Source organism: Eschscholzia californica, unplaced genomic scaffold (assembly GCF_041429995.1).
Source record: "Eschscholzia californica isolate CP2 unplaced genomic scaffold, dmEscCali1.0.p SCAF_4, whole genome shotgun sequence".
NCBI lineage: Eukaryota > Viridiplantae > Streptophyta > Magnoliopsida > Ranunculales > Papaveraceae > Eschscholzia > Eschscholzia californica.
This window is the reverse complement of record NW_028238461.1, coordinates 9,629,896-9,769,580: the sequence shown is the minus strand read 5'-3', so window position 1 is coordinate 9,769,580 and position 139,685 is coordinate 9,629,896. Positions and strand designations below refer to the sequence as shown.

Genomic DNA, 139,685 nt, shown 5'->3' with positions numbered 1-139,685 from the left:
AGGATGTTACTCATATGATCAGAAAACAAACACTAAAGGACTTAACATTCATGAAAAAGACTAAGAACATGCATAAGATTCACCAAAACTGAAACACATGCATCAACATACTTAAGCATACCACTAAAGTCATCAAATCTACCCAAAAATTTTCAAATTTGGTCGAATTATTGAACCCTCTTGTCTTTTGAAACCCCATGGTCATGGCTGAAAGTCATACCCCATCCCCAAACTTAAAACTAACATTGTCCTCAATGTTTTAACCATATACTCACCAAAAGATAAGATATATTAATTTAAAGAGAAGAATGGAAAGATATTACCATAGCCGGAGGAGATAAAAGATACTACTACCAAGACTCGTGTATGAACAGGTTCCAAGTTGATGTCGAGCTCGTCGCCATCCCCAAACTTGGAACAAACCATGCCTCAGAAGCAAAACAAATAAGAAACGCTCCTATGATCAACAAGAGATATGAGAATGAAGCACATAAGATCATGACCATAAAAATGACCACTAACGCGGGTACACACGATTGCATTGAGCTATGCAATTAGCCGTTGATTCTCTTGCTTTCGCAAGAGCACGAGTTCTATCTCGTGGAGGGTTTCCAGAGATGATACCCACAAACATCAAGATCCATCTCAATCAGTCAAAGATCATACAATAAGAGACGAAAATTTTGGGGGTCAACCCAAAGAAAGCTATATGCAGGTGCTAATCGTCTCACAAGAAGATAAAGAATATGAAGTGCACAAGAAACGATAGAAGATAACAAGCCATCCCCAAACTTAGTGGGTGCACAGTCCACTAAGTAGGCATAAATACAAGGAACGACAACAAAGAAATCATCAAAAGGATCGACATACTTGTGAAGAGTCAAATTATCAGTCGAAGGTAAAAAATAAGCTGGAAGCTTAGTGGACAGAATATCCACTATGTCCATAGACGTCTTTGGAAAGACGTCTGAAATGTCCCAAAAGGGATCAACAACCGAGTTTGAGATCATGTGGAAAGTCGAACTAGACTCTAAGGGTAAGGCAGTAGGCTCGGGGACCAAGTCAAGGTCCATGGTTTCCTTAGGTAAATAGTCTGACAAACTATCCAACATGTCTCTAACTACTATGTCATCAACATCCTCAAAGGCATCTGGAGCCTCGCAGTCAGTTATAATATCTGGCCTTCCTAGCATTGCATCTAAGACTGACTCCTTACATGTGTCAAAAATCGGATAGTTCATAATCGTGTCATCCTCAAACTTGCTCATAGAGCCATCATCCTGAACATCAAAGTCTGGTATAGTCCTATCATAATGAGACGATAAAAGTTGAGGTAAAGACGAAACAAGGTCATCAATATTTTCGGGCTCTTGGGTCCTCTCAGTAGATTTATCGACATTTAACTTAGTACTAGGGTTAGACGTATTACCCTCGTCATCGTACCTAGTACCCTCTTGAGTTTGGGATGGTGAAACCCCTTCCTCGTCGACAAATGACTGTGACTCGAGCGTCTCTATCTTTTGAGTTAAGGACTCAATCCTCTGCTTCGTTTGAGTAGCAAATTGTGACATCATCTCAATAAGACGACTCTCGGACTCTGATCGAGATCTATCTTCAAGAGTCTCCTCATAACAAGGCTCACCAGTGTAATAAAATGAAGACTCTTGATAATAACTCCCTCCGTATATACTAGGATCATACCTGCCTCTAAAGTCATTGGTCTCAGAATAGTGTGGACTATAAGATCTCTCATACATATTTGGTGTCGGACGATATCCATCACTAATCTGACCATCTCTATACATCTGTCGGTATTCTGCTAGTGTCATACGAGATCGATCAGGTTCAGATGGTCTATTCCTCTCACTAATCGGATCATCTCTACACATTCGTTGATAATCTCCGAAGGTCATACCAGGTCGATTAGGCTCAATTGACCTATTCCCCTCATTAACCCGTCGGTGTTCTCCTAGGGTCATACCACGTTGGTTAAGCTCAGCTCTACGCAACTGTTGGTATTCTCTTAAGGTCATATCAGGTCGGGTAATGATGGAACTCTTCAGATCAAGGTCATCATCATCATCATGGAATGACCAACCGTTAGAATAACGTGTCATGATCTCACAATGTTCAAGGAACAACACACAAGCTATAAATGTAAACTACCAACCAATTACACACAAGTAGAAAGAAAGAGATAGAATACGATACTAGCGAATGCTCCTCTCGTTTCGTTCTTCCTTCCGATTCCTTTCTTTTCCTTCGCTCCTATGTTCTTTTTTTTTTCGGCTTTTTCCTTAGAGTAGTTCCTGAAAATAAGAAAGAGTCAGAAACTACGAAAATAAACAAAAACGTCTAAGTTAACAAATAACACTAAACTGATGAACAAAACGAACAAACAATATCCAAACTACTAAACCTATCCCCGGCAGCGGCGCCAAAAACTTGATGGGCCTAAAAGGTTACCCTAAAAGGTCTCCACCCGCAAGTATACGGGCGTCAAGTAATAACCCGGTAAGACCGGGATCGATCCTCAAGGATAGAGAGGTAATTCGGATATCGAGAGAGTCTCGCCACCGGTCTAGGTGTCACTCACTATCTCAGACTAAAATAAAAGGTGATAATTTGATTTTTGGATTGATTTATAAGAAACAACGAAAAGTAAACTAAACTATATAAGGAGAGATGAGAAAGATTCGGGAAAAATGGTCGAACAAGAATGGAATGAGAGGGATACTTCGATCCACAAAATCGATAGTGACTATTACTAATATTCAATAAGCATGAAAAGTTAGTTAACTTCACCCATTTACTTGGATTGGTCAACGAACTCTTTGTATAACTCAGATTCTAGTCCATGAACGGTCTAAAAACCCGGAAGATTTCATCATTAAAACTCATTTGTCACATCAAAACATGTATCACGAGTATCCGAATACAAAAGTTAGCTAGACATGGCGCTACAAATAATAAATGGGAAGAAAATAAAGAAAGACATGAGTTAAGGTGAGAATCTCCCTATTCCGATGAGGCGCGAGACTAAGATCGACGGGAAATATAAGTGTTCAAGTGCTGTCGATCTCCCTGCAACAGAATGCAGGGGTCCTCTTAACAGTATACAATGGGTGTCCTCTCAGCAGAACATGACCTCCCCTTATCAGCCAGTATCATCTTCTTCCTTAAACAAAATCCACCATTAAATCTAGCTTCAAGCTTTCTCTCACTAGAATATGGCAACCAAATCACAATCAAACACTAAGAAAATCAAGGCAATAATATGTCAATGAAAAGCCCTAAGATTTCCAACCCAATTGATGGCCGGAAAACCTAGAAAATCCGGTCAAATAGAAGTGAGATTCCGGCCAAGGCCTTGATGAATCCGGCCAAGCTAAGAAGATTTAAGATCCGGGCAAGCTCTGTCCTTCTCGAGCTGCTGCTGTTCTTCCTTGAAGGCTTGGACCCGAGCTAGTTGTTGGCTACCCCGAGCTGGTCACCTTGCTGTTCCGAGTTGCAATGATGTTTCCCGCCGGTTTCCTGCACCCGAGCTGCTCAATGGAGGTCTTCAAGCTGTCCCGAGTTGTTCTTGTTGAAGACCGAGCTGCTGTCTCTTGGCTGCTGCTGTTCCCGTGCCTTAGATGTGCCGCACCGGCCAAAGCTATGGCCGGCTAGTGTGGTGGTCGGCCAAGCTTTGGCCGGAACTCCTCTTCTCCAACTCTCTCTCTAAACTTTTCTACAAACCCTAAAACTCTAATCCTCTGGAGAAGATGACCCTTAATCAGCTTTTGTTTTTTTTTTTTCCCTCATGGATCCCCAAATACAAATCCTTGACTTGGTTTAGGCCCATTGACTTGGTCTTGGGGTGCTCATAAAGCCTTCTTGACCTTCTTCTTTAGCTTTGGGCTTGGATTTGGGCCTAGATAAATAAACCAAAGGGGGCGCCCTCATCATTCTCTACACCCTCTAACTTTTGGTAAAGACCGAAATACCCTCCAACTTATTTCTTCCGTAATTTCTTCGTCCGAACTCCGATTCGACTTCCGTCTTCGCCGTTGGACTCGCCATCGACTCCACTTGCCACTTAACCTCTGATCTCTGCAAAAATTACCAAAATACCCCTGGTCTCTCTTTCCTTCCGGTCTCTTCCACATGAGATAAAATGTGATAAATGTTCCGTTTTATTCCGAATGAAGCGTCAAACTCCAAATAAGGTACCTACCAAGAAAAACTTATAAATAATTAGAAATAAAACACGAAAAGAACTAACTCATCGAAGTTAAGCGATCCAAATGTGGCATTTTAACGCCACATCAGTAGAAGTGGTTGAAGGATTTCTCCGTTCGGTCTGAAGGAGATGTCCTTCGACCAAGGTGGCAATGCGATCAATTTGTCAGTTAGGATAACGATGACCACACGTAAAGATCATCCAGTCCGGTCCAATTAGGGGTCGTAATGCTCTGCTAGAAGCCAACTACGATCGTCGGATCAAGGAGTTGATTCGCAGCTAACATAGACCGGATCCTACAACGGGTTACACATAAGAGTGGTAGCTTGATCGGAGAGAATTGACTAGACGGGAATTGGCTAAAGTTGGATGGGATTCAACTGGAAAGGCGAAAGGGTCCGAATGGAGATTCGGGACAAGATAAAAGGAAGGCTCTTTGGGCCGGCCATGAGATGGCCGACCAGAGTAAGTGGGCCGGCCACATAAGGCCCATGGTGGGCTGCCCTGGCCGGCCACACTTAAGGGGATTATCAAAATACCCCAAAAAGGGTATTTTGGTAATTATCTTTTCTGTGACCCAGAAAATAGAAAACCTAATCTGAATGAGATTCTAATTAGGGTTTGTCTATATATTGGGTCAGTTGAGACCAGAAAAGGTGTGGATTTTTCTCTAAGAAAAATTATACAGCTCTCTCTCTCTCTGAATATACAGCTATTGGAGAGAGAGGAATATAGAGAAAAAGTTCTCATTCTATCAATCTAGTCAAGAAGAAGAGTTCTTCTCAACCTTCTAGTAAGTCCTAGCAGTCTGAAAGGAAGGGAGATCAAGTCTATTCACTCGGTGTCTCAAGTAGAGGAGCTACAGTTGGAGCTCTCGATCTTTGCATGCGATTGGAATGGTTCGAGGGAAAAACGCGTTAAGGTATTTATCCCTCTCTAGTTCATTGATTAGTTTATGCATGTCGATCCTGGGCAATCTAGTGTTAAACATGAGATGTTTGAGATTCCGCTTACAACACTAGTTAGTGTATAGGATACACAAAACCCTACAGCGGTAACCTCTTGTCTCTTTTGGATAACCCACAAAGAGATATTTGTCTGACTTGGGTGCGAGTTTATCTCCTAAACGTTTTACATAAACGTCACATCCCAGACTTTGAGAAAAGACAGCTTTGGAACCTTTCCATAACATAACTCATATGACGTCTTTTCTACAGCTTTTGACAGAGCTCGGTTAAGTGTGAAAGCAGTCGTTTCCAGAGCATATCCCTAGAACGTATTTGGAAGGTTCACTAAACTCATCATAGATCGGACCATGTCTAACAAGGTGCGATTTCTCCTTTCGGAAACTCCATTCATCTAGGGTGTTCTTGACGGAGTGAGTTGGGATACTATTCCGCAACTCATAAGATGATCTTCAAATTGACTCAAATATTCACCACCCCGATCGGATCGGATGGCTTTTATTTCGTACCAAGTTGATTCTTTACTTCGTTCTGAAATTATTTGAACATTTCAAACGATTCGGATTTATGCCTCATCAGGTATATGTAACCATATCGAGTGAAGTCATTCGTGAATGTGATGAAGTAGTTAAAGTTGCCTCTTGTGGACGTACTCATTGGTCCACATACACCCGTATGTATGATTTCCAACGGTTCTTTGGCACGTTCTCTTTTTCCTTTAAAGGAGGTCCTTGTCATTTTACCCATTAAACATGATTCGCATGTGTTGTACGACTCTAAGTCATATGATCCTAGAGGTCCATTTGCATGAAGCTTCTCAATGCGTTTCAGATTAATGTGACCCAAACGACAATGCCAGAGATAATTTGGGTTTAAATCATCTGATCGTAGCCTATTGATTTCTATGTTAAAGACTTCGTTCTCTATTCCCGTCATATAGATTCCGTTGTATAACTTGGCACTGGTATAAAACAATTCACTTTTATATAAAGAACAACGCCAGTTTTTAATAATAAGGTGATATCCCTCTTTGTCTAAACACTGAGACAAAGATAATGTTCTAGAAATAGTAGGTACATAATAACAATTGTGAAGTACTAAAACTAGACCAACTTCTAAAGGCAGACTGTAGGTTCCTACAGCTTTCGCAACAATTGTGAAGTACTAGAAATAGTAGGACCAACTCCCTCTTAGTCAAATATCTGATTCCCTTAAGCTCCTGCACATCAGAGATGATATGAGCACCACATCCGGTATCTAATACCCATGAGGGGGAATCAACTATTTTTGCTAAGTTAAATTCGATAACATAGATACCTTGGATGGCATTGTAAATTCCTTCCTCCTTCCATCTGTTCCTCTAAAGCAATGAAAGATCTTTCTTTGATTCAGACATTCCAATGCCATTCCGGATTGTCTTGGAAGTTTCGTACTTCCTCAACCACGATCTGTTTCGGGACATGTCCCCCAATCGTCGGATGATTGAGTGCGCATCCATTTTCCCTAATCTCTTTTGAAGATTAGGTTCCATGGTGGCCAACATAACGCAAGTTACTGAAACTGATTTCATCCGGATACTTTTGGACTGCTTTTGTTCCTCAACCGTTGAGATCCAAGTTATCTTTGGAATTGGGGTATCTAGTACGCTTTCTTTGTTTGTGGATCTGAGAACACTTCTCAATCTCTTCTCCGAATCGTGGAAGTTTTTCATGTTCAATTTGTCCTCACCGAGGATTGAACACAGGTTGAAAAGACAATCTTTTGCCATTGTAAAACTACATGAAACAGAAAAAGGATTTTCCTAAGTATTACATTTGATATGTTGTAAAAAGACTATGTTTTCGCCATATTATTCCAGAAAAACCCTCCCTAGTTGAATAATAGGATTCCGAGATCTCATTTCTCAAGGATTAAACAGACGAGGACTCTGCCTTTAACCCCATTGATTTAGGTCAGTGAACTACTTCACTAATCATACACTGTGACTCTCGGTTGATGGATTACATGTTTGATGTAAAATCCATCATTCTGCCTCGAGTATCCAGAACTCTTTTACTGATCTCGTTGAGTGAAACCATTAGACGTGTAGGCCTCTTCTATAGGCCTACCCGCATTTTCCTAGAGTAGAGTTGACACCCTGCTAAGGTAGACCCACCATCAGGAACAAGGGGTCAATGAGTGTCCAGCATGCCTTATAATGACCTTTAGTTGTTCTTGTTTCTCCTTTTGGTTCGTTTAGATCGTCATCTTTGAACTTCTATTGATTTCTCCCACTCGAATTAGGACTCCTTACGTGAGCATCTTCAATGGACTCATAACCCCAAACTCTAATTACAAGACTCAAATGATTCGCAGATTGTTTAACTATTCCTCCCCACCTCACCCCACATGATGTGGTGGCCAACGGGCCGTGTCGTGGCAGCACAACCCGTTTGACAGTTGTGGCGTGTTAGACATGTCACTACCACGGTAGAAACAACTTTGAGCCGTGTCGTGTCCAGACATAAAGGTCTGGGCACAGAAACACCCCATGGTAACGACCCGTCGTTGTCAGGTCGTTTTCGTTGCGGTTTTGACCGTTATCGTGACGGTTACGATCGTTGTCGTGGTGTTTACGACCGTTATCATGGCGGACCGTGGGTCAGTTGTTGCTGGTCAATTAACGAAAATTATTTATTTATTTGTAAACTTAGTCAAGAGATAGTTAATATAAGAAAAAAGAGTTAATCCCACACCTAAAAGGCATAGAGAAGTGATCTATTAGAACAAATATAACAACAAACTTTATAAGTACATTTACTCATAATTTAAAGTGTGTAGCTAAACATATTATGTTTTTAACTTTAAGTAAACTACTTTCTTTTATTTATTAAGTAAAAAATTTAATAAATAAATTTAAGTAAAAAAAATCTTTAAGTAAATTACTTTCTTTTATTTATTCATAATTTTATTAATTAATAGTTTTATTGAATATTAATTTTATTAACTAATAGTTTTATTGAATATTAATTTTATTAATTAATAGTTTTATTAAATATTAATTTTATTAACTAAGAAATATAAGAAAAAAACTTTATAGACGCAGTTACTCATAATTTAAAATTGTATTTTACTTAATATTTTTATCTTCAAGTTTTAAAGTTGATCTTAGATCTTAACAATAGCTAAGCTGCTTAGTTAACACTTAGTTATACTTATTATTGTAGGTATGGCTCTACAATTAGAATTGATTGATAAACTTATACAAACAAATGATCCTAATAAGTCACGTAGAGGGTTTCTTGAACATGAAAATGGCTAAGAACAAGTTACTGCAGTAAAAAATAATGAAAGATGGAGATAGATTAAGGATAGTAGATATATAACAAGTGTATCAACGATATCTATGTAACTTAGATGAATTTATAAAAGGGTGTAAAGATAAAATTTACCCATATACACATTTTGAAGGGGAAAGTTCTCGCCCATATACACTTTTTGAAGGGGAAAGCTCTCATCCATATACACATTTTGAAGCAGAAAATTATGACCCATATACACATTTTGAAGGAGAAAGTTCTCACCCTATAGAACAAATATAAGAACAAACTTTATAGGTGCATTTCTTCATAATTTAAAGTATATAGATTAAACATATTAAGTTAAAATTAGTTTTATTTAATAATAATTTTATTTATTAATAAAAATAATATTTTATTTAATAATAGAAATTAGTTAACGATTATTAAATAAAATAGTTAATAATAGAAATTAGTTTTATTTAATAATAGAAAGTAGAACAAACTTTATAGGTGCATTTATTAATAAAAGAAATTAGTTTTAACTTTAAGTAAATTACTTTCTTTTATTTAATAATATTTTTATTTATTAATAATTTTATTAACTATTAATTTTTATTAATTACTAATTTTATCAATTATTAATTTTATTAACTAACAAATATAATAAAAACTAACTTTAGGAACGTATTTACTCATAATTTAAAGTATGTAGATAAAATATATTATAAGAAAATTAGTTTTAACTTCAAGTAAACTCTGTCACTATTTTTCCCAACACTATTTTGTATAAGTTGAATAAAAATGATTACCTCTAGTTAGACTCTATGATGTTATCCTAATCTTACCTATTTACTATTATCTAACCTTATACTAATTACCAAATTACTATGGAAAAATGCAAACTTCGCTGTAAACATGGTAAAGTCCTACTTGATATCTACAAAAAAAATAATTACTTGATTAAGTTGGATTAATGGTTTAAACCATCATAATAATCCAATAATTGTTGTTTAAAAAGCTTATACTTTAAAAAAAATACTAAGTTTAATTATTTTTTTTTTTTTTTTGAAACTGTTAACTTCATTGATGTGGCAAAGCCAAAAGGAATTACATTAAAAAGTTAAAGTAAAACAGAAACATTCTCACAAGTGAGTGCCTACAAGGAGGGAAGTGAAATATTTCCTACCATCTTCAGGGCCAAGTTATGGGCTTCTGCGTTTTCCTCTGTCGGACAGAACTGGATTGCTCCTAAAATACCACTCGTTACTAGTTTTTTCCTCCTGAACAAAGGTTCAATGAGCCAGTTGTAGTCCTCATAGTCGTTGGATATGGTATCAATGAATCAATGACAATCTTGCATAAAATGAAGAGATACTCCACGTCAATATCAGTTGCCTCCATTTCTATTGGTGGGATTGCCATGTTCTCCTTTGACCAGTCAACTACATTATATTCTGTTTTTGCTCTTTCTTGTGTGTGGGCCTAGGACTTAATTGATTCTCCACTAGCTGATGGGGCTTGTGAAACTGCATGTACCAGATTAGTGAAAGTAGTGGGTGATACACGACCTACATAGGTTGTAACCGCTCATGTCACGTGGTCAGTTTGAGTGAGTGATCGATTTACTCTGTCCGACCGCGCCGCCTCCTCCTCCGATGGATTTCCGTCATCCATCAACATATCCGATTGATGGGATTTCGATTTTTCCCTGTTATCTATCACCCAAAATAGTACAACTTTGAACTCAATTAGGTATTTAGGAAGAAATTTGATCATGACTGTCTCCCTTTGTGTTTCTGTAAGCTTTTGCTCTAGGAGTTCCATCATTTTCAGCCTAGAAGGACAGAACTCTAGGAGTTTCACCATTTTCAGCCTTAGTTGTACATGATGAGTTTGAACTTGAACTTGAACAAAGAATTTGTAACTTAGGATTTTGATCACACAACAATGTCTATAGTTTACGAATTGAGCTTCTTGGAATAAGCTTTGGGCTATGACTGGTTCCGGTTCATCGGTTGAGAGAGTTGTGAGTTGTTGAAGAAACTCCCAATAGTTGTCCATGACCAAACACTCGAACCTGAAGAAACACTAAAACAACAAAAAAGGATCCTATAGATCAACAAAAACAGGCCCTAAAAGACCAAAAAAGAAAATAACCTATAAATAAAACGAAAAAAGGAACCCGACGAAGGGAGGACCCCTCGCCGGAGAAGCAACGAAGATCTCTAGAAGGTTTACTCAAAAAGCGGTTATTGTAATACATATATTAAACGCATATGAAAGTGATTACACAATACTAGTTAGAGATATTAATAGTACTAGTAAATAGTGAGTACTACTTCATGTGCATATATTGATACATATATGTATGTATATATAAAATAGGTCAGTCGGTTATACAGGAGATAAGTCTGACCATTCATTTTTATTGAGAGTTTGATAGAGATTACATCCAACGGCCGATATAAATTTTTTTTTTTTTTGTAATTCGACTCAAAATAAAAGGGTAGTAGTGTCAACAATTAAACCAATTAAAATCTCCCTAAAATATCACGATTTCTCTCTTTCTTTCCTATCCTCTCTCCCTTCCGTAACTTTTGCATAACTTCCCTCTCTCCTTTATCTTTATCTTCTTTCTTCTTCTTTCTAGAAGAAATTTTTAACCATCATTATCTGTCTTCTTTCTTCTTCGGATAAAATATAATTTACCGGCGTAGCCAAGAGGGATATATCGCGTCCGTAGGACGCGGCGGAAACCTAGTGGTATATAATCCGCCTCAAGACACATGAGTAATTCAAATCGATCGTTCAAGTTTGAATCGTTCTTGAACATAAGATATAAAGGTTGAAGCCTTAAAATCGACATTTTTATCGCAGGACCAACAAAAGTGTCACTTCATTTTTCAAATAGGATATCTTCTTACGAGAAGGAACTACAGACTCTTTCTCCATAATATAAGTACTAGTACCAGAAGTAGCAACATAAGCTATAGTAGGTTTAACTTGGTGGCCAATACGTGGACAATTGTTTTTCTTATATATATGGACAACCAGAAAAATTAAATTTTTTTTTTACGGACATCAATTTCTAAGGGGGCAACTCTTTATTATTTCACTCAAGTCCTTTTAGAATTAGATGTTTTATTTTAATTCCTGCCTCTTCTTTCCATTACTACTATATTTTTCATCACCAACACCCAAATTTTTAGAGAGATAATTTTTTTTGGAGAGACCCTAAATGTGATCGAAAAGTTATAGTTGCGAATACTCATAATGTGTTTGTTTGATGAATAAGCTAAGATGGGAAAAATAAAGCATACAAGATATAGTGGAGAACAATCACTGCTTGTTGTAGGTTTAGGGTTGTGCTTTTCAATCCTTCTAGGAGTTTCTAAATTTTTTAATCAGATTTAGTGTAGAATGAGGAAGTTGAGATTTTTTTCTCTGTTTGTTGAATATGAGAAGGAAAACAAACTGAAAGTATAAAACAAATTGTGATTTTTAGTGGAGATTACAGACTTATTTTATAGATTTGGGATTGCCGGTATTGCTGTTTTGTTTGTGATTTTCAGTGTCTATTTTATAGATTTGGGGTTGTCCAATTTTGAACCAAATCTCTTTAATCTCCAAGAGAGTAAAGAAAGATGAATCAAATAACAATAAGAAGTAGAAGAAGATGAAGAAGATGATTAGGTTTTCTATTTTTAACTATTATTTTTGTTATTGGTCTACAAGTTAGTAACTGTTAATATTTAAGACTTTATAGAGTTGCCCCTTATTAAATCAAAGTTAACTAAGTCAAACATAGTTGATTCGCACGAACCCGAAAATAATTGTCCATATAAGAAAAACTGTTGTCCACCTTTAACCTTACGACTATATTGAACTGTCAAAGATGGTTTCGGTCCATATAAAAAAAATTGTTGTCCACCTTGTCGATAACGAAGGTATTCAACACATAGTTGATTCTCATAATCCGGAGGGAGGAAGCGTGTCAACATGAGAGGTTTGAGTTCTACCCAAGAAGAAAGAGGAGGTAGTTTAATGAGACGACAACGCTCTGATTCTTGATTCGTACAAGTAATAGCGGTTTTAGTCAAATAACCGATTACACATCTTACCTGTTCTTATCCGTGTACTTGCACGGCGTCGAAAAAAATCTAAAGCCGAGATATATAATCTAAGAACTCCTCAATATTGATTGACCCGTCATAAGTTGGTACATCCATGCGGATACTGTACGAGGGACTTGAAGACGAAGAGGAACCCGAGTTGTTGTGTTCGGTTTCGGCCGAGTGTGGGAAGACCCCTGGTTCGGTCAATGTTGGAGGAACCAATGGTAAGAGTCGAGTGGTGGTTGGAAAAGATGTCGGGTGGTGGTTTAGGGTGGTATTCGAACTCTCGGGTTTGGTTCATGAGGTGGTTGTCGCTAGGTCGGTTTTGGTATATAGTTTGTTCACGTAGGTTTCGTAGATGGTGTGGACTGTTGTGTTGGGGTAAGTAGTAATGGGTATGGAATCGGTTCAGGTGGGAGTCGAACTGCCGGGTTTCGTACATGGGTCAGTTATGGGATACGGGGTGGTCATGGTTTGGTTGGCCGAGGGTGGGTGTTGTTGTCGTAGGGTACGTGGTGATGGGTAGTGGACGGTCCAAAGATTTAAGGTCTTGGGACGTTATGTTCGTTTAGTTTAGGTCGGGTACGTGAGGGTATGGAAGCACGGGGTGGCCGAAGGTACTAGTGTTTGCCGATGGGTCGACGAAGAGAGGTGTCGAGAAGGGAGGGTGAACAATTAAAAGAAAAAAGAGGTATAATCTTCCACGTAGAGGTCATGGGTTCGAGGCACACGCTGAACAATTTAAAAAAAGAGAGAAGGGAGAGTAGTAGGTTATTATGGGGTTAGGGTTGTGGTATGGAGATCGTTGATCTATGGGGTTTGGTGTCGTAAAGACAGTTGGTTGACTAGTGTTAGTGTAATGGAAGTGTGTTGGTTGGCCGATATATGGGGGCGAAAAGGGAGATGGGCTGCTGGTGGTTTGGTCGAGTGGTGTAGGTGTTTTGGGATCAGTTTGGCTAGGGTTGATACCAAAACTGCATGGTATTTCCAAGGTTGTAATGGGTACGGTTGTTGGTTTGGAAGAAAATGTGGACATTGGTAAAGATGAAGTTGGAGGTTGTTGTTTGGAAGGAGAAAATTAGGAGTCATACTATCGTGTTTTATGTTGAGTCCTCTGATTGCATCCTGAACTTCGCGAAGTTGGTGGCTGATGCTATCAAATTTTTCCATGTTGTCTCTCTTGTATCCATCCAATGTTTCTTCAAACTTCGAGACCGATGATAAATCTTGCTTAATATTGTCCCATTCAAAGGTGAAGGTTGGAGCCTTCTCTTTAGCGGGAGTATTGGTAGAAGTAGGGTTCACCATCTTTTTAAAAGAAAATTTTAAGGTTCTAGATACCACTTGACGTAGACGCAACGGAAATAAAAAAGATAATAAACTGGATTAAAGAATGCTAAGAATAACGATAAAATAATAAACTTTGATTGATAATTCTTTGAAAAGATGATGTTTCATGACAACTTAAAGTCCTTTTATAGGAACTTCGACTCTCTTATATAGACCCAAACTATGGTTCCTAAATATCGAAAATACTTAAACATAGCAACTTCCTAAACCTAAACTTAGTATGAATATAACCAAACTTAGACACTTACTACGAACCCTAATAGGTTCGGCTGATTGGCCTACTAGACGATTCGGCCATGAGGCCCATTGATGAGGCAGTTCGGTCCGGCTTGATCTGCATAGGAGTATTCATGAATGAAAGATAGGAGCTCTATTCTTCTCCCGTGGAATAGGCTTAGCCGAATCACGTAAATTGTTGTCTTATAATCCATATTTTTTATTCTTTAAAGATTATAAGAAGATGTATTCTGATGAAATTGTAATTTCCAAAATATATAACCTAGCTGCTAGGGTTTTACTCATCAAATTTCCAACTTTCTAATCATGCATGATCTATTATCCTCATAACTAAACATACAATCTCAAACAATTATTAACTTATGGAATGTTTTAATGAAGAGAAATTATGAATCTCAACCTACTTTTGAATTTCTTTATCCAAACACATGATTAGTGAAAAAGATACATATAAAATAGTAACATATACTAACAGCAGGAATTGAACTCAAATCCAAACAAAGACAAATAACAAAGCAATCTTGTGAATAGTAATCAAATTTGAAACCCTAAATCTTCATCGTTGGCACCGAATATGGAAGAGTTCCAGTAGAATTATACCCTATATATGATTTAAAAGAAGAAAAAACGGTATTTGGAAAAAAGAAACTTATTCCATGTCTACTTTGAAAGAAACTTCTTCCATGTAGAAGAGATGATCCATATATACTTTGAAAGCTTCAGTTTATCCATCAAATCCCTCGACTCATATTCCATGTCTTTTTCCATCTAGGGTTAGGGGGATGGCTGAAAAGCAGAGCGTCTTCCTTCTCCATGGTTTTTCTTTCTACTAGTGCTTGAGGAGTGAGAGGGCGGGAAGAAGCCGTTATAATAGTATGATTTAAACTCATCGGAAGATTAGGGCTGGGAATAAAGCCCATGGGCCCAAGCCAGCCCACAGGCACTTGTGACCCAATGGGACCGATGACGCCCGTTGTCTGTTGCTCGAATGAGGCCCGCTGCTTAACTACAGATTGAGCTTGCCCATCCCATTAAAACTAAGGCACATGTATGGGTGGGAATTAGAGGAGTGTAGATATTGTTGGATACCAATAAGTCGGACTCGAACGAGTCACATAGATTTGGTTTGTGGCTATTGGGGTGAGTTGGCGGATCTATGCAGTGGTAAGTGGACGAATTTTATTCTAACATCCATTTTAGAAATTGACTCACCTAAATCAGGCTCGCCATTGATAAGGCAAACAAAGTTCATATGAAGTTATCCTAGATAACGGACTCTTAAATCAAATTTAATCTTTACTGACTAAAATTAGACAATTAACACTTCAAATAGACGAGCCAGGCACACGAGTTAGACAAATAATATTTGAAATTTGGTTCGAGTCAACTCAGAATTCAAATCGAATGTCTAATCTGAATTCGAACAAAAAAGCACCACCTAAATCAAACTTATTATGTGGACAATTAATTTGGCTATAGGCACCTTCGGTGCTTTGAGTGTGAGTTTTTTTGTTGAAAGACTTTGAGAGTTAAAGAGGAGATAGAGAGTTAGATGTCAATTTTTTTTCCCCCCCAAATCTGAATATAACAATAACTATACATGAGTAACTTACATGTATCGTTTGAACATTTGTATATGTTTAAAGAACTAATCATATCAAATTCAGACATGTTATATAAGCTGAAAATATTTGCATGGCATACATCGCATACAAATGTAAAAACTTGCAAAATATATAAGTAAAATTACACAAAATTATAGCAAACTTTGTGGGGGTAATTTCTAGAAAGGTCAAAATAATATTGAAAATGAGTAGAAAAACACAAAACATGTGAAATTATTATTCAGGTAAAAACGTGTGCAAATACTAAAATACTCCTTTTTGTCATTTTGTGTAACTAAATTATATATTTACTTATATATTTTTCTTTTATTTTTCTTTAAACTTTAAATCGATATATTTAGTTACACAAAATTATATAACTTTAAATCGATATAACTTTTATTTTTCTAAATATATAATTTTTTATATATTTAGAAACGATTTTTCATTAGCTTTCTAACAAAATCCACTTTCAATATTTTTTTTTCAGAAAAAAAAATCCAGAAAAAAACAACGTTTTTTCCTTTACGTTTTTCTGCAAACGTTTTTGCGAAAGTTTGTTATGCAAACGTGTTTGCCACAATCTGTTATGCAAACAAGTATTTGCATTTGCGATATTTCAAACATGTGTTTACATTTGCGATATTACAAACATGTGTTTGCATTTGCGATATTGCAAACTACGTTTGAAAACCCGAGCTGCTCTTAGATCTCTGGTGGAGTTTTCATTTTTATATATTCTACTTGCATTTGATTATTTAGTAACTTTGTCTGAATGAGTAGGAGCCTCTTTGTATTCAAAGATTGAGAGAGACCCATATGCCTATCTATTTCAATGATGAAGGGTTATTGAAGATAGACTATATCCACTAAAAATGTCAATATAACTTTGTTTGCTTTTTTATCTTCATTCATCTTGGTCTAATTTGTATTCTCAAATAGATTACCCAAATGACTAATTATCTCAATGAACATTTCCACTTTAATGAATCTAAAGCCTCTAGTTTTTATTTGGCTAAAGATTGATCGCAATATGTTTCTACGAACTAATACCCGTTCTGTGTTCTTCTTAATGATAAAATTTGATGCCCTGAGTTGAATGTTGTGTGTCCTCCAATCCTTTATGCAAAGTGAATTCGTATTAGATTTTTCTTCATGGTTTGTTCCCTCAAAGTGTGCAATCAGTCAAGAACTACTGTGATTCATAGTCTTCCAAACTCAGTTTCAGTGATGATTTAGGTTTTAAGGGAAGATGGAGAAAGAGGAATAGACAGAGACAGAGAGATAACAATTAAGGAGAAGATATAGTTCTCAATCTTGCAAGCTTGATTTCTGTGGATCTAGGTTTAATGGAAGATGGAGAGAGAGAAAGAAAGAGGAGGCGGCAAAGAGCAAAGGAGAAGAAGAAGAAGATAGCTGGAAAAAAAGATGAAGAAACCCTAAATTAATTTAACATATGGAGGGGTATATTTGGAACGAAAAAATCTAAAGTGATCTTAATGACAATTAGTGATATTATTTCTATACCTAAATTACAATTACCAATAATAAAGTTGACAACTTTGGTTATTTCAAAATCTTGTTGGTTTTTTTTACCTGTTGTGTATTTTATATTGACTTAAATAGTCATTTTCCCTTGTTAGATATAGATAACTGAAGTGAATTGTTAGAGATCCAAACTGTCATCCAAAAACTTTGTGGAAAGTGTATGTTTGCAACATTTGGAAAATAGATGATATTTATGTGCAACTAGGGGGTTTGTCATTCCTACACAAGTCTTAACTCTCCAAGTGTGGATAAACTCAATTACCCGTTAATGTTAAGGAGTACGTAAAAGGGGAAGTTATTTTGTTAAAACCCCCATAGATGATCTAAACTCTTGACCGTAAAACTACAACTTAAATCATGTTATACATTTGTTTATAGTATACTTGTTATTTAAAAGCTGCCTACATAATCTAAAATATGAGATCCTTCTTGACGTTGGGTTTCAAAGCAGTTGTCTCCGTTGTGAATCGAACTTTTAGTCTTCTAGAATTTGAAACTCTAAATCTTCATTGTTGGTACCGAATATGGAAGAGTTCCAGTAGAATTATACCTTATATATGATTTAAAAGAAGAAAAAAACAGTATTTGGAAAAAAGAAACTAAGTAGAAGAGATGATCTATATATACCTTGAAAACTTCAGTTTTTCCATCAAATCCATCGACTCTTCTTCCATGTCTTCTTCCCATCTAGGGTTAGGGGGATGACTGAAAAGTAGAGCGTCTTCCCCCTCCATGGTTTTTATTTCTACTAGTGTTTTGAGGAATGAGAGGGCGGGAAGAAGTCGTTATAATATGATTTATAATCCCAATCAACATATTAGGGCCGCGAATAAGGCCCATGGTCCCGAGCCAGCCCGCAGTCACCTGTGAGGCTGTGACCCAATGACACCGATGGCGCCCCCTGCATGTTGCTCGAATGAGGCCCGCTGCTTAACTACAGGTGGACCCTGTCTGTCCGCAAAAATTAAGGCACGCGTCTGGTTGGAATTAGACGAGTATAAACAATTGACGGGTAGAAATAAGTCGGACTCGAACGAGTCAAATAGATTTGGTTTGTGACTATTGGGGTGAGTTTACGGATCTATGCGGTGGTAAGTCGACGAATTTTGTTCTACAACCGTTTTAAAAATTGACTCACCTAAACCAGACTCGCCTTGTTAATAAGGGAAACAATGTTCATATGAAGTTATTCCAGACAACGGACTCTTAAATAAAATTTATTCTTTACTGACTAAAATCAGACAATTAACAATTCAAATAGACGAGCCAGACACACGAGTCAGACAAATAATATTTGAAATTTGGTTCGAGTCAACTCAGAATTTAAATCGAATGTCTGATCTCAATTCGAACAAAAAAAGCACCACCTAAATCAAACTGAAGAAATTATGTGGGCAATTAACTTGGCTATAGGCACTTTCCATTGTCTTTGACTTTGAGAGTTTTTTCTTGTTGAAGGACTTTGAGAGTTAAAGAGGAGATAGAGAGTTAGATGTCATCTTTTTTCTTTATCAAATTCAAATTAAAAGTTTGCTATAGTTTTGTGTAATTTTACTTGTATATTTTGCATGTTTTTATATCTGTATTCGATGCAAATATTTTCAACCTTATATAACATGTCTGAATTTGATATGATTAGTTCTTTTTAAGTCTGAATTTATTAGAGATGTAAACATATATAAATGTTCCAACTATACATGTATAGATATTGTTAGATAGAGATAATTGAAGTAAATTGTTAGAGAGAGATCGAAATTGTCATCCAAAAACTTTGTGGAAGGTGTATGTTAGCAACATTTGGAAAAGAGATGAAATTTATGAACAAGTAGGGGGTTTGTCTATCTCATCAAAAAAAAAAGTAGGGGATTTGTCAGTCCTACACAAGTCTAACTATCGAAGTGTGGATAAACTCAATTACCCATTAATGTTACGGAGTACGTACAAGGGGAAGTTGTTTTGCTGAGACCCCCATACATGGTCTAAACTCTTGCCCATAAAACTACAAATTAAATCATGTTATAAGTTTGTTTGTAGTACAATTATTTCGAAGCTGCCCTACAAAATCTAAAATATGAGACTCTTCGTGACATTGAGGATCAAAGCGGTTGTTTCTGCTGTGAATCGAACTTTAGACTTCTGGAATTTTGGAATAGATGTGCTACCAACTAGGCTACCAGTTGTTGGTAATCCTATAGATAATATATTCCCATACGAGAATTTTGGAAGAAATAGGCCCAAGACTATTGAGGGAGAAAGAGGGCCCAAAACTACACCTACACCAATATCTTTTATCTAGTAATTAGTCAGGCTCGAAATTCATTGTCGAAAAATAAACTAACAATGTATAATGCGTGGCGTTCCCAGGAACTGGTAGATTTTTTCTCAAAAGAAAGGAAAGAAAAGACGGCTTAACCAATTGTACATTTCGAAAATAAAAAAGAATATCGACCCTTCTCCTACTATCTTGACTTGAAATAGTTTAATAGACAAAATGTAAACCAACTCATTAAAAATGATCAAACACGACAAAGAGTAGGTAATTAATTAGGTTTTGGTGTATGGATTCAAGCTAAGCTATGTGGAATCTAGGGTTTCTTTTTCTGTCTTACTCTGATCAAGGAGACAAGGAAGGTGAAGCTTCCTTACCAAAGACTTTTTCTAAGACATAATCATTCTCAAGGTAACACCATATCCATATACTTCCTATTTATCTCAATATACAAACTATCATACTAAATTAAATCTTTAACATTTGTGAAACGTTAAAATATGTATAAGTTAATGAGAAATGGTTTCAACAAAAAAAGTAATACTCAGAACACAAAAAATTACCTTTTGAAATACCATATTAGTAGGATAGACCTTGGCGTTCCGCTAGCCAGAAGTAAAGTTAAAATTTTGATCCAAAACTGCCACTTTGGTTGTTTAGGATCGGGGTGCGTAATTAGTGGTAGCCAACGGGCCGTGTCGTGCCGGCACGGCCCGTTTAGCAGCCGTGGCGTGTCAGACACGCCACGGCCACGCCAGGCACGGCTTGAGCCGTGCCGTTCCGTGCCGTGCCCAGACCACAAAGGTCTGGGCACAGAAACGGCCCATGGGAACGGCCCACCCGTTCCCGTGGCGTTTCCGTTGCGTTTCTGGCCGTTTCCGTGGCGTTTTCGTAGTCGTTCCCGTGGTCGTTCCGTGGCGTTCCCGTAGTCGCTTCCGTGGCTCCGACCCATTCATAAATATTTTTTTACTTGTCAAAAAAAAGTATTAAAAGAAATATACATTTTTTTTTCAAGTAAAAAATTGTGATGTACAAAAACTTTAGAGTCTATGTCATATCTTTGCTTATTTTATTGGAGAAGAGTTGTATAAAGACTCTCCACATTTACTTTATATTTTTTGGTTTAGGTGTGGGACTATCTTTACCACTTTATTTGTTTATTTTTTTGAAAAAAAAGTTTTAGTTTGTTTCAACAAAAAAAAAATTCTTTTGTTAAATTCAAATAACTAAATTGGGTCGTTGCTAGCGTGTCGTTGTTGCCGTTTCCGTTCCGTGCCCATGGGTCGTGCCGTGTACGATCCGTTCCGTGTCGTTCCTGCGTGTCTAATGGGCCGTGTTTAACGGGTCTGGGGCTCTAAAATCCCAGCCCCGACACGGCACGCCAGACCCGTGACGGGTCGGCACGGCACGGAACGGACCGTTCCGTGCCGTTCCGTGTCCTCAAATAAACGGGCCGTGCCGGTCCGTTTTCGTGTCGGCACACCCCGTTGGCCACCACTATGCGTAATGATCGGCCAAACCGACCAGACCGAAATAGACCAAATTGACGACATAATGATTTTTGGGCCGAATCGAACATTGTTTGACTCGATTTAGTTAAAAAAGTAATCAACTTGTCTCAATGTGGTTTGATTTTGACTGAGTATTTGAAAACCACCCAAACCTAACCGACTGACCCATATATAATAATTTAAAGACTAAGTTTAAAGTTTAATCTCCATTCTTTTATTTAATTTCATGTTCCTCTCATGCTTCATTTGGTTAAATGAGTTTGGTTAAACCAACAAACTGAACTCAGTCGAGTCAAACCGAATCAGATAGAAACGAAGTTGGTTGATGGTTTGATTGCCTCAATTCGGGCAGATGATTTAACCAAACTGTCATTAATTTGTTTCGTCCTTACCTTAAATGGTCGACTACCAACCAGGTGCTCACCCCTAATTTTGGACCTCGGATGAACTTGATTACTGCCGAATCATACAGATATCTGTCTATCCTTCCAACTACCTCATCCGATGTTGGTGGTGGGTAGGTTAATGGAGAAAGGAGGAAAAATATGAAGTTGTTATTGACAATGTCATAATAAAGGACATAAACCATTACGTGGAATACAATATCTAGCTAGGGTTTATATTATATAATATTAATGCCATCTTTCTTCTCTATCAAGCCAAAGATTTGGATTTCTCAACCATTCTTCATTTCTTTGTAAAGTCCTCTGATATTTCTACACTTCCTTCTTGTTTTTAGTCCCAAAGGATCCATCCTATATCCATTGATTTCTCTTCTTCCAAATTCCAATATGAGCTAATACCACTATCTTCCATAATCAAATCATATGTTATGGGTACATGAGGTCTGGAGCAAGCATCTAAGGCTAGGCGAGGAAGTAGACGTTTCTTCGATCATTGATCACTGTCTAGTGTTCCTTCTACCCTCGTCAACGGTGGTCATCGTGTTCTAGATAGAGATGTTTTTATTGAGGTAAATGAGATGTTGGAATGGTTCAATCAAATCAAAGCTCCCAAAATTTGTGTTCTTTGTTTTGATTGAGCCGTGCCAATATCACATTTTTTTATTTTATCAATTTTTTGTGACTCTCATATAGTTATATAGATTATTTTGATTTGTGAATGCATGCTTGGTACATGTCTTATATATATGACAAACTCTTATGTGTATAGAATTACAAGTAAATCAATTATCTGTGCAAGGTTTTTTCTAATTTGCCTTGTTACCTACATTTATTATACTATATAGGGTTCTGTCAGAATTTTTTGGATGTTGTTAGACGTGAAATCTGTCTTTCATCTTAGGTACCTTCCATCTTGTTCAAATCATTATAGTCCAACGATAAATTTGTACGTACGCCCAAATCAAGCAGATTAGCTGCTGCCTGCGGATTGAACCTGTCGACAACCTATCCATAGCCTGAAGGTCGTAACAACTCCCAAAACAAATCCTATCAAACTCCACAAACAAGAAAAATCCATGGAAAAGGACTAAGAGAAATCAAATGGAAGTGTATGTCTACATAATATAAGAACACAAACATTTAGGAGACCAAATCGTTTACAATACGAGGTAAAAGAACTCTACTTTCACATACTAAGGGAAAGCAAGCACAAAAGAGATCACATGATTAATCCATAAAACTTACTCCCAAGAGAAAGGAAGAGTTTGAGGCATCCCAGTTTGGGATGATCCACTAGGGACCATATGAAATATATCCTGGCAATTTAGCTCGGTTGAATCGGAAACTAAAACTGAACCCATTGTCTCACCATCCATGGCCTGTGATTGGTATCTACCCAGATTGTTATAATTCATCTCTGGTACCACAGGCTGAGACATGGGGCTTGAGTCAGGTTGCAACATTTGGTGGCTCAAACTAATCCGTGAATGTTGAGTCGGCGGTGATGACAGAAGAGAGAGAGCACAACTTGAATCAAATACTCTAGTTATTCCATCAGAGAACATCTTTCTAGATGTCCCAACGTTTTCAGATGATTCAATGTTGTTGCTTAGCGGTTGACAGACTGAGATTTCAGGGGAGATTCGACTACCAAGTTCATCGACCTGCAAGAAAGGAAATTGTTTCCCTCCTTGGTGGGCAGGAGAGAAGGACCCTGGAAATGGGTTTTGCCGGTTGGCGTAGTGCAATGATAGCTGGTGGCTATTAAGCATCATATCTTCCTCAGTTTTGACAATCTCGCGCCAAGTTGTACTTGTCACCGCAGTTGATGGAAATACTTGTGGATTAGCAAATGGCAATAACCTGGTACCTGTAAATTAAGATACAGAGAAAAACAGTTTCAAGAGTCTTTGAATTAGTTCTGCAAATACAGATGCATTTCTTCGAAACAAAACAATAAGAAAAAGATGTTCGTTTTCATTGTGTAAGTGGCAAATATGCAAGAAATGCTATGAAAATGCTATCTGTTATAATATAAATGACATCCTAACTGAAATTAAATGATCCGATGACATTAACAATCTAATTCTGCGATTTATTGTACACATTGAGAAAGGTAGAGAACCACATAAGTAAAGGTAAGAAAGTTATAGCCATCCGATCTGGGAAAGGTAGTCGCTTTCCTTGACAAGACCCATTAAGCAATAGGACCTTGACACAAGGTCAAAAATGTTTTTTCAGATCTTGAATTTAATCCATGCAAATGTGCAAGATAGGTGTCTGCCTACTTGTGAAATCAAGAACAATAGAACCTAAAAAGCCCTAGAGGAAATTGAAGCTTTATACACCGAGAAAAGGTTTCACCGAAGAGATGCCACGATGCAACTACACTATGCTAGTTTCTTAACTGACTGAAGGAACAGAGCATTGGAATATTTGAGAAAGGATCCAAACCTTGATGGTAAGAGAATAAGCTTCCAGAATTCATGGACAAGGATTCAGGCTGAGGCTTCCTTCGACGTCTATTGTGTCCATCAAGTCTTTTCCTACAGCTTCTCTTTACCTCATCAAACTCCGCCAACATATGGAACCTACAAGATCGAAGGGAAAGTTGATGCACAAATTCGTCAGAAGTAGTTAAGGAGTGTTGAATAGTAAAAATAACAATGGAAATGAAACCCGAAACGAAACCTTTGAGCAACCTACAAGAAGGGAAGGGCGGAACATTTCATGATGATAGAGGACTTGGTGCACAGCAGAGAAGTACTTCTCTGGCTAGTGAGACTACAAACTATAACAACTCCCTAGCACTCATACAGTAGTAATGAGACATTCATGTTTCACATGAAAATACTCACAATAATATATATGGTCATAGAATGGAACAAAAACATGCTTTGGATAAGAAGTTGAAGTACATCATAATAGAAGGCCATATGCCCCGATAGTTTACTTCTAAGAAGCCGTTTTTTTGGTTTCAGCTTGAATTAGAAGGCACCAATTAGCTAAATTTTATGCCAAATGCAAACCAAGATTATCACTCCTCCCGACACATAAACATAGATGAACTTAAAAAAGTTGGAATCTAACATAATCCATAGATCTGTTTAAGCAGAAGACTTACGATGAGTCCACGCCAGTTCCAATTGTTGGGGTATTTGAATAATGATGAAAATGTAAACAAAACGCTACGAACCTACTACAAGTGGTTTACAAATCAATTAAGAAGAGATGGTTTAAAGAAATAAATATTTGTTTCTTTTTCTTGGGTGTTCAGTTCGAGGGTTCTAGGACCTCAAAGCAACTGATGATCTCTTGGAAAAACTCAAGTGCTCTCTTTTAAACTTTTAATTCCGTTTTCTTATATACACCCTATGTTATGTCTCTTTGTACAAATCATGAGATTAAGTACACAAATATAACATAAGAGCCTAACTAAAAACAGACAAGAAAGGAAGAAAAAAGCTAAGTATGCCTAACTACCTACAGATTGCTAACACGAAGTACTAAAAGACTTTCACTGGCTATATACAATATATGCAGTGAAAACCTGCAATCACAAGAGACTAGATCATCCAACAAAATGATTATATGCATGTTAAGCAAGTAATCTTCAAACTAAGATTAAGAGAGTAATTCGCCTACTAGAAAATGGGGCACCATCCCCTGCAAAATCTAAAGTAAAAAAATCTAAAGTAACTAGTATAGTTACCATCAAGGTTTGGTAAATGGACCAAGATCATGTGCAGTAAGAAAATTCCGAAAATGGCATACACGTAACGAAGTAAGAACCTAAGCTATCCGGTGAGTGAGTACTTCTTTGTCTATCTATTTAATTTATTACGACACGAAAGGGGAAAATGACAAAAAGGTCACACATGAAAAATTACCGAAAGCGCCTCCCTTAACTGATGACGTTTCTTTTCTTTCTTTTTCTAGGAACTAATTAAATATATTTTTAGTAAAGGATAATCCTCATCCTCACTACACGGTACTATACGGTCTAGCTGTCTCTTTGGTTAAGGTATAAAACTCTGTCTCCATGTCAAGGACCAAAAACTACCCAATACGAAGTGATGTACGACAAATGCAACAAATGTCAATCGACTCCAAAGAATAAGTTAAAACATATCTTCACATCACTTTAGAAGATGATTAAGACGACTAAGCAATGAGAGTTATTTACCCTTAACCCACTTAAGATTTCTAATTGCCATGTAAAAGCAACAAATCACTCCTTATAAACTTTACCCAAGAAGCACTCCTACTTGTTCCAATTTTTGACCAGAAGATCAAAACCCCAAGTGAATTTCCTAAAGTTGCATAAAACCCTGATGTGAAGAAGCAGAGTGAAAGCAGAACCACCAAGTGACAATTTTTGACCAGAAGATCAAAACCCCAAGTGAATTTCCTAAAGTTGCATAAAACCCTGATGTGAAGAAGCAGAGTGAAAGCAGAACCACCAAGTGACAAGATAAGCATTTCAGATCATATTGAAAGTACAAAGACACTGATGGTAAACGGAATTAACTAAACGAAAAGAAGAGAATCAAGACAGAATCAAGTAACTAACGAAAAACTAACTAAATTGGCCGATCTAAACAAGTAATTGAAGTGGGTACCTGCTACACTGCTGACAGAACCTCTGTTCTTGACTATCAACAATCACCTTGGGAGTTTTGGAGTGAGCTTCACAAACTTTATGGCGTCTGTGATAATCTCTACACTTACTAAGGTCAGCCATGCATCCTTCAACTAAGCAAGATACATTTTGGACTCTATTGCCAGAAGAACCTCGAGGTCTCTTCATTGTAGCTGATGGTGATGAAGATATCATAGTTGAGATCCTTGGATCTTTCCACTTATCCACTCCAAAATCCCCAAACCTCCCTAGTTTCAAATCAACTGAACAATCCCCTCTGCTTTGCTGCTCACCTCTACTGCTACTTGAACCAACAAGGGTAGGGAGATTATGTTCACTTTCTCTCTCTAATTCAGAAAAATCCCATGAAGCTGCTTTCAAGTCCCAGTCCATTAAATCTAACTTCTTTATCACCCTTCTTCTACTTCTTTTTTCTACTTCTTATCTTCTTTGTTCAGTTGTCTATGACACAGTTCTACAAAACTCTATTAAACAAAGGAAGCCAAACTAAACAAGTAAAACCAGGTTTAGAGAAATGGTACTCTAGAAAAAGCAAGAAACAGACAACCCCAATTCTAATAAAACTGGTACTTTTTTTTCCAGATTTCAGAAGAAAAATCGATCCAGAACCAAAAGTTTTTACAAAATTAAAAGATGGGTACCTGAAAATCAAAGACCCAAGTCACAAACTGTCAAGTTGAGAGCAAGTACTCAGTAAATTTTTTTTAAGGAAGCTCTCCAAGGTACTGGGGAAAATGGAAGAAGCTAAAATGTGAAGGGTATAAAAAATAACAACCATTAAGACTTGTTCTAAAAGCCTAGAGAGTACTTACTCAAAGAGACAAACAGTTGCAGAGAGAAAACTGATTTGGGCTTTCCAGCCATTCATTCCCTGACATGGATTCCAATAAAAATCAATAAAGGAGAGAGAGAAAAAGATGTATAAAGAAACAAACAAAACTAATGGTGGTAGTGCCGGTGGTGAAGTTAAAAGATGAATCACCCTCTTTGTTCTCTCTCTCACCAAATTTAAAACAAAATTATTAACGAAGAAGCATTGCAGTTTTTATATAGGAAAATATTGGAACTTGGGTAGACCATTAGAGACCAAAGATAATCTATTTAAGTTTAGAGATGAGAGAGAGAGACAGAGTGAAATATAAACAGAAAGAAGTTCCAAAAACCATTAGAGATTATAGATTTTATACAATGAGACCTTGTTTTCATAAATTTAATCAAAATTTTTTTCTCTTTGTAAGGGTTTTTTGGCTTTTATGAACTTGAAAGGAATTGAGTGGGAAAGAAAGGGACAGGGTTACTTGTTTCTTTTTTTCTTCTTTCTTTTTTGATTTTGGGATTTTATGTATATATCTTCTCTTTTTTATAGGGTGTGGGTCTAAATGTGTTGTTGCTTTCAACTTTAATGTAAAAAGTACAAATGTGAAGCTTGATATATGTGGTTATGTGTCTCACATTTCATGACATGTTTTTTTCTTTTTCACCTAAAAATAATTTTCCAACTCATACTCAACAGTAATGGGATATTTAAACTTTTTTAATCTACCCTATCAATCTATATTCTACCTATCACCTATCATTCCTTTTGGTTTGATGAGATTGAATAATGTTATTTGTTAGCCATATGTTATGGGATTTAAGGATGATTTTCTCACCTAAGAGGCCTCTAATCAAACAATCTTGTACTTGCACTTGTACCAACATGTGGTACTTATGCTAAAGATTACCCAAATCTTCACTTTAATAATACAAACTAAAAAGTAAACACCCATTTAAAAGACCATAATATTTTCTTTTCTAGTTCAATATTAATAGGTAGTTTTAGGTCTTTGGTTTGAGTATTTGATTGATGATTCTACACTGTTCTTTTAAATAGTGTTAGATAGAAGATACCGAAATCACATTATAGCATGCATTTTAACAAACATACAAACAAATAGATATGAAAAAGATTATTTTGTACTATGATATATGGGCTAGATTATATCGGGTGGAAACAAATATAAAAAAAGTGCATAAGTGGGTCTGAACTTCAAATTTGTTCAAACTTTACTTAGTTATGCTCAAAATACCCTATTTTCATCCCTAATTTATTTGGCACAAGAAAGATTTGAAAAGATGCCAAAGAGGAAATCAAGTAAATCTTGAAGATGGCACCGGGAACCCCCTTAACCAAGTCCATGCCTCCCGGCTCATGTACAAGAAGAGTATGCCCAAGTGTTGAAAGGTGAAAAATTGTTAGTAACGAGGGGAATGGGGTGAAAAGGGTAAACTTGCAAGAAACTTTTACTTTTCTGTCTACTTCCCACCCAAAAAAGGTGTACCTGACAACCAAAAAAAAAAAAGCTGTTGCTATTGGAGAACCTTTTGTGGCAGGGAGGAATGGTGGTTAGTCTGTAATTTTGCAACCAAAACTAGTTTGACAAACAATTCTTGCTTTGTACTTTGTACATAGGAACATCTTCACATATACTATTTTAATATTCACATATGTTCACTCTATATTTGTCCAAATTTAAGTTTATACATAAACCAATAATTGATTAATTTTGACTATCAAATTTTTTTTTTAAATAAAGAACTTGTATAAAATTAAAAGTATATGGTTATTTCATAGTCAAATCCTTATCATTTCTTCTTCTTGCTTTCTTGCAAGCTTACAAGCCTAAATAGTAGCATTTTAAATGTGTTTTGACTAGTAATTGTATATTCATACTTTGTACGTGGAGAAGCACTACAACTGTATGGTTATCCAACTATAGCGACTTATCGATATTGTGATCAATAAATTGCCACAGCATGACACATGTTTTGTTCTTGGAGTGAGCTCTCCCAAACTAATCTAAAACACGTTGACATCCCGATGTACTGGTTTCTCTCCAATATCATAAGTTTAGGCACACATAAACAATATAGTCTCCTATTCTTTCACCTTTTTACTTGGAATAAACTTTTCAAAAGTTGAAAGTTATAAAATAAGCTAACTTCACATATAAAGTAATAGAAAACCCTCACAAATCCTCAAAAAAATCGACAAGTCTTTCTCTATCGATGCAAATACTATAATGTATTGTAGACTTAAAAGATATTCAATAATGTGTATCTGACAATAAACAGTGACACGCCATAATATAGTAATATACCCATATGTTATTTATATAAAACATGCAAATAAAATAATTTTATTTTTCTCTCAAATTTTCCTGGCTAAATTATTGGTTTGAGGGTTCGAGCAAACCCTGGTTTAGTATTAGCAGCCAACATTTATTGTTTGGACAAAAGAAGAGACAATTCCAAAAGAAAACAAGAAGACCAAGAATTCATTGACTACAAGCAAAACAAGTAAACATCAAAGGCAATTAGTAGACCAGGGAATAGCCCCCATGATCCATGTGTATGTTCATTTCAAAATTTTGTAACACTCACAAAAATTTGATTTTCTTAGGGTTTCAATAATTTTCAACAAAGAAGGTCAGATCTTCACGCCTTCACGTGAAGAAAGTTAGAAAGTCATGGAATTCTGCTATCACAAGAATTCAAAATCAAGACACAAAACGTGCTGATTTTTCCAACTTACTTGAACTTCAAGGATACATCAATCTTATTCAGTTTCTAAACTAAAGTCTAAACTGTAATTCGCTAATTTTTTTCAGAAACTGTTAAGAGTCTTTTCCCCTGATTTCACATTTTATAACGTCAAATGTCAAAATGTTATTTGTTTTGTCTACCGTTTCAATTTGAGTAAGACAGACCAGATTTATACGAGTAAGATGCATCTAATTCAAAAGATAAGAAAAAGAAAACACCAACTAAGATTCTAAAGCAATATTTAAATTTGAACCATATAATGTGGGGCATAGGTTGTAATGTTGTATATTATATGCATATACATATATATATAGGAGTATATGAAATTATCAAAACATGAAAAAATGAAAGATAAATAAACAACGTACCTGGTCGAGCAGAGAAGATAATGTTGGCAAGATAAACGAAAGGTGGAGAATAGACATCTGGCGGAGCCCCCTTTTTGTGCATATAATATAATTGAGGAAGTAACTGAGGAGAAGAGAGAGAGTGTTTTTGTGTGTGTGGTGACTCAACAGCTAGGGTTACAACTTCCAAAGCAACAGGAAGTAACTTGTGAACTCTTATGAACTCCCAACTTTTTAATAACACTTGTTCCAACAGTAAGGATAACAAGAGATATACAGAGAGAGGGGACCTCAAGCTAAGTCCTAACCTGTAAGAAAATTTGAGAGGAATAGTAAATGAAAGTAATGAAGGGAAATGCTTCTTTCATAGAATAATTCACAACTAGTATGACAACACAATAAAAGATGAACGGTCTAGATCTAAGTTCTAAGAGAATTCAAATGATTTGTTTCATGGAGATATTGGAACGAAGAAATATGGAGCGTTCATTTATTCTGTTGTCAAAAATGTTGTCATCTCGGGTGGGGTATGTAGCATCTCCCAATAATAAATATGTGAAGCTGTCCAGGATAAAGATGGGGAGGTTTGGACTTTGTTAGGCCAGCTCCATTTCACTGTGCTCCTGCACCAACCCCTCCCCTTTCCCCATCTTCCCTCTTAATGGTTGTCCCCATTATCACTCATTCACCATCTGACTGACATACATACCCCACTTCTAAAGACTTTCTCTATCAAAAGTTCAATCAGATTGACTTCTCTTGGACATAGAGCTAAGGCATAATACCACCTAACCAAATTCAATTTCTCATGTATTATAGAAGTTATATCTCTATAACTGACATAAGACAACTTTCTAATGAGTTAGCTACACATATGTGCGTTTAAACAAGACAGATTCAATAAAAGATTATAGAATTAAGGTATAAAAATAGTATAAAGTAAATCTAGTTGCATAAACAAGACAAGTTTTTTATAACAATGCTCAATTATGACGTATGTTAGATGCGATTAAAGAAGGAGGAGATTTTTAAAGAAAAATCTAACAAATGTAATCTATATGAAGATTGATTTGGTATCATATAGCTAATTTGTCTTCATCTACTTTTTATGGACCAAATGGTTTAATAACATTTGTATCATAATATATAAAGCTCTAATATAATATTCATGCATCACACATTCTTATAATAATGCTAATGTCTCGTTTGTGCCACTGTTGATAAGAGTCATTATAATAGAAATTAACAATTTTGTACCTTCATCATTATTATTTATTTTATTGAAAGAGTTCCGTTTTTTACATAATCATTATAATTGTTGTAGCTACTACTTTATGGTATAGTTGTTCTTCGTGGCTAGATAACTATAATATTTTCTAAAATATAACCACGTCATTGAAGATCCTCACCATTTGAGTATGCAATTATTGTTATATTTTTACAGCATAAAGCAAGAACCCTGTACTCGAACTATGAACCAGATGATGTGGCAACATAAAAGACTAAATTAGTATGACTTGTTAATTTTGGATGACCATTTCGGCCAATCTTTGGGCCCTAACTACAGCCTCACAAAATGAAATGGGACTAAGCGCGCGGGTCTCTTTCACAACAAGAGAGTGAGAATGTAGAAGCGAGCCAACAACCCTTGGTTGGAGTGCTAAGAGGTTTAGTCTTCCACCCTAGAGGTCAAGGGTTCGATGCAAGCTGATAATTCAAAAAAAAATGTAGAAGTGAAATTTGTGAACACAAACACTTGAATGCATTGAAAAAAGGTGGTTGGTGTTATGGATCCCTAATTATGAAATGAAACAACAAAAATGATAAGTTGTCTGAAAAAGTAGGACGAATCAAGGCAAAAATGCGGACACGGGCTGGATTCAACCCAAAAAAGTGGGTCAAATCCGGATTGTCCAAGTTGGGTTCTGGCCTGGATTCATCCACCTATTTTGGCCAACCTACTAGTCTTGATGAAAACTAGAAAACCAACCATCACCCAAGATGCAACCAAACTATAAAAAGAGGTAGGGAAAGGGTTGTGGGGTTCAGGTCTTCATGGGAGTATTTAGTAGGATATGTCCTAAGACATCAGAATTCTCCTCTACCACTCTACCTATACGTGTATTACTTTCTCTCTCTTCTTTATCTCATCTTTCTTAAATTTAGAAGCATTTCCAAATGAAAGCAAATGAAAGAACTTCTCTAGAAAATGTAACAAACTAATAAGTACATCTGTACATGGACAGCTAAAAAAGCCTATGACTAGATTGGTAGACCTTACCTACTGAGTATAGTTTCCACTTAATTCCATACATGTAAAGTTGCTTTCTACTACTAACCAATGAAATGGAATTCTTTTTTGTCACCCACTTTACAAGTAGGTGGATGATAACCTCTGCAATTTCAACACTAACTATTGGGCCAAACATTTTATTAGGCGGATATTTAAGGTTTCAACTTTCAATTATTTGGATTATCAAACCATTTTTTAACAGTTTTTAATGTGAAGAGCTAATATCATATTAGAGATTTCAGACACAAAATCTATTTGCCACATCGAAATAACGAAAATGCTATAAGTATATAGAATTCTTACTTAATCTTTGACATGCAGACTCATCCAGGTAAAAGAACGGTCGAGACCGTATTTAAACTTGTATGTACTTGTAGCATCTCCCTAGAAATAAATCATGAAGAGGGTAACTTACCATTTTACTTACAAGAAGCATTATTTATCTTTTCACCCCATCTTTTATGCCCATGTCATGTCCGTTTTTTCAACAATGCCGACCTGAAAGTGACACCAAGTTTGTCTAAGATTCTTGGCAGAGGAATTTAAGAAAAAAAACACTCAAAGAGAGACGGAGAGGAAAGAACTGAATTAGAAAGTGATGGCGGGTACTTTAAGGGTATAATGTGCTTTACCATGGAATTTTGCGTTTGGGTAAACGACGTGAAAGATTCTGCAGCTAAGAACTTTGGTCGTGAAACAAAAGGATTTCACAAGCTTCTTGAATAATTTCTCCCTGCAAAAGATAGCAATGACAGGAATATCATTTGTCTGATTGAAAAACGATTCAGAGTCGTGAAATTGGATTAAGAAATAACATATATGATTGTCCAAATACCAACCATCAATTTTCTCCTTGTCAGACTAGTATTAACATCTAACTTGAACAAGAATGTCGTAGTTAGTTCAAGATTAAGATAGTTATCTCCTAATTGCGACTTATAATAAATCCGTGCGTGACTCGTTCAGTCTAAAACATAATTCGCGGTCAAATGTTTTTAATATTACGATTTGACGACTTAGAAAGACAAAATAAAACAACCAAATAAACATATTTTAAACAAAACAAAATGGAACTATTAAGTCCATGCACGACTTAATTGAGTCTATAAAGTAGTTTGATGTTGGACATTTTTCAATAATGAGATTTGAAGAGTTGGAATGAAATATAAGAAAAAATTGTGCTTGACTCAACTCAAACCCTATTAGATTTCAAAAATGTAACATAAAACAACAGATAAAAGAGTATAACAATATAAATTGTCAAATAGACTGAGAACGTAGAATAAAATCTAAGAAAACAACAATTAGTTGGTTTGGCAAATAAACTAACTTCATATTTGGATTTGGTTTATTTCACATCAGCAGCTACCTTTTTTACTTTACAAAATAAACCAGATTCAAGGCCTCATATATCACATCTAATCAGATAGTAATTGATGGTCACCGCTACAAAACATTCATTACGAAAATACTTGCATTTGAAGAATGTAATTTTGAAATGGAAAAGGAAAAGATAAACTTTAGCAATATAAGTTATGAGGGCGATAGTAAAGACAGATTCATACCTGGAATGCTCGCCGCACTGTGCAAGATACTTGAGCATTGGAATTGTTGCGCAAAGGATATACTAACTAGGATTGCGATTCAATTGTGATGCCACAAAGTAGGAAAGAGTTGAACCCTTATGTTAAATTAATAACTATCCACATGTTACTGTTCTTAAATATCACGACTTATAAGTGATATAAGTATATTAATATGTATGACATTTGAACAGTAAAGACTGACATGCCTACCACGATTAGATTTGAACCTAGATATGCTGATATTTTACCTAATCAGTTATCCTCCAAACTGGAATAACGACTTAATACCTGAGAGGTTTTACAACATAATGAATTGAAGATTAAAGGTGTGTCTATCACTCTATCTTTGGAATGGCCCAAGGATGTTTTGGCTCTCTGGGTACTCTCCTACTGATCTGGATTGTGATTCCATCAGAGGAGTTGTGGACAGCTTGCAAATTCAAGGGGCTAGATGATTCAGAGCATAGCTACAAGTTAAGGCAACCAAAAGTATTGAACTTAAAACGAGTTTTAGATGAAACTAATCGCAAATCTTGTACTTTATAGTGTTGATTTTGAACTTCATACCAATAGCGACCACGAACTCGCACTTTACCAAGTGACCTCAGAAATTCTCCCTGCAATTAAATGAAAAGGAGTTTGTATGTAAACCTCTCTTTTTCTTTAACTTGTAGAGGTAGTCAAAATGGTAGATTTGACCAAAAAGCATTCATATACTTTAACTTTAATATTGAAAAACTAATTTGTTCAAGTACTGCAAAAAAAAAACTCAATAAATATACTACATTTAGAACAAAATACTACTCAATTCAAATAAATGATATTGAAGCAACGCCTCTTTACCACCTCAAGGGACGGCCTCGTATTGTACAAAAAAACGTGTTTGCACGGAAAACACCTTTCTCAAACATTGGGTCTAATGAATTTACATAGTGATTGTAATGAGACTCATGAGCATCTATACTAGCAAAAGAGTAAGTTGTATTTATAACATAAAAGGAAAGTGGCAACATGCGGTTTACATAAGAAGTTAGGCATATATTTGGAAGTTTATTCATCATAACTGCACAAATTCTGCTAGGCTAATTAGGAGGGCATCTATTGTTAACTGTTGACAAGAAGGTAAATCATGTTCAACAAGGCCAATACAGGAATGCAGAGTGAATCAAATCGGGTATGTTTTTCATAATTGTTCTTTTAGCCATGTTTTGGAAAATTACTAATTAGAGACTGAAATAAGATATAAGGCCTGAGATATCGATACGGGAAGCAATGATCTATCTGCAGCACAAGGTGTTGATGGTATGACTTTTTGACAAGAATAGGGCGTCGAAAACTAACATTCAAGAGCTTCAAATTGCTTCGAAAGAGGCCATAACCCTTACATTTTTTTTCCTTATTTTCCATAACTATGGCGTGCCCTATAGACATATTTCCGGTCAAACCGTTCATCTCCAACCTAAAATATACAAAGAAGACTATACATTGCAGGTAGGACGTGGAAAATGAAGTTATCTAGCCCACTATGTGATGTACAATACACAATGCACTCTAATCACTCATATCATCAAAAATAATATTCAATGACATCTCCAAATTTTCATAATCCATTTACAGAGGAATGGATCATACCCAAATGGATTAAGATGAATGATACTACCTCTCAGTAGATTGTAAGGGAGTTGATGAAGATGATGCATCAGGGACTAATGTCGAAGACAAATAGATAAGAGACCTCAGAAGAAGAGGATTGGTTATGAAAGGATGAAGATGAAATTAAGCAGTTTCTATGAGCACCCACACACATGTGGTATTCACTCGTGTGTACTCTATTAACAGAATGGGTTAGTTGTAATGGTAGTTAGTGTTAGTTAATTGATTAGTTATCCTAAAACTACTTTCTCTCTCTAGAATGATTTCTCTTCAAACTCTATATAAAGAGATCTCCTGTAACTAATTAGTATTGATTGAAGTAATAAGAATTCTAAGCTTCTCTTTCATGGTATCACGAGCCCTAAGCGATTTTTTTTCGATCATCAAGATCCGGGAAAGCGCAATTGGGACAAGTTCAACAAACAAGATAGTTTTTAATCCACAAGAGGTTTCGGCTATTCTTTGTACAATCTTCAAGCTGAATCTTCAGTTTTGAATTGGAAAAGAGTTGTTTCTTCTGTATCAAAGAATCAGGGATTCAGTTTTGAAGGCTCTTTAACTTTTGCTGAATTAAGAAGTAGACTTCTTCACCATGAACACTGGCTTAAAGAACAAGAACCAATTGATGATAATGAATCATATTTTGTTAAAAGATATCCTTCTAGAGGTGGTTCTCGACCCTTTCCTTTCAGAGGTAACAAACCAATTTCACAGACTCAAGCTCTTGAGTCTGGACCCAAGCTTTCACCCAAGATTACTTCTCCTTCTGTTAGAAATAATTTCTTTGATTATACGACTATACCTTGTGGCATTTGCTATAAATGGGGTCACACAGCTAGGCAATGTCGAATGAGATTCAAGGACTTCTCAGAGTCAACTTCTGTTCAAAGAAATCAACCAAGAAACTTTGCTAATCTTCACTTACAAGAAATTGAAGATGATGATGAAGAAGGAGATGAATATATAGAACAATTAGAAGAAGAAGAGGAACAGGCTCATTTTGGAGCACTTATAAGTGATTCCCAATCTCTAACTTCTTCTCCTGAAAAGATTGCATCCACTAAGAGAGATGAGAAGTGGATAGCAGACACAGGAGCTACTAGCCACATGACACACAGCAAGGGTAATCTCATAAGTAGCTCTCCATATAAAGGAGACAATGGAGTCATGATAGGAGATGGAAAGTGTCTTGATATTAGACACACTGGTCAAGCTACTGTGATAGCTGGGTCTCAGGCATTTGAGCTTAAAAAGGTACTACATGTCCCTGCCATTCATAAGAACCTTCTCTCCATCTCCAAATTTACTAAGGAAAACTTTTGTAGTGTTGAGTTCTTACCTTGGGGGTTTTTAATCCGAGACCTCTGGTCTAAGGAGGTGCTAGCTGATGGTCCCATGGTGAATAACTTGTATAGTATTGATTTCACTATGAGTTTCTGTGACACTTCATCAAACATGTCTTTAGAACAAGCTTATAGTGTTAATGCCTCTGCTAGGACATGGCATAACAGACTGGGCCATCCCTCAAAAGAAGTTATATCCATTTTGGAAAGAGGTAATCACATCACAATTTCATCTAAAGATGCCTATGATATCTGTCCTTCTTGTCAAATAGGGAAGAGTCACAGGCTCCCCTTCTATCAATCCACAAGCTCTTCTTCCACTGCACTTGAGCTTATCCACTGTGACATTTGGGGTCCATCTCCAGTCTCTACAAAGTCTGGTATTAGATATTACATATTGTTTATGGATGATTATAGCTCCTTCTTTTGGATATACCCTATGAGATTGAGGTCTGACAGCCTGGGCTGTTTTCAACACTTTCAAAGGCACTATGAGAAGCTCCTTTCTGCATCCATCAAGACATTCCAAAGTGATGGAGCTTTGGAATTGGCTAAGGGAGACTTTCAAGCCTATTTAAATAAATGTGGGATAATCTTCAGAAGCTCCTGTCCCTATACTCCTCAACAAAATGGGAGAGCTGAGAGGAAGAACAGGCACATTACCTCTGTGGGCAACACCATCCTTTTTCAAGCTTCTATGCCCAAGCACTTTTGGTATCATGCATATGCTACAGCCACTTTTCTCATCAATAGGACTCCAAGTAAGGTACTTTCTTATAAAACTCCTTATGAGGTGCTATTCAATAGGGTTCCTGATTATAATATGATTAAAGTGTTTGGTTCCACTTGCTATCCTTATCTTGGAGACATTAAGATTGATAAACTTAGTCCAAGATCAACAAAGTGTGTGTTTATAGGATATAGCCCTACCCATAAGGGGTTCAAATGCTTGGATCTCTCTTCAAATAAAGAGTATGTCTCTAGACATGTTATTTTTGATGAGTCCTCTTTCCCTTTTAGTGAAATGACTCAGTCTTCTACTTCCTCATCTAGTGAATCTCCAGCCCCTTATGAAGTTATTGTTTTGCCTGCTTTACCAGCCAGTAGTGACACTTCCTTAAGTGATCACCACACCAATTATCCTATTCATGATCAAGATACTCCAACCACTTCTCTTGAAATCACAGAGACCAATCCTTCTTCTGGTTTACCCTCAGCCACATCTCTATCTAACACTCATTCTATGCAGACTAGGTCCAAGAGTGGTATTGCTAAACCTAAACACATACCTGATTATGTGGCTTTACTAACATCACCTCATACTTTTCATTCTTCATTTTTGGCTGCTCATACTCAATCTATTCCTGAACCCACCTCTTATAAGGAAGCCAGCAAGAGTGAGCATTGGTGTAATGCTATGTCTGCAGAATTTCAGGCTCTTACCCAAAACAAGACATGGTCTTTGGTACCTAGGCTTCCTTCTATGAATGTGTTGGGTAGTAAGTGGGTCTTCAAGGTTAAATATAGGTCAGATGGCTCACTTGAGAGATATAAAGCTAGGTTAGTAGCACAAGGCTACAACCAACAAGAGGGAATTGATTATCAAGAGACTTTTAGCCCTGTAGTTAAGATACAAACAGTGAGAATTGTGTTAACCTTAGCAGTCACAAAGTCTTGGTCTATTCTTCAACTTGATGTTTCAAATGCATTCCTTCATGGGGAATTGTTTGAAAATGTATACATGAAGCAGCCACAGGGGTTTGTTGACTCTATTCATCCTAATTTTGTGTGTCACTTACACAAATCCTTGTATGGTCTCAAGCAGGCACCTAGGGCCTGGTTTACCAAAATAGCTAGCTATCTAGTTGGATGGGGTTTTACCAAGAGCTCTTCAGACTCTTCTATGTTTGTTTATAGTAAGAATGGTGATCTTTTGGTGTTTCTTCTATATGTTGATGACATAATCTTGACTGGCTCAAGTAATTCTTTGGTTCAGACCCTGGTTCATGATTTGGGTACTGCATTTGCTATGAAGGAGTTAGGTATTCTCCATTACTTTTTGGGAATTGAGGTACATAGGTGTTCTTCTTCCACTTCTATTCAGCTTACACAGACCAAATATATACTTGAGCTACTTCAGAAGGTAGATTTGGTGAATTGTAAACCTAGTGGTGTTCCTGTCACTCATGGTAAGAGAGTCTCTAAGCTAGATGGTGACCTTCTTGAGGATCCATTGACATATAGGAGTATTGTTGGTGGTTTACAATATATAACTCTAACCAGACCAGATGTTACTTATGCCATTAACTATCTCTCACAGTTTATGCATAATCCTACCTCTACTCACTTGGTTTTGCTCAAGAAAGTTCTTAGATACTTAAAGGGCAGCATTGGAGCTGGCATTACCATTGCATCAGGAGATCTTTCCTCTTTATCTGGTTACTCTGATTCAGATTGGGGGAGTTGCCCAGATTCTCGAAAGTCTACAAGTGGGTATTGTATCTTCTTAGGATCTACTCTGATTTCATGGTCTTCTAAGAAGCAGAATACAGTCTCTAGGTCCTCAACTGAAGCAGAATACAGGGCTTTGTCATTAGCCACATCTGAACTTCTTTGGGTCTCTTACTTGATGAATGATCTTACCATTCCTATATCTTTTCCAATGATTCTTTACTGTGATAATATGGGGGCTAAGTATTTGGCTTCTAATCCTGTGTTTCATGCTAGAACCAAACATGTAGAGATTGATGTTCATTTTGTTCGAGATTTGGTCAATCTGAAGCATTTGGAAGTGAAGTTTGTCCCTTCAGATATGAACCTTGCTGACATTTTGACAAAGGGTCTTCTCCTCTCCTCTTTTGAGTTTCTCCGAAGCAAACTTATGTTCCTTCCTTCCTTGGAACATATGTTTGAGGGGGGCTGTAAGGGAGTTGATGAAGATGATGCATCAGGGACTAATGTCGAAGACAAATAGATAAGAGACCTCAGAAGAAGAGGATTGGTTATGAAAGGATGAAGATGAAATTAAGCAGTTTCTATGAGCACCCACACACATGTGGTATTCACTCGTGTGTACTCTATTAACAGAATGGGTTAGTTGTAATGGTAGTTAGTGTTAGTTAATTGATTAGTTATCCTAAAACTACTTTCTCTCTCTAGAATGATTTCTCTTCAAACTCTATATAAAGGGATCTCCTGTAACTAATTAGTATTGATTGAAGTAATAAGAATTCTAAGCTTCTCTTTCATAGATCATTAGCCTTGTAAAATTAAGCAGAAAATTTAGATCCAGATTTACATCCGAGATCTGCTGACGGAAAGGAAAGGATTAATGCATTGAAGTTCCAAATAATCTGATTAATTTTATAGGGTGAATCATCTACTAAAACCCTAGGTTTTCGTCTGATGAACCTCTCTCTAAGTTGATGAAAAAAAACTTTCAAGGAATTACATAATCAATGAGAGTACGAAAAATCCAATGAAATCTGATAATAATCATACCTCCATGACGATCAATGGCGAAAAGTTCAAAATCTTCAAGTCAGAATTCTGATCGGCGGTCGATAGAGGTACACCAGTAGGCCTCGAACAACATAATAGTCAGGAAATTTCCTCTCTCTCTCTCTCTCTCTCTCTATCTAGATCTCTCTGCTTCTCTCTCTCTCTCTCTATCTAGATCTCTCTACTTCCCTCTCTCTAGATTTCTCTTGAAATGGGGAAAGAGATTTCCAGTTCTTGAATTTAGAAGCTTTTATAGACCTACTTAAATGGCGGGAAATTCTTACCTTTCTAAATTTCTATTAGGGGGGAGTCTAAGGTGTGGTCAAATCTCCAAACTGTAGGCGCTCCCTACTTGGACTAACCAGTCAGAAACCTAAAGCAAGGTCTCGGACTGGCCGAGTTCGAGCTCTCCGATCAAGCTATCTCATAGTTTTTCTCTCATTTGTAATCTCTCTCTCAGATCAAGCTAAACCAATTTTGGGAGGTGCCTACAGACGGTAGACAACTATAGCATTTTTCAGGGCGCCTTATAATTGTTCCGCTTCTAAATTTTTTTTTTCTTCAGAAATCGACTACGATCTATGTTAGTCGTTACAAGGCATGTAACACTATCAACCACTCGGCCAACCAAGTTTTGACACTCCCCTTCTAATTTGGACATCAGGTTCGAGTTGTATAGCTCCTAGTCGGGCCCTTCACTCTACTCGGGTTATAGGGCTACAGTCGGGCAAAGTAAAGATGTACAAAATTACGATAATATCCCTACCGAAATAACTATTCAAATCGTTCCTCAGGAAATTCTCTTCTGAATAAGTTCTTCTAAAAGAGACAAAAAAATTTGAAAGTTTCCAAAATCTTCTTCTATAAAGTTAGGGTTTTGGAAGTTGTTAGTTCTTTTTCAACCACTTTTTATATTCAGTTAGGGTTTTGATTTGATTACCCACCAATTCATTTGGCTGATTAATGATTTACTCACAACAAATCAAATTTCTAGAGAGATGAAGTGTTAGAGCATCTCCGAGTGCAAGACTTGAGAAAAACTCTAAAAATCCTATGTGTCAAGTGTGAAAAACGAATCTCTAAACGGTAGCTTTCCTATTTGGCTGTTTAGAGATACTCTATTGGAAAGCCTTCTCCAATGCAACACTCAAAAGAAACTCTAAAAACCTACATTTTATTGTAAAATTAATTGATTAGCTTATGTGACACTTAGAGATCTTCAAGAGGACACTCTAAATTACTTAGAGATCCTCAAGAAAACTCTCTAAATTTAGAGTGTCCTCTTAAGGATCTCTAAAATAACTACCGTCACCTCATTTTAGAGATCCAAGTTATGTGTTGCATTGGAGATGGATTTTGAAGAGAAACTCTTAAAAATCTTATATGACAATCTAAGATTTAGAGCTAGAGTCTTGCATCGAAGATGCTCTTAGGTTAGATATACAAGAGGAGGCATCAATGGTGGCGTAAAAATCGGACATGGGTAGTTCTGATTTCCCTTTATTTTCTCCTTAGAATCTAGTAGTTTAAATAAACCGCAAATCAAAATTTGATCAGAAGAAGAACATAAAGAAAAAACATGAAAAGAATCATTGATGTTGATATTGAAGAACTTCACAAGCAATTCAAGAACTTGGAACAAGATTTGGATACATATAAAACATCTGAAATTGGATATTAAAACAAGTAGTCAAAGTATAAGAATAATAAAGGTACACTTCAAAACAAAAAATAATAAAGGTTTCTTCATTTCATCAAACCAAAAAATAAAGCTTTCTTCGGTGTATATGACACCAAAGTGGCTGTAGTTTAGTGGTGAGAATTCCACGTTGTGGCCGTGGAGACCTGGGCTCGAATCCCAGCAGCCACAGTATCTTTTTTTTTTTTTTGCACCACTAGTTGCACCTGTTTTAGTTTTTACGAACCCAATATCTTGGTCATTTTCTGTAACATGACAGCATTAGTACAGCCATTGTGAACTGCTTTATTTGTCTTTCTAACTGAAAGCCCCCGCTCCTTCAAACAACCTAGTCAAATTGAAATTCTCACGAAATTATACTCTTGTCGGTTTGAAACAAAAATACATGATACGTGCTCAGTTCATGATAAAAAGGCTGGCTTCAAATTTCTGCTAGGAGATGTATATATGTATACATCTACCACAGTCCTATTATGTATCTTTTGGAAATCGAAATTAGAAAGAGAAATTGTGGTTGCTCTGATTCCAGCCCTGGTCAGTCCTACTATGTGTATTTATTATGTTAATCGTTGTTTTTTATACCTACAATGATAGTAGATTGAAATGTTTTATAACAGTTAAAAAATATGTGTAGCACATGTCATAAATTGCATTTCATAAGGTGGGACATAATTACTTCTCCAAAAAAGCATGGTGGACTTGGTATAAGAAAATTAGCTGAGGTTAATGAATCAATGTTAGCTAAGATGGCATGGAGAATTTTAACAAATAAAGATGCAATGTGGGTTCAAACACTAAAAGCAAAATACCTTACAAATGAAGAATTTTGGGATGTATCAATCAAAAACTCCAACTCCCACTTCTGGAAATCTATGTTACATATCAGGGAGGTATTAAAAGCTAATTGCTGTTGGCAAATAGGCAATGGAAAGGAGGTGAAAGTTGCTAAAGACCCCTGGTTAATGGATATGCCACACAAAAGACCTCAATTAATCAAACCACTTCCCAATAATATCAACACAGTATCTGATTTACTAACAGTGGGAACTAATCAGTGGAATCAAGCAATACTCAGAGAATATTTTGATCAAAACAGTATTAATGCTATTAATAGTATATACATTCCTATAACAAATGAAGTTGATAGACTCATGTGGTGCTCAACAAAACAAGGTAAATTCTCTTCTAAATCTTATTATTCACTAATGATTACTCCTCCTGTTTTACCAGATACTATAAGGAATTTTCCATGGCAAAAACTCTGGAACAAAAAGAACATGGATCCTAAAATCCAAGAATTTATCTGGAAACTGATTCATAATGGAGTGGCCACTTTGGATAATATCAACAAAAGAATGCATCATATCAATCCTTATTGTAAGCTTTGCAATATACAGGAAGTGGAAAACATATATCATTTATTTGGTAATTGCCCTATTTTCATTAACCTTATTGGTATTACTAATGATGTAGATCTGTTACAGCTAGGGTTAGATCCTATTATGAATCTACAGAATATTCTTAACAAAGGCAATGAAGCAAATGAGGTATGGTATAAATTCACTTATCTGATTTGGATCTGGTGGAAGCATCGAAATGAATTGCATTTCAGGAACACACCAATCGAGTTAAATAGGGTTTGGCTTTTGACGAAGTTAGAGTTAAATCGAAACCCAAATCTTCAAATTCCGATTCAAACCGAAGCATCACAACAGGATCAAACATGGATTCCACCATTGCATGGGGGATATAAAGTGAACGTAGATGGAGCTTTCAGACCTGAAGGAGCCTCGGCGGCAGCTGTTGTTAGGGATTCGAATGGAGTAACATGGAGAACAAGAGCAGTAACTTTTCCCCCCATATCGGCGTTACATAGCGAGATGAAAGCATTTGGATTAGGGTTACAGATGGTGGAGGAATTGTTATTATATGAGGCAGAGATTGAAGGTGATTCTAGGGTTATGATTTCCCTATTAACTGAACCATCACTATCTATTCCATGGAGAATGAAGTATGAAGTCGAGCTTATTAGGGCTAAAGCAAGGGAGTACAGGATCAGCTTCAATTATTGCCCGCGGAATGCCAATAATGCCCCTCATGAATTGGCATATGGACTTTTAGTCCCGGGTTCTCAATAATGTATTTGTTGTTAATTTCTCGTTACTATTGTAATGAATATTATGATTTATGGAATCAACCGTTTCAAAAAAAAAAAAAAAAAAAAAAAAAAAAAAATTTGTGGATTCTCAATTCAGAACCATTTGACAATTAAGAAAAAGAAGGGAGATTTTATAGGGCCCCTCATTTTTGTTAAAAGGCCTCCCTCAGTGATAATTTAGCAAGTAAAATGGTTCATGAGGAGGCCTTTTAACAAAATTGGGGAGGCCTTTTAAAACTTCCCCATCGAAATTTGTTGTCGGTTTCTAATACTCCATCTCATTAACATGAATTTTAGTTCCATATTAACAAAAAAAAAAATGAATTTTAGTTCTAAGTATTTTTATTCTATTTTGCATGTTGCGACTTCTAAAATTGTTTTTTTTTAAACCACCCGAGACTATATTTCATTTATAAGTAATACAATCACAAATTTACATGGATATAATTGTTATTTCTCTTCACAAGTTTCATGAAAGTTACATAAGTAAATTCTGAGAACTTCGAATGTAAAGTACCTCATGAAGTGAAAGGAATTGACTAGATACAGACGCAAAAAAAAGATCCTGAAGGTCAACAAAAGAAGATCAAAGGTGAAAAGACCCTAAAGATCAAAGATGAAAAGACTATAAAGATCAAAGATGAAAAGACCTTAAAGATCAAAGATGAAAAAACCATAAAGGTCACCAAAAAAATAACTAAGACTAAAAGTATCCCAGTCGAGAGAGCCAGCGCCGCCATTACCATTAGGTCTCTGCCACCACTGAAGAACCGCCAATTTTATTGTACTAAATATAGTGAAATACTAAATAACCTCTCACTTCTACCTATCTCCGCACCACTATATTATACTAATAATATTGAAATCTTGAGCGTTCTTTTCTCTTAAGATAGTAAATACATCTTCAATCTTTTTGATAGTAAGTTGCCAGATCGTTATATTCTTCATAGTTGATTAAACAAGGAGACGCCGATCTTCATCAATGGACGAATCGTGGTGCCATACAATGCATGAAGAACTACCAAACCGTCAATCTTCATCAATGGACGACACATCAGTCTTCATCGATGGACGACACATCAGTCTTCATCCATGGACGAACCCTCCTTAAGAATCCTCCACCTTAACCCACTTCCACATCCACCGATGGCAATGGAGAATGGTTAGTCGGATGATGAATCATACTTTTTTTCCGAAAGAATTAAAGTCAAATAGTGAATCAAATAAATGAACCCCAATCAAAACCCTATAAATTATATCTTTTAAAGTATCACCATATGAACAAATTGACAAACAGACAGAGAAAGGGAGATTAAAAGATAATATGAGCAAATTATAAATAGAGAGATGGTGAGATAAAGATCTGTTTCTTTTTTTGGAGATAGAATCGTTGAAAGCTTAGAAAAGAGAATTCCACTACTCAAGAAATAACAACTGGAACTTCTTCTCTATCAAATTCGGAATTCCGATCGAAAAAATATACTCCAAAAACTCTACAGAGAAGGTTATAGATGTATATTAGGGCAAGAAAAGAAAACAACATACTCGAAGAAGGAAAGAAAGATAAGAGATTCTGACGAGGGGATACCCTTCGCCGGAGCAAAACCAAGAGTTGCAATTAAATCGTCTAAAATTAATTTGTACTAACCAACTATCACACGTATCTATTATTTGTACTCCATACAAATATTTTTTTATGTTTTGTGTCTCCTTTTTTTTTTTCCTGAAAGTCAATATTTGGTTGAACATGCCAAATATATACAAATAAAAAAAGTATAATTCATCGATGAAATCTTATTTACATTGATTAGTCGGACCGAACAAAGAAACCCATACTACTCATTCTGATCTCAGCTGCTTTGTCTCTTGCTCAGGTACATCCTACACAAAGATTGGAGGAAGGAACTTCGCCAATGGTACTTCTTCTCCCTGATCTACGAGCACTCTTGTCGTCAAACTACTTCTATATCGATCCGGAATTCCCAGCAAATCCTTGACTCCTCAGATACAATGGGATTTCACACTTAGCGAATCTTTCACTCTACCGGTTTTAACTCTCAAGACAACAGTTTATCTCTTCTGTAAAGCGAAGCAAAGCGCATTCGACATAAACACTGAATTCTTTCTTTGTAAAAATCTATAGTTCAAGGCAAAATAAATTAACGAACAAGTCTAACAACAAAACAAAAAAATTTCATTAACTTTAAAATTTAGATCAAGACTAGTTTATTTTTGTAAATACACTTTAACTAAATTATTGTAACATTTTATAAATGTAATTCAACCAACTACATTAGTGAACCACAAGACTGCCTCAATGTTATAATCCCCTTTGTGTTGTTTTGGTGTGGAGAATTAAAAAGGATTCAAATTTTTTTTTTCAACCATACTTTCTCTCTAAAACAGAAGGGAAAACGGTGGCTGAGATAAACATCATTTTTTAATAAAGGAAATCGTCTAGAAGTCCTTCTCAAAATCTAAAATATAGTCCTTTTCTATTTCAATGATCCAGATTGAAATATGGTACTTCATCTTTTTATTTTGGCCGCAAGATCTTACATAGAATTAGATTTTATTTTTTTTCCTATTAAATTTATGATATCTCTAGAGTATTTTATTATAGGAGTAATTGATATATTCATTCCTAATACGATTTTATTTCACAATGCCGTTTTATTACAAAATGCGTATGAACTTGGATCAAATACCTATATGTAGATTGCCTCTTTGGCAAAGGGATTTAAATCTCGTAGAATGCCAAGGGAGGACAAGGTAGCAGATTGCCAAGGGTAATAATGGGAGCTTCAAATAGTTAATCTACCTAAATCTGTTGAAGCTTCACATCCTTACATTTTTGGTCCTACCTGACTCTCCGATCTAAACCCTTATTTTAGTATGTGTGAATGGTGAATTTCACTTCAGACTGAAACTCAAACCCAAGTCTTAATTTTTTTTCAACTTATATGTTTATGGGCTACACGGGAGATGTGTTCTTGCTGAAACTCTTTAGGTGGTTGTCTTGATTAGGGTAAGCAAACTTGGTTATTTTGCTGCCGTATCAAGCCTTTCCTTCAACTTTGGGTCATTCTTGGTTCCATGTTTTGTGAAAAAAAAATAACAGCTACAATATCGAAGATATATCCTCATGCCATTTGTTTTTCTACATTGTAAATTTGTTTTGCAAATATTCACTTGATCGGTGCTAGCAGGTAGTGTTCGTTTATTCTTTAAAATTCGAATAAGACTTGTATTGAATGTATGTAATCGTCTAAATTTGGTTGATTTGAGAATCTTTTCATAATAATATACCAGTGGCATGGCAGAGAAATTGGGGGTCCGGTGCCAAAATATTAACGGGGCCTTTTATATGTTAAATTTTTTTTATGTAAAATAATAAACATAAAATTTAAATGATCTAACCATAAAAATAAATATTTCATCAGGGAACTGAATCTCAATGTTTTGTTCTGAACTAAATGATTACAATTAATATCTTTATTTGAAAAATTTTCTTCTCGCATTTTTTAAACAAAATCGTCAATTAAACCTTCATACTCAATCTTGTCTAACCTAGTTTGAGAATAATACCTCGAGTGTGGCTATCCAATGTTGGTAGAGACTAGAGATGGAAAGAAGATAAGTAGGATTTTCGTAGGAGCTACTGGCAGTGGCTAGAGAGAAGTTCTACCTGTTGATGAATGCTAGAGAGAAGGTACAACATATCTATTATACAAAACAGATCCTTGTGACTAGGACACAATAATTACATAAAATATGACTAGGACACAATAATTATATAAAATATGATTTGGCAATGTGACAAGGATAAATTTAAAGACATGGACATGCCACTAGGACATAATTAATATACACTAGGACATAATTTATTAGATAGTAATCTAACGCCCCACACATTGTCCGTATCTCTCTATTGAACTGAAGAGTCAAAACTCTTCACCTCTCTTCCTACACCTTCGTTGTCTATTCGATTGAATCTGCAAATTCATTCAACCCTTAATATCTGATGATGCTCCTCACTGTTCCTCAGTCTCCGTGAACCCGTTGCTTCATTATTCATTCCCTCTTTTATGTCTGAAGAGGGTGAAGATTTGAGTTACAAGTTCCTAAGTAAATTCCGCATTTCCTCTTCTTCATCTAATACTCTCCTACGAAACATCTTTCTACTCCACAGATGGTGCACAGGAGAGAGAAAAATATGCATGAGGAACTCAGTGAACTGGAATCAACAAAGAAGATAACGGTAAAAGCTCATAAAATAAGATATAAATTTTTATTTTCCTATTTTCCATTTTGCCCATTTAATTAGATCAGAGCTTCATCAGATCTTTTCATAGTTAGATCTTCTAAATTAGAAATTGTTATCAAGATGTTTGATAAAATGCCTCAACTAGAATGTGGGAAAGAATAAGATGTTTGAAGGGAATAGAATTAATGGTACCATAGTTATTTACTTAATTAACAACTTGCTTATTTTGTTTTGTGGTTCATCAAATACTTTTTTCTACTTCCAAATTTTTCTATTTTTTTAATATGAACTTTTAATTGAAAAGATTTCAGTAAGGTTTTTTTTGGTTTTCCAGAGTTATCTTCCCTGTATTAACAACTCAGATACAATTACAACATAACCACTTCATAGAACCTTCACAGAGAGATACCATATTGTTCAAAATTGCTTGTGATAAATGCCACTCAACTTCGACAATTATTGTTTTAGTTGTTAACATCTGGTTGATGATTTATTTTTGCCCCATTGGTGTTTGTATTTGTTTTATCTTTTGTTGTAGACCATCTTTCACTTCGGTCATGGTTATGAAGGTCGATTGCGATTATAGGATTTTCCAAATATTATGAAACCAATTTCGCATTTTTGAATTGTCCGAGCAGATTTAATAATAGGTAAAATTCATTCTTTTACTTTTTTTTGTTGTTGGATTTTGCATATTCTTAGAACCTCAATGTCCCATTTGATAACAAAAGGTTTGAAGTTGCACTATCAACTTATTAGTAACAGTAATAATCATTTTATACAAGTTAAAAAAAAACATTTTATACAGAGTTGAGATTAAGTAGTACTTGATGTGTCATTGACCTCCTAGGTTTGACGAATTTCCCTAAGAAAGACTACTAGAAACTTAAGCTCTTTTAAAGAGTAAAATCTTGTATCAATTTCTAAGGTAGCGAAGGACTACAACCAGTGATAATACCATGTTAAAGCATTGCTGGCTATGCCAATTTCGAGTGGCTTTCTTATTACCTTTGAACTTTGTCAAGAACTATTATGACTAATTAAAGTTGTCGTTATATGAATTTTCTTATTTTATTGTATTTCATGTTCACGATCTGTAATGCCTTGGTGAAATGGGTGTCCAATCCAAGGGCTTCATATCATTTTCATTGACAAACGATCCTGAATACCATAGCTCACATGTATAGTTTGTTTGCTACCTTCACTTCATTTTGGTGGACCAGGGGTGGAAACTAACCTGGAAGTGCTCACGGGATGGGTGATTAATTTTTATTCACCCGTCTAAATTTTCGTTGTTGTATAAATGTGATTTTACCTTAATTTATGATGATGTAACATTAATGTTAATTTTATACTTCAACGTTCTAATTAAATCCTGTATCAATGGGTTTCAGGAACATCAAAGAAATCCATGACGTTATGAAGTTTCTAACAGGCCTAAAAGGTGTGATCGAAGTGGCGAAGGAATAATCTGAGGAAATAGAACAAAAGGTTACCTTAATCACACCTAACCGGGCCAGCAAAGACTAAGTGAAACAAAATATCGAACCAATATGCGGTAAGCACAACAAAAAGTTACCTTAATCATGGCACCTAACCAGTCTAGCAAAGACTATGTAACAGAGAATAAACTGATATTTAGCCCTAAGAATAACGGCTCGACACTTATTCACCTTCTAAAAATATGTAAAACCAAACAAAAAGATGAATTGGAATCTTTCTTGTGCTTAGACATGTCTGTTCCTATTAATTTGCAATAAGAGGATTTGGAGTTGCTGATTGAATTGTTGGGAGGTTATGAACTTCGAGTCTTAGGTCAGAGGAGTAGTTTCTATTTGTGGATTTGAGAATAGATATAGTGAATAAGAAAGGGTGCCAAAGACACGTAGATAGAAAAAAAATGGTTTGTCCCCATAAAAATGAATATCTTTTAGGAAGGTCCGGTCAAAAACCTTATACCAAGGTAAACTTTATCTTTTCATCCCTTTATTTTCAGAATTATTAATACAATGGTCAACCCGCGTCCCTTGTTATATAAATGTGCCCAACCGCTGATCATGAATTTTTATTGCACGAATGGGTATTAGTTTATAATGCTGCGCGAAAAAAACCATTTACAGCTTGATATCTTTGTTCGAAAAGGGTGGTTTAACAATAGGATACTATATTTCTTTTTATGACTATTTCATAACTGTTTCGGATTGGGAAAAAATTTGGCATTGTTTTATATTGTTAATGGAAATTGCCGATTAAAGACTATTTCCAGAACTATTTCGATTTGGGAAAAAGATCACAATTCTATTTGTCATGTGACAATGTGAAGAATTTAACGTAATGCGGCACATTCAATGCTCACCATTTGTTACCAAATCTCAGTAAATTGTATTCCAAATGAACATTTACAAAAATAAAATTAGCATTGACAACAAAAAAAGTGTCCTAAATTATGACCATTTAAAGACGCTTGATCTTATCCATTTGGAATGACACAAAGCCATTATTGATTCCTTAATTTCAAGGATTCTATAATTGTAAGGTTTCACACATTAAGTTCTGTTTAATTTGTCTAAAGGTCAAGAGATTCCGATCAGTTATGTATTGTTGGTCATATTTCCTACGCTTCGTACTAATATATGCATATTGATTCATTCCATTGCAACATAGTTTCAGTTGGTTTACCTTAAAAGTTGTGTACATTATTCATCTTTCTAGCATATGAGCGCCTTTGCAGGTGAAGCTTCTCCAATGGATATGATGGATCTATACCAAGAGAGGGCATATGAGCGCCTTTGCAGGTGAAGCTTCTCCAAAAATAGAGAAATTTACTAAGTATTTGAAACTTTTCAAGCCCTTCTTATGACTTAACAGTATGATGTCTTTACATGATATCAACAGTAAGATATTTTTAATACCCACTTTGCGTTGTCTTTCCAGAGTTATGAAACTTTTGATTTCTTTTACTTAACAATTTCATTCCCTCACACAAAAAATTAACAAACTATGATTTAGAAGATGTAAATCGTCAAACATCTACTTAGATATGGAAACACTTCAAACACAGATAAGTTCTTCCAGTAAATAAAATTTACATAGTTACATCCACGAGGCACCCAAATACAAATATAAGGAAAAACGAGAAAAGCAGACTACTTTGTCAACTTTAAAAGTGTGTTAGATGGCAATATATTTTCCTACAAATGTGAGACGTTGTGCACCGCTTCAGTTTTATGTCAGTGAAAATCCACTTGGAGTATGAACTTTAGAAAATCTCGAACAGTTAAAAGTATAACAATGATTCTTTCAAAATTTTGTTCTGACAGAAACACGTACACCCCTTAAGTATTCCATTTATTAAATTTGAACCCTTCAGAGAGTTACTACTTGAAACATTGCAATGACCTCCTACTTGAAATGATGTTAAGCCATTGAATAATAGTTGTAACTTGTAAGTATTCCAGTTTTGGACTAAATCCCAATTCTTAAGGTTATGCATTTGATTTTCTGTCAATTCCAAGTTTCTATCAGTTGTTGTAGATTCCGTCTTCTATCAAATCTTTCCCTATCAGATTTATCTTCATTCAATTTTTTTTAATAATTCATTTACTCATAATATGTTTTTCTGCAGGTGGCTTCAAGCAAAATGCAGGAGACTAGGTGGTAACAATAATCCCGAAATTAGTGAGATTCTAAAGACTGCTGTCAGGTGCCTTAAAGATAGACTAGACCTGTTTAAGTACTTCGCAGAAGAGGTGATTATTTATCAATGTTCAATTTCATGTTACCTTGCAACTCTTAAATTTTAGGTTTTTTGACATGACATCTTCATCATTCAGGCAGAATATGTGAGATATAATGCCTCTCAAGATTCATTGTCCCAATATTTGAATTTCATTAGAGGCATCGCCCCCGCATGAATCAAATTCCCACAATTCAATTAAATGTTCCAGGTATTGAAATTGTGAAGATCACTCTGGTTATTTTGTGCAACATTGTATGTCATTTCATTTCCCTGACTTTTGTTTTAACGTTAGTGGTTTTTCACTAAGAAATTGTGGTTTTAGTACTGACTCGAAGCATGTTACTAAAAATATGCTGCTACTGATTTGAATCATGTTACAAATTTATATGATAAAGTTGTCTTTCTATGTTGAGTTTGAATTTTGTGTTATTTCAAAAGGTATTGTTGAATGATATCATTGTACCAGACTTTTAGATGGAGCACACCTTTCTTGGGAGATTCTTGAGACTCCCCATTATAATTTGAACTTCGCTTTAATGTTTGTCGTTTACTTTATATTGTGGTCGAGTTATCTTCACACAGTGTTTTGTCAAACACATAAAGCTATGATGCACTGATGAGTCGTGAGTAAATTATTAATTTTATGTATCTAGGTTAGAAGTTATTGAATAACAGATATACAATAAGCTAACGATGTTAGTTTCTTATATCTAAATATCCGTACACCTTCTCCACCATTACTATTGTTATTTCGTAAAATTTACTTCCTCTTGTGTATTTTTTTTCTAAATTCTTTTGGGGTTCGATAAATCTTAATGTTATCTTTTGTTAGTTTCTCTTTTAGGTCAGTGATTGATCTTTAGCCGATTACATCATGGTCAATGCATCAAAGCATGCTACCTATCTTCCCCATACAGGTGATGAGACTTCTGGGGGGTAAGACGCCTAGCTGTTCATATGTCTCCTTTAAAAGAGTGAACCAGCCAATACACCTCCTCAAAACTGTACCTATTGAAAGCGCTTTTACAATTGTCGAAACCACTTATGAGTGCCTTGGTAATGTTTAGTGACCTCAAAGTGTGTGGTACTTGTCAATACAAAAGAAGGCAAATGCTTTCTCCACTTTGTTGGTTTAAAGTTTAATGACAAGGTTGTGGATTTGTTTCTGAAATTAGTTTGTTGGAGTTGTTTTCTTTCCCCTTGTGCCGGATTTCAGATTTTTTTCTATCAATATATATATATATATATATATATATATCTTTCCTCACACAAATAGTAATTGGTATAAATTTATTCACATTCAAAAGTGATTTACATCAATTTATTTTGCTGCAACAGTGATTTTACATTGTAGAAGTTTTTGTCCTATACATTTTTTACTCTCAATTACTACTTTTGTCATTCTCGAGTTTACATATTTTCTTGCAAATCTAATTGTTTGGCAATGTAACATTTTGTGTTTATACATAATGTAATAAATGAATTGATTCACATGAATTGCAACAACTTAAAAGTGTATTCAACCCGTCTTTCTATTCAATACATAGTATGATAGATTTCATTACATAGTATGATAGATTTCCCTCTTCTCTGACTAAACCACTTCTCTGAAGAAAACGAACCCCTAATTTGGCCAGGTTTGTTCTTACTTGATCTTATGTTTGCTATTTTAATTTGTCAATCGATTAGAATTAAAAAGGCATTAAGGTGTGTTGTGGTTTTTTTTTTACATGAAATCAATGTATACAAATGACATTTCCAATGGGGAAAGATATTGAATAGAAAAAGTTCCAGGTTTGGTGTAAAGATGTTGAAGATTCTTTGAAGGAGTTCAAGATGAAGAAAGATATTGGCTTAACGAGTGAAGAAGTAGAAAAAGGCGACAAATTTATGGTTCAAATTAGTTGGAAATACAAGAAGGTGCATCAATTTGGAGTCTTATTATTGGTCAATTCAAAGATACATTAGTAAGAATTCTTCTTCTTTTTGTTGTTCCCTCTCAATTCTTCTCAGTTCACTCTCTCCCTTCTGATTAAACGCTTACTAACAATATCTCTCTTCATGCTTCTGATTTCAGGATATATTTGTGTTGAGGTTTATTGGATGTCTAAATCGATTTAGGATTCACAATCTCTTTCTCCATGCTTCTGATTTTAGAGTTCAGTTATATCAATGTGACGAAAGGTATTATAGGTTGAGGTTTATTTGATCTTCAACCAAAATCAATTTTAGATTACAATCTAAATACTAAATCCAGGTTTCCAATGGATTTAGATTTGCTCCTATTTTTTCAATAGATTCTGGATTTTGGATTGACATCAAGTTTTCAATCAAGGTGACCACATGTATTCAAGACTTGAAGTTTATTTGTTGTGTAAATCGATATAGGGTTTGGAATCAACTAACAACCTCACTCTCCATGCTTTTGATTTCAGGGTACAATTGAAGCAAGGTGACAACAGGTATTATTTAGGTGTTTGATGTTTAAATCGAAATCGATTTTAGATTACAATCTATATCTAGATTTCCAATAAATTTAGGTCTGCTCCCGTCGTTTTAGCCGATTCTAGATTTTGGACCATTAAGTTTTGTACGACTACTATTCTATTATGTTCGAATTTGGGTCGCAATTTATTACTGGATAAAGATAGATTTTGAGTGGTAGTCCAGTATCATACATACCCCATAAATAGTGCACCTAATCGTGTAAATTTTTTTTTATCGAGACGGTGGAGGTCTACAATTTCATGGTGTCAATTGGTGGCGGGAAGTTCTTAGCTTTTCTACCTATGTAGTGGTACCATATTTTTTGTTATCATATACCTGACTGCCCTCGATTTCTCAGTCATTAAGACCTATTTCATAAAACAAATATAAAATATTGAGACTTTACTAGAGAAGTTGACAATAGTTTCTGTCTGTTTATCTCATTACTTGTATCTGGTAAGGGGCTTTCAGTTACTTCATATGTTTATGGACACCAAATAATAAAAACTTTCTAAGAGTATTTTATAGGGTAGACTAACAATAATCAGTTGGAAAGGTTGGTATCAATGTGGTAATTCATCCCTACATCCAATAGTCCAACTGTCAACGGTTTAGCTTTACCGTTATACGGAAGTTATAAATGTATAAATGAGCGAAGATCAAAAAATCACTCTGCTATTGGGTTCTTTTGGGGTCTTTTTCATTTTTAGTTTCAAAAGCAAAAATTCAACTTGATTTTTGTTTGTTTTGATTTAGGTATTGTGTATGAATAAGTAAAGAAGATATTTCATGGTCGTAATGGAGTTGTGGTCGTTAATTCTGAACATCTTTATAATTAGGTTGAAATGTGATTCCAACCTCTTATATATGTTGCCTAAGCCTAATCTATGCTAAGGTTGAAATGGTTTGTGGTTGATTAATTGGGATTTTAATCATTTTATTTCTGTACACGATTAATCCTGCAGCTATTGGTAAGTGTGATTCCAGTGGTATGTAGGTTATTTGAACTTGGCAATGGATCTAAATTTCCTAACAAAAGCTAGGAAAGACACATTCTTCAAGCCAAAATTCATTTTCTATGCTACATATTTGTCAGAAAAGATTGGGCATTGGAGGTACATCACCATATACAGGCATCTCAAAACCAACCCAGAATACCAAGTTTACCCTATTTTCAAGCATTTTGAGAACTGGTGTCAAGATGAGAACAAACATGGAGATTTCTTCTCTGCACTCATGAAAGCTCAACCTCAGTTTCTCAATGACTGGAAGCCGAAATTGTGGTCTCGATTCTTCTGCTTATTGGTAACTTTCATTTCTCTGTTAATTACTTGCAAAGTTATATGATCATGAGAATGGAGTACAACCACCACCATTGTTTCACAGGTTTACGTGACGATGTACTTGAACGACTGCCAACGGACAGCCTTCTACGAAGGAATTGGACTTAACACCAAAGAATTCAATATGCATGTTATAATTGAGGTAAGCCGATAACTATCATCTTTTATGGAAAAGTTAAGATGACTAAGTAAGAGTAGTCTCACATGGACAAAGAGAACTTATGACCAAGTAAATAAAGTCTAGAGGCCCTCGACGCTCATTGTAATTGATTTTTTGGTTTTTAGTTGGATGCCAACACACTTAATTTGGTTCCATACCTCGAGCAACACATAAGAATAGTCCGCTGCGACATAGACAAAGGGAAGTCTAACGACCAAGTATTGAACTTCATTTGCAGACTAATCGAACAAAAGCGAGGATTTTTCCCGCAATTCTAGATGTGGAGAACCCAGAGTTCAAGAGGAAATTGGACAGAATGGTGGAGATTAATACCAAACTTCTTGCTATCGGGGACACCGAAGATATACCTTTGGTGAAGAACTTAAAATCAATAGATTTAGAAACATTAACATCAATAATAGTTCTCCAAACTTCGAAGCTTTAAATAACTTAAGATAAATTAAATAACTCGAAAACAATACACTTATGGAGAATGTTGATCCGAAATGTCGATACCATAGTGAGAAAGTACTAAATGTCGAAAAGAAGAGAAAATTTAAATAATTTAATATCGTGTCTACTATTCCGATGCGTAAAGGGCATTCCCCCGCCCATCGGGCGGGGGTTATGCCTAGTATAAATAAATAGGAGAGAGAATAAGTACTACAAAACACAGAAGCTTTTGTGACGGCCCCAATCCGTCGAAAATAGAAGATAATCCGTCGGAAAAGGTTTTTTCCGACGAGCTGAAGCCGTCGTGAAGTGGTCGTAAACAGTGGCGACGTTAATACTTTTCTCGACGGGCGTTCTCGTCGGAAAAAAACACAATTCCGACGGTTCACGTGAAAAGGTCGCCGCAAAAAGCCTTCTCAAAATAAATGAAGTTCCACTTTTTCCGACGGCTTTTTTCACTAAATCCGTCGGAAATAGTCAGATTTAAAAAAAAAATTGTTTTCCTGCTGCTAGCATCATCAATTACACAATACGAACCTGCTGACAAATAACATAAAACATGCTGACAATATAAAAATAAAACATTATAACTAAACATTCACGAGAATAGCAAATTAAAACTAGTGAATATTTCATTAACGAAGTCACACACATACAAAATAACAAGGTCAAAAACCGACAATGTAAACAGTACTATTGGTTTCATACTTAGTATGAATTTTGTTCTGAAACTATTGAGATTGCAAAATTGTAGGAAGCTGAGACCTGCTGAACCTGTTTATACAAGATAATCTGGCAATTAGAAGGGAAAGGAAAAAAAGTGTTCTCCAAAGTTTTAAAGATAACTTGGGCAACCAAGAAGGGCTCTACTCGTTTCGATTTTACATACCCACGTAGGCAAAAAACAAGCAATATAGAGCAGCAATAATTGGTGCGGGAATGGAAGCAAAGATTGCTCCCAATTTACCTATAGAGGCAACAATATTCGAGTAAGCAAAAGGCGTAGTAACTAGCAATATTCATGAACAAGATGATAACAAGTGCTAGAATGTCACAAAAAATGAAGGAATTACCAAGAATCGAAAAGAATATCATGAATCCAGCTGATATTTGGACGACCCTCCGACTACCAACACGGGTCAAAGCTAACAAGCCAACATTCTCACTGTAGTACAAAACCCCCATGAGATTCTCGTGTCACTCGGGTATATCTAAATAGTATTATAATGGAAGGATAACGTATTGGCTCGTACGGGACTTACACGGATACAGTTGATCCAGTTATGGTACCAAACAATCCAGAAAGCAATATTCCGACTCCCTGAATATAAGGGAAAAGAAGAAAAGAAAGCTTTTATTAATGATTGAAAGAATGGTGGCAAGGGAGTTGCACTTGCATATCTTGAGACTGCAATGTAAGTTCCAGTGTACTGCGATCATACAAGTATAAGTTAAGTTTGTAAACTGCAGAAGAAACTTATTCGGGTCAAGAACACCGCAAGTGAAGGGGCATATGAGAATAGTCCTACATGGGCTAAGGGAAGTCTCATGATTAAGTATAGAAATTGTATGGAATCTGCACCTATTGCCAATGTTCATAAGTAAGCTACTTGTTCCATTAGGCATTATCCAAAATGACACCCAGATCATGCGAATGATGCGTTGATGACTCACAGTACCACCTAACATACTATAACTTGCAACTAACCAAACATATAACTCTTGAACTATATATTAATCTTCGATCAAAACTCACTTAAATCAAGCTATAAACCGTCTCAAAGAAAATAAATTTGACCTCTACAAGACCAACAAATGAAACCGCATCACTGCAAAGGCCTCGCCTGCTTGAAATGTAGGTTCCTAATATAACAAAGGTCAATCTTTCATATATATATATATATATAGAAGCTCCTCTGTTTGCAACTCCCTCTTTCCACATCAAATGACATTGATACAATCATAAACTTAAGTAAAAAGTTACTAAAAAGTATTTAAGTTTTGGTCTATTTTGTAACAAAATGTGTGTTTATTATTCATGTGGGACTATTCTAACACTACTGGATATCCAAGAGGTAAAAGGGGTTTTAACAACTTGAGATGAACTTACCCAAGAGGAAGTAAAAAATACTAGCAGTTTCATGGCGACCAGTTAACCTTCTCTCATTGCCCTCTCCATATGCTGCTATGTGCTGCTTGTGCTTGATACCTAGCTTCTCAATGGCCTTCTTTATCACATCAAATCCTCCATATTCCCTCATTGACTTTGTGCTAATATAATGAATTAATATCAAATACATTATAGATTAGCTTTTGCTTTATAAGTTCAAATTTCGAAAATAATATAATAAACTTGGAAGTTGAGATTTACTCTTACCTATAATTTGTGTGAGCACCAGCACCGTTCCAGTCTCCCTGATAAACATTTTTCAAGATAATGTTCAAAGAAACAACAAAATTTGGTAATTTTGATATTAAACAAATCAAAGTCATAAACTTGGGATGAAATTACTTGAGTAGAATAACTATTAATGAATGTATATATAGAAAGCGAACCAGAATTGGTTTTGGATAAAGAGAACGGACCACGCCTGCGAGTTCTGTAATCCTCTGATTAACCAAAAAGAGAAAATACAATGAGAATTAGGAATTTTGATATATGGTCGCTACAAAGTGATCGAAAGATGTTTTTGCTATACCATTGCTACACACTTAAAAAGATTGCATCTTTCAACTTTAACGGAAAGGGCGGTAACTAATCTCTAGATTTTACTCAATTAACTCTATTTATACCAAACATCGTCTTAACGGAAAGGACGACAACTAATGTCTAGATTTTATGCAACTGTGATTTCCCACAAAAGGAAACTCACCCTATATTCTCTAATTGGTTCTTCTCTCAGGATAATAGTCCAATATTCATTAAGCAATAACCTAACACTCTATAATTCTAGATAAGTAAATGAATAAGAGTGTTCTTGAGTGCCCAATGCTCCAAATTAGGTCAAATACTAAAAAAAGAAATCTAACAAACTAACAACCAACTTACTAATTCGGCAATTTCAATAATAAAATGTGAAATCAACCCCAAATATATTGAAAAATCACAAACCTGATAGCAACATTTGAGAAGAACATCAAGATCAAACCTTCATTACCCATTCTTGTCTATATGCATCAGAAGTCTACTCTTCTTCTCGGAATCAAACTGTTGATAAGACTTTGATTGCTCCACCAAATCATTCAACAATTCATACGCATCTTCAGTAACTAGAGTAACCACCATTGATACATCAACCGTTTGTTGCCCTAATTTCGTCATGTTTCTTCTCTTTTTTCCAAATCTTTACCAGTTATGAGTTCTAAATCATAGAGAGAGAATGGAGAACAGAGAGAGATGGATAAAGAGAGTAGAGTTCGAGAGCGACTGAGCGAGAGAGAATGGAGAGAGATGATAGAGAAAGTAGAGTTCGAGAGCGAGAGAGAATGGAGAGGGAGAGATAGAGAGAGCTAGGTCAAATTCAGTTTTGGGGAACTAGGTCGTCTATTTTCGACGGACAAACCCGACGAAAATAGTTTTGGCGGAAAATATTTCCGCGCAAATTTGGCGAAAAATGTTCCCGCGATGAAATCATTCCTCTTCCGGCGGAGAAAACTCTCCAACCGTCACAATAGGGACTTTTTCTGACGGCAACCGTCACGATTCTCTCTCTCCATCAGAGTATGGGAATATTTTCTTTGATTTTATCTCTAATAGGGTGCCAAGCAATAACAATTAGCCATCACACTATTGAACCTCTAATTAGACAAGTTCAAGAGTTACATAGCTGACATACTATTAAATCTTTAAATGGAGCGTTATGGAAGTGTCTCTACTTAGACCAGTTCAAGAGTTATATAGTGACATACTACCATTGTCTACGGATGTCGGATAGTGACATAGACAAATGAAAGCCTTGTCACTAATAAAATGACATTAACAAAAAGGCCTCCCCAATTTTGTTAAAAGGCCTCCTCATGAACCATTTTACTTGCTAAATTATCACTGAGGGAGGCCTTTTAACAAAAATGAGGGGGTCCTATAAAATCTCCCTTTTGGAAGTTTTAAAAGGCCTCCCCAATTTTGTTAAAAGGCCTCCTCATGAACCATTTTACTTGCTAAATTATCACTGAGGGAGGCCTTTTAACAAAAATGAGGGGACCTATAAAATCTCCCATTTCGATAATATCCCTACCGTAAGAACTATTCAAATCGTTCCCGGGGAAATTCTATTCTGAATAAATTCTTCTAAAAGGTAAAACAAATTTCGGAAGTTTCCAAAATCTTCTTGGATAAAGTTAGGGTTTTGGAAGTTGTTACATGAGTTCTTCTTCAACCACTTTTTGTATTCAGTTAGGATTTTGATTTGATTACCCACCAATTCAATTGGCTGATTGAAGATTTACTCACAACGAATCAAAATTCTAGAGAGAGGGAGTGTTTAGGTAGAATTTAAGATAAATAAGAGAAGCATTAACGGTGGCGTAAAAATCGGGCATGGGTAGTTCTGATTTCCCTTTATTTTCTCATTAGAATCTATTAATTTAAATAAACCCCAAATCGGAATTTGATTAAGAGAAATACAAAGAAAAAACATGAAAAGAATCAATGATGTTGATATTGAAGAACTTCACAAGCAATTCAAAAACTTGGAACAAGATTGGGATACATATAAATCATCTAAATCTAAGTACCCTTTTAGTCGTAGGCAATGTTGGGATGATAATGATGATGATTATGATGGTGATTATGATGTTTTTGATCAATTCTATGATCGAACTTGTTCTCCAAGAAGTTTGATAACTTGTCTGCAAGATGGGGAAGAAGAATGGAAGGTGAGGACTAATGATTTAGCAGTTTTGGAGATAGTTAGAGAGAGAAAGGAAGCAATTAGGAGTGGAAAATTGAAGGGAAGAAATTTAATGGAGGCTTTGGATAATGCAAGTAGTGATAAGGGGAAAGTGGAAGAGGTTAGTATTGGTAGTGGGTATTCTTCTTGTGGGTTGGTACAAGGGAGTGAAGTTAGATCTCTTTGTTCATCTTCTGGTAGTGGTGGTGGCGGCGGCAGTGGTGGTGGTGGTAGGGAAGAAGAAGAGAAGAAAAGAGTTTTTGTTGGTGGTGGTGGTGGTCGTGGTCGTGGTGGGTGGAGTATTGGAGGTAAATTGAAGGTAGTAATGGGTTGGTTTGCCATTTTCTTGATGGCACTTGTATTCACTACTAATGCTTGGAAGACTTTTGATGCATATGGAGTTGAAGATTATAAAGATACTTTGGTTCCTACTTGACAACTCTCTTCTCTCTCTCTCTCTCTCTCTTAGGCAAGTAGATTCTTGATTAGCTAGTATTGTTATTTTTGTTGAAGATTAGCTAATATTGTTGGTTTACAATTAGTTCTTAACGTTCTTGGAAGTTTTGATTGATTAATTTAGAGAGACATTTTGTTGATCTTATAAAGTGCTACATTTTTTTCTTATTTTCGAAGTCATCGTACTCCTGTCTCGAACTCTTGATCTAAAATTTTGGGATATGAACTTCTAATTTGTTAGCATCAAATACTGGACGGTAACTTTCAACAACAAAAGAAAAAAAACAAAGACGCCTGAATTTCAAATGAACACCATTATTTCACCCCATGCTCTAGCTTGATAGGGCAAAATCCAATAGTCCATCTCAAATTTTGGCCAAGTTTCAGCCTATATTTTTTCCCCCACTTATCCGACCTCTCGCCATCAAAGAGAAACATCTACATTGGTAAGAAAGATCACACAAAGCAAAGACCAAGTAGATAAAATGAATAAAAGAAACAGCATTAGAGACTTTCCAATTCTCATTATTTTTGTGTTCATTCTTGTTTCTATCTAATAAGCAATAATCACCATTCATATTTCATACATATAAATGATTGAGCTCTCACAAAAAGTATTTAAATAGCCTTCAGATCTACAAAATTTAGTTGTCGATGACTAATTTGTTTCATATATATCCTAGCACCGTCTTAACGACAGTTTTCTATGAAAAATAAGAGTGCCAAAAAATGCATTTGATGAAAGATGTTCATGTACAAAAGTCTGAAAATTTTATCTTGTTGATGACCCATTTCCGAAAAACCATCCAAACCGACCAGATTTTGCAGTCAAGGAGCCATTAGAAATAGATGGAGAGACTGGTTCAGGTGATGGAACTCTCGGAGGCATAGAAGTAGTCTGCAACAACACCAATAACTAATAAATTAGAAATCATTAACAATTTATTATTAGAAAATCGGCGAATCAAACATCTAAATAATCACTTCGTTCTTTTTCTCATCATCCCCGTCTGAATAGTCTGAATCAAATGGACCCAAAATGCACATCAGTCATCCAGACGAATCAGACATCACGAGTCAAACAAAACCATCAGATGATGAAGTCAATTCTAAAGCTCACACGTGTTAGCCCTATGAAGTTTCGGATACTTCAGCTAAGGGCCCAAAAGTAATATGCAATTTCGAGTATGGCTTACTCTTGAACTATGCAGAATAGATGGAGAGACTGGTTCAGGTGATGGAACTCTTGGCGGCATTGAAGTAGTCTGCAACAACACCAATAACTAATAAGTTAACAATTTATTATTAGAACATCTGAGAATCAACATGTTAATAATCACTTTGTTCTTTTTCTCATTGTCTCAATCTGAATCGTCTGAATCAAATTGACCCAAAATGTGCACTAGTCATTCAGACGAAGTAGATGTTGATGAAGCCCAAGTCTAGACTCTAGAGCTCACTCGTGTTAGCACTACGAAATTTCCGATACTTCAGCTAAGGGCTCGAAAGTAAAATGCAATTTCGAGAATGGCTTACTCTTGAACTATGCATAATTTGAGGTAGTTCAGTTGCTGCACTGGAAGCGTCAGATGGAGATGCCTGAATAGATGGAGAGCATGGATCCAGAGACAAACCTCGGTGCAAAGACCTAGTTTGCATTAGAACCTGAAACAACCCGAAAGAAGTTGTAAAAATTCATAAGGACAAACTTTCATTAAGCAAATTCATGAGTCCTGACGACTTCTATAGTTGGGGAACCCATTTGATCATAGGTTCAAATGGTACCAGTAAAATATACGTTATCAAGCTAAACTTATTTCTTTTTCTTGAATTTCTGCTTGTTTGAAACTAATCAATAGCATAAAAAGAAGAACTATGCTATGTACACGGATTTTCTTTTGCTTCCAAAACTTACTCCCGGGTTGCAATTTGGAGTTTATGAAATTTAAGCTAATAAGAGCAGAATGAAAACTGAAACTTACCCTCGGGGCTGGTGTAGTTTGAGGTTGTTCAAGAGCTGGCTTGGAAGTGGATGGTGATGCCTAAAATGTTTAAATCCGTAATCAGTGCAAAGAAACATTGAACACTGCTATCAAATGCCCCGGCATTAAATAATGCCGTGGAAATACAGCAAACATTTCATGAATATACTGTAACATAAAACTCGATTCTGCGTGAGAGGATTTTTTTTTTTTTGAAAAGTTATTCAGTTTGTTCAGTTCTTTTTTTCAAAGCAAAATCCAACATGTAAATTTGCGAAATGGGTATCCTAGAAGGATAATTAAAAAGGAAAAGGGTGTTTTGAATTGGTTCCAAACTTGTACGTGTTATACATATTTATATAATATGCTCTTTTTCCAATAAAAAAGTTGAGAAGGAAAAGTTTCTAACCTGAATTGATGTTGCAGTTTTGCTATTTTCCAGTGAGTTAACAAAACCGCATAACCTCAGAACTCCTTCAGTCGTAAGATTCTGAAGCGGTGAGAGGAAAAAATGACTTATCAAACAAAACAAATAATATATTGCTTACTAATTTTCTCCTGTACTAAAACACAAAGATAAAGGAAGAAAGAAAGAAAAGAAAAGAGACATACCTGTTTTCCTTCAATTCTACTAAATCTTGTTTCCTGGGACAAGGAAAAGATAAAAACTGAATTAGAGACTCTCTCCCTCCCAAGAATCAATTTAAAGCAGTGGCTAAACTAAAAGAAAAAGGATCTCGTTCTAAGAAGTAGAGATAGAGATGCACCAGAGTCTTGACTACATTATGGACATTTTGCACACCCTCCGAGAATGAACCTACATCGCCTTTTAACATGGAAACCTATAATTGTAAATCTTCTGTAAGATTCTTTTTGACGAATGATGACAACTTAAAATAGTTATAAAACAGAAAGAAGCATAATTATAGATTAAGTATTACCTCTTCTCTCGTAGCTTCAGTAAGTCCTTTACACTCTTCTACACTACTATCAACTTCAGTGATTTTCAAAGATATATTTTGCTCCGTTTTCTGCATAAAAAAGAAGAAAAGAATCAATCCTGGCACTAAAGCACATATCAAGTATCCTCACCTAGTTCTAAAGCTAATCAATGCTACTAAGCGTCAGATATGAAAATATTTTTGTTTGATCGGTAATACATTCATCCTTATATTAAGTGTTTAACATTCTGCAAGAGACACCCGCTCTTTCCATGGTACCTTCTTAGCTCAAACATATGAATCTAATTTACATGTCCCATCACACGATATAGGTTTATTTATAGTTGCAAACAAAACCAATACACTAAAGATTTGCATCTATGGTACCAACACGTATAGGTAACATCTCAGAAAACATTTGCAGTCCCCGCCTAATTAAATATGACTTCTGTGACCTGCATGAGAATATGTAAACATATAGAGTAGAAACTACACCTTTTAGTGCATGTTATGTTCATAAAAAAGTCAAGGTGGGGTCAATACTATGCAGGTAGCATCCGTTCACATCGGATAATGTTCAGAACAAGGTCAATATTTATTTTGCAATAAATTTAATTTGACGAGCACGACGTTTAATGAATATACTTGCCTTGATAGATGAAAAGACTTGCTCGAGCTGAGAGCCCACAGATGTGCAGGCATCGGATAGACTGCGTCTTGTAGCAAACATCATGTTAGAAAGCTTCCAACCCTACAAAGTTTTTAGACAAAGGGAAAAAAACTGAGGGAGGTGTTCGTCATAACAAAGTTAAAACCATGACAAAGAAAAAGAACGAAAAACTTTCCCCATAATATACTGGGTCAGGATAACAAATCTGGATCACGATGAGGTGTTCCTATTATTTGCTGGACTTTTGAGTTTTAAAATAGAAATTTATGGTGGAAGTCCAAAATATTGACCTTAATAACACAATAAGTCCACTATTAACAAAAAATAGGCCAAAAGTCCAAATAAAAAACTACAATTTTTGAAATGCACCAAACAAATCATTTTTGCATACACCATTTTTTGGGATTCACCAAATAAATTATTTTTGCATGACATCGGATCGGTATATTATTGCATTAAACAAATCGTAAATAACCCTTTACATTTTACTATTGAACTTCACACAATTTGGTTTGTTCTGCGTACAAAACAAACCTATTGCTACACATTCACTAAACAATCAACACATTAGTGATACATTTGTGTATCTGCACGAGGAAAAAACAAATAATCAAAAACCTATTTTATATTAAGTTTGGACCAAAAACCCAATATATTTTTTATTTTGGACTAATCGCCCACGGACCCTTTAAAATATGACTAGGTGTGCACTTGGCAGCGTATGTTCAGTAGCCATCGGCTGCATAAACGAACCCATAAATGGTTCCCTTTATCTTATTAATAATTAATAGTAGGAGTCCTCTAAGCAACCAAGGTACAAAAGAATTAGTAGTACTTCTATTTTAGTAGATAAGCAACTTTAGTTATAATTCAATTAGTAAAGAAGAGTGAGACTGATAATAGGAACTGCCAGCCCTATGGCTTTGCCAAACCCTATAAAATTATAAATAGGGTCTTTATTATTTTTTTATCATCACTGACTGAATAACTATTTGGAGTCCCATGTCAAAAAAGTAACTATTTGGTTGCACACTCTATTTTATTTCCTTTAACTTGCTTTCAGTTACTTTGGTCATTACTTAACGTTATTTTGCATTTTTGCCTCTGTGCATGAATATGGATGTGGTACCTAGGTATATTGCCATCAATAGAATTCCAATAACATCTTCAAGGAAAAAAATTAACTGGACTTACCTTCCACCATATAATTCCATATCCACCAACAAGAATAACAATTATAACCGGTGCCCCAATGCTTGCACCTACAAGATGAACCATGGATAGAAGATTTCTACTGAGACACATATGCTGATACATTAACACTGTAAATTGAATTGAAAATGACAGATAAATTCTTCTCAGGAAGTGAAGGTTTACAAACAAAAGAACATGACTCTTGAGGTTACGCTTTATTGAGAAAGTACGGGTTGCTAAACTGCCACATATAGTAACCATAAAATGCGTAGTGGAGGTAGAGTAGCTACAGAAGGAAATCAGTCAGATAATCGTGTATGCTATGCAGTCCGACTCGGCCGAGTCAGCCGAGTGACTCGGGACTCGGCTCGGACTCGGCAGTAACCCGAGCCGAGTTCCACCGAGTTCCCGAGTCTAGGGTTAGCCCGAGTGACTCGGGCTGACTCGGTCAGACTCGGTCGACTCGGCTGAGATAATTTTTCTTTCATTATTATTATTGCAGTCTGATTTGTATGCCTATGGGTGTTTTTTGTATATAATATTCCTAGTTATTATCTAATTAGGAAGAATATTTAAGAAGATAAGTCTATTAATTATTTATGGAAACTTGTTTAACATGTTTTGGAATACCAAAAGATTGTTTAGAGTACGAGTTTACCGGAGTGATTATTTAGTTCTACTTGTTCCTAACACTACTAGTAATTTGATTTTTAAGTTCGAACTTGATTAGATTAAGTATTATCATGTTACTGTTTTATATACATATATACTACTAAAAATTTCATAAGGGCTTAGAGTGACTCGGCCCTTGGCCGAGCCGAGTCCGAGTCCGAGTCGTACTACTTAGCGTGTATGGAAGTATTGGACCAGTAGTGCTGCAGCAATGGTATTGTATGCCATTAAGTGAGGTAGCGCCAGCCCAGTAGCGGGTCAAAAGTTTATTGTCATTATGGAAGAATGGATTATTAAACTATCTACATAACAACACAGTGCAGGGTAGAGGTGGAGTAGCCATGGAAGCAAAATTAGTCATAGACGATCGTGTTTGGTAGCGGTAGACCAGTGATGCTGTCGCACTGGTATTGTTTCGCCAATAAGGTGGTGACGGCCAAGTGGCCAGATGGTAGCAAGGTGATGATAGGGTTTTGCAGAACCTGAAAGCCACTCTATTATACTAAATACGAGGAAGAACAGCCTAAACTCATTACACATGGTCAGCTCAGACCAGTATGCAGGAATATGTAATATAAAAATATCAAACATTCAGCACAAAAAAGTTAGAATACGTGAGACATCAGACATGAATATTACTATAATTGAGTGTTTGCATTGAGGAACGGTACACTGATGGGGAATTTATGTCACATATCTCATAGGCCTGTTATAGTGAAATATGTCCAATATTTGTGTTTTGATGCATGGAACAATTCTGTAATTATAAGGAAACTATGTCACAATTTTGCAATACCCAGTTGTGTTACGTGAAACAGTTCTTAACATGTTTGGAATAACAATAGAACTTAATAAACCACATACTACAATATCTCTACCTGCTCTACTGCCACTTATTATTGTAACTGAACGGTTAGACGCCAAGAGTTGCAATTCTTCTCGCAAGTTGTTAACCTGCAAAGTAGTATGAGATCTATCATCGAATTGAGCATGCTAACTTTCTACAAAATGTTAATAATAGAGGAAAAGAACAATGCATTATTAGGCAGAGCAAGTAAACCAAATGCTCAGAACCACATCTACACTCAAATAAAATTGGAAAATTACCTAATGTGGCATGTGGGTAAAAAAAAAAAAGCTTCGGGAAAGGGATGTACAGTTTTAGTGGAGTGCTTTATATACAATGTAGTCTTACTAGGGGCATCCCTTTCAAAAGTAACTAGTTTATGAAGGTAAAGATGAACCTGTACTTTATGGAAACCTATTAAGTTAGGGTGATTTTCTCGATAAAAGTAACTAGCATTGAAACAAACAAATAGGTCAAGATGGTGCTAAGGGGAATTACCTACCAACGACCAAAAATTAGAAATTACTTACAGTGCTCTAAGTAATGCATCCTAACTAAAAAACGAAATAACCAAACTACTACAGCTACAATTCATCCCCTATCCCTAAGGGCCTAAAGCTTAAGACACATTTGTCCAGGAAATACACATTTGTAGAGTCTACACTTCCAAAGCACCCAAAGTTTGATGTTACCAAGTCACCAAGAGGAGCTTTCTTTATTGGGAAGAATTTTATTGATAGTCATGTCGTTGACGAAACAATATCTCAACATGTAGCTGGAATTCTATAATTAACGACATAACCAACACAAATGAAAGTTTATTCATAATACCGATAATAGACCTAACTTCTAACTGAAAATTATAAAATATCAATGCTGACGAAGCTACCATAATTGAAATTTCAAACAGTAAAAAGAAAAGATTGAGAAATTTAATTCAGGCGAAAGATGCAAACCTGAGCCAGCAGAGAGTCACTTCTTGGCTTTCCGCTAGATGAAGAAGAGTCATCCCCCTTCGGTATTTTCTTAAGAGCTGAAGCAATCTGAGATGAAAGTAAAGTAGTCAGGAAACTCGGAAAGGAAATTTGGAAGAAGTCAGCAATCCATAGGAAATGAAAATGCATAGAAATTTCATAAACTTTAGATAAAACACAACCAGACAATCGGCGAAAATGAAAAGCAGTATAACCTACAATAGGAAGATGATCTAAAAAGTATTACTTGCTGTCTTTCGGTCTGGAATGTTAAGTGAATCTTTTGCATCTTTTGTTTGGTCCTATCTGGAGTATTTCAAAATCTAGACAGACTATTGGTTCCATAGGGGCAGTAGTGATTTAAAGATCAAGAGCACAACCGCACAAGTTGTGGAAAGGGGCTACGGAATGCCTTGCTACGAACAAATTGAAACACGAGGCATCAAGCTTTGCTTTTAAAGATAAAGAGGTTGATTTTGATTTTGTCAAAGACGGGAATCCAGCTAGTTTTTCAATTAGGGGAGAATATAATAAAGCGCGGTCCCCATGAATAAAGACTGAAGTCAGATGCTATCTCACAGACTCACATATTCTGTGATTTGCTATTTTTTTTCTTTTTCTTCTTTCTTGTTCCCTTTCCTTGTTTTGCTTATACAAATATAGATGATATGATATTTAGTTTGTGAATACTGCGAGTTTAACTAATTCATTCCTCTTCATTATATTCAAGATTTCAATCTTTGGATACGATAGTAGGAATATTTTTAGTGCTCCGTAGTCTATAAACAGTGTTCGAACAGATAATATAAAAAGGAAAAAGAGCACCCAATGTTATATTCAGATTTCAGATCATGAATATGAACATTAGGCTTAACTAGTCAGTGAGCCAAATACGTACCTTGAAAGCACCAGAGAAAAAGTCAGTAACAGTTGGTAGGCTTCCTTCCTTGGCTAACACGGATCCAACTAGACCTGATAAACAAAAATAATAAGCTATCTGGAATGGATAATATCCAAAGGCAACCCCAAACTTTGCAAACTCTCAATGATAGAGGAATGACTACTGACGAAACAATACATATTGCAATCTCGGATAAAAGGAAAGCTAACAGCACCCAGGGCCAGCAGAATCACCACATATTGTATTCTGTTACAAATTTATGCATACAGACAAACACAGCGGAACAATCGAAGCTTATGGTATATATTATTTGTGTTCCTTATGTTATGTGCACAAAAGCAATATCGTCTAAATCAGCGAGACATTTGCTTCCCGGATAGACTTTAAAAGTATTACTCCATTTGATTTCGTCTACGAATGTCAAACAGAACCCTAATAAAAAAAAGTGAACTTAGTGTGCCTCTTTTAGAACCATCAACATTCAGTTTCTTCATACGGCTGAAGTCACCAACAACTTTAACTAAAAGCATCTAATTTATCTACAACTTGTACTCTTTCCATCTATACCTAAACCGTCTTGACTGTGCATTCTTTGATTCATTCATCAATTTGAACTCCTAGCTCCTAAATACACTATAGCAAACTATTCATTACGTTCCGACTACTCATATTGCTCAGATGCTAATTTAGTTTTATTTTATACTAATATTCAGCGCATCCAATAACACTTAAGACTTACATCTTCACTTCGACTACCAGTCCTTACTTCTATATGAAAATCAGTTCCACCAACAGATTGGTAAGTTCATTATCATTCAAATGATGCAAACTTAGCTGATATCGATAAAACATAAAGATAACATTCTCTGACTGGCGAAAAATTAGTTTAGGCTTAATGAATTTTTCATATACATATTAATCTAAACAACAAGTTTCAAACATATAAATCAATGGAAACCTTAGAACCTCATCATCGCCTAACACATCATAAATAACTGAGAAATATAGGTATATAGAACCCACTAAGATCTATCAAATAGTTGAAAAGAGTAACAAATTACAGACCGATAAAAACCTAATTTTACTTCATTAAGAACAAGCTTCTGTTAAGAGAGAGAGAGGACGATCGAACCTGCACCGATAAGGATTGTGAGCTTTCCAAGTGGAAGCGCCATGAAACCCTAATTCAGTAAGACTATCTCCCTGGAGATTCAAATCGAATCAAATCGTTTAGTTAGCAACAACATGAGTTTCTCTCTCTTAAAATAGTCTTTGTTGTTTCTCTCTCTAAATAACTGAAGGGGACTAGTGTTGATTGTTGAAGAAGAAAGATGGTGGTAGTAAAAACATCGACGAAGCAAAACAACAACCAAAACTGAAAGTCGTGAGCGGCGAAGGCGATTTCAGATAATCCAACGGCTGAGAATTGCCCATTCCTTGACTAAAGAGGCTAAGGGTCCGTTTGACACATAGGAAATCAAGTTAGAAAATAGATTTTCGTAAGAAAACCCATTTTCACCCGTTTGGTACAACAAAAAAGGGTGGAAAACCAATTTCCCGTAGGAAAAAAGGTTGGAAAAAGGGGTGCAAAATTGTACTGCATTTCCCATGGTGGGTTTCGATGAGATTTTTAACCTCTGTAACACTATTGTTTGCACATATAATATCATGTTTTATGCCGGGCCTATTAACACATCTTGGGATTTTATTATTCTTTTTCTTTGTAAGTTTGATATAGATCATATACGTTTAGAGACTGAGAAAATGATAAATCATGATTTAACACCTACTTGAAGTGATATTGGCGTAGAAGTTATTTGTTTGGAGTGGATATTTGAGCGGGTTACAAGCCTAACCATCTAGCAACTGATTCCCTCTGAAAAGATTGTTCATAGTTAAAACCTCGGGACAATTAAATGCATCAAGGGCATTCCTACAAACTAGCATTTTACTCGTGGAACGCCTGCGTAATATAGTGAAATCAAACTAAAGCAAAACGATTAATTCATCGTTTCTTGACATTCTCACATCCGATTTGATCTAAATTTTGATTAATTTAATTAATGAACCAAATGAAAGGGTTTTCAGCACATAATATAATCTTCAATGAATACAAAAACAGAAACCCAATTGGATCATGAGACAATGGTAGGTCCAAGTCATTCTGAGAGCTTCATCAACTCACATGAAAGAACGCATACGAGGCCTAACCATAGACTGAGCCCCGTCCACATATATAGTGGTTCCAGTCATGTAACGAGAATCATCGCTAATCAAGTATATAACAGTTGATATAAGATCCTTCTTCACGTCGAGCCATCTCTGGAGTGGCATCACATCCTTGGTTAATTTCTCAGCCTTCTCCTTCCCTACCGATAGTACATACTGGTCTTCTAAGTGCAAACCACGAGCAATAGCGTTCACCCTGATCTGATGTTTCCCAAGATCTAAAGCAGAAGCCTGAAAAATGAAACAGTAAAGATCAGTTTCTATTGCAACAGAATTTTTTTGTCCACGAACAAAGACATAGATTAAGAAATAGTCAAATGCATAAATGGCATTCACATCGAAGGAGATATATTGGAATAAAGTCACAGCTCATGGGTTTGATCTCGGTCCTTCCTTATCCAACACCAGAAGATAGCTCAAGAGGAATGGTTTGAGCCAAAGCTTACAAAGTAACCACCACCCCTCCCACAACAAATGTGGGACTAACTCCAACAGTTGCTTTCACACATTTGGACAGAGAGTACTATCTTCCCCCACCACAATTCGACTTGAAAGACTGCGGTACACCTTGCTTTGATACCTTTCGAGGATGTCATCTTGGGCCGTCCTTGCTTCCAGTGTCTTTCCGTCTCTCTCCCCCTAAAAGCTAGTTCAAAATATGAAGCTTTCTCTCATCATTATAAAGTGACCACCACCCCTTCCACAACCAACGGGAGACTAACGCTCTTAAGCATAAGAGATTACTACTCAACCGTACATGAGGAAGATTGGTCACATAAAAAGATTATGAGGGTAATACAAGTGAGGGCCTTGTTGCTCAGAGGTTTTATGCATGCATCAAAAAAAGAAAGACCGAAAACCAGCCCACAAAAGACTAATCCTCACAGACTAGATAATCTTCAGGACCTCAAACCAGACCACAAGATGATTAGTAAATCACACTCCAATTTAACCCTATGCCACAGAAACTAAACTATCAAGTTATACCAAGCAGGCTACTATCCAACTTTGTTGCCTTTTATCCTCCTCAATGGAGATTTGTTCAGTTTCTTTTTATCAAAACCACTAGAGCCGCAAGCATAGCAAATAGGGCACCAAAATTTTAATTTCACAAAATTGTACTTACTTTTTATTACCCTAGTCTAGAGTTTATTTTCCCTTTTTAAAGGATTCGTTAGATCATATGGCATGTGTATGTTACAAGGAAGGAATATTCCAAGTAACAACTTAAAATGTTGATAACTGGCTTAAAAGCCAACGGAAATTTCCCTAAACAAGCCATGATAAAGAACCCTAGACAGCATACGAAACTAGAAGTACACTGTACTTAATATAAGTCTAACTATAAATGGGATAAAAATCTTGAGCATAAACTACGAACCCCAAGATTCGAACTCAAAACCTCTTTGGTTTTACAGGAGCAGACAACCATTAGACTACATGCACAAGTTTTGACTTAGATTCTGTCCTTTCTCAAGTAAGTTCTCGTCTGAATGGCTGATTTGGGTTGAGTTGAGTCGGATGATTGAGAATCAGATGAGTCTGATTTCGAGAAAACATGACCATGAAATGTATAATTTGGAAGATGATGATAAATTGATAAAGAATATGGCAAAGTAAGGGATCTGAGTTAAGAAAATACCCTGACTAACTGTTGAATACCAGCCAAGCATGATCCATAAGCAGCAGATCCTGGATAAATTCCTCTCTCTGATCCCATGAATGAGCTTAAAAACACAATTGATCCTCCCCTTTTAAAATCCCTCATCCTTTTACCAATAGCTTTTAACAAAAACCATGGAGCCATAAAATTCACTTTCACAATTTTCATGAATTCATCTTCACTCAAATCCAATGGATTTTGCATTTTCCCTATTCAGATTAACCAAATATACTAGGGTTTCAGTTAGAATCAATTTATCATAACTCTAATTTGATCAATTGGGGAAAAACAAACTTGAGACAATTGATTTACCTTCATAGTCGTAACAGTGAACAAAAGCATCTAAATTCCCCAAAATTTTACATGCCTTATCAACTCCTTCATCAAATACTACTTCATCAGATCTTTCAAAATCAACTCCAATCACTTCAATCTTAGAAACCCCTTTCAGTGATTCAGCTATTTTATCAGCAAAAGCTTGAAGGGTATTATTTGCATTTCCCATCAAAACTAACCTAAATCATCCAACAAAACCCCTTACAAAAACCCTAAAACTCTATAAATAATCAAAACCCAGAAAAGAGAAAGTGAAAAAGTTCAAACCTGCAACCTCGGTTTGCCAATTGGTAAGCAATGTTTTGAGAAATTTCATCGCCATTTGAGGTGATTAAAACTGTTTTTGCTCTGTTTTCCATTCTTCTACAAAACTATGATTTTTGAGATGGAGATTCTAACACTAACCTAGTTTAAGTGAAGGGAAACTTAAACTGAATCAAATTTAAATGAAATTGAGAAGAAGTGAGAGAAATTTGGTGAGTTTATAGTATTGTCTTGATTGCTCTCACTATAAATGGTAATATGATAGGAAAGTTTGATTCATGAAAATGGAGTAATAAACAGGACGAAAATTGTGAATATCCTAAAAAAGAAGAGAGAGAGAGAGAGAGAGAGAATAGAAAGTGAGTTTACCCATATGAAGCTCAATGAAGGCCAAATTGCCAAGCTGGAGAAGACATATGTTCCCTCCCAGAAATGACAGAAACATGGAACATCCATGTAAATGGGCCGACTTTGGCCCGCCCCATGTTGGGATAACCTCACGTGGGTTGGGAAAGGACAGGGGGGTGAGTTTGTGAGTGCCGAAAAAATCTTATTTGAATTAGTTTTTGGGGCAAGTGAAGCCCATCCTTCACCCCATTGGCTTCCATTTATTTTTATTTTATTTTTGGAATTGACCGCGATCAACGGTAGTCATTGTCAACAGTTGGTAGCCTATGTGGTTCCGAGGTGTTGACATAAACTCCAGAAAGCCCTGCAGGTCTCAGGTTCGAATCCCAAAGAAGTTGGAATCTTTGGTTATTTGAGTAGAGATTATTAGGATATAAATAACGTAGTTGAGTTGGGCTTTAGGCCGTAGTTTAGTTGGGTTGTAGGCCCGGTCTTGTAAGAGTTTGAATGGGCAGTCATCGAGCTTATCACATCTTTGATGTATCACTGCCAAATGTAATGACTATCGTTGATCGTAGTCAATTTCCAAAAAAAAAAAAACGATTGTCATTACCTTCGGCATTGATACATCAAAGATGTGATAAATTCGATAACCGCCCATTCAAACTCTTACAAAACCGGGCCTATAGCCCAACTAAACTATGGCCTAAAGGCCAATTAAATTATGGCCTAAAGCTCAACTATATTATTTATACCCTAATAATCCCAATTCAAATAACCAAAGATTCCACTTTCTCTAGAATTCGAACCCGAGACCTCCAAGACTTTCTGGAGTTTATGTCAACACCTTGGAACCACTTAGGCTACCGACTGTTGACCATGCTTCCATTTATAAGCATTGATAATGTTTCTTTTCTATTACAAGACATTGATAACATAATGAAGATATAATACAGAGATATAGTATCAAGATTCATGAATCGGATAAGCAATATAACTGATTTCAACGGATTTCTGTGTTGCACAACTGGTGTCTTTAACTGATTTGAACGGATCCCCGTGTTGCGGAGCGGATGTCCAACCACTACCAAGAAGTGGTGGGTGGTGACGTATAAGATGGTCAGTCTAATTTATGGAAATTTTAAAAGCGTCCCCCAAAAGTGTCATTGACGCCTCCTTTCCCCACAATCTTCGTGAGGCGTAAATAACGCTTTTGAAATGCGCCTTTAAAATTACCAACCACTAACAATTTTGTTTTATTATAGCTAGGGTATATCTAATGTCCAGGAACAGTTGGTATCAACTAAATGTGACGAAATTTTAACCCAGTGCTTCTGGAGTTGCTTCATAGTATTGTCTCTCCCCAAACATGTCACCAGACTTTCCATATTTATTATTGTTTTATACCCTAATCTTTTAGTATTTTACTTATTGTTTATTTTCTTTTATTGCATTTTTCTTAAATTAGTTATTATTTTGCTGAGAGAGATTTCAGTTTCTTTTTTTAACTCTTGAAATTTCTTTTGTTTCCTTCTTTCTTAAATTAGTTATTTTTTTTTCTAAAGATACAGATATTTTTTTCTTTAAATAACCTTATTTCTAAAAAAGACTCTATTTTAAATTTTGGAAAGGGCTTCTAAACAAGAAATCTTTTATTAAAAAATGATGTTTGTCTCAGTTAGCGTTTTCCCTTCTGTTTTATTATATAGATTAAATTTGCTAAATTAGACAGGTTTTACTAGAAAATCTTATCCTTGTCCGAGATTTTGTTGGATTTAAATTTTCTAAACCATTCTCTTCTTGTTTATTAGATAATTAAGACATCCAGCAAAACATATATTTTTCATGTAAACCAACAGTAAAAGTGTTAGGTTTAAGATGCTGCTTGGCCCGAGTGGCAGGCCACGTCACGATTCGGGCCCAGGTCGGACTGCCACTCGAGCCAAGCAGCATTTCTCTTAAAAATAATTAATAAGCCTACCCACCTAGTATGAGTTAGATATTGCAAGTTTAATATTGAGCAAGTACATGTATATTAATATATCTCTTTCAACAAAAAAAAAATGCCTCAAAATAGCCCTAGCTATGGCCTATGGGGTTCTTGTTGAGTGAGAAGAAGCCCGACCAGTCTACCCGAGCCAATAGCCATCGAAGTTGCTCCGGGGAAGGACCCAAACAGAACAAGTTTTGAGCTGCCTCTTTGGGAGGTTTAAAGACTATGCTTTGAGTTGGTAGATCTTTGTTCGCCCTTAACAAAAAAAAATCATTTCTAAATGTTAATATCACTTTGACATATCGATATTTCATTCTTGTACTGAAACTTAATACAACTATAAAAAATATCTAGAATTATTCAAGAACTTCGCCAAAATAAGGTAATCTTCCGGCTTCTCAAAGAATGGTTAAAGGAGATGTTCTAAACCTTTATTTTACATGCTTGTATTATTTTTTATTTTTATGTACCAACGCAAACATTTGATACAGCATGATATTTTTTTAGTCTTAATATATGTGTTTTGTTGTTTGCTTTTGACATCTAGAATCTCAAAAGTTGGGATTATCCTCCTCTCAAACATGGCGCCCGATAAAACCTTCATTGGCATGTGTCCGAGGATGTAATGTTGATAATAATTGACTTGAATGAGTAAACAAATATTATTACATGAAAACATACTGTATTGAACTTGTGATCCTTAAAGAAGCTACGACACTTACGAGATAAAGAAATAAACTAAGAGTTGCAATATTATGCAAAACAAAACAAACCCGAATACAAATATACCAAGCCCATGGCCCAAGAAAAATATTTTCTCTATTTTCCTTTAGATGTCAGGTTTTCCTTGATTGTTGTAGTGGCCTTAGCTGCTGCGGCGGCTACTGCTGCTACTGGTGATGGTGTTGGAGTTGAAGTTGGTGTTGGTGGTGGATTGAATTGCTCCCACGCTTCAAGCCATGTTACCATGCCATCGGCGAGCGTGGTGAAGTAAGGGTCAATAGAAGTGAGTTTTTCCTTGACTAGCTTGGAGATCTCTAAGTAGCATTGGAAAGCATTTGTGCATTCTTTGGGGAGGACAAGGGATTGAAAGAAGGGGATGAGATCTTCTTGCCAAAATAGACCCTTGTATTCTTTCTTCAAGTTAACAAATGGGTTGCTTGCTTTATTGTGCCAAAGATATGGCAACCCTGTCTTCACTCCTAGACCCAAATGATCAATTATCACCTGCACATCCACCAACACATCCATTATTTGAGTGCAATAAACATGAAGTCATGGTTACAAAAGTAGAGGACAAAAGAAAACAGGCTAGATTTTCCATTGTAATTAGGTTTAGTTGTGCCCAAAGTACCATGCTCTAGAGAGCGAGCTCACGGGCGCATAGAAGGACAATTGATTTTTTTTTCAACCGACATATGGATCTCGTGGATGAGGTCACCATCTGAAGTCATGACTCTAAGCTCGAGTTTGATATCATTTTTTATTGTTGTGCTTGTATGTCACGATCATACAGATAATGGGCTCGTCCACGTACATCAAAACATCTAAGAACAAGATTATCTTTAGTGCCATCTTAGCACTTTATTAAGATATGATAAATACCTTGGAACACCAACCAGCCCACATATCATCATATCTGCTAAGGGGCTGACCTTCACCCATTATTCCAAAATACATAGCAGGACCAATAAGCTCCCTATCAAAAGCAAGGTTCATTGCACACATTGGGTACAATGTTCCCTTTGGAATTGTCATTACTGCATCAACATACCTGTTCCAACCCTAACACAAATTAATACAACAATTTTTTTTGAACAACTTAAACATTCTAATCAAATTTGATACCAGGCAATGGGATAATGTTAATAATAATACTAACTTTGTGTTGCGTTCAAGGGGCTTGACAAGCTGAGTAGGGGCGTCGTAATCAGGGATATTGAGCCATAAACCATGAGAAATTGCAGTTGGAACTCCTTCCCTTAAACTGAAAGGATACCCACGAACGAAATCAGCTCCTTCTCTGTAAGGGTCGTACAATGTGTTGAAGAAAAATGGTGTCGATGGTGTTAGAAAGTTCTGTATATGTTGTGCCAAGGCGTTTATTTTCTTCCCACTTGGATCCTTCGCCACCTTTTGTTTAATCAATTCACGAGAAAATAAAATATAGAGATGCGTAACAATATAATTATAAAATAATATTGAACACTATGATACTTGTAGAATATTAGCTACGTAGTGAAGATAGTATTCTAATTTTGTAAAAATACACGGTCATTAACCTAGACTCAAACATAAAATAAAAACAATAATGTTAGGTTGTCCTCCTACTTGACCCCTACTTGATTGTCTGTCAGCGTGACAGAACAAAAGAAATTGTAGACGTGACGAAAATATGATCAGTTTTAACATCTTTTTTCTCTTGTCTTAGTATCATACAGTCTAGTATGGGGTCAAATAAGCGGTCAACCTAATCTTTATAATTGGGAAAATATTTCATGGAAGCGCTTAAAAAATAAAAGTAAGTAGAGTAAACTCACAAAGCAATCATCATCAATGGTGAAGATATATTTCTTCTTGGAAACAAGAAACCCAAAGCATCTACAAGAACCATCCTTGAAGGAGATGCAATTAGCTTTTGAACCAAGTATTTTGACAATATCATTTCTATTATACAATTCATAATCAAATCCATCTGGGACTCTAATCTTTCTATCTGGATCTCCATCTTGAACTATGATCAAATGGTAAGGCTGAAAAAATGGTCTCCATTCTTCTAAGAATTCCAAATTTCTTATCGTCGGAATTACGATATCAACTTCATCTTTCAATGGAGGATGAGAAGGAGAAGAAGAAACAAGATTTTGAGCCATTTTTTAGGATAATAAGAATGGAAGATGAAATTGGAGTAGTAAAATTGGTGGGGTTTTGTATCCCTTTAATAAGAGAGTTAGGGAAGGATTAAGAATCAAAAAACGGATTATGAAAATATTAGCATATTAATTATTCACCTGATATCTCATTGATCTTGAGATATAAAGTTTTGATCAAACGTTTCTTTTTATAATCAATCAAGATATAATAGTATCTTATTATGGTAAAAATAAAATATCTTAAAACAGTTCTAAATACAAAATATATCTAATATCTTTTAAGTTATTAGTAACTTTTAATTGATTATGGTAAAAATAAAATATCTTAAAACATTTCTAAATCTAGAGCTTATCACACCATCACAAACATATCTTTTGACCCAAATACAAAATATATCTAATATCTTTTAAGTTAGTAGTAACTTTTAGTTAATTATGGTAAAAATAAAATATCTTAAAACAGTACTAAATCTAGAGCCTGTCACAACATCACAAACCTAACTTTTGACCCAAATACTAAATATATCTTGTTTCAAATTTTTAATCTTTTAGAAATATGCTAAAAGGCCCAAAAGAAAATGGTCGACGGGCCAAAAGCTGACGTGGCCAACTCACATTGAACAGATTGTTTCTCTCTCACCACGGTCCGTCCAATTGGAGTCGACTATATGGGTCCTCAGCCTTTGATCAATCTATTTATTCGGGTCATTTAGTATATTTAATATTTTGTATTTAAAAGAAGATTCCTCAATATCTTGAATAAATCCTCTCCCAAATATATTTATTTGGAAGAAAATATTTCTCATTTTCCTATAAATACAAATGTATATTGTGCCAAATGTGAATTTGAGGCGCCCAAAATATTATCAGGACTTGGTCATCAGTTTCGGATCATTCCCCATGGAAGGTAAAGAGTATCATTGCAAATATTCAAGACAAAGTACAAGACTTTGAAGCTATCAGATTTTATGAAAGAACAATACTACTCATCTCTTACCAAATATTTGCTTTTCGGAACGAAGTTGTTAGCAAATGTGTCAGAAACGTTCAACTGGCACTTGAAAAACCAAAATGTCTTGTACATGCTAAACTTTTACCTTAAAAAAGTGTAAAAAATTTAGTCACATGAAATGTATGATAGGAATCGCACGGCTAATATATCTTGTACACGAAGGAAAAATATAAAAGTAGAAGAAAATGAATACTACTAAATGAAGAGCAACCAACATTGTCAAATATGAAAATATATATTGAAGTTGTGATCCTTAAGAAACTAAGAATACACTTATGAGTATAACAAAATAAAGACATAGTGGATAATCATACTACGAAGCCGAAACCTAATAGCAGACAATCGATTTAAAATAAAACAGATAGATGTGGTTCGACAAAGCAAAAAAAACAATGCATAAAAACTTTATTATATAAGACTCGGAGTAAGAAGTATGAAAGAAATGGAATGATCCATTCTTTTATGTTTATTTCTTCTTGGGAGTTGGCTCTTCCTTGACAGGTGCACTAGGCTTAGCTTCGGTTGCTGCAGGTGCAGAGGCCTTTGGTGATGGGTTGAGCTCATCCCAGGCTTCAATCCAAGTAACCATGGCATCAGCGAGTTTCTGGAAGTAAGGATCGACATGTCCAAGCTTTTCTTTGAACTGTTTGGAAAGTTCGATATAGCATTTCTGCACGGTCGTGGCTTCCTTCGGGAGAACAACAGATTGGAAAAATGGAATGATTTCCTCTTGCCAGTAGATACCCTTGTATTCTTTCTTCAAGTTAACAAATGGGTTGCTTGCCTTGCTATGCCAAAGGTATGGCAATCCTGTCTTCACTCCCAAACTCAAATGATCACAGATCACCTACCAGTAACACATTGTAAGAATAGTCTCACATGAGGAAAGCGTAATCTAGTAACCAATAATATACAGACCACAAATTTAACATGCTATCAGAATTAGGCCCATACATGATAGGCCCAACGGCCATGTGCTCAACATCACTCAAAAGGTCTTAGGCTCAAAGAACGCCACTCGGAAGTAGTTGGAGGCATACAAAGGGCAATCCACGATTCCCACAAAACAGAGCCGAGTAAAACTGTCAAGTTTTACTAACTTGGGGTTCGCCTTGGATCAATTTAGGCTCCTAGATTCTAGTTTAGTCCACTAACTTGGGGCCGCCTAGGAATGAGCTTAGGCCTGCCCTAGCTTTTAGTCCGATCCACAAGTCACTCGAGTAGATCGGACGATAGCAACTGCTTAGCTTAGAACATTTATATCATGAAGAAACAAGATAAGTAATATATACCTTGCAGCACCAACCAGCCCACATATCGTCGTAACGACCAATAGGCTGACCATCACCCATAAGCCCGAAGTACATGGCAGGGCCAATGAGCTCCCTGTCAAACCCAAGGTTCATTCCACACATTGGGAACAAAGTTCCCTTAGGAATTGTCAAGACTGCATCAACATACCTGTTTGAGCTAAAACAAATTAATATAATAAATTTTAGGATAACTTGAATGCTTTTTGTAATGAGTTCTGGTTTTTGTTTTCTCCGATTTCTCCTACCATTTTTTAACCAACTTCTCAATTACTAACCTGTTGTTACGTTCGAGAGGCTTGACCAACTGAGTTGGGGCGTCATAATCGGGGATATTGAGCCATAATCCATGAGAAATGGCAGTAGGAACACCTTCTCTGAAACTGAATGGATACCCACGAACGAAATCTGCACCTTCTCTGTATGGATCGTATAATGTGTTGAAGAAAAACGGTGTCGATGGTGTTAGCAGATTTTGTATGTGCTGAGCCAACGCGTTGATCTCCTGCCCGCTTGGATTCTTCGCTACCTTTTTATTTTCCACCCCAAACCCAAAACAAAAATCGAAAATATTAAAAAAGAATGTCATTTCAAATATAACTTCATACCATCTTCATGTATTAGCCTCAAGCGACACATGAAAACTGAGACGAGGTAAAAAAGTCAAGGCCGTCCCAAACACGAAACAAAATCGACGGATGACATTTGGAGGTCAACTCTATCTCTCTCTTGACTTTATTTCTCTATGTAAGGAAACTGAAAATCTCAGTCGTCCATCTTGATTTCCGATTTGAGACAGACGGGCTAGATTTGAGACCTTAAAATTGAAAAATGCGAAATACTTGTGGATCTCGAGGTACATTTTATCAAATCAAAACGTCAACTAAAATTGGGAATTGAAACCGAAGTGACCTTGAAAAATCTAGTACCGGAAATCATGGCAATATTAAAGAAAGAATTAAACCAGGGTTTTTTTAGTTAACTCACAAAGCAATCATCATCAATGGTGAAAATGTACTTCTTCTTAGAAACAAGAAATCCAAAGCACCTACAAGCAGAATCCTTGAAAGAGATACAACTAGCTTTTGGACCAAGAATTTTGTTAATATCATTTCTGTTATATAATTCATAATCAAAACCCTCAGGAACTTTAATGGTTTTTGTTGGATCTCCATCTTGAACTATAATCAAATGATAAGGTTGGAAAAAGGGTCTCCATTGTTCTAAGAAATCAAGGTTTCTTATGGTAGGAATCACAATATCAAGTTGATCTTTCAATGGTGGTGAAACTTGGGTAGGAGGAGTTACTTGATTATTAGCCATTGAATTGAAAAACAAAAAAAGGGTTTGTTAGAATAGGTGAAGACTGAAGAAGAGAGTGGAAGAAGGTGTGATAAAAGTTATGGGGTTTGGGGTTTCTTTTATAGGGTTTAGAGAGAGAAAGGAAGGAAGGAGCGGGAGTTTCGTTTTGAGAGGAGCAAGGAAGGAGTGAACTTGCAGAGATTTTAGAGAGAGAGAGAGAGAGGGTTTCACTTTCACATGGGGTAACTTCATAACTCAAAAGATTCAATAAACGTTATTTTTTATAAAATTATACAGTAATATATTGCTTAGCTGTTTATTAATTCTTCCGTTTTTTTTTTTTTTGTTAATTATTATTTAATGAAATTCTATTTTAATATAATTTGATTTTGAATTATAATTCTAAGAATGGCTTATGATATTATCTATTACACTATTTGAGACCTAATAGGAGCAATATTTCATACTGTGATTGGCCAAGATAAAAAATGAAAAGAAAAATTTAGTTCATAAAATGATCTTATTTTGTTCTTTTAACACATAGATATGAAGAATGGAAAAAATCTTGAATTATCTTTGACATATAGAGAGAAATTGATTTGATATTGACCTTGACTTGTATGTGGTATTGGTCCATCACTATATCATGGACACTAATTAGCTAACTTTATGGTGACTTAACTTAAAATTTGAGTAGAAAATAGAAAGAGAAAAGTGTAGAAGTATGAAGAGATTGGAAGCAAACCAAACAAAATAATACTAAGTCATATCATCATACGAAATGTATATAATAAGATAAATTACATATAGTCTAATGAAAGAAATCCGATTTGTGGAGTTGAGGCCGTAGTACTCAACATGTTAACGCTTTTTGATGAGATCTTAAAACCCCTGTTGATGTGGTGTAGACTTTTTTTATAATATTTATCAAATAGACGATTTTTTTATTTGTGTTTCCAGAGCACCTGTTAAAAATAAATTATTATCATGTTTAACTAAGAAAACCAAATATAGCAAATCACTAGAAAAATTTGAACATTAACCTTATAAATAACCTTTTGTTGCATATTCGGCTAACACCAATTGGTATGGTGAGATAGTAACAAAAGTTCATCATTTATTTAGTAGGAGCATTCACCAAACATTATGTTCAAACAAATTTTTTTTTTGGGACAACATGATTATATAAGTACAATAGGCCATCATACATTATATATCAGATGAATTTGATACATTACAAGAATGAAATATGTTCATAACAATCCTGAACTATCTTATAGAAACTCGTACATCTTAAAAGCCATTATTTTTATCCTAATAACACAGAATCTGGTTTTTCACCTCACTGAGTTTCGATCATCCTACATCTAGCTTTTCATAATGAATGCACAACCAATTGAACAAACAGATGTTTGCTTCGTACAAATATTTAAAACGTACGAGTGATAAAAGAGGTGTCTCTGCAGTATCCGTTGGTTCTCTCTTCCTCTCTCTCTCTCTATACATATATCTTAATATTTAACATAATAACCATCCACATATAGAGTCTAAGCAAACTCATTAACAAATAACTAACTCGTCGAAGCATCTCTGATGTAGACTGATTCTATAACTCCAGCACCAGGTCTGCAAAGCAAATAGAAATAAAAGAATAAACAAAATGTCTTCGAATGGTGACGATTGTTAATGTACATTTATATAAATATGTCTCATTGTGATTCTGTTATTTACTTAGGGATATAAATGTAAATTGTACTGAGGTATTCAATAAATACAAACAATGCCGAAAGAAAAGTATTAGTGTGAGAAAAGTCTCACATGGACCAAAAGAAAATCTTGATGACTAAGAATATAATAACTTTAAAGTCTTCACTCATTCATTGTTGCTGGTTTGTGGTTCATTCCAATTCCCACAAGCTTAACATGGCATCAAAATTAGGTTCATAGGTGATACGCCCACTAACCACAAATGTTTCACGTCGCCAAACAAAAGACATATTTTAAGCTCAAGAAAGCCCACAGGTGAAGAAGCACGTGAGAGTAGTTAGGAGAAAGAGAATGGAAGTCTGGTGAACCACATAACCATTGGACATTTTTTTGTTTTTCTGCATCCAACTCAAAACCAATTGGCTATGAGTTGAGATGCTAGAGATATTATCTAGTTGGTTCTGAGACTTTCCTATGTTCCTATTTTCATGTGGGACTATTTTTGCTATTCTTTTAAGGGGAGAAATTCAAGGGAGTGTTTCAATGAATTTTACTTACAATCAGCATCTGTTTTGATCCAGTATTCTCTGTTCCCATTAGAATGAAAGGAAGGTGGGTTGGAGTGACTATTGTTGCATCTGTTACCATCCTTGTTAATGACTCTTTCTTTCTCAGTCTCTGTCTCTGTCCGAGGAGGAAACACCATTATAATGTCTTCATTATCTTCCATTGTAGGACCTCCTTTCTTATAAATCCCTCTATTCTTATTCTTATTTTCGATCTCGTTTTTGTGAGACTTCTTAGTCCTTTTTGTTGTTAGAGAGCTCTCTGGATGAACTTTCCTGTTGAACATTTGCAAGAGTTTCTTCCCCACCCACCCAAAAGAAATATCACAACAACAATTAGTAAAAACTTAGGAAACATTTAGTTACTTTTTTTTTGTTGCAATATATATAGTTACTTATATTCATGACATGGCACCCGATGTGGCACATGATGTGGCATGTGAGGTGTACATACCACATCAGCTACCATAACTCTGATAAACTCGCGAGTTTCGTATATCTACACATCAACTGTCACGTCGTGCAGTAATAACATTTCTTTTTAACAAATCAACTTACCTTTGGAAGTTTGTTTTCGCCCGAAACCGAATCAGAGGCAACAGAAGTAGCACTAGTAGTTGTAGAGCTCCTAAGCAACTTCCATTTGAGCAAGTTCTTCACAGACTTCTCTCCAGTATCTTTACTAAACTTATTCTCTTCCTTGTTCTCCATTTTCTCCTCTATTTTGCTCTTTTGAAACAACTCACCTAACGAAGCTCGGTGTTCTTTTTTTGTTTTCTTTGTTCTTTCTGCAGGCAAATCGATCGGAGACCCGAAAAGATATCCTTCAAGTGGACATATTGCATTTGAATCCCTACCACTTAAAACTTGGTTCTCATTTCCACTTAGTGTAATGGTAGTACAATGACTAGTTCTAGCAGACGAAAAATCGCTATTTCCGTATTTATCATCTCTTGCATCTGCACCTAAAACCTTCTCTAGCTCTTCATTGATGAGTTTCAAGTCATTTTCGGTTAATTCTGTTTCTTTTTCAGCTACATTTTCAGCAGATGAGAAAAATGTTGGTGTTTTAGGCTCATTCGTAACTGAGTTATCTAAACCCAGAGTTCCAATTGTGAGAAGTCCATCAAAGAAACCCGATATGGCAGTAGAGGAACCGTCTTCGTTGAAGTAGTCTTCTTCGTCTTCTTCAATTCTCATTGAGTCAAGACTACCCGTAAATGAATTTCGAACTTTTTGTGGAAGTTGTTTGGTGGGTTTAGAGCCATAGTTTGGTTTAGGAAAAAATTGTTGTTCTTCTATTGAGGGTTGTTTTGATAGACAACTACAAGGATATCCTGCAAAATCATATAAATTTCATTTCATATGGATTGATCACATCAAGTTCTAATTTGTCTAAAGCATTAAAGTGCGTTGTCGTGCTTCTACCTTGTAGAAGGGCTAGTTTTGGGTCATTCACGCGGAAGAAACTAACTCTATTTGAAATTTAGTCTAGAACGACAGTAAAACAGAACAGTAGTAATCTATGCAGTTCTAGAATTCTAGTGATCGTGAAAGAATTATTGTTAGTGAAATGACAAAAGAAAAATATACCCACCGACGGGGAAGGGTTCACTGCTATTTTCCCGGAACTTACGATGCATCCACCCAAGTAACTGAACATAAACGATAGACGTATAATATATTAGTGATTAGAACAAGTAAACAAAAATGAGAAAACATCATTATATTTTCTCATGCACCTCTCAAGATATCTTGTTTTTTGAAATGAAAAATATACAAACACCAAACCTGCTTCATTTTGATGAACTTCTTCTTCTTCTCCTCTCTAGGGACTAGGGGTGATTGTTGTTGTAATAATAAAGCTAGTTTTGCTAACAATGGTATGATGAATTTAATAGGGTTTTTTTCCAATGTGGATTGGTGGGTAGAAAAAAACAAAGGGAAACTTACAAGAAGATTTGGGTGGGAGCTGTTCTTTCAAGTTTCATATCAAGAATGATGATTCAATCAATTTCATGTAGTAGTAATAGTAATGGATTTGTTTGAAAGTTAAATCCATAGACATAAACTTCACTTTGTTGTCGGGGAAAGTACCTTCTAGTGTATGGTCTTATGCATGTTTTTTCATTATTTAATATGATTACTCAACCAAGATCAAATCAGTTCGGAATCGATTCCAGTACATTGATAGACCAATAGACCAAGGTCAGTTGTTGTTGGATCTATCCATTTCATATTAATCTTCTTGTTTTTGGGTTTATGTCGGTCTAAAAGCGTTGTACTTTTATTTTAGTTATGTTTATACGTACAAAGTGATCCTGTAAAAAAAAGTATTAGTTGTGAGAATTTTGAGCTGGATGACCATAAGCTTAACATTACCAATAGTTTAAACTTACAGAATCAATAAGAAAATGAGACACAAGCATGTGTAGATAAAGTTATATCGATTCATAATATATGTACCTTTTACATTCTAATCTGAAGTCATGTATTGATCATTCCATGTCATAAAGTTCTTGAAATGAAAGGATTGGAAGAGGAGAGGAGACAGGGTAATACCCAATAGGGAGTACTTAAGTCTTTGAGTTGCTTTGAGGAAAAGATCAAAGAGAAAGGATAGGGAGATGAGAGATTACTACGTATGGGAAGACAACACACAAGGAACCAAATACTTTTATGTGAAATGTTGTAGGTAGGTGAACCATAATTTTCCCTTTCAGATTACAATAATGCTAGAGTGGCCCACTAATTCATCTTTTAAGGAGATTATTTCTTAAAATTTTGAAATCTAAAGCGTAGATTTGTTTAAATTTACGATAATAAACAATCCGTTATAAGAAACCAAGTAAGAGATTAAATAGACGGCTATATTATTGTGAATATTTGTAGTGTCACTTCAAAACCTCCTACGAGAAATTAGGTACAGGTTTTCCTCTTAGGCTCCTACGAGAAGTCAAATACTCAATTAGGCCATTTGGTAAAACATACATTTTGTGGTAAGGATCAAATTCATTGATTTTGATATTGTCTAGTGTCTACTACATAATTTAAAGTGTAGAGAAGGGGATTAATACTTTATTAGTTGTTTGTTAGATGGTCTTAATTAAGATTAATCAATATATAATAATTCGGAAAAGCTATTTTTATCTGTCCTCAATTATTACATTGGATCAAAGTTCTTTTTTTTTTTTTGAAAGACATTGGATCAAAGTTGAAATGTTGAAAACCAATCCATCCTTTGTAAGGTTCTCAATGACCTTTATTCTCTTGTCCTATTTTATTTGCAATAATTCCCTTACGAGCTAGCCAATAAGATAGAATTTCATTTTCACTTATAGCCTAGTTGTTCGCTTGAGTTCATATCATCAACGTTCTGCTTGTCTTTTTCGGAAGACTTAAGACTGCATCTAAACTATATTATATGCATTTTACTTATATAACATAAACTCTTGTATTATTCAACTTTCTAGGGACACGCCCTTGATTTGGCTATAGGGACTTCCAAGCGCTTTTGATAAGATTTGGATTAACTAGCAAAATGCTGCCCCTAATAACATGGGTGCATTTGGAAATGGACCATATTTAGGGGAAAATAGAGAGCTCTTTCGAAGCTGCCTAAAGAAAGTTGAGGTCCCTATAGAATTTTTCTCAGAAGAATTTGGGCTTACAAGGACTGGGCCTAGCGCCTAATAGGCTAGGTTTAGAACCCAAATCCATAAAATTGTCCTAAATATGGACCTGAGATCAGACTGGTGGAAAACAATACAAACATATACGAAAATGTTATTTTGTCCGACCCTAAGCCAGGAGAGTATGGACCGCTTTGATGGATGAAAAAGATTTAAAGGGAGAAGTTGCGCTCAATACTCTCTCTAAATCCGACTTGTCTATGGAAGTTCATAGGATACCATCGACGTCCATACACCTACAGGCTACACCAATCGAAATTCTGACAATCAAGAAGTTTCTAAATTTTGTTTGTCCGCCTAAGGTGCTGTTTGTTTTTTATTTTATTCAGATCTGAAATCTGAATTGGACGCCAATTCAGATTTCAGATGTTTGTTTTTCTTATTTATGAAAATCTGAAATATTGGCTGAATAAGGTTGAAGTCTGAATGAGCTGAAAAAGAACCCATATATTTCAGACTTCAAAACAAGTCTGAAAATGGGGCCAATTTCTGAAATGTAGCAAATGACATCTATTGTCCCTGTATTTTAGAAACAATTATCTCTACAGCACCAAAATTACCACCGGCAAAACCACCGCCAGTAACGGCCAGACCACCACCACATAGCACCACAATAGAGCACCGCCACCACCACCGCCACCACCACCACCACAATAGAGCACCACCACCACCACCACCACCACAAAAGAGCCCCACACCCACCTCACCACCACCAACACCACAGAACACCGGTTCCAACACCACCACAGAGCACCGCCACCAACACCACAAAGCACCGGCTCCAACATCACCATAGAGCACCGACACCAACACCAGCGCTGCAGAGTACCGACACCACCAGACACCATAGAGCACCGACACCACTACACACCACAAACCAGATCTGTAATCCATCGCCGGCAAGGGTCATCACCCCTTTTGTTCCAGACCTTCCATTCGAGAGATAGAGAGAGACAAAGAGATAGAGAGAGAGAGAGAAATCTGGCAAGGGTCATCGCTCATTTTGTTTGAAGACCTTCGGTGAGAGATAGAAAGAGATATAGACCCGGTGAAGCTTTTAGTTGGAGAGAGAGATCCGGCGAGGTTGTCGGTTAGAGGGAGAAGTCCGGCGAGAGAGAGGAGGCTTCTGAAGTTTTTTTGGTTTTGAAATGAAAGAGAAGGTGACGTTTTAGAGATTTAGGGTTTTAAAGTTTATAGTTCTGTGGTATTTATTTAGCCAAGGGATAAAGGACAAAAAACAATGAGATATTTTTCATTAATCAGGGGTATAATTGTAACTTTAAATTTTCAGATCTAATCATTCAGATTTAACAAACAAACATCTGAATTCTGTCAAATCAGATTCAGCCGATTCAGTTCAGTCTATTCAGATTCAGCCAATTCAGATTCAGACATAAATAAAAAAAACAAACACAACCTAAGTTGATCGAGATTCTATTAGACACCTATACCGATCCGGATTTTGACAATATAAAGGTGCGATAACATATCATCCATACAAAAGAAGAGAGAGAGAGAGAAGAGACCAAATGACCAAAAGCCTACATAAATGTTAATGCCCTTGGAATAATATAACCCATCCCCACAAAAATTTAAATATTATTGTTGATCAAAGTTCAAACATTCGGATTCCAAAGGTTCCATAAACGAGAATTAAATATACCCATCACGTCCGGCAAAATTTTTCTCACCAATCCTCTGTGTTCATTGGCCGGAAATTTCTCATTCTCTTCTACCCTTTGCTTTATCTCACCTGAAAATCCATTACCCATTTCACAAATTTCGTCTTTCTCAAACATTCCGTCAGATTTATCCGACACAACTGACGGAATATCATCACAATCCATCATCTTCTCCGGCGACTCAACTTGAAATGCAGTGGCATTGCTTCGATTATTTTTCTGATTTTCTGCAATTTTTTCTTGTTTGTTGAATGTTTTTCCATTTACTCGTCTACCCATTTTGTCTTTCTTCTTTCCCCCTTTACCATTTTTGTTAGAAATTAGTTCACCATTGGTTAAGTGTTCCTCAAATGCTTCAATGGCTTGATGAATGAGTTCTCTATTTGGTGAAGAATCCCATTTAAACCAGTAATTAGTATAACAATCAAAACACCCACATTCAAAAATGGGAGATTTGTGATGGGTATCCTTTGATTTTTTGTTGTTCTTTTTTTCTTCATCAATCATTGAAGATGGGTAGGTAGTTTTCATTGACCTAGTGAGTAGATAAGCTAGAACTTCTCTATCTTCAAGAGAAAGAAGTGAAGCTAATGCTAGAATAGCAACTGGTAGTAACTTAAAAACAGAGAAAGCATCTTCATTTTGAGAAGAAGAAGAAGAAGGAGATGGGTAGACTTTACCTTTGTTTTTATGGTAAAGATTCTTCATTTTTTGATACTTTGCTTTGGTTGCTTGTTTGAGATTGAGGCTTTTGTTTTTCTCTATTGCTTTTTAGAGAGAAAGAGAGAGAGAGAGAGAGAGAGAGAGGGGTTTACTTGAAGGTAGAAGAAGATAGGGACAGTCCCTGCGGGGAAATGAGAGGTCACTATTTTGTAGAGAGAGAGAGAGAGAGAGATGCAGAGAGAGTAGGTGCTTTGACAGAGGGAGGGTACAAGAATCAAAGCCACCATTCTTTTTCTTTTCTTTCTTTTCGTTTTCTAATGTTTGGGACCTTTGGATACTCCTTTGAGTGATTTATGGAAAATACAATTTCATTACTAGAAAATTATAAGAAAAACATAATTATATAAAATATTGAATTTTGAAGGAGGTGCATCCGTCGGATTATAAGAGTGTCTCCAATGGGACACACAAACTCTACCATTAGAGTCTCATGTATGAATTTTGAAGTTTTTGTTAAAAAGATTCTACAATAACACGCTTTATTAAACATTCTATTATGAGGTATATGCATTTATTATAGTATTTTTTTGAGAGTTTGAAAAGAGCCAATCTAAAATTAGAACGTCTTATTGAGTTTTTCTAAGGGCCACCTAAACTAATTTTTTTGAATTCATTACCTTTAGAGTATCTACATTGGAGAAGGTTTTTTATTAGAGCGCCTCCAAATTACCACATAGTAAAAAGACGGTTTAGAGATTTACTTTTGACACTTGACACTTAGGATTTATAAAGTTTTTCTTTTCTTTTTTTCTTTTTTTTTTTTTTTTTTTTGTTAAAAAACATAGTTTTTCTTTAGTGCCACATTGGTGATGGGCTAAGAAGTATCTATGATCCCAAAGAAATCAAAATATCTATGCACATTTTGTTTCACCTAAGTCCTAGCCGTGCTTATGAGAAGCTCAAGATATACAATGGTTGTATCTGCATGGGGATCTAATGTTGTGTTGGTTGTTATGTTTACTCCAAGAAGGAAAAACTTAAGATTTGTTGGAACAAATTCATTATATATATAAGTTGGAATTCATCAGTTATTGTGCCTACTGATGATGTATAAATTGTCCAAACGTTGACTGACCTCAAAGAGTCAAGAACGGACCTGAAATCCAACGGGTCAACCCGGAAGGCAACAAAATAACTAAACTTTGAACACTCTACCACCTACAACTCTAATTGGGAGGTCGGCTAGAGGTATCAGCTCTGGAGTCTCCAAAGGATGGGGGGTTCGCGTAAGTTAGGTCCTAAACTGGGGAGGCAGTAGCGCGCCAACAGCTTACAGACTCAATTTCAGAATCTCCTTAAAGATTCTAGTCGGCTACAGATCTTAAGTGTTTAAGCAAGCTTGGACTTCAAGAGTCCCAAAGGAGGAAACATCTCTAAAATATCTATCACCTCGGCAGGATATCTACGAATGATCCTTGAACTTAGGAACTTTTATTTATCTTAGATACGAGAAAACTATAATGGCAACTCTAACCACGAATAGTGGGAAACTTCCTTAAACGGTGGATCACAACCGCCTAAACTAAACCGTCTAATCACAGTCAATCTACTTTAGCCTATAAAAGGGCCCCCCAATCGTCTTCCACAACACTTTCGAATACACAGAGTTTCCATAACTCGCCCCAAAAAGGTTCAATCAATCTTCAATCTTTCACTGCAAAGAGCAATCTGACTGTCTTGAGCGTCGGAGCGGTTTTCGAACTCTTTGCAGTTTCCCCCCAATAATCAAGGAGCAGGAGTAAGGAACCAGAGCTGGAACGAGGAGTAGATGAAAGGAATCACATGATAACAGACATTGTCATGCATTAAGTCTCTGTTTCATGCAGATATAACAGAATGTCATTTTTTAACATCAGCATCTATAAGAGAAAAACGTGATCCAACAAGGAAGAATATAGATTTTCTTCCGTCAATGTCGATTGATTTTGAGTCGGATTACCACAAACCTAAGAAGATATCGGCTAAACGCACACATGGACAACCTGTGGGGATAATTACATTGAATAACAAACTAGATACTTACATTGAATAACAAACTAGTTACCTACAACAACAAAAAGAAGCTAGAAATATGGAGTATTATTTATGTCCTCTCTACTTATCGTCAATTGATTTGAGTATGATGCCTACAACTAAAACTGTGACCGTCAAAGTCAGTTGAAGAAGAGTATTAAATCAAGTAATTTATCTTATAAAATAGGTTAATTAAATAAAATGAATATTTCCTTGAATCATCTTATTCAACAAGGGAACAGCACAAGATAAACATAGGAGTAGTTTAAATTGGGTCCAAAGAATGATGGGTAATATAGCAATCTAAAATATAACATGGATGGTAAGTTAATTTTTTTTTTTTAAATTGAAAACATTGTATTATTTATATATAAGAGTTTACATGTTGAGAAGCAAAGTTACAATTTCAGAATAAAAATATAAGCACACTCTCCAAATTGTAAGTTATTTAAGTTGGTTAGGTAGGTTTTCAAGTTTCTCAACAAATAAAAAAAAGTAGGTGTTCAAGTAAGAAATCGGCTTCCTAAGAATAGAGCTTAAGTTCCACTTTGATAAGATTAATGGCAAATTTGTTCCTAATTCAATTTTGTTGTTGGCCTGTACCCACACTTTCTCATTCTGACTTTAGAACCACATAACATCCAATCCTCAAGTGCACATATTCGATGACAACATTTGTCATACCAATTTTTACGCCATTACTGTACAATAATATTTGGATCTACAGTCTGTGCCCCATTTTGAGCTCGGCGCGATAATAAACAACTTCATTTTGGTTAATTCTTTGGAATATAATTACATATTATTACATTTAAGAAATATAATCTATGATTCGGTAAGGAATCAAATCGCCAAGCTCTCAATCATTAAAGAGAAAAGGTATTTTATTCTCCTTTAAGCCGAATTATTATCCTTAACAATGATTTATGACCTTTTACACTATATTCCTTGATATAATCCCGAGCCTAATAGTTTTCGAATTGCTTTAACGACACCCAAGCTTAAGCCCGAAAACAGTCCGCCTCACTTTCGAGTTAGTCGCCCCATTACACCCAGCCGAGCATCGGAATACAAACCCCGCAGCCCTTTTTTACTCCAAAACAACTCATATTATAAAGAGGTGTATCTAAAAGCACACAAACCCCACAGCCCTTTTTTACTCCAAAACAACACATATTATAAAGAGGTGTATCTAAAAACTAGGTGATAAAATTGCCCTTATATAAAATAGAGTTAGGTACTTGGTTTGGGGGGGAGGTATGGGCAAAACGGCAGTGGGGGTTAGATTTTCTAGAAATAACAAAGATTCTTCTTCTTCTTTCTCATAAACTATTGATTAAATAGCTCCAACTAGAGAAGAAGAAAATAAAAAAGAACAATCAACTATCACTCTTACTACCCACCTCTGATGGTCGGTTTGTCTTTGCCCACTGAACAAATAATTGGCAATCGTAGAGAGAGAGATCAAAAGTAGTTCACTAGTTAATTTGATTTGAAGTTCACAAAAATGCAAAATAGATTGGAAAACTAGCAAGTACACATGAGAGGAGGAAGATAATCATTCAGATTTCTTGGTTTGAGTGGATGAAGGTGATATGTTATTCTTGTTGTCCTCGGCAAGCTTTGAGTGGATTTCATGGCTCTGTTTGAAGTACATCTCAAATGATCTTGGTAGAAACCTTGGAATCAGGAACCCAAATAGGTTTATTGAGAAATATACCATATTTGCTATTGCCAGTCCTTTCCCAAACCAATACCACGCCACATCCTGTTTCCACATTCATGTTTTTTTTTTACTTCACACAATATACATACCAAATTTGCTATTGGGTCATAAGTAAGTAGTACATAACTGGCCTAAGTTTGGACCTCTCATTTGTGTCCTGACTCGCCTCGAGTGTCTATATGATGGGGGTTTCGGGAGCTGCCTCAGGCGAGGGCTAGGATGGAGGTTCGGGAGCGGACTGTGGGCCTAAGGCCCGTCTTCTGGTGCATCAATCCCCGTGGGTTTCGGGAGCTGCCTCAGGCGAGGGCCAGGATGGAGGTTCGGGAGCGGACTCTGGGCCTAAGGCCCGTCTTCTGGTGCATCAGTACCCGTCCGTCGTCGGGGGAACGGCTAAGGCGTCTTAGGGGGTCGGCTTGTCCGTCGCGGCCCAGAACCGATGGCCCGTGCATCGGGCCCATGCATTTTCGGGGTTCGCTCACCCGTCGCGGCCTGGTGCGTCTTTGGGGTCGGCTCGTCTATTGCGGCCTCGACCTCGTGAGTCTCCGGTCAGTCCGCTGGACACATGCGTTTTCGGTTTTCAGGGGTTGGCTCGTCTGTCCCGGCCTCGCCCTCGTATGTTTCGGGCTCGTCTGTCGCGGCCTTGCCCTCATCCGTCTACGTGCGTCTTTGGGGTCGGGTTCGTCTATCGCGGCCTCGACCTCGTGCGTTTTTTGGGGCTAGGCTCTTCTCCCGTCAGTCAGTCTATCGCGGCCTAGGCCGCTTCCTAGGGTTGGTCATTAGCCTTAGTAAATGTGAGTGGGGTCTTTGTATCTCACCACCATTCTTGTACTTAATTGCTCAAGCCCAATTGACAAGGGAACCCTTTAGCAATTCCTAAGGTGGGCCTCTAGGCTTCCCACAAAATGGAAACGGGTCAAAACAAGAATTTTAAAGGCACTCAATTTTGTAATAAATTAAAGGCCAAGATAAGAGTCACAATACCGTAATCTGAGCGTTAAGAGGTAAAGTCTTGTTAATCCAAACATCTTCAACCCAATCTGTAATCACAAATATCCTCCTCACTGTATATAGCAACGGCACCAAAGCTCTCACCGGCGGCGAAAACAACGACAACCCACTTATAACATTTTCAGTCAAAATCTGAAAAGACAATAAAAACAATGAAGGAGTTGCATTTCTCAAAGCTTGTTCATCTCCTCTTGCAAACCCACCCAATACATAAGCTAATGGTAAAAACATCCCAATTGTTGTCCCTACCATAACATAAACCCTAAATATAAGTAACTTACTTCCTTCAAAAAGCTCTTTAGAAGATGACCCATTAATGGTTGTTGTGTTACCATGATTAGGGAAAGCTAATTTAGACAGAATTAATAAGTAAGATGAAGCAAATGCTGGGAAAATTAAATCAATGATTGGGACTAATCCACTTGCTGAAAAAACCATTATAAAAGCAACTAATTGAAGTTCTATTACTCTTAATGATCCCATTACTCCACCTACTACTGCTTGTTGTTGTTGTTGGTTTTGATCTAATTGAGTTTTCATTTGGGTTTTTGACATTAAATTTGAATTTGATGATGGTGGTTCTGTTCTTGCACCTACTGCTAATGATAATCCAGACATGATTGATTTTGGGGGTTTTCTTGTTTCTCCCTCTAGATTTAGATTTGTTTGTGTATTGTGTTTGTGTTTCTCTCTCTAACTGTGAAGAGATTTTGATGATATAAAACAGAGGAGATTGTGTTTTGTAGGAGGGTTGAGTGACAAGTGTTTACCTTGATTTGTGGAATTTTGACACGTGCTAGTATTACCACCCAAAAAAACAGAACCGTTTTTTGAGAGGTGGTTGTGAGATAAGGTAGTGGGTCTTGTGGTCTGCCTTGCCTTGCCTGACTTTTTCATAACAAGAGAGCCGGATCCAAGACACTTTGTCATGGGCTTGGGCTTAGTCATGAGCATTGGGCTTGGGTTTAGACATAGGCAATGGGCTTGGCTGTGTCATGGGATTGGGATTGGACTTGATCATGGGATTGGGATTGGACACGATCTTGAGCTTAGGCTTCCTCTTGGGTTTGATTTTGGGCTTGAATTTGGATTCAGATATGAACTATATTATAGGCTTACAATGGATGGGCTTTTCTTCAACATATTGATAGGCTATGCGTATGAATGGAAATCTTTAAAAAGTAGGAAATAATGACATTTTTGGTCCTACTTTTGTCATGGATTTGATATTTAAGAGATAAAAGTTAGATAGTGAGAGATATATTTTAGTGCATGATTTTGTTTACCTAATTATTTAGGTGTATGGGGGGGTTGAGTAGATACTGTCCATTAGCCTCAATTAGTTATGATTCTTTTGATGTTCTACTCAAATCTTCAAAAATGGGTCTACTCGTCGACAAGGAATAGAAGTTTAGTAGTTTCTCTGCTCTTTCAGGATTTGTTTGGACGATGGGACGGGTAGTTTATTTGACTGTAACTTTAAGTTTTTTATGTCTTAACAATTTTATTACGCCCTAGAGACAATCGAGCTCAGCAAAAGTACTATTAAGTTTACTTTATTTAGGTAATCTTATCCTTAATAAAGGACTATAATGGCTTAAATACCAATAAGGACATATCATATCATAGTCAAATCAGTTTCTTATCTGAATCAAAGGTCAATAGTATCTCCACCATTAAATTTTAATGGTCCCACAACAATTAAGTTTTTGTGATTGTTGAATCACCAAGATGTCAACTTTGTCTACCTTAGGTACTAGGCCCAGTTAGCCATCTGAAATTTTCAAATTAGTAGGCCCAGCCCACTCCATTTTGCCTAGCTAGAGAATTTATACAAAACAATCTGTCTACACTTCTCTCATTACCAATTAGTCTAGAGTTTAAAGCCCCGAGAGCGTAATAGATAGTACGTCGATAAACTTGCTCCAATTAATGTTGCTCCATGAAAAACAACAATCACGATAATTTTGCGATTAACTATATATTACAATGTGAGACTAAATAACCATGATTGTTTGCTGTAATTAAGATTAAGGGGTTAAGCTATCCTTCTTTGTTTGACTTTTACCTAGCTGTCTACGATTTTCACAAAAAATCATTAAAATAAGTTCAGAAGTTTAATTTGTGGGTTTGATTTGATGTTATTAGACCCCACAATAACCTTATTTTCAACATTATCAATTAGTGAAAATTGAATGTAAAGTAGGATGTGATTATACAATGGAGAAACAACTATGGTAATTCAATTATTTCACGATTTAAAAAAGCAATTTTCTATAGTTACATTGAGATGTCTCATCTCCAACATGTCAAATACATAAAGTAAAAAAAGGTTTTATTTCCATATAGTAATTTGGTATGACTATAGATAGGGGTTTTCTACGTTATCTTCGACAATTCTATTTTTAAAGTTGGTTTTCAAGAAAGTTAAGCCTATTTCATAAAAAAAAAAAAAAAAAAAAAAAAAAAAAAAAAAAAAAAAAAAAAAAAGTTAAGCCTAGTGTGCTCCTCAACCGTAATAAAAGCAAGTTTGTATATCTAAGACAATTCTCTGCGACTTTGATTAAGGCTCTTAAGAATTATATTAGAACATCTCTAATGTGGCACTCAAACTCTAAATACCACCTACTCACATTCTAAAATTTTAAATTTAACATAACTCTTTTTATTTAACTATTTTTTTTAATTGAATTTAAGTATGGTATGTGTATTAAGTAGAGATATTTTATGGATTCCCATTAAATGCCACAAAATGCTCAAACATATGAAGCTCCTATAACAAGATTGGATCCACACACTTAGTGAGGTATATTCACCAAAAAGAAATTCTTGAGTAGGTGCTTTTTATGTAAAGAAGAAAAAAAGGGAAAAGAAAAAGTATGAATGATAAAAGCAAAACCCTTGATAACCCATGGATGTAGACATTGTTAATTATGGTTCTCTATTCTCTGCCACTAAAACCCCCAAATTCCGACCCTTCCATATATCGAGTTAATCACTATAAAAGTCCACCATAATCATCATTTCATCAAAACAAAGTCTACAATACCGTCAACAATTGGTCGCTCAAGTGGTCGAATGTGTTTATATAAATTTTAAAATCTTAGAGGTCCCAGGTTCGATTCCCAAAAGAGGTGGGTCTGTTGGACTTTAGGTCATAGTTTAGCTGGGCTATAAACCCGTTTTGTATAAGAGTTTGAATTCGACAGTTTTCGTGCTTATCACATTTTTGATATATCAATGTCATTGTAATGACTATTGTAATGACTATGATCGTAGTCAATCTTCACAAAAATAAACAAACAAAAATGTCTACAGTACCAGCAACTAGGGGTGTACACGAGCCGAGCTCTTAACGAGCTGCTCGAACTCGGCTCGACTATTGCTCGTGCTCGACTCGAATATTAACGAGCACGAGACTAAAACGAGCCCAAAATCATGCTCGTTTATGTAAAAGAGCCGAGCTTGATCATTCTTTAATGTATCACGAGCTACTCGTGAACAACTCGTTTAACATACTCTTATAATATTATAGTACATAATTACGTATTAGTATTGAAACTTGTACATGAAATATCAACCATTAAAAAATTATCAGAATATGAATCATTAATCATTATTATTGTATGTGACAAATGATAATTGAAGTTTTTTTATAATTTAGAAAGTTTTCATTTGAAGTATTTTTGGTAAACGAGCTCAAAATAATGCGAGCTCGAGTTCGAGCTCGCTCAAACTTATACGAACCGAGCTTGAACAAGTGGACAATTACTCGAACGAGCTCGAGCTCGACAGTCAAATACACGAACGGATCTTGAACATTAACTACTCGACTCGAGTACATCCCTACCAGCAACTTCTATAGGTTTAGATTCTAAATACTTATATCATTGAAACAGAATTTAAAACCGTTCTAAACCCAAAACAAAAACTGCAATTTTATAAGTTTTATGTAATTTGACGATTTGACATCTCGTTATCAATCTGTAGTCCACTAGCCAACCCATTGCGCGCAACTGCAAGAAAACTCGCACACTCTCCATTTATCTACTTAGTTTATGTTTTATAATTATGTTCTAGTACCATAATTGTGTGACCTTTAGGGTCTTTTCATCTTTGATCTATCTTTTTCGTCAGAGTCTAGTCAGTTTCTCTCACCTCATGAGGTATTTTACATTCGAAGTTCTGAAAATTTACTTATGTAATTCTCATGTCGCTGAACCGAGAGGAATAATCAATTATCCATGTGTCTTGTGATTTAATCACTTACAAATGAAATATGGTTTCAATGGTTTCACAAAAAATAAAAAATAAAAAATAAAATAGAAATTGACTCTTTGATTCTTCTCTACTTCCCGAGCCAACCCATCAAGTGAAGACCGGACAATGAGTAGGGTGAGCTCTACCAGTGGCGGGCCCCGCTCTTTTCTTGGCCTGCCCACAGCAAATATCAAAATGATACGGTGGATTACAGCCGTTAAACAACCACGTGGTCCACCAGCCGAATTGTCCTATGCTAACTATTCTAGACGAGATTGCCACGTGTCAAGTTATTGTCAGGATGCGCACCAGTTTCGCCAGTTAGGAAAAGTAGGGAAAACAAAACTTACCTTATCGTTTTGAGTTCGCACGTGCCACGAGGCTTCTCTTGTTAAATGGCCACCTCTCAACATTGATAGTTGTTAAAGAGACACCTATTTTAAGGGGGCATCTCTACTTCACATTTTTGATAAATTAGTCTAATGATTTATGGAGTAGTAATTATTATTAATTTCTACTACCTAGGTTTAAGAAGTTAACCTTTTAACAAACAACAAAAAATGGAATAAAGAAGTTAACATATATGACTCCAATCTTTATTTTAAAACTTTATTTTTTTCTTATGTCAGTCATGAATAAGAAAAAAGAAAACGGAAAGAATGAGAGGATAGAGAAAATAAAGAGGGGCCGGGAGAAAGAAAAGAAGAGGGACATGACCATGGAGAGGGAAGATTAAGAAAGTAGTGATGGTTGTGATGGTAGTCTGTCAAGTCGTGGTTGACCAGCTAGAAGATGAGGATGAGAAATAGGTCGGGGTGTTTTTGAAGAAAAAATGAAGAGTCGTGTTATCAATTTGTTTTGGGGCATTCAAGAACCTAAAAGCATGATTTCATCAAAAGATTGTTGACTCGCTGGAATGGTCTTGTAAAAATGACCAACTTTCATTTTGAGCCTCGTTTTTGTTTTTTCATTAGTCAATTTTAAAAGTTTTATTTTTTGTTACCCTTTTTGAAAAGTAATCCCTCTATACTTGTCTTATATTTTTCATTGTCGGAGATACATAGTTGCGAAAAATCAGCTGACGCCATCCAACAACATGTCAGTGACCCATCATTAAAAAATATCTTCTTCATCACCCATTATGTTTCCACCATCGCCTTAATAGTCGACTATCACAACCTTTACGCTCTCTCTAGTCTCTTTCTCCCTTTATTTTCTTACTACGTTTTCTCAATATTCTTTTCTCTTTATCTTTCTTTATCATGTTTGCTCTGTTTAGAAAAATCTAATGAGGTTTCACGATCAATTCGTGAACCCCTTTGGAGTTTCCTTATGTTTCATTCGAATATGCGTTCGGCGTTCTTCATGTAATTCTAATTGTGCTTCAATCCGCAAGATCACATGTTTCAAAAAATCCAGTTGAGGTTTTCCAAGGAGAGGGCGGTAAGTTCAAGAGATAGGAGACGTGGTGAGAGTGGTGGAAGGAGAATGCAAGAGGAAAAGTTTTTTTTTTTCTTTTGATGTGTCATTGCAAATTGGCGAGGGTTGTTTGCCACGATTTGTCTTTGACAGTGGAGAAGGATAAATTTGATATAGAAGGGATTACTTCTCAAAAAAGGGTAAAAATGAAAGAAAAAGTCAACTTTCAAAGTTGACTAACTGAAAAGCGTGAAAAGGGTCAAAAATCAAAATCATCTTTAACATGTAGGGGTCCATTAGTGAGTTAGTTATGTTTAGGGGGGAAAAAGAGGACTAGCCTTCAACTACAACATTGGGTGTCTATATAGACAAAGTTGAGGTCCCTTTAACATTGACCTAAACATGGAACGTTAATCTATAAAATGGAGAGGGTTTGATTTGAGATCTAATGGCCAGAATAGGAGAGAGTACAATCTAGAGAGAGAAAGTGAAACAAGAGAGAGGCACTTTCAATCATCCGTTATTGCTTTATAATAATCCAACGCACTCACTAAGATTAGTACTAGTAAAAGAAGAGTTTTCTGCAATTCCAACTAGGGCGAAATGGGAGAGGTAAAAATGAACCTCCTTTTTGTTCACAATCCAATGATTTCTGAGTTTTTCTTTTAAATTTGATTTTGGGTGTTAATCTATTAGATTGATTGTTTGTTTTTCTGTAATGGGTATTGATTGATTTGATTTTTCAGGAAGAGAAGAAGCCAGAGGAAAAGAAAGTAGAAGAAAAGAAAGAAGAAGCAAAGAAACCAGAAGAAAAAAAACCAGAGGAAGAGAAAAAACCAGAAGAAGAGAAGAAGAAAACAGAGGAAGAGAAGAAGAAAACAGAGGAAGAAACTAAAAAACCAGAAGAAGAGAAAAAAACAGAGGAATCTAAAGAACCTCCACCACCTCAAGAAATTATTCTTAGGGTTTTCATGCATTGTGAAGGATGTGCTAAAAAAGTTCGAAAATCCTTGAGAGGATTTGAAGGTAATAATATAATAATATTCATAATATCTGATTTAATTTTTTGTTCTGTTTTTTGTTTTGTTTTAGGTTGAAATGTGAAGATTAATGGTGTTTATTTTACAGGTGTTGAAGATGTTGAAACAGATTGTAAGACTCATAAGGTGATTATAAAAGGGGAAAAAGCAGATCCATTGAAAGTATTTGAAAGAGTTCAAAGAAAATTTAACAGAAAAGTTGAACTTCTCTCTCCTATTCCTAAACCACCTACTGAGGAAGAGAAGAAAGCAGCTGAAGAACAGAAAAAGGATGAACCTAAACCTGAAGAAAAGAAAGAAGAGGTCTTTAATTTTTCTCTCTTCTTAATTACAATTTCAGTTTCAATTTTTCTAATTGATTTCAGTGATTCTGATTCTGGATTTTGAATGAAAACAGGTAATTGTGATTATAGCTGTGATTAAAGTACACATGCATTGTGAAGCATGTGCTCAGGAAATCAGGAAACGTATTCTGAGAATGAAAGGTAAGTTCTTTCTTACTAATATTAGAATCAAGATTCAATTTTTAGCTTCAGTTTTTGTTTTAATGGTGATTTAGCTTTTAATTCCTCCACTTTTTCAAAAATTAAAAGATACCCTTTTTATACTTTTCTAATCTTAAAAAAGGGTTTCATTCAATTTGACTAATTGAATCCTTTTTACTAAAAAAAACCCAAATCTAATTGACTATAACAAAAGTTCTATTTTTTATTTTGATTTTGATTTTAATAAATTTTAGGTGTTCAAGAAGTAAGTCCAGATATGAAGAGTTCACAAGTGACAATAAAAGGGGTATTTGATCCAACAAAATTAGTTGAATATGTATACAAAAGAACAGGGAAACATGCAGTAATTGTGAAAAGTGAACCAGAGAAGAAAGAAGAAAAAACAGAGGAGGAAAAGAAAGGGGAAGAAGAAAAGAAGGAGAAATCAGGAACAGAGGAAGGAGAGAAGAAAGGAGAAGAAGGAGCAAAACCAGAAGGAAATGGAGAAGAAGAAACAAAGAAAATTGAAGTTGAAGTGACTAGAAATGAATTCTATTATTACCCACCTAAATATAATATGGAATATGTTTATGCTCCTCAGATATTCAGTGATGAAAACCCTAATGCTTGCTCTGTTATGTAAAAAAAGTTGCAGGTTTTGAGTTTGAGAGGTAAAAATTAGTTGGAAAAATAAGTGGAGTTTTTGGGGGTTTTTTAGTCTTTAGTTTTATATAAAAAGAAATGTTAAATCTACAGATATAAAACTGTAGAATTTTGTGAGATTCTCTTTCCTTTAATAGTATAGTTTTATATCTTAAGAAAAGATTGGGGTTACATTTCAATGAAAAATCTTTATTTTAGAAGAAAGTTATAGAATTATGCATACATGCCCTCAAAGCTTCTACTTAGCCTTCACAATTTCTCACCATATCTTCTCTTTTTGCACTTAAATGTATCACTGTCAAGTCATATATATCATTATAGGAGTCGATAGTTTGTTGTGCAATCGTGCAGTACTGCAGCCTATAACGTATTATTCGATAGCACGAACCACTGTTCAAAGTTTATAGTAATATTCTTTTAACATTTTTAATTCAATTGACGTGTCTACATAAAAAAAATATTTATAAATAGTAAAACACATGAAGATGGGATTATTTTCTTTAACTTCTTTTTTTGAATTTTGATTGTTTTTCTTCTTCTTTTTTTTTATGAGAGGGATTGTTTTTCTTCTTTGTTTCTTGTTAATTTTGGTACATATTTTACAAACTTATCATGTTCTTGTGTCCATTGAGATGGACAGAATATGGAGATGAGCCAAAACCCATGTGAGGCTGTAATTTGTTTTTTCCCTACAAAGGTGAAGGTTAATTTTGGTATTTTCTCGACTGCCTTTATTACATGTTAGATGGGGCTCTTTTACCCACTCAACATGAAAAAGAGGTAAATTGGGTAAAGGTTAATGCCGCTTTTAACCGTGTAAGTTTCAAAATATACCTTCTTGAGGAGGTGTTTCATTTACCCTTTGTACTCTTTTTTTTTTTTTTTTGTTGAAATTTACCCTTTGTACTCACTTCAACAACCGTAAGAGCATCTCCAGTGCAAAATTCAAATTGAGTTCCAACACATTTGAGATTTTCTTTACTACGAACATTTCTAATGGGACATTCTAACAAAAATTCTAAAAATTTATTTGTAATGTGCCAAAGAAGACTCTTTCTTAAGGGACAATATAGAGAGACTCTAAATTCTTTTGGTCTCCAATCGAAATCTCTAAAATAATTCTACTTAATACACATGTTACTTTTAAATTCAGTAGGAGAAAATAGTAAAAACACAAGAGTTTCTATTCGTTTAATGTTTTAAAGTGTGAGTAAATGGCACTTAGAAAACTCAAGAAGACACTTTAAGTTTAGAGCATCTCCAATGAGAAACTCGAACTCTAAAATTTGGAGTGTCACTTAGGATTTTTAGAGATTTTGTCAAAACATCTTCTCCAATTAGACACTCTATGATGACGTGGAGCATTTAATACAGAGAATTTGAAGAGAGACACTATAAAATTAGAGTGTCTTCTTGAGACTCTCTAAGTGTCACTCTAAAATTTTAAATAAGAGCATCTCCAATGGGACACTAAATCTCTAAAACTTAGAGTGCCACATATGACTTTTGGAGTTTTTGTTAAAAAATCATCTCTAATGGAAAACTTTGTTAGACACTCTATTATGAGGTGGACACATTTATTATAGAGTGTCTAAAGAGAAAAACTCTAAAATTAGAATGTCTCTTTGAGACTCTCTAAGTGTCACTTTAAAATATAAACCAATAGAAACCTATTGTTTTCAACTACTTTTTCCATGTTCAATTTCAAAAAGTATACTCAGATCGCCTTCTGGGACTCCCACTTGAACTACCTGTGAGAGAAACAAGAGTTCAACTTAAAAGTGACATGTGTATTAAGTTGAGAGATATTAGAGACCTCCATTGGAGACTAAAAAATTTAGAGTGTCTCTATATTGACACTAGTAAAGAGAATCTTTATTTGACACTTGACAACCAGACTTTTAGAGTGTTTATTAGAGTGTCCCATGGAGATGCTCTAATAGAAAATTTTGCTTTTTAACCATTTTTACCTATTGGATTCAAGAGTGACATATTTATTAAGTAGAGTAGTTTTAGCGATCTCTATTGGAGACAAAAAGGTTTATAGTGTTTCTATTTTTTGACACTCATGAAACAAAATCTTAACTCAAACTTGACAAATAGGAGTTCTAGAATTTTTCTTAAAGTGTCCCGTTGGAGATGCTCAAATAAATGCTTCCGTCTCATACCAGAGTGTATAACAAATTGTCCCATTTAAAAATATTTTTAACAAAAACGTAAAAAAATCATATTGGGCATTCTTAAGTGTTAGAGTTTGAGTGCTCACTAGACATGCTCTTAGAGCATCTAATTGTATTGTGCGGTTTAACAGAAAATAATATCTAGTTGCATTCTCTCACAAGATGTGAGTCCCTATGTATTATCGAGTACCAGGTATTATAAAGGGTTAATTCCGTTTTGGCCCCCGATTTGTGACCAACTGGCCGTTTTGGCCCCCAATTGTGTCCGGCAGTTCGTTTTGGCCCCAAGGACCAAATTTTTTACCAAATTATCCTCGGGGGCCAAAACGGAAATATTTCTGAAAAAAATAATAAACATACAAAAGCCACATCACCTATCTCTTTTTCCTCCACTTCACCTTATCTCTCCTCCATCACACCACCTCCTCTCCACCTCACCTTTCTTCTCCGGCGGATGGTGACCGGCCGGAATAAAAATTCCGGCCGGTCACCTTCAACATAAAAAAAAAAAAAATTTCCTTCTTCTTTCTCTCTCCTCTTCTTCTTCTTTCTCTTTCTTCTCTTCTTCTTCTTTCTTCTCTTCTTCTTCTTTCTCCCTCCTCTTCTTCTTCTTTCTCTCTCTTCTTCTTTCTCTTTCTCCTCTTCTTCTTCTTCTTTCTCTCTCTCTTCCTCTTCTTCTTCTCTCTCTCTCCCTCTCTATCTACCTACTGTCCGGCGAAGGGGAGGATCCCCTTCGCCGGACGTCTGGTTTCCAGACCTTCACGGTCTGGAAACCAGACTTGAAGGCCTGGAAACCAGACCGTGAAGGTCTGGTTTCCAGACGAATCTGGATTTCCAGATCCAGACGAATCTGGATTTCCAGATCCAGACGAATCTGGATTTCCAGATCCAGACGAATCTGGATTTCCAGATCCAGACGAAGGTCTGGAAACCAGACCTTCACGGTCTGGTTTCCAGGCCTTCAAGTCTGGTTTCCAGACCGTGAAGGTCTGGAAACCAGACGTCCGGCGAAGGGGATCCTCCCCTTCGCCGGACAGTAGGTAGATAGAGAGGGAGAGAGAGAAGAAGAAGAGGAAGAGAGAGAGAAAGAAGAAGAAGAGAAGAAAGAGAAAGAAGAAGAGAGAGAAAGAAGAAGAAGAGGAGAGAGAAAGAAGAAGAGAGAGAAAGGGAGTTTTTTTTTTTTTTTGGTAAAGTTGGCCGGCCGGAATTTTTTTATTCCGGCCGGCAAGTTTTTGCCGGAGAAGATGGGTGAGGTGGACAGAGGTGAGGTGGACAGAGGTGAGGGTGTAATTGTTTGATGAGGTGGACAAGGAAAAAATAAATAAATAAATTACAGAAATGCCATGGGGTTAGAATTGGTAGATTGAAAAGAATTTGGGGCCAATTAGGAAATTTTTGGGGCCAAAACGAACTGCCGGACACAATTGGGGGCCAAAACGGCCAGTTGGTCACAAATCGGGGGCCAAAACGGAATTAACCCTATTATAAAACATGATTACCAATAATTTCATTGTATTTTAAGGCTAGTTAAGGCGTGGCCTTAATTCTTAACATTTAAAATACAACCCTAACATCAAATTATTTATTTTTTTACAAAATATTCTTAAAGAGTATTTCACCTTTTTGTGGTTGGGGATGAAAGTAAAAAAAAAAAAAAAAAAAAGAAAACAAATAAGTGGCTTAAAAGATTATGTGGAAGAAATAAGCTTTTGCTTTATAAACCTAAAAAGAAGATGAGGTTAGAAATTGAAAGGTCTGTATGGTTTTCACCAGCCCTAAACTAATGATAGTATCAGTGTGTATAGTGACGTGCATCGAGATGCTAAATAAAAAGGATGGGCCCAATCTCACGTGAGATAAACTATCCTTTTCCGACTTTGTCTTTTCTAAACTGCAGTGCCAGTCTAGGATTAATTTACTAGGTTTTCAATAATACGATTCTATTCTGAGTGGGAACCACAATTCTCTCCCAACTCATCAAACTATGCATATGATGTCATCTTCTCCTCCCCCATTTGCTTTTTTCAGTTTTTTCTGTTATGATAATCTCAAGTTGAATATAAAGGGTGCGGGTTAAAAGCACCCAACCAAATTCCTGTAGACACCCCTTCAAATCACAAATTGTGAGATATCTCATGCACAATCTCGGTGCTTACAACACTTTGACCGGGGCCTTTAGCCCCTCCCGAATATACATTGTTTCCTTAATTAGACCCGGGGTCCTCAAACCTTAATCCGAGTCGTTTCACTCAAATAGATTTAAAATCAGACGAATTAAATATCAAGAATCAGACAAAAATAAATATTATGTAATTTAAATTAAATTGAATTCAAGTTTGGAATAAGATTTCAAATCCAACTAAGGTGTTATTTGTTTTTTCCATCTGAACAAATCATTGTGTATTTTACATGTATCATTTGAGTATTTGTATGTGATCGATCTCATTCAGACTTGTTTAATAAGTTGAAAATAAGTGCCGTGGCCGAGATTTTGGGTCCCGATCCGAAATTTTATCCAGGATCCTTCTTAAGATAATGTGAGAACCAAAAAATTACGAGAGACTAGAAGTAGAAATTAAAAATTACGGTGGCCTTTAGAATATCTATTTATAAGAGTCATGAAATAATTAAAGTGAATTTTTTTATCCTGTTATGTCGTGTATATGCTTGAACTCAGTACGGAGGCGCTTATCGGGGCCCCTAAGTAGAGGGGGGGCCGGTGCGACCGCACCAGCTGCACCCCCTCACCCACGCCCCTGTTGAAAATGCATGCGTTTAATACAAATATTTGATATACATATAAAACAACTAATATTATACTCCATAAACCTAACTCTGTTTTAAGAAAAACAAACAACATAGTTCAACAAAAAAAAAAAAAAAAAAAAACAAACAACACCTTAGATAAACAGAGATATTGTAATACCCAACAAGTCTTGAATTAGGTGACTCTCTCTCCTTCTCCACACTCCCTATAAATAACATTAATTAATCACTTCATAAAAAATTGGGATAACCTAGGAATTAGAGGATAAAGACCTCATAATCTCGGTTACTGTTGACTAGTCAATTATATATTTACTGTAATTTTCTTCCTAGGAGACTGGATTTATGATTTCTCTCACAAATAAAAGAGAAACAGAAGAACCACACCCAGAAATTAATTTCTTTCAATTATTAATGGAGGGAAACAATTTTCCAGGCTGCAGTTGATATAGGACCTGACCATGCAACTATTATTTCCTGTCCCACACTAGTAAATTCGTTCTTACTTCACACTAGTGACGTTTTTCTAATTTTCACGCAGATAGATTATCTGTAACTCTAAGATTGGACATCTGACTCGAAATTTGAATTGACTGATGATATACGTCACAACATATATTTTTATCAAATCTGTTTGAGTGGAATTGAGTTTAGTACTGATGATATTTTAACCAAATAAATTAGATTTAAGTGAATCAGACAAACAAGTGGATTACTGAGAAAAAAAAATCACAACATTTTATAATAGTATAGTCCTAACATGTAAGAATGAAAAGACATGTTCTCTCTGTTTAACACTATTTTTTCTCTCAAGGTGAACTTAACCATAAATGGGTAGGATTTCGCCTCTTCCATATCATTTCTTTGAAAGTTTGGCTCTAGGTTTCGGAAAATAAAAATGAGTAGGAAAGTTATTCATGAAAAAAAATATTGTGTAAATTGGTTTGTAAGAGTAACAGAGGTGGACGAATATCACATGGTGATTGTACTTGTGGAAGCTGACTTGTCAATTTTTGCTTACTTATGTGGATCCTACATTAAATTATTAATCACACAAGCACCATCTTTCTAAGATTATATTCTTTTATGGTCCACCAAGAGACCCAAAAGTGAAGTAACCTCCTAATCTTCACATGCTGATCCAGCATGTAATGTTTCATGGATATCAAAATTCATACCCATAATGGTTTCATTGTCAGTTTGACTGTCCAAATCTAAGGACACAAGAAACAAATATTTGATGGACCTAGTAGTTATGTTATAATCTAAGTTTTTTTTTGTCGAACTATGTTATATTCTAAGTTACTAGATGATTCTTGTTTGTTTTATTTTTACACCTCCTCTTACTTGAATATTGTGGGTATCATGGAGCAAGTGTAAGTTTTAAATCTATTATTTGCAGAACTAATTTTTGATATCATGTTAAATTTGTAATCGTCTAGTTCAAGATCAACAATGAAGGATACCTAGATATTATATTCTTAATTACTAAATCGCTTTTCTCTTATGTATGATTATTCTCACAAGATATACATACTTATTTGAAAGAAAATGTTAATTTCTGTTATATTTGAAATTCAAATTTATAGTATATTCAAATTTTAATCAGAAAATAACAAAAATACTTACAAGAAGAACATCACAAGATTATTAAACACATAGATTGGATTTATAGGTTGTAACTCAATGAAACAATAAAAGAGAATAATATTTTTAATGGAATGGAAGAAAAAGTTTAAGAATGGGAAGAAACATAAATAAATATTTAAGTTAGTGTTAGAGAATAATTCTTAGGTTAATCATTTTAAGTCACATGTTCTTCCTCAAAAAGGTGGTTTTGATGGGCTTAATTGAGGAAAACGCTCTTCTAGTTGTATAGAGTTAGGTGCTTCCAATTATTTTATTTCTTTCTTTTATGAGGTTAGTTTTTTTCTCTCTTTGCCCCTATTGCTTTTTGTCTTTCTCTCTTAGTCCTCTAATTTCTGTTCTTATTTGCATCATTCTGCCTTGTCTTTATCTCTTCCCCCATACTTTACAATAAAAATAATGTTATTGTTCTATCTTAAGGTAGACGTATAGAAATTAGATTTGGATGTGGAAATTGAACTTAAATTTGAAAATCATGTATGTACGACAATAATATAGATTAGGACAATAATATAGATTTTATGTGTAAATCCAGGAAGACAATGGAGCGAATAAACAGCGAGGACGTGTCCTTATAATGGGGTAATTTAGGGAGATGCGTAAGATAATAAAAGGTCATGTAAATGGGGTTTAGGATCGAGGTGTTGTATTAATAATAATACTAAGATCAATTAAGTTGCTTAACTCTTACATTTTGGATTCTAGCTACTTACTTGTTAAGCATCTAATCAATTATTAAAGTATACAATTAAGAAATGGGTGGTTGTTAACACTTTCATCTTTCAAAGATCATGTATGTCTAGCACCTAGAAATAAAATGCGTGTGCTAAGAATTATATTCTAGGATAGTGTTTGGTGCACAGGAATGTATCAAGAATCACATTTCAGAACAAGTGGTTATTAATATGTCGTTGCATTTTGACGGAGAGACGCAATATAACTCGCTACAATAGTTTTTGCAGAATAGCGATGCGTTTCACAACATTGCAAAAGTTAGCCGCGCTGACTATCACTAGGATGTAGTACAGCAGTGCATTTCACAAAAGTGATGGCTTCTTGCGTGGGCGCTTTTAGCAGAGATGGGGGAGCCTATAAAACTCCCCTCGTTACTATTATAGGTAACAATGGACGCCCAAGATCCAAAACAGGCAAAACATTCTTGTGGGCACCACCATTTCTACAGCCCCAATGTCCAAGTCTTAGTAGCAATTGTCTGCTAAAATTTTAGTATTTTAAACTGAACATAGTAGAGTTCAAATTGTCACTCACCTATTAAAAGTGTAATTTGTGTATAAATGAGGCAGAATCCATATCTGGTGGGCACGAACAGCTCTATAATCTCAACCGCTGAAAATACGTTTGGAAGGTATAATCTTAACTATTGAAGAGGAGAATATATTCTAAAAACAATACTCAATTCTTTTATTACATAGATGACAGGAGGTGTAAGAAAAACTTTTATTGTGAAGACTCCCTCATAAGGTGACCCCTTCGTTTTACTCTAGTTTTATGTGAGAGTCTTCTGGCTTGCTTAGTTCATGGGGTGTGAAAAGAAAAGTCTGGCTTGAGTAAGAAAGAGAGGCTATAGAGGCACCCTAATGTGGATCCATGTAACAAAATGATGAGTGGATTTAAAATTTTGCATTTGTTATGGGCTGATGGAGACCAACCTTCTTTACTGCTAGTGATATTGTTCGACTAGGGAATGGTGCTTAACCTCTTAAGAGGAACACCTTGCTCCGTCTCCCACCGATGTAGCCACATCATAGTAGAACAAATCATGTCGATAACGTGTCATGAGATGATCCAGACTAGTCTTCTGGACTGTTACTGTTAAAGTCTGCTTTGACAAATCTAGATTCACAAGTTTGAAAAATCCTCATTTAAAAGAACGGCTTAACTTCTTGACAGCAGCACCACGCTTGTTTTGGTGTATGTTTTTTTTCTGCAAGAGCTTCAACATTTTGGGATAAGTTTGCATTTCCAAACTTCTTCATATGGATTGAGGGACTCGTCAGGTAAATGGATGGCTATAAATGGGCCACATCAATCAACAAGAATTACAAATGTTCACGTCTGTCGAATTTTTGGCTTTTGGTGATGGTTATGGGTTCAGTCAGTGACTGGTGTTCAATGGTCAGCCTCCAATCCCCCCACTTCTCAAAACTTATAAAGTCTACTAATTTAAAAGGGTTGATTCCAACTTTGGCTCCAATTTTTGATCATTTAGAAAATTTAACCCTCATGAGTCCAACACCACATGATATCACACAAGATCATATTTTTGTAAGTCAACGTTCACAATTGAGTTTTGCTTTCATTTTTGCCCTTTTTACAAGTATTTTCTTCTTAATACGTAGTTTTTTTGGTTAGAAATCAGTCAAAAGTAGATAGTCGACCACGACCTTCATTAAAATTATTTGGGTAACTTCCCTCTTTCTCTCAAATTTCAAAGATCGTTCGGGTGGTGATGATGGAAAGAGAAAAGAAGATGAGACATGAATGTTTATTTCGATAAAGGCCGGTGATATATGGCTACCTGATCGTTTATTAGTAACTTGGTCTCCTTCAAGAAGGAATCAAGAAAGGCTCAGGGAGATACTTCCGAAAGAAATGTAGGAAAGGAAAGAAAAAACAAACTATTAAAGTTGATTAACGGAAACATAATGTTGAAAGCCAACGATTGACAAATATAGAAGCTAAATTTTCTAGTCGGTCACAAATTGAGGGGCAAATTGGATGAGTTGGGTACCGAATGACCTATAACGTGACCAACTCGTTAGCCCCGGATATTGTCTTAGCTTACTTAATATTTTAGATTCTCATTATTAGATTTGACTAGTTCTCTCTCCGCATAATTTTAATTTCTCCATATTTTTTCCTCTTTATCTTCTCACTCGTCACCTTCATATTCTCTCTTCATCCCCAGCTTCTCTCATTCATTTTCTCTCACATTTTCATCCTTCTTTCAACAAATTGATCATCTTTTCCGCCGTTGACGTAAGAAGTAATTTTTTCTCTGCTACTACTATACACACAAAACACAACACACAAGTTGATCAAAGATGACAAACCTATTTGTTTATCTTAGCTGATGGATTTCAAATCTCTGAATTCTCTAAACAAGAAAAACCCTTTTCATTATCTTCATTTGAGATCTTGAAATATTGAACATAGAGAAGAAGAATCTTTAGATGAAAAAGAAGTAGAATCTGTGACAGTAGAATCTGTGACACATCATCATATGTAACATCAAGACTAACATGCAAATCACAAAAGCACCCACATTAAACCCATCATTCTTTTCCAGTTCGTCTTTTGATACGAACTCAACAAGTCTTAAAGGCATTCCCGATCTTTAATCAATGAGCTTCCATAGTTTCTTCCATGGAATTCCTAAAAGCTAACATATGGGATTTTTTTATGCCGTTGCTAATACCATAGTTTCTTAAATCCAAGCCCACACGAACTCTTATTAGCTTCTTCCAAAATCAATAACATTTTCAAATTTAGTACTTATTCACTTCATCTTCTTTTTTACTTTCATACTTTCAAAATCAAAGTTAATTAAGACGACCAAGATAAAATAAGAAGAGGAAGATGTGAGAAAAGACGAAGAAGTAAAAAAGTATAATAATTAGAGAGAAGTCAAATTTAGGCAAGTGAAAAATGGCAAAAACTATAATGAGAGTCTAGCAAGACTAACGGAAGAACAAATGGTACCTGAACAAGGGGCATAAGTGGGAGTGCTGGACAATATTGGGAGCCAACTGAGCGAGTTAATCATATCAAGGGGGCAATTTGGAAAATAACCCAAAGTGGAACTACCTCATTTAAAAATGAGGGGTTGGGCAAAAGGCCCAAAATCAGCCCAACAATATGTATCAGGCCCACTGCAGATAAAGAATGAGGGGCAGGTCCAAAAAAGTCAGGCTAGGGGTGGAATTTCCGAAACACCCTTCTTCTTTTTGAAATTTACGAAACGACCATCGAAAAATTCCCGGGAAACTCGAAAATTTCTGACAAGTAATCTGACACGCCTCCCATCAGACTGTGTACTTTCCATAAATTCACAAAATTGCCATCGAAAAATTCCCGGGAAATTCGAATTTTTTTGGAAAATAGTCTGACGCACCTGACATTAAACCTTGTACTTTCCATGAATTTACAGAATTGCCATTACAAAATTTACCAACTTGCCATTTTCGTTCTTTTTTCCAGATTTATTTCTTATTTCTTTTTTATTTTCTCCCACACATATTTCTCTCTCCAATCTCAACAAATTTCGTTCTTTTTTTCCAGATTTATTTCTGATCTCTTTCCAATCTCAACAAATTTCTTCATTTTTGGTAGTATTTCATTGATTTGTATAAAGAAATTTTCTTGTGTACCGGGAACTATTTAGTGTACTGGTCATTTTTTAGATATGTACTACACATTTTTGTACTGGGAATTTTCTTGTGTACCGGGAATTGTTCTGTGTACAAGCCATTTGGTTATGTACTAGAAATTTTTGTAGTGGGAATTTTCTTGTGTACCGGGAATTGTTCTGTGTACTCGTCATTTGGTTATGCACTAGACATTTTTGTACTGGGGAATTTTCTTGTGCACCGGGAATTGTTCTATGTACTGGTCATTTGGTTTAGTACTGGACACTTTTGAACTGGGAATTTTCTCCTGTACCGGAAATGGTTCTGTGCACTGGACATTTGGTTATGTACTTTGATGTTTTTAGAGATGAAGAAGATAAAATGTGAAACAAATAAGAGTGATGAAGAAGAAAAATAAGAACATAAAACTTTTAGAGAGAGAGACAGAAAACTTTGATGTTTATAGAGATTGAAAGAGATGAAGAAGATAAAATGTGAAACAAAATAAGAATGATGAACACCCAAAAATGAGAACATAAAACTTTTAGAGAGAGTAAGAACAGAAAATTGATGTTTTTAGAGATTGAAAGAGATGAAGAAAATAAAATGTGAAACAAAAAAGAATGATGGACATCCAAAAATAAGAAAATAAAACTTTTAGAGAGAGAAAGAAAAGAAAATTTATGTTTTTAGAGATTGAAAGAGATGAAGAAAATAAAATGTGAAAAACAAAATAAGAATGATGAAAAGAAGATTTTTGGATGTATAAATAAGAAGAAAGAAGGAGTTGAAACAAAATATAATGGGAGGGATCCAAAAAAATTGGCTGAAATTTCGTCAAAAAATGGCGCCATTTTTGAATTTTCAGAAAATCTGAATGTTTCTCTGACATGACGTCATGTACGGAGAATTAATTGATTCGCTGTCGTCCGTCAGATTGTCAGAAAACACAGAAATTTCCCGTGGAGGGGTAAAAGAGGGATAAATAAAATAAAAACCAGGAAACTGTGAGCTGTCCTGACAATTTGGACTGGGTTCTAATTTTTTTTTGGGCTGGAGGTAATGCTTATTTACCCTCCATTTTTTGGGTCTCTCCCTCAAAAATCCTTTAAAAATCATTCCTCTTTGTCTCTCTTTCTCTCTGCTACCCAAACCCAACCTTTCAGAGATCTCAAGAGACTACTAACGTTCGATGCCTCCAAAGCTCTCCCCTCTCTCTCTCTCTCTCTAAAAATTTCATAAACCCCACTGACTTCTTTTGAACCAGACAGAGTTTTCTTTTTCTGATTTGACATCTTAGAATTTAGACAGGGAGATAAAGAGATGACTACCCTTTCTTCCCCTTGTTCCAATTCATCTTCTTTTCGTATTACCCAATCTTCATCTTCTCCTTCTTCCTCTCTACCTGGTCTTCATGGGCGTATTACAGTTTCTTCAGCTCCTAAGAGATTCCTTCCCAAGAAGATCTCTCTTCCTTCTCCTAGATATTGGAATGTTGCTCACATGCAAGATGGTTAGTCTTCTTCTCATTTTTTTCCTCCCTTCTCCATTTTCAGTATTTGGGTTTTCATCCTTAGCTGATTTCTGCTTGTTTTACTTCTCAAAAATCCAATTTTTATCTCATTTATTTTGTGGGTATTTGCTCTTCTTTTGTGTGTTCTTTTCTGTTCGTTTTGGTTCTTAATTATAATAGTGAAATGGGTAATTGGGTATAGGTGCTGTTACTGCAAAATCACCCATTGATGAAATTGAAGCACCAGTGAAGAAAGTGAAAGATGTGTCAATTTCATCCCTAGAGGAATTGAGTAATGGAGGAGGTTTTGGTATCAATGAAACTGAGACAGTTAGTATTACTGTGGTTGGGGCATCTGGTGACCTTGCCAAGAAGAAGATATTTCCTGCACTTTTTGCTCTTTATTATGAAGATTGCCTACCCAAGGTTCGATTTTTAGTCTTTGTTTTCAATTGTAATGCAAGTAATTCTATGTCATTGTTCAATTTCAATGCAAATGAATTTGATAATGGTGGTGTTTCTAGAACTACAATTTAAACTCAACATTTTAATGTTTTCTACATCATTTATATGGTTGCAGCATTTTACCATATTCGGTTACGCTCGTAGTAAGATGAGTGATGCAGAGCTAAGAAACATGGTTAGCAGGACTCTTACTTGTCGAATTGATAAAAGGTCTCGAATACCCTAAACTTGTCTCTGATTTGAGTTTGAGACTGTGGTTCTTATTAATTGTATTTATTTTAGTCTAGTACAAGGAAGACGTATTATTGTTCGTCGGTTATAAGTTTTATACTTGGAACATTTGGGTATTGTTTGTTAATTTTGCTGCATAAGGAGATTTGGAGTCTCATTTGTGAAACACTGTATTAACTTTAATATATCTTTTATACATTTTAGGGAGAATTGTAGTGAAAAAATGGAGCAGTTTCTAGCAAGGTGCTTCTACCATTCTGGCCAGTACGATTCCGAGGACAATTTCGCTGAGCTAGACAAGAAGCTGAAGGAGCATGAGGTAATCTCAATCTGGTTCCTAGTTACTTGTTTAAACATATACGAGTTGAGTTTCGGTGTAACGGTGTTCAAAGTAGCTAAATTCGTACGTGGTCTTTACTTTTAGCCCGCATATAACAAATACAATTATTCATTACAAACTAGCCAGTCATGTTATATGGGTCTTATGCATGCCAGTGCACACAAGTGCCACAGAATTTGGTGAAAGAAGAAACCCAATCGCTCTATTCTAGTGATTGAACCGTATCTGTTAGTTAGTTTGAATTGGAAAATGAGTGTGAATTCTCAACTTTCTATTATCAATTATGCAGGGTGGAAGAGTCTCAAACCGTCTTTTCTATTTATCGATCCCACCAAATATATTTATAAACGTGGTAAAATCTGCCAGTCGAGCTGCATCTTCAGCTAATGGTTGGACTAGGGTTATTGTTGAGAAGCCTTTTGGCCGAGACTGCGAATCATCTGCTGCTTTGACAAGAGGCTTGAAAGAATACTTGGTAGAGGATCAAATTTTCAGGTGTGGGGCAAGCCAAACCACAAGTCTTCTCTCTCTATGTACTTTGAACTTTTCCTAAAAGTGTGTCATGTCATTTGGTATACAGGATTGACCACTATTTGGGGAAGGAGCTAGTGGAAAATCTTTCTGTGCTCCGCTTCTCGAATCTTATCTTCGAACCTCTGTGGTCAAGGCAATACATAAGGAATGTACAGTTTATCTTCTCTGAGGACTTCGGAACTGAAGGACGAGGAGGGTTAGTTTAGTTTTTAAACTGAAATTCTCATCGATCCGGTCGTATTTAAGAATTTATGATTTATTCTTCTTTATATGTCAAGCCAGGTACTTTGACAGTTACGGGATAATAAGAGACATAATGCAGAACCATCTGCTTCAAATACTAGCTCTTTTTGCAATGGAAACTCCTGTCAGCTTGGATGCTGAGGACATCAGAAATGAAAAGGTTTCTATATGCGAAAAGAGAAAACCTCTCCTGATACTTAGTTTTATGTTTTTTTTTTAACTCCGATGACATTTTTTAGGTAAAAGTATTACGCTCAATGAAGCCCTTGCAACTAAACGACGTGGTGGTTGGGCAGTATAAGAGCCACACGAAGGGGGGTGTCGACTATCCAGCCTATACGGATGACGAGACTGTACCTAAGGACAGCCTTACTCCAACATTTGCAGCAGCTGCTCTCTTCATAAACAACGCTAGATGGGATGGAGTGCCTTTCTTAATGAAAGCTGGGAAAGCTTTACATACTAGAAGGTACCTAACCTACCTATTAATTCTTAGTTACTAGAGTACCCTTTTCCAAGGGGGGACTATTCTGACTTCATCAACAGTTGTCTATCATTTTTACCCTTTTCCCGTTTGCGTATCTTTGTTCAATTTAGTTTTGTGTATGATTACGAGCTATTTCCGATGATCTTCTTTCAATGGACGTTGTGTTATCTTTTGCAGGGCAGAGATAAGAGTACAGTTTAGGCATGTTCCTGGTAATTTATATAATAGGAGTTTTGGGACTGATCTTGATCGAGCAACAAATGAACTCGTTATTCGGGTTCAGCCCGATGAAGCTATATATTTGAAGATCAATAATAAAGTTCCGGGGTTGGGTATGAGGTTGGATCGAAGTAATTTGAATCTTCACTATGCAGCAAGGTGCGTAAAAAATGTCTTGGAAGATCATACGCAATAATAACCCATTTTGTGATATAACGAACCATCTTATTGAAAATTCAACTTTGTTATTTTATGCATAGATATTCAAAAGAGATCCCAGACGCGTATGAGAGGCTACTACTAGATGCAATTGAAGGAGAGAGGAGGCTATTCATCCGGAGTGACGAGTTAGATGCTGCATGGTCCCTCTTCACTCCATTACTGAAAGAGCTAGAGCAGAAGAAGATAATCCCTGAGTTTTATCCTTATGGAAGTAGAGGACCAGTTGGAGCTCATTATCTTGCAGCAAGGTATAATGTTCGATGGGGTGATATAGGTGCTTCGAGTACCACCGAAGGTGAAATTTGAAGCCGTAAGATCTTGAAGATACATTACAAATATTTCTTCAGAGATTGATCTGAACAAGCAGAAAGAATAAATTATTGATCATGTGTTGAAGCTCTTTGATCATAGATGAGTATCTCAAGGTGTACTCAGGGAAATGATTTTAGAATAATATAGTTGTCTTTTTAGATTTTGTGAGTGATTTGGGTTTCTCTGTGATTGTTGTGAATTGGAAAGGGAAGTTGGAACTGAAATGCTTAGGAACTCAAGTATTTTAAGAACTAAATTTCATTAGCAGTAATGAGTTAACCTCTATTTCTAGAGGATCTTGAATCTTGATCCATGTCCAACTTAGAATTTCAATTTTTTATGAAGATGTTTTTAGATGGGTTGAACTTGGTAGGAAGATTGTATCTGAACTGTGTTGCGTTTTTGTTCTTTTTCATTGTCTAAATCTAATTCGTCTGACTCAACTGAACACATCATCAACCAAACCAATCATTCAAACGAGTCAGAGAAAAACAAATATTCTGGCAATCAAAGTCATGTCAATTTAGACTTCGAATCATATCTGACTTGAAAAACAGACACCACATTTAGTGGTGTTATTCTGGTTGGGTCAAGTTGACTCATTTAAATTCAGTTCGCGACGAGTCTCAAATCAGATCACTAGCGAGTCTCAAATCAGGTCAGTTCGACTTGGCTTAATATAGGCTGATCCTGCCCATAAACCATATATGGCAGCCTAGCCCAGACCCAGGCCTACATGTTTCGACCGGTTGAAAAGTCCCCGAGCCAGGTCCTGTCTGAGCCGCTGGCTATGCAGGTCCCCATCTAAACGATAGGGTGGGCTCGGGCGATCTGAGCCATATGACAACACCAACCACATCAACTGTAGTCTTGCTCCATCTGAGAATAGTTTGATTGCTTCCCGGCAAAATCAGATAGCTTCTTGCTAGAGACCGACAGACAGACTGGTAGAGAGAGAAAATAGGGTTTGAAAACTGTACAGTAGTTGAGAAATAGGAGCCTGGGTAGTACTTAAACTCGACAAGGAGGTAAAAGGGGAACTCAATTTGAGGCTAATCCCACTCCAATTTTAGGGTTTTCAGTGACTGCTGATTTGAGGTTTTACTTTTTTTTTTCTGTTGGAAATCATCCCTCATCTCAATGTCTTCACCAGACTGCCCAACCAGCTTCCTCTCAATATTAGGGTTTTGGGTACTACTCCATTTAATGGTAAACCCCCTTTTTTTTCCCAATTTCTTCAATCTTTTTGATTCCCCATTTAAAATTTGTATGTTGAAACTCATAACCCATCTCTCAATTACTGTTCTATATTAGAAATTTATAATCTTTCTTTGAAATATGTACCATAGAAAGTCCATAATTATCATAATTGAATCAGGGAAATATCAGTGATTTTGGGAATTTTCAATTATGGAATCAATCAGGAAAATCAGAGGGATGAAACCCTAAATAAGAATCAAATGAAATATCTGTATCTGGCCAAAATTTGAAATAGTTTTAGAAGTTAGGAAAGAAAAAGTGATTAAAATAGAAAAAATGAGAAACAGAAAATCTTTAGTAACTATTGCCTTAATTAAGGTAGTGCCACTTTGTTTCTATCTTAATGAGAGTTGTCAAAGTTTCTAAAAACTAATTAATAGTTTTCCCTTTTTATTCAATCACAAAATCTTTGATTGCCCTGATTCTTTCCTCATCAATTCTTCCTAGTTATTGTCTATATATCTGTCTTTGATATGTATATATTGAATAGATAGATAGAATCATAGAGATTGAGAGAAGAAAAGAGACACCCTTCTTTATATTCTTAATCATGTTTCTCCATTAGCCTCTAATCTTCTCTTTAGAACATAATTTTATCGATCGGCATTCAATGTAAGTTTTTAATCTCTTACTGTTTATTGCTTTTTGAATCTTAATCGAAATCTATCTCTTGTTTTCTTGTACTGAATGAAGATAGTTATTATCTATATCTCTTCTCTTGTTTTAATCATAGTTATTTCGTCTCTTGTTTCTCAGAGGATTTGGGTCGGATTATTCGTAATTATCTGTTTATTAATGTCTATAGACGATTAGATTATCGGGAAACATCCGATGATTTGCGTCGCATCGGTTGGCGATTGCTTGTTTGGAAGGGTTTTAACGAAACGATGGATATCAAGGGTTTGAGTTGTGAATCTTTCTTTTTCCCCTTTCTTTCCGTTTCCTGCAAACGAGTTAGATTATCGGTAAAAATCCAATGATTTGCATCGGTTGGCGAAAACTGGTCCGTCTGGTCTTAATAAACCAAGCTTATCAAAGGGTTTTAGTCATTAATCTTCCCTTCCTCGTTCACTTTCGTTTCTCGTAAACAAGTTAGATTCTCGTTAAAAATCCGATGATGTGATTTGGCTGACGATAGCTGATTCGATTGGTTCTAATAAACTGAGGATGTCTAGGGTTTGAGTCACGGATCCTCGTTTTGTCTCCCTAACCTTTCATTTGTTGGTTTTATCATCAATTTATTTTTCTGTATCTTAGTTCTCTGTGTTCCATCGCGAACTTTCCTTCAGGATGTCATTGGAGGAAGAAATGCAAAGTACAATTTCGACAGCACTGAATGTGGCGGGAGAAGGTTCTGATTCAAATAGCAGCAACAACCCATGTGCGTCCAACAAACGTCAAAGACAAGATAACACATCTTTTGCAAGATTCAAAGGTGTGGTGTTGCAGCAAAATGGACACTGGGGCGCACAAATTTATGCAAACCATCAGCGAATCTGGCTCGGAACATTCAAATCAGAGAAGGAAGCGGCTATGGCTTACGATAGTGCAGCTATCAAGGTTCGAAGTGGAGACTCCCACCGAAACTATCCATGGACTAACCTTACAGTTCAAGAACCCAATTTCCAAAATCTATACTCAACGGACGCAATATTGAATATGATCAAGGACGGATCTTACCAATCCAAGTTTTTGGATTTCGTGAAGGCTCGATCACTGCAGATGGATACAGAAGCTTGCCCAGGAGGCAACTTGTTGGGAGGAAATGTCAATGGTGGAGGATATTCATGCCAACAACTCTTCCAGAAGGAGTTGACACCAAGTGATGTGGGTAAGCTTAACAGGCTCGTCATCCCAAAGAAATATGCTGTCAAATACTTTCGCCAAGTTTCAGAGCTTGGGTCGGAAGAAGAAGAGGAAAGTAACGGGGTTGATGAAGTGCAACTAGAGTTTTACGACGATCAATGGAGGTTATGGAAATTTCGTTATTGCTATTGGAAAAGTAGCCAAAGTTTTGTGTTTACTAGAGGCTGGAATCGGTTTGTTAAAGAGAAAGGATTGAAGGCTAAGGATGTAATAACTTTTTTCAGGTGTGAATATCGAGGATGGTTGACAGGGAAGGAACCATTCGACACGATCAGGGTGGCATACAACGGAGATGAAAGTAACAGCGGTTTTATCGGCGCGACCAATGGGTATGTCGAGAGGAGGGCAGAGTTAAATTTAGCTTATGGTACAACTGCTACTGTTGAGTCGGAATCATCAATCAAAGATAGACAGGTTTTGGAAGAAGAAGAAGAAAAACAAGAGTTAGTTTTAGGACTAGTTGTACCACCACCAGTGGTGGTGGAGAAGGGTTTCAAACTTTTCGGGGTAATTATAAGTTAAGTAGAAGATTGGTGTTTTAGGGTTTTCTCTTTTCCTTGTTTGTTTCTCTAGGATTTCAATCTCAAGAGTGAGTGAATGTACTTGTTAAAGATAATTGTGTTGAATTAAATGGAGAAGAGACTAGTTGTGAGAAATGTTCTTTTTTCTCATCTTGGTTTCTTTTCTTTAGAGTGTTGTTTCTCTCAAATATTTTAATTTATGTAAGAATTGAATGCTAATTCTTACTTTTTAGGGAGATTTCTGATCATACGATTTTTGTTTTCGTCCAAAAAAAACTACTATCGGTGAGAGGCACGGCTAGATTGCTCAATATTAGACTATCATCTTAACCACTTTGAAGATTAAAAAACAGATAAAAAGATAAAACAAATTTATGGATGTCATCACAGTCTTGCAACATAAGACCGTTTTCTTGAATTTGTTCTACCATCACCTCATCAAAAACTATGACACAATCCGCCAGACAGAGACGGTTTTTTTTTTATCGTCGTCCGAATATGACTTGCACAATATCTGAACCGTCTGACTCAACAAGATCCAAATTCAACTTGAAAATTGGTCATTCATCTGTATCAAACATCTCGAATCAAATAAAAAAGGACAATATGAAATCTGACTTGAGTGAATATGAAAATTTACTCAAAGAAACAAACAAACATTATTTTGAAGTGTGATGCTTTCTCTAAGTCAGATCTAAAATCTGACTCGGAGTCTGAGTGGAGCAACCAACCACTTTGGACGTGCTACTGAATCTGGTCGTAAATGGTGGCCCTTTTTTTTTTTTTTGTATTGTGAGCGTTCCTCGAACCCATGACCTAGAAAATGGAAGATTAAACATCCTACCGCTCCCACCAAACTGGTGGCAAAATTCATCTCCAAAATCGGCCGAGTCATCTTTGAAAACCGGACCGATCTGAGTTAGATTCTAGCTGGTGAACTAACTTTCAACTTTATCCCAGATGGTGATGGTAGTGGTGGGGAGGAGCTAACTTGCTGATGGAAGTAACCTCCAAAACTCAAAAAGCTTAAATAACCCTTTTCTAGAGAGAGAGAGAGAGAGAGAGAGAGAGAGTAGAGAGAGAAAATGGGTAGTGAAAATCCAGAAGGAATTGAGATATCAGAGCCATTGTTACCTGAACCTGATAAGGAAGTAAAATGGGAAATTGAATTGAATGAAATTCCACCATGGAAGGATCAAATTACAGTCAGAGGGTTAGTTGTGAGTGCTTTATTAGGTACCCTTTTCTGTATAATTACACACAAACTCAATCTCACTGTTGGAATTATCCCTTCTCTTAATGTTGCTGCTGGATTACTTGGTTTCTTCTCTGTCAAGTCCTGGACTAGTTTTCTCTCAAAATTAGGGTTTACAGTTACCCCTTTTACTCGTCAGGAGAATACTGTGATTCAAACTTGTGTTGTTGCTTGCTATGGTCTTGCTTTTAGTGGTAATTTCTTGCCTTTTTCTGAGTTCATTCAATTTGTATCTTTTTAGCTGATCAACTTCATAAAAATCTGATCTTTTTTGTTAATAATATGTTTGATTTTAGGTTGAAAGGTCAATTTAGCTAATTAACTCCATAAAAATCTGATATTTCTTGTTAATAACAAGTTAAATTTTTAGGTTTAAATGTTAATTTAGCTAATTAACTCCATAAAAATCTGATCTTTATTGTTAATTAACAAGTTAAACTTTCAGTTGAAATGTTAAATTAGCTAATCAAATCCATGATTAGGCTTCTTCAATGACCTGTTGACTGTTAACATGTTACAATTCTCTGTTTTGAACCTCTATTAATTTTCACTCTTGTGGTTGTAAGTTGTAACAAGGAAAACTTTAGTATTTTACTTCCGAAGATTCGTTAGTCCTTACTGAATGATCTTGGTCGTCTGTGTGAATTATGATAGGTGGGTTTGGTTCGTATATGATTGCGATGGACGAAAAAACTTACAGACTCATCGGTGCTGATTACCCGGGTAATAGGGCAGAAGATGTTAAGAACCCAGCTTTGGGGTGGATGATTGGTTTCATGTTTGTTGTCAGTTTCCTTGGTTTGTTTAGTTTAGTTCCTCTTCGTAAGGTATTTGTCCTTTAAGTTGTAGGCTTCTTTACTTTCAGTTTACGGCAAATTCTTTCATGCGCTTCCAATGTACATCTAGATAAGACGATTAATCTTCCAATGTTCTTCCTGTGTTTAGTTATCATATTCTATCTTTTCTTTTGTGTAGGACTCGTTTAATCTTATCAATTTACAAGTCCAATTGACTGTTTTGTTCTGTGATTTATTCAGGTAATGGTCATGGATTATAAGCTCACATACCCAAGTGGAACAGCCACAGCTATGTTGATAAATAGTTTCCATACAAATTCAGGGGCTGAACTTGCTGGGTACGATTTAGAGTGATACTTTCTTTTCGATTAGCTTAAACCGAGTCTTTTTTTTCTTGAAGTTTAGTTCTCTAACTTGGTCTAAGTTACCATTCCTGCTAGATTTCATCTGAAAGCTCTCTAGTAGAAAATTTTCATCTCTTAGGTTAAGTGTGTAAGAGTTATTTGAATAGAAGTTTTCTGAAGTTGTTATGCGACATTTCTCATATCTTGGTACTTTGAACATTTATTGCAGGAAACAAGTACATTGCCTTGGAAAATATCTAAGTATAAGCTTCATTTGGAGCTGCTTTAAGTGGTTTTTCAGTGGGGTTGGTGATTCTTGTGGTTTCGATAATTTCCCCACCCTTGGCCTGTTGGCGTTCAAGAACACGTATTATTCCAGGGCCTCTATTTACTTGTTTTAATTAGCATGCTTCGATTTCCATGTCATGAGAATGATGCTTGTTTTGTCAAAATCATACTATTCAACGGGTTACAATTCCTTCGTCGATACAGACCACTAATTTGTTTACGTATTTTCTTATGTTCGGCAGGTTTTATTTTGACTTTAGTCCAACCTATGTTGGATGTGGCCTTATCTGCCCCCATATAGTCAACTGCTCAGTTCTCCTTGGGGCGATAATATCATGGGGATTTCTTTGGCCATTCATTTCTCAACATGCTGGCGATTGGTACCCTGCTGATCTTGGAAGCAACGACTTTAAAGGTCTTTATGGGTATAAGGTACAGAGAACTCATATTCCTCTATGAATAGGCATTTTAAGCGCTTTATCGTGGCAGTAATTATGTCTTGAGATTAATTGTTTGTCTAGAATTAGTTAGAAACAGAATCAGGGCAAATATCCATAGCTCCATTATGCACTTCTATCTTAATCTAAGTTGATTCCGTGCAGGTTTTCATAGCCATATCTCTCATTCTTGGGGATGGGCTGTATAATTTGGTCAAGATAATATCAGTAACTATAAAAGAGATTTGCAACAAGAGCAAAAAACACAACCTTCCTGTTGTCAACGAGCTTCAAGGTACGACGCATTTGTCACAGATGTGAAAAATATTCTGTCCCGATCGAATTTTAGTAGATACTTTTATTTAGCTCATCTCAGTTTTGACATATGGTGGATTGAGTGGTTTCCTGTTATTTCTGCAGCAGATAGTGAGAGCTCGAAGATACTGACTGAACAAAGAATAAAGGACGAAACGTTCCTCAAAGACAGAATACCCTCCTGGTTGGCAGGTTCAGGATATGTTGGTCTAGCTGCCATTTCCACGGCAACAATACCGATGATCTTCCCTCCTCTTAAATGGTATCTGGTTCTCACCTCATACATCATTGCCCCGGCTCTGGCTTTCTGCAACTCATACGGAACAGGTCTCACTGACTGGAGTTTAGCTTCAACTTATGGGAAAATCGGACTTTTCTTCTTTGCTTCAATTATAGGAACCAACGGCGGCGTCATAGCTGGATTAGCAGCTTGTGGGGTTATGATGTCGATCGTCTCAACTGCTGCAGACCTCATGCAAGATTTCAAAACAGGTTACCTAACTTTCTCATCGGCAAAGTCCATGTTCGTGAGTCAGATAGTTGGGACAGCTATGGGTTGTGTGATAGCTCCATTAACCTTCTGGTTATTTTGGACTGCTTTCGACATCGGCGATCCGGATGGTCCTTATAAAGCACCATATGCTGTTATTTTCAGAGAAATGGCTATTCTTGGAGTTGAAGGCTTCTCTGAGCTACCCAAGCACTGTCTGGCAATTTGTTGTGGTTTTTTTGTAGCAGCTCTAGTTATAAATTTGTTTAGAGACATAACTCCAGCAAAGATCTCACAGTTCATCCCAATACCAATGGCCATGGCAGTACCATTCTATATTGGAGCGTATTTTGCTATCGACATGTTTGTTGGAACTGTGATATTGTTTGTGTGGGAACAGGTGAATCGGAAAGAGTCAGAGGATTATGCAGGCGCGGTAGCCTCAGGTCTTATATGCGGCGATGGTATTTGGACAATTCCATCAGCTGTTCTCTCGATTCTAAGGGTTAATCCTCCTATTTGTATGTACTTTGGGCCTTCACTTGGTAGCTGAAAACAGAAATGGTGACGGTAATGTGAAAATCTGCGGTTTCTTGTCTTGTGAACTAAAATTGCATCAAGAACTTGTATATAATGTGTATTTGGTGCTATGTGTATCACCTTTCCTCTATTATACGCACTTTGTTCTTACACTTGGCTTACATATATCCGTATGATTCACGTCGAGATGATAGAAAGACATTTTCACAAGGATAGTACTCACCGAATAACTGAAAAGCGATAACTCCGCCAATCTATAATCTATAAATTTTGCCAGACAGTGAAATGTCACCCACCTTACTTGGGTACCCCCGTGGGTCCAAGACGAAGATTTTGGGTATCAAGTACTTGGATTTGGCTTTTTTCCTTCCTTCTGACCATCGGCTATGGTTGTGCCAATGCCACTGGGCAGCCACATGGTTAACTCTAAGTTGAAGGCGGAAAAATGCCAGGGAATAAGAAAAGCTAGGCAGGCTCTAAACATAAGTCTTATGTGGCTTGTTCTGATTTGCGCTTCTGATGATCCTGATTTATTGAACCACAAATCATGGCCAAGACACCTACAATTTCTGCCGGGAGTCTGCCTAGTATTCTAGTTCTCTATCATTACTCTAATCTAAGCTTTACTTAGTGGTTTGGTAGCTAAGAGATGGGAAATTCTGTGAGTAATTAGATTTGCTTGGACCTCCCAACTACCACTCTGTCACTAGACTGAGAATCTGAGTTTCATAAATCTAATGGCAGTACAAGTAGTTGGCTCACACTTTCAATAGAAAAGAAAGTAGTTGGCTCATCACTTCTCTCATAAAATTTTTACCACTTTTGTTTTTATTGATGTACTTTCTGATTTTTTTTCTTGAAATAATTCTATGATGGCAAGATATGTAAATATAAGATGGTTGCCTTCTTGTTCATTTGGCATTAGGTATTTGTTTTCCAACCATTTTCTCTCCCTTCCATTATGGAAACAACAACCCTATTTGTTTCGAAAAAAAAGTGCCCCCAAATGACCCGACAAGGCTAAAGTTGTGCATGAGGTCATCATCCTGGCCTTTTAGAGCTATTCAGAGTCATTTTTGTCGAGCCAAATAGCATTTTCAATATGCAAATCATGGAATTTTAGTGGCCCATCCACATGTAACTATGTAAGGGTAAAACACCTAGTGAACCTACCATTGAGAGTTGTCTATTTCTTATATGATAAAAAAAATTCTCTTTGATTTAAGTTGGAGATGGTGACATGGTGGCAAAATTGGAAAACCTCTTAGTTAGAGAGTAGTTTCTTGAATTTCTTGATAACCATTAAACTCTCTAATCATAAATTACATATAAAGGTCTCTACCTTGCTTAATTAGTTTGGTGAACCATCTCCATTGAAGTCATCATGTTGATTGACAAGCTCATGGACTTGATTTATTCTTCTATTATTCTCACCATTCTTTGTGTCACCATACCTCTCTATCTCCCCTTCCAGTTCTTATACTCAATCCTACTTAAAACACCATTCTTCCCCATGGAAGATATGGCCGGAAAGGTCGTTGTCGTTACGGGTGCCTCATCCGGTATAGGCGAGGAACTTGTATATGAGTATGCAAGAAGAGGAGCTCTTTTAGTTTTGGTAGCAAGAAGAAAGAATTTACTAGAAGAAGTAGCAGAGAGGGCTCGTGAGTTTGGATCAAAAGATGTTTTAGTTGTTTGTGGAGATGTTTCTAAAGTCGAAGACTGTCAAAGATTCATCGACGAAGCCGTCAATCATTTCGGTCGTTGTAAGTTGTTGTAGTAGTAGTACTAGCTAGCCTTTTGAAACTAATGGTATATGACAAACTTCTGTGTCGGAAATGCGACGTTGGGTGTCATCATTATACCAATCTAGGCCATATAGAAACTAAACCCTAAATCATCCCACAAACCCATGTTGGGACGGTCCTCAACGTGCCACGTCTAAGGCTGTAGAGACTAGAAAATTTGCCCGAATGGCCCGTACCCGATTTACCCGAGTCTAATGTCGGGCATGGGCGGGCTTTGATCGGTCGAAATTTCAAAAATACCCGCCCGACTTACCCGACTACCCTAATAGTCAGAACCTCAATCTGCCCGACCAGCCGAAGCCTGACTACCCGTGGGCAGCCATACCCGCCCGCTTCCCACCCCTAGCGTCGTGAAAGGATGTAGAGACTAGAAAATTTGTACATCTATAATTTTTTTTTGACACTAGTATGTAATACGTTTTACATATTTGATGGTTCCTTGGTTTATTACAGTGGATCATCTTGTTAATAATGCCGGGATCACTAGTTTATGCCCATTTGAGGAGGTCTCCAACATCCTCAATTTTGCATCCATGATGGTCTCTCACTCTCTCATATAGATGTAACATGAATCTTGGCTCGAATATTTAGTTAAAAAGACATCTCGTTATATTTTTTAGGTTTGGGCTCTCTGTGTAAACATATGTAAACCGAACCAACTTATGTGCAAATCTTGCATAATAGACACAAACTTGTACTATCTTACTTTGTGCAAACCTGCACAGACTTGTACTATCAACAATTGTCTTCTATCCGAATCCAACCCCGAAAACTATGTCTCTAATAACCAAACAATTTTCTTTCTATGTATTGCAAGAGTACCCCATTATTAGGATTGTTAGGTAAATATGAGTTTGGTTTCACTATTTACAGTTTTTTTTGATAGGATGTTAACTTTTGGGGATCAGTTTATGCCACTCATTTTGCAATACCTCATTTAAAGAAAACCAAAGGCAAGATAGTTGTGATATCCTCAGTCTTGGGATGGATGCTTGCCCCAAGACATACATTCTATGGGGTAATATTTATCTTTCACATTTTAAAATTTAACAAAAGTGTTTGCCAAAAGCTAATTATTAAAATTGTTTTTGATTTATTTTCTGCAGGCTAGTAAAGCTGCATTAATAAACTTCTACGACTCGCTTAGGGTGGAATTGGGCCACGAAATCGCAATAACCATAGTGAGTCCTGGCGTGACAGACTCAGAGATGTCACGAGGCAAACACCTCGGAAAACAAGGTCATGTGCAAGTTGATGAACAACTCTCAAACGTAAGTCAAGCTTATACATGCATTTACATTTTTATGCAAGAAAAGTTTCACACCTACAATCAGAAGACTTGTTACTAGTTAAATAATACGAGGTAGACCTAATGGTCACATGATCTTATTGCGATAATCCCACATTGGTTGTGGAAAGGGCAGAGGGTGAGTTTATATGTGTGGGGAAAATCTTACCTCTTGAGTTAGCTTTTGGAGTAAGAGAAATTCAAGACCACCCAACATTGGTATCAGAGTCCACATATAACAAGTTTTGGCTTAAATACTGTTGAATTTAAGAGCCTACGTGTGAGTGAGCGGGAGATTGTTCGGATAACCTCACATCGATTATGGAAGGGGTAGAGGGTGAGTTTATAAGTGTGAGAAAAACTTTTTTTCTTGAGCTAGCTTTTGGTGCGAGAGAGGCCCAAAACCACCCAACAGATCTATGTCACGGAATGCAAGCAAGAAACAAACATTTGTTAGACTCAATCCTGCGTGCAGTGAGTGACAAAACAAAGTCTCATGACGGAATTAATATATAATATTTAGGTTTTGTATGTCGTCTGCTCATTGCCAATTAATTTTGAATTGGATGTAACGATTGTAAATCTAGCATTCACTGATTTTTTTTATTTGGTTGGGATGGGGCAGCAAATGAAGAAGAAATTCTTGATAGGAACACTCCCAATAATAAGTGCTCAAGTATGTGCAAAGAGGATAGTTGATGGAGCTTGCAAAGGAGAGAGATCCATAACAGAGCCATCATACTATGGACTACTTTATCTTCTCAAGGTCATCCTTCCTGACTTTACCCATTGGTTCTTCCAATGGAGAAATGCTGACATACATTCCGACTAGTACAATGCCTACTCCACTTAACCGTCTGGATAATAAAACAGAAGAGAAAAGATTGCTTTTAGCATATTATGTTTAATTAGTCTGAATTACTTTGTTGCAAGTTTTTGTTTGGCACTTATCGTTGTGTTCATACCGAAGTCAGGTAATATTTGTAAGCTCAATGAGTCAAGCAGGCAAATTAAGTGAATAATATCCTTTCGGAGATTCAGAATTGAAACCTCAAAGTTTCTACATCTGTCCTATTGATTTTCCTCGTAATAGATCGATGTAGCATTAATCATCATATGTGGTTCTTAGTACATTTTTGTGGAGCTTAAACGATGGCTAGTGCTTGTTTTTTTATACAGTTTACTTTCACCAGTCGCAATGAATTGTTAAAAAGTTAAATGAATGATTGAAACAGAAGATGAAAAAAGACATTTCGCTGTTGAACACCGTCGCCATGGATAAAATGTAAGTATTGAATACCAAGCTAAAGCGTCAGTAATATTCAGCTCTAATTTTGACGAGATTATTAGTGACGGGTTCTGAAACTGTAAGTAATAAACAACAACCACCTCTTAATTAATATTACTATTGCTGATTTTGCAGAACCAACATCAACCCCATCTTCTCTACCACCGTCCACCAGTACCACAACTAATTCGAGGATAGAAAACCTAACCGGTCCACCATTAACACAAATAAATTCTAGGCTAGCTCAAAGTGTTTTTAACCTAGACAATTTTCAAAGCTACCTACCAATCTCACCATTAACCCAACACCTTTTAAGTCACTACCCACCTTCCATTGGCTGCTCCCACCCACCAAACCCTAGAGCTCATTCGACATTTCGACCCACATACCATCTTCACCCAAACCCTAAACCCATCTACCACCACCGCCCAGCCCATTGCCTACACGTTAAAACACTAGCCTGCTCACAGAGCCGCGATCTCCAACTCCTTAGCCCAGCTCACTGGACTGCACAATCGACTATACCCTGGATCCAACCCTTTACCAAGACCTGCACTACAACCGCCGCCCAAACTCGACCCATTTGTTACCCCATCGGAACCCTGGACCCACTACCTGTTTCCGTCACATAAACCGACTCTTCTTCTGCTTCCTCCTCCCCATATAGAATCCGTATGGAGGTGCCTACTTATGATGGTTCGATAATTAAGGAGTCCTTATGTTATGTTTCTCGGCTTGAGGTTTTCTTTGAAGTTATGCAAGTATATGGACCAGAACAGGTACGGCGTGTTACTAGTTATTTGACTAAAATCGCTCTTACTTGGTAGAAACAGGAGTCTGAAAGTAGACGAATTAATGGGTTCCCTTCTATTACTTTTGGGTCTGAACTCAAGCTTTTAATGATGACTCGTTTCTTAACCTCCTGATTATGAGAATCAATTATGTGCAGAATATCTTAAGTGTTAACGAGGTAGACGTTCCGTAGAAGAATATGCTTTTGAATTTCACGAACTTAGTACACGTCTTAACTTGCCCTACACAGATTCAATGAAAGTTGAAAAATTCAAAGAAGGTCCCAATGATATTAAAGACCTAGTCAATCTCTGGTGCGAATACATCACAATTGGTACACAAGAACAAACATTTATTTCTACAAAAAAAACATTCTTTTGTGATAATTTTATTTACTATTCTGCTAAGCTTGGTAATATTCAGACATTTTGACAAAATACTCTCATTAATATTAAAGGCAGATATCTCCGACGGTTTTGGCCAGGTACGTACAAAAAAATTATTTCTACAAAATGGTACATAAAGAACAATTATTTTCTACAAAATGGTACATAAAAAACAATTTATTTCTACAAAAAACATTCGTTTATGATTATTTTATTCCCTATTCTTGTAAGTTTGGTAATATTCCGACATTTTGACAATAAGTACTCTCATTAATATTAAAGACAGATATCAGCGACGGTTTTGGTTAGGTAACACCTTACCTAAGTTTTATCTATGGCGTAGAGTTGAACTGTCTGAAAAGTTTTCTATCTCCTCTGTTTCAATCATTCATTTTTTTGAACATTTCATTGTGATTGGTGAAGTCAAATTGTATAAAACAAGAAGAACTTGACATAGCTTAAGCTCCATAAAAATGTACTGAGAATCACATATTATGAGCAATGCTACATCCATCTACTTGGAGGAAAATCAATAGGATATCATAGAGGTTCTAAATCTCCCGAAAGGATATTATTAACTTAATTTTGTTGCCCGACTCTTGGCCTTACAGGTTCTACCAAACTCGGTACAAACACTACGACAAGTACGAAAAAAACTTACAACAAAATAATTAGGACTTATTAAACATAATATGTTAAAAAGCAAATAGAAATGGTTTGGTAATAAGAAAAGGGGTAAAGAGATAGCAAGTAACTAAATTGCCTTCAAATCAATCTTTTCTCTATTGTCCTATTATCCAGACGTTTCATTTCATCATTTCTCCATTGGACGAACCAATGGGTGAAGTCAGGAAGGATGGCCTTGAGAAGATAAAGTAGTCCATAGTAAGATGGCTCTGTTATGGATCTCTCTCCTTTGCAAGCTCCATCAACTATCCTCTTTGCACATACTTGAGCACTTATCATTGGGAACATTCCCATCAAGAATGTCTTCATCATTTGCTGCCCCACCCCAACCAAATAAAATATCAGTAAATGCACTAACAAGTGAGGCAGTGAGCAGACAGACTAAGCCTAAACATTATATCCTGTCAAGACTCACGAGACTTTGTTTGTCATTCTCTGCACTAACAAGTCTATATATAGTCGTGTGAAACTATTCTTGCATAAAAAATGTAAATACATGTATAAACTTGCTTACATTTGTGAGTTGTTCATCAACTTGGACATGACCTTGTTCTCCGAGGTGTTTGCCTCGTGTCATCTCTGAGTCTGTCATGCCAGGACTCACTATGGTTATTGTGATTTCGTGGCCCAATTCCACCCTAAGCGAGTCATAGAAGTTTATTAATGCAGCTTTACTAGCCTGCAGAAAATAAATCAAAACAATTTCAATAATTAGCTTCTCACACACATTTTTGTATTAGGAAACTTCAAAATGTGAAAGATAAATATTACCCCATAGAATGTATGTCTTGGGGCAAGCATCCATCCCAATACTGAGGATATCACAACTATCTTGCCTTTGGTTTTCTTTAAATGAGGTATTGCAAAATGAGTGGCATAAACTGATCCCCAAAAGTTAACATCCTATCAAAAAATTATAAATAATGAAACCAAACTCATATTTACCTAATAATGTATGAATGGGGGTACTCTTACAATACATACAAAGAAAATTGTTTGGTTATTCGTGACATAGTTTTTCGGGGTTGGATCCGGACTGGATAGAAGACAATTGTTGATAGTACAAGTTGGTGTGTGTTATGCAAGATTTGCACATAAGTTGGTTTGGTTTACATATGCTTACACAGAGAGCCCAAACCTAAAAAAGATAATGAAATATCTTTTTTAACCAAATATTCAAGCCGAGATTCATGTTACATCTATATGAGAGAGCTAGAGAGAGACCATCATGGGTGCAAAGTTGAGGATGTCGGAGGCCTCCTCAAATGAGCATATACTAGTGATTCCAGCATTGTTAACCAGATGATCCACTGTAATAAACCAAGGAACCATCAAATATGTAAAACTTATTACATTTTAGGGTCAAAAAAAATTATAGATGTACAAATTTTTAAGTCTCTACATCCTTTCACGACCGTACGTGGCACGTTGTGGACCGCCCCGACATGGGTTTGTGGGATGATTTTAGGGTTAATTTTATATGGCCTAGATTCGAGTAAAACGGTGACATCCAACGTGGCTTTTTCGACATGTAAGTGTGTCATATAGCATTAGTTTCAAAAGGCTAGCTAGTACTACTACTACTACTACAACACCAACTTACAACGACCAAAATGGTTGATAGCTTCATCAATGAATCTTTGGCAGTCTTCGACTTTAGAAACATCTGCACAAATAACTAAAACATCTTTCGATCCAAAGTCACGAGCCTTCTCTGCCACTTCTTCTAGTAAATTCTTTCTTCTTGCTACCAAAACTAAAAGAGCTCCTCTTCTTGCATACTCATATACAAGTTCCTCGCCTATACCGGATGAGGCACCCGTAACTACAACGACCTTTCCAGCCATATCTTCCATGGGGAAGAATGGTGTTCTAAGTAGAATTGAGTATAAGAACTGGAAGGGAAGATAGATAGGTATGGTGACACAAAGAATAATGAGAATAACAGAAGAAGACACCAAGTCCATGAGCTTGTCAATCAACATGATGGCTTCAATGGAGAGATGTTCACCAAACTAATTAAGCAAGGAAGAGATAGCTAGAGACCTTTATATGTAATTTATGATTAGAGAATTTAAAGGTTATCAAGAAGTTGAAGAAACTACTCTCTAGCTAAGAGGGTTTCCAATTTTGCCACCATGTCACCATCTCCTATTTGTATGGACATATTCAAACCTTCATAAAAGTTAAATTAAGATTTCCCATGCTAATGTAATGAAGATGATGATGGCATTAAATGGGCAAGGAGAGAGAGAGAGTGACCTAATGCCAAATGAACAAGTAGACAACTATCTTATATTTACATACTTTGCCATTATAAAGTTATTTCAAGAAATAAAGATTAAAATTTCAACAATAAAATCAGAAGTGGTTTAACATTTATGAGAGAAGTGATGAGCCAACTAATTTTTTGTTCTTCTATTCAAAGCATGAGCCAACCATATGTTCTCTTCCAACTGCAAGTTCCATTAGAGTTATGAATCTCATCAGTCTAGTGGCAGAGTGGTACGTAGTACGGTGGAAGTAATTTTTCAACCCGATATTTTTCTAAATATTACTCAAATTTGTAGAGTCAAAATACCGAGTAACTCGGCACAATTCTTTTCTGACATTGATATATCTTACCAGGTCCAGCCAAAACTAAAAACAAAGGATGTGGTGAAAATAAGATGGACTTTGTTTCACTACAAAAAAGAACTTTCCAACTTCCAAGAGCTCAATTGATTAGAGAGTGGTACTAAATCACTAGTTTTTCTGTACTTGCATTTTTTCTTACGAAAGACATATGTATATATATGCTGATAATAGGAAGTTACAAAAAGTTATCATATAGGTAGTTTTTTTTTTTGTTGAAAGGTATCATATAGGTCGTTGGTATAGGAAAAACAATGTTTAGTAAAGACAGTGTATTAGATAGGAGACCATTCCTTTTAGAATAGGGAGAAATAAACAATATTTTCCAAAATATCCCAAAATTAAACGTTGGTCCCTCTCCTAAAACTCTGTTCGATCAAAGAGAGAGAAACCCCTAAAATTTTGTTCGATCAAAGAAAGTGATAGAGACGTTGTTCAATCAAAGAGAGAGATAGAGAGGTTGTTCAATCAAAGAGAGAGAGAGTTGTTGTTCGATCAAAGAGAGAGATAGAGATGGGAACCCTAAACCCTAGATGACTAACACAACAGTCATCTCCATAAAAGGGTTCATAGCTCTTGTTATTACTTGATTTCTCCATAGATTTTAGGTTGTAACAGTGATTACAATAATTTTTGAAGATTTCAAGTATCAATATTGCAATGAAGAATACAAACAAGGAGAGGTAAGAGATTTTTCTCATCTTCTGAAGTTTTTCTTAGCATAAATAAAAATTCATGAATGAAAATAGTAAAAATTTTCATCCAAAACCACCAAAAGTTAAACAAATTTCTTTCAGAGCGGATGAAAAAATAGACCAATTTCAGCCCAGCCGACTGAAATTGGTTGGCTTTTTCACTCAACCCAATCGAAAATCCTTTACTAGAACAAAAACGACCTAAACCCCAAAAAATATTTGTTCTATCAGAGGAAGCCAAAAATATGATTTTCTTTACCTGAGACATATTATCTTCATTATATGTCTTTATTAAAGTCGATATCTTCATTTAAGTCGATGTCATCGTTTAAGTCGAGGTCATCATTTAAGTCGAGGTCATCGTTTAAGTCGAGGTCATCATTTAAGTCGAGGTCATCGTTTAAGTCGATGTTTTCGTTTAAGTCAATGTCTTCGTTTAAGTCAAAGGACTCTTCTTTCTTGATGTAGGTTGCCTCCTTCATTAATGGTGGTTCCTCATCCATGATATCTTGAGGAATCATTCAAAGATTGTAACTAAGACAATATTGATAGTAAACTTGTGTATTTTGCAAGTTTTTTAATATTAATGGTGATGTTGATAGTGTTGACCATTATTAGGGTTGGGTTGTTTATGGGAGACAAAACTACAAGTGAATAAAATATTAGATTTGTTGTTAATTTTTATTTAAGTCCTTATAGTTTAGCATTATTAACTAAATGATCCTTAGAACGATCTCCTTAAACTAATTTGGTAAAGGAAGGGCAAATACATAAATTGACCTTTCTAACGCACTACTTATACCAGATATCTTCCTATACCAAAAACCAAATTATAGGAACCTACACCATGGTAAAAATAACTTTCCAATTGTCCACCGCCCTTTGGTGCAGTGGTTGGACACCCCCTCTAAAGTTCATGAGGTCGTGGCATCGAGTCTTGGTGGAAGCAGTTTGCCATCAAGATTTACCCCGTTAATTTAAGCAATAAGTAAATTAAATAATGTAATAATTTGTCAGTTTCAGGTCTCTTTCATGTTGTTGGGTTTTAGGCCTCTTTCATTCATGGTTTAAATTAGGCGGTTATCGTGCTTATCACATCTTCATGGTGTATCAATGCCTTGTAACGACTAATGTAGATCGTAGTCGATTTCTCAACAAAAAAATAATAATAACTTTCCAATCACGAGTGAAATCTCTAAACGGAAGGGAAAGATTCCAATTTCTGCTTTATACAGACAAAATAACAGAGGCTATAACATTATCAATTTAATAAGAAGGAAAACGAATTTAAGTACTTCTTTTGTTCATCTAGTTCATTATTAGTTTAAGGAGATCGTTATAAGGATCATTTAGTTAACAAGTTAGTTTCTGAACTCAAAATAAGGTTTTCTCCTGCATCAAGTTTAACATACCAAAGTTTTTATTCTCCGATTGAATATTTTGGATTCCGCAAGACCACATACTTTTTTTCTGTTTCAAGGAGGGATCCGAGTTGGGTGTTAATGGGTACCTAAGCTTCCGCCTCGACCCATGGTGCCCATGAGCACTGAAGCCTCAGGTTAAGCCTCGGGTTGGGTCTAGTAAAATATATCAATGTCCAACCAAATTGCCTGAGTTGCTCGGTATTTTGACTCTTTAAATTTGAGTAATATTTAGAGAAACATCTGGTTGAAACTTACTTGCAAATACTCGCTATTTAACTTCTACTTGTCTGATTATTTATAGATTTTGTTTGAGACACAGTCAATTATATGACCTTATGTTAAGAAATATGTTTTTACATTAGGTTATTTCCCAAATGACCCCAACTTTGTGACCAGCTTCCTGCTTGACCCCTTACTT

General features: G+C 36.0%; 16 protein-coding genes, 3 long non-coding RNA genes and 1 other non-coding gene across 31 annotated transcripts; 10 read left to right on the top strand and 10 right to left on the bottom strand.

The window, feature by feature from the left end:
* The first annotated feature begins 22,580 nt into the window (after positions 1-22,580).
* On the top strand, positions 22,581-27,501 carry LOC147542452 (uncharacterized). The gene is made up of 3 exons (XR_015223282.1): positions 22,581-24,377; positions 24,540-25,855; positions 25,953-27,501. It is a non-coding gene; the product is annotated as an uncharacterized LOC147542452 (long non-coding RNA).
* LOC147542451 (squamosa promoter-binding-like protein 16) lies at positions 22,598-40,950 on the bottom strand. 10 transcript variants are annotated; one of them, XM_086633816.1, is made up of 11 exons: positions 40,478-40,917; positions 33,960-34,597; positions 33,725-33,840; positions 33,027-33,127; positions 32,810-32,892; positions 30,123-30,409; positions 26,982-27,040; positions 26,811-26,894; positions 26,129-26,610; positions 23,961-24,097; positions 22,598-23,376 (listed from the first exon to the last, which is right to left on the bottom strand). In XM_086633816.1, the coding sequence occupies exons 9-11, from the start codon at positions 26,539-26,541 to the stop codon at positions 22,748-22,750; spliced, it is 1,179 nt and encodes a 392-aa protein (XP_086489942.1). In that variant the 5' UTR covers positions 26,542-26,610; positions 26,811-26,894; positions 26,982-27,040; positions 30,123-30,409; positions 32,810-32,892; positions 33,027-33,127; positions 33,725-33,840; positions 33,960-34,597; positions 40,478-40,917; the 3' UTR covers positions 22,598-22,747. The 10 variants fall into 10 exon arrangements, with proteins under 10 accessions (XP_086489942.1, XP_086489941.1, XP_086489939.1 ...); XM_086633815.1 differs by lacking the exon at positions 33,725-33,840 and adding an exon at positions 34,649-34,734 and having other exon boundaries at positions 26,129-26,623; positions 33,960-34,477; positions 40,478-40,737; XM_086633813.1 differs by lacking the exon at positions 33,725-33,840 and having other exon boundaries at positions 26,129-26,623; positions 40,478-40,950.
* A 1,325-nt stretch (positions 40,951-42,275) lies between these two features.
* Positions 42,276-42,347, top strand: TRNAH-GUG (transfer RNA histidin (anticodon GUG)). The gene has a single exon. It is a non-coding gene; the product is annotated as a tRNA-His (tRNA).
* A 5,906-nt stretch (positions 42,348-48,253) lies between these two features.
* LOC147542449 (uncharacterized) lies at positions 48,254-53,511 on the top strand. 2 transcript variants are annotated; one of them, XR_015224259.1, is made up of 7 exons: positions 48,254-48,595; positions 49,140-49,251; positions 49,996-50,159; positions 51,333-51,396; positions 52,227-52,350; positions 52,435-52,548; positions 53,185-53,511. It is a non-coding gene; the product is annotated as an uncharacterized LOC147542449 (long non-coding RNA). The 2 variants fall into 2 exon arrangements; XR_015224260.1 differs by having other exon boundaries at positions 53,173-53,511.
* Positions 53,512-55,826: 2,315 nt separating this feature from the next.
* LOC147542448 (magnesium-protoporphyrin IX monomethyl ester [oxidative] cyclase, chloroplastic-like) lies at positions 55,827-56,911 on the top strand. The gene is made up of 3 exons (XM_086638269.1): positions 55,827-56,132; positions 56,214-56,312; positions 56,569-56,911. The coding sequence occupies exons 1-3, from the start codon at positions 55,842-55,844 to the stop codon at positions 56,773-56,775; spliced, it is 597 nt and encodes a 198-aa protein (XP_086494395.1). The 5' UTR covers positions 55,827-55,841; the 3' UTR covers positions 56,776-56,911.
* A 394-nt stretch (positions 56,912-57,305) lies between these two features.
* On the bottom strand, positions 57,306-58,472 carry LOC147542447 (nucleobase-ascorbate transporter 6-like). Its single transcript, XM_086635301.1, has 6 exons — positions 58,458-58,472; positions 58,046-58,104; positions 57,857-57,948; positions 57,673-57,750; positions 57,440-57,557; positions 57,306-57,345 (listed from the first exon to the last, which is right to left on the bottom strand). Exons 1-6 carry the CDS (start codon positions 58,470-58,472, stop codon positions 57,306-57,308), a joined length of 402 nt encoding a protein of 133 aa, XP_086491427.1.
* A 4,160-nt stretch (positions 58,473-62,632) lies between these two features.
* LOC147542446 (uncharacterized) lies at positions 62,633-71,868 on the bottom strand. The gene is made up of 14 exons (XM_086635052.1): positions 71,442-71,868; positions 70,307-70,380; positions 69,391-69,477; positions 68,466-68,541; positions 66,916-66,983; positions 65,701-65,802; positions 65,052-65,141; positions 64,878-64,952; positions 64,723-64,755; positions 64,520-64,600; positions 64,111-64,170; positions 63,665-63,793; positions 63,325-63,393; positions 62,633-63,026 (listed from the first exon to the last, which is right to left on the bottom strand). The coding sequence occupies exons 1-14, from the start codon at positions 71,482-71,484 to the stop codon at positions 62,901-62,903; spliced, it is 1,113 nt and encodes a 370-aa protein (XP_086491178.1). The 5' UTR covers positions 71,485-71,868; the 3' UTR covers positions 62,633-62,900.
* Positions 71,869-72,343: 475 nt separating this feature from the next.
* LOC147542445 (uncharacterized) lies at positions 72,344-75,229 on the bottom strand. Its single transcript, XM_086635051.1, has 4 exons — positions 74,805-75,229; positions 74,514-74,716; positions 74,181-74,410; positions 72,344-72,769 (listed from the first exon to the last, which is right to left on the bottom strand). Exons 1-4 carry the CDS (start codon positions 74,894-74,896, stop codon positions 72,491-72,493), a joined length of 804 nt encoding a protein of 267 aa, XP_086491177.1. The 5' UTR covers positions 74,897-75,229; the 3' UTR covers positions 72,344-72,490.
* A 2,578-nt stretch (positions 75,230-77,807) lies between these two features.
* On the bottom strand, positions 77,808-80,153 carry LOC147542444 (UDP-arabinopyranose mutase 1-like). Its single transcript, XM_086635119.1, has 4 exons — positions 79,683-80,153; positions 79,025-79,275; positions 78,748-78,916; positions 77,808-78,369 (listed from the first exon to the last, which is right to left on the bottom strand). The coding sequence occupies exons 1-4, from the start codon at positions 80,013-80,015 to the stop codon at positions 77,962-77,964; spliced, it is 1,161 nt and encodes a 386-aa protein (XP_086491245.1). The 5' UTR covers positions 80,016-80,153; the 3' UTR covers positions 77,808-77,961.
* A 1,090-nt stretch (positions 80,154-81,243) lies between these two features.
* Positions 81,244-83,915, bottom strand: LOC147542443 (UDP-arabinopyranose mutase 1-like). Its single transcript, XM_086635118.1, has 4 exons — positions 83,325-83,915; positions 82,616-82,866; positions 82,320-82,488; positions 81,244-81,874 (listed from the first exon to the last, which is right to left on the bottom strand). Exons 1-4 carry the CDS (start codon positions 83,658-83,660, stop codon positions 81,494-81,496), a joined length of 1,137 nt encoding a protein of 378 aa, XP_086491244.1. The 5' UTR covers positions 83,661-83,915; the 3' UTR covers positions 81,244-81,493.
* A 910-nt stretch (positions 83,916-84,825) lies between these two features.
* LOC147542442 (protein LAZY 1-like) lies at positions 84,826-87,912 on the bottom strand. Its single transcript, XM_086635117.1, has 5 exons — positions 87,704-87,912; positions 87,510-87,567; positions 86,471-87,249; positions 85,905-86,211; positions 84,826-85,265 (listed from the first exon to the last, which is right to left on the bottom strand). The coding sequence occupies exons 1-5, from the start codon at positions 87,710-87,712 to the stop codon at positions 85,246-85,248; spliced, it is 1,173 nt and encodes a 390-aa protein (XP_086491243.1). The 5' UTR covers positions 87,713-87,912; the 3' UTR covers positions 84,826-85,245.
* Positions 87,913-90,852: 2,940 nt separating this feature from the next.
* On the bottom strand, positions 90,853-92,290 carry LOC147542441 (uncharacterized). The gene has a single exon (XM_086635050.1). It carries the CDS (start codon positions 91,992-91,994, stop codon positions 91,221-91,223), a length of 774 nt encoding a protein of 257 aa, XP_086491176.1. The 5' UTR covers positions 91,995-92,290; the 3' UTR covers positions 90,853-91,220.
* Positions 92,291-95,478: 3,188 nt separating this feature from the next.
* On the bottom strand, positions 95,479-97,509 carry LOC147542439 (uncharacterized). The gene is made up of 2 exons (XM_086637996.1): positions 96,730-97,509; positions 95,479-95,790 (listed from the first exon to the last, which is right to left on the bottom strand). The coding sequence occupies exons 1-2, from the start codon at positions 97,372-97,374 to the stop codon at positions 95,581-95,583; spliced, it is 855 nt and encodes a 284-aa protein (XP_086494122.1). The 5' UTR covers positions 97,375-97,509; the 3' UTR covers positions 95,479-95,580.
* On the top strand, positions 95,484-97,414 carry LOC147542440 (uncharacterized). Its single transcript, XR_015224148.1, has 2 exons — positions 95,484-95,988; positions 96,060-97,414. It is a non-coding gene; the product is annotated as an uncharacterized LOC147542440 (long non-coding RNA).
* Positions 97,510-102,833: 5,324 nt separating the features above from the next.
* On the top strand, positions 102,834-104,827 carry LOC147542438 (heavy metal-associated isoprenylated plant protein 7-like). Its single transcript, XM_086635048.1, has 5 exons — positions 102,834-103,047; positions 103,182-103,461; positions 103,564-103,778; positions 103,873-103,960; positions 104,215-104,827. Exons 1-5 carry the CDS (start codon positions 103,039-103,041, stop codon positions 104,601-104,603), a joined length of 981 nt encoding a protein of 326 aa, XP_086491174.1. The 5' UTR covers positions 102,834-103,038; the 3' UTR covers positions 104,604-104,827.
* Positions 104,828-116,703: 11,876 nt separating this feature from the next.
* Positions 116,704-120,458, top strand: LOC147542437 (glucose-6-phosphate 1-dehydrogenase, chloroplastic-like). The gene is made up of 10 exons (XM_086635047.1): positions 116,704-117,099; positions 117,302-117,525; positions 117,680-117,774; positions 118,000-118,114; positions 118,425-118,630; positions 118,716-118,865; positions 118,952-119,072; positions 119,152-119,381; positions 119,577-119,777; positions 119,879-120,458. The coding sequence occupies exons 1-10, from the start codon at positions 116,910-116,912 to the stop codon at positions 120,144-120,146; spliced, it is 1,800 nt and encodes a 599-aa protein (XP_086491173.1). The 5' UTR covers positions 116,704-116,909; the 3' UTR covers positions 120,147-120,458.
* Positions 120,459-120,930: 472 nt separating this feature from the next.
* On the top strand, positions 120,931-123,934 carry LOC147542436 (AP2/ERF and B3 domain-containing transcription factor At1g50680-like). The gene is made up of 2 exons (XM_086635046.1): positions 120,931-121,361; positions 122,702-123,934. The coding sequence occupies exon 2, from the start codon at positions 122,703-122,705 to the stop codon at positions 123,798-123,800; it is 1,098 nt and encodes a 365-aa protein (XP_086491172.1). The 5' UTR covers positions 120,931-121,361; position 122,702; the 3' UTR covers positions 123,801-123,934.
* A 644-nt stretch (positions 123,935-124,578) lies between these two features.
* Positions 124,579-128,415, top strand: LOC147542435 (putative metal-nicotianamine transporter YSL6). 2 transcript variants are annotated; one of them, XM_086635044.1, is made up of 7 exons: positions 124,579-125,248; positions 125,709-125,881; positions 126,092-126,189; positions 126,425-126,562; positions 126,726-126,915; positions 127,086-127,215; positions 127,344-128,415. In XM_086635044.1, the coding sequence occupies exons 1-7, from the start codon at positions 124,885-124,887 to the stop codon at positions 128,276-128,278; spliced, it is 2,028 nt and encodes a 675-aa protein (XP_086491170.1). In that variant the 5' UTR covers positions 124,579-124,884; the 3' UTR covers positions 128,279-128,415. The 2 variants fall into 2 exon arrangements, with proteins under 2 accessions (XP_086491170.1, XP_086491169.1); XM_086635043.1 differs by having other exon boundaries at positions 124,585-125,248; positions 127,341-128,415.
* Positions 128,416-129,123: 708 nt separating this feature from the next.
* Positions 129,124-132,426, top strand: LOC147542434 (11-beta-hydroxysteroid dehydrogenase 1A-like). Its single transcript, XM_086635045.1, has 5 exons — positions 129,124-130,031; positions 130,527-130,612; positions 130,960-131,091; positions 131,180-131,344; positions 131,987-132,426. The coding sequence occupies exons 1-5, from the start codon at positions 129,650-129,652 to the stop codon at positions 132,191-132,193; spliced, it is 972 nt and encodes a 323-aa protein (XP_086491171.1). The 5' UTR covers positions 129,124-129,649; the 3' UTR covers positions 132,194-132,426.
* A 1,946-nt stretch (positions 132,427-134,372) lies between these two features.
* On the bottom strand, positions 134,373-137,311 carry LOC147542433 (11-beta-hydroxysteroid dehydrogenase 1A-like). Its single transcript, XM_086635280.1, has 5 exons — positions 136,118-137,311; positions 135,739-135,824; positions 135,286-135,417; positions 135,029-135,193; positions 134,373-134,829 (listed from the first exon to the last, which is right to left on the bottom strand). Exons 1-5 carry the CDS (start codon positions 136,497-136,499, stop codon positions 134,593-134,595), a joined length of 1,002 nt encoding a protein of 333 aa, XP_086491406.1. The 5' UTR covers positions 136,500-137,311; the 3' UTR covers positions 134,373-134,592.
* Between the last annotated feature and the right edge of the window lie 2,374 nt (positions 137,312-139,685).

Coding starts and splice junctions, on each gene's coding strand:
- LOC147542443 (XM_086635118.1), bottom strand. CDS start 83,660: ATGGCTAATAATCAAGTAACTCCTCCTACCCAAGTTTCACCACCATTG. Junction 82,867..83,324: donor CCATTGATGATGATTGCTTT/GTGAGTTAACTA, acceptor GAAAATAAAAAG/GTAGCGAAGAATCCAAGCGG. Junction 82,489..82,615: donor CCTCTCGAACGTAACAACAG/GTTAGTAATTGA, acceptor TAGCTCAAACAG/GTATGTTGATGCAGTCTTGA.
- LOC147542434 (XM_086635045.1), top strand. CDS start 129,650: ATGTTGATTGACAAGCTCATGGACTTGATTTATTCTTCTATTATTCTC. Junction 130,032..130,526: donor CGTCAATCATTTCGGTCGTT/GTAAGTTGTTGT, acceptor GGTTTATTACAG/TGGATCATCTTGTTAATAAT. Junction 131,092..131,179: donor CAAGACATACATTCTATGGG/GTAATATTTATC, acceptor TATTTTCTGCAG/GCTAGTAAAGCTGCATTAAT.
- LOC147542441 (XM_086635050.1), bottom strand. CDS start 91,994: ATGAAGAATCTTTACCATAAAAACAAAGGTAAAGTCTACCCATCTCCT.
- LOC147542438 (XM_086635048.1), top strand. Junction 103,462..103,563: donor ATCCTTGAGAGGATTTGAAG/GTAATAATATAA, acceptor TTTATTTTACAG/GTGTTGAAGATGTTGAAACA. Junction 103,961..104,214: donor ACGTATTCTGAGAATGAAAG/GTAAGTTCTTTC, acceptor AATAAATTTTAG/GTGTTCAAGAAGTAAGTCCA.
- LOC147542433 (XM_086635280.1), bottom strand. CDS start 136,499: ATGTTGATTGACAAGCTCATGGACTTGGTGTCTTCTTCTGTTATTCTC. Junction 135,194..135,285: donor CAAGACATACATTCTATGGG/GTAATATTTATC, acceptor TATTTTCTGCAG/GCTAGTAAAGCTGCATTAAT. Junction 134,830..135,028: donor TTGATGAACAACTCACAAAT/GTAAGCAAGTTT, acceptor GGGGTGGGGCAG/CAAATGATGAAGACATTCTT.
- LOC147542445 (XM_086635051.1), bottom strand. CDS start 74,896: ATGGAAAACAGAGCAAAAACAGTTTTAATCACCTCAAATGGCGATGAA. Junction 74,717..74,804: donor TTGGCAAACCGAGGTTGCAG/GTTTGAACTTTT, acceptor TGGATGATTTAG/GTTAGTTTTGATGGGAAATG. Junction 74,411..74,513: donor TCACTGTTACGACTATGAAG/GTAAATCAATTG, acceptor TAATCTGAATAG/GGAAAATGCAAAATCCATTG.
- LOC147542435 (XM_086635043.1), top strand. CDS start 124,885: ATGGGTAGTGAAAATCCAGAAGGAATTGAGATATCAGAGCCATTGTTA. Junction 125,882..126,091: donor GTTTAGTTCCTCTTCGTAAG/GTATTTGTCCTT, acceptor TGATTTATTCAG/GTAATGGTCATGGATTATAA. Junction 126,563..126,725: donor CTGTTGGCGTTCAAGAACAC/GTATTATTCCAG, acceptor TATGTTCGGCAG/GTTTTATTTTGACTTTAGTC.
- LOC147542436 (XM_086635046.1), top strand. CDS start 122,703: ATGTCATTGGAGGAAGAAATGCAAAGTACAATTTCGACAGCACTGAAT.
- LOC147542447 (XM_086635301.1), bottom strand. Junction 57,949..58,045: donor ACTGGATCAACTGTATCCGT/GTAAGTCCCGTA, acceptor TTTGTACTACAG/TGAGAATGTTGGCTTGTTAG. Junction 57,751..57,856: donor GATATTCTTTTCGATTCTTG/GTAATTCCTTCA, acceptor TTGCCTCTATAG/GTAAATTGGGAGCAATCTTT.
- LOC147542451 (XM_086633813.1), bottom strand. CDS start 26,541: ATGGACTGGGACTTGAAAGCAGCTTCATGGGATTTTTCTGAATTAGAG. Junction 24,098..26,128: donor TTCTGTCAGCAGTGTAGCAG/GTACCCACTTCA, acceptor TCGATCTTGTAG/GTTCCATATGTTGGCGGAGT. Junction 23,377..23,960: donor CTTATTCTCTTACCATCAAG/GTTTGGATCCTT, acceptor CTTAATTTACAG/GTACCAGGTTATTGCCATTT.
- LOC147542444 (XM_086635119.1), bottom strand. CDS start 80,015: ATGGCTCAAAATCTTGTTTCTTCTTCTCCTTCTCATCCTCCATTGAAA. Junction 79,276..79,682: donor CCATTGATGATGATTGCTTT/GTGAGTTTACTC, acceptor ATTAAACAAAAG/GTGGCGAAGGATCCAAGTGG. Junction 78,917..79,024: donor CCCCTTGAACGCAACACAAA/GTTAGTATTATT, acceptor GGGTTGGAACAG/GTATGTTGATGCAGTAATGA.
- LOC147542448 (XM_086638269.1), top strand. CDS start 55,842: ATGGATCTAAATTTCCTAACAAAAGCTAGGAAAGACACATTCTTCAAG. Junction 56,133..56,213: donor CTCGATTCTTCTGCTTATTG/GTAACTTTCATT, acceptor ATTGTTTCACAG/GTTTACGTGACGATGTACTT. Junction 56,313..56,568: donor ATATGCATGTTATAATTGAG/GTAAGCCGATAA, acceptor CTTCATTTGCAG/ACTAATCGAACAAAAGCGAG.
- LOC147542442 (XM_086635117.1), bottom strand. Junction 86,212..86,470: donor GCGAAAACAAACTTCCAAAG/GTAAGTTGATTT, acceptor TGGGTGGGGAAG/AAACTCTTGCAAATGTTCAA. Junction 85,266..85,904: donor GATCAAAACAGATGCTGATT/GTAAGTAAAATT, acceptor TTTGCTTTGCAG/ACCTGGTGCTGGAGTTATAG.
- LOC147542437 (XM_086635047.1), top strand. CDS start 116,910: ATGACTACCCTTTCTTCCCCTTGTTCCAATTCATCTTCTTTTCGTATT. Junction 117,526..117,679: donor ATGAAGATTGCCTACCCAAG/GTTCGATTTTTA, acceptor ATATGGTTGCAG/CATTTTACCATATTCGGTTA. Junction 117,775..117,999: donor ACTTGTCGAATTGATAAAAG/GTCTCGAATACC, acceptor TATACATTTTAG/GGAGAATTGTAGTGAAAAAA.
- LOC147542439 (XM_086637996.1), bottom strand. CDS start 97,374: ATGTCTGGATTATCATTAGCAGTAGGTGCAAGAACAGAACCACCATCA. Junction 95,791..96,729: donor CTCTTAACGCTCAGATTACG/GTATTGTGACTC, acceptor ATGTGGAAACAG/GATGTGGCGTGGTATTGGTT.
- LOC147542446 (XM_086635052.1), bottom strand. CDS start 71,484: ATGGCGCTTCCACTTGGAAAGCTCACAATCCTTATCGGTGCAG. Junction 64,756..64,877: donor ATAATGTAGTCAAGACTCTG/GTGCATCTCTAT, acceptor TCCTTGTCCCAG/GAAACAAGATTTAGTAGAAT. Junction 64,171..64,519: donor AAACTGCAACATCAATTCAG/GTTAGAAACTTT, acceptor TAAACATTTTAG/GCATCACCATCCACTTCCAA.